This window comes from Adiantum capillus-veneris, chromosome 15 (genome assembly GCF_014529385.1).
Source record: "Adiantum capillus-veneris isolate H3 chromosome 15, ASM1452938v2, whole genome shotgun sequence".
In the NCBI taxonomy this organism is placed as follows: Eukaryota; Viridiplantae; Streptophyta; class Polypodiopsida; order Polypodiales; family Pteridaceae; genus Adiantum; species Adiantum capillus-veneris.
Genome location: NC_140945.1, coordinates 116,268,625 through 116,412,803, shown reverse-complemented (window position 1 = coordinate 116,412,803; position 144,179 = coordinate 116,268,625). Strand labels below are relative to the sequence as shown.

The window sequence follows — 144,179 nt, the reverse complement described above, 5'->3', positions numbered from 1 at the left end:
CAAGCCTCCTTATATAGTTTCCCAAGCTCAACAAGAGGAGATCATGAGGCAAGCACAAGAATTGGTAGACAAAGGGATGGTGAGGCCTAGCTCCTCTCCCTTTTGTTCTCCAGTCCTTCTAGTGCAAAAGAAAGATGGTACATACCGCATGTGTGTGGACTATCGAGCACTAAACCATATTACTATGTGAAACACATTTTTTGTATCCTCGGGTAGAAGATCTGTTTGATAATCTACAAGGCTCTACCTACTTCAGTAGGATTGACCTTAAAAGTGGCTATCATCAAATAAGGATAGTGAACAAAGACATCCTAAAGACCACGTTTTGTACAATGCTTGGTCTTTATGAATATCTAGTCATGCCTTTTGGCTTGACTAATGCACTAGCCACGTTTAATTGTTTGATGGAGAAAAGCTTTACACCCTATTTTGCAAATTTATTGGAGTTCTCTTTGATGATATCATCATCTACTCCAAGTCCTTGGAGGAACACAAGAAACGTCTCCAGGTGATTTTTCAAGCATTGGGGGAAAAAAGGTTTTTTATCAATCAAAAGAAAAGCAAATTTTTCCTGCAAGAGATTCAATACTTAGGTCACATTATCTCTCAAGATCGTATCTGTATGGATCCATCAGATTTGGAGGTAATAAAAGCATGGCCTAACCCAAGGAATCTACATGAGCTAAGAAGCTTTATTGGTATGTGTGCATACTATAGACGCTTCATAGCAAAATTCTCTCAAATAGCAGGACTATTACATGACTTAACAAAAAAGAACGTTAAGTACTCATGGACTGCTAAGCAGAAAAATGCTTTTGACAAGCTCAAAGAGAAGCTTATATCCCAACCAATTCTTATGCTTCCAGATCTCTCAAAGCCATTCGAGGTCCAATGTGATGCTTGTGGTGATTGCCTTGGAGCAATCTTGCTTCAAGAAGGGTATGCCATAGCATATGAGAGCCGAAGGCTCAATGCCGATGAACATGTTTTGGGCATATACGAAAAAGAGCTTTTAGCTATTCTACATGTCCTAGACACATGGAAGCACTATCTATTGGGGACTCCATTTATCTTGCGAGCCGACCACCAAAGTCTCTAGTACTTCATGATGCAAACCAAGCTTTCCGACAAACAAATGAGGTGGGAAAATTTTCTTTTGCAATTTTATTTTCATATTGCTCACATTACTGGTAAGCACAATCAAGTGGCCGATGCACTTTCACGATGACCAAAAGTTAATGTGGTGTGTATAGCAACTCACAATGATCTATGTTCTATGGTAGATGAGTATGCTACTGACCCTGACTTTAAAGACATAATGTCAGCCCTTGCATTGGGAACGAAAGAAGAAACATTCACCTTGCAGGATCGTTATCTCCTCCATGGCAATAGGCTATGTGTTACCCACTCCCTTCGTGTGAGAAAGTCATGTATGAATCCCATGCTCCTCCCTATGTTGGGCATAGAGGCATTCAACCTACTCTTCAAGGAGTAGAGACATACTTCTATTGGCCTACCATGAAAGTGGACATACAAGAGTATGTTTCAAAATGTATGGTATGCCAAAAGACTATAATAGAGGGAAGCAACCTAGATTACTCCATCCATGGCCAATCCCTAATTTACCATGGGAGAGTATATCCATGGATTTTATCTTTGGATTACTCAAGTCTATCCATGGGACTATGGGATATATGAACCATAGTCAACAGATTTAGCAAGCAAGCATACTTTATTCCTGTCAAAAAGACTATTAAGGCACACCAAATGGAAACCCTCTTCAAATATCAGATTTTCAAACACCATGGATTACCAACATCCATCGCGTCATATAGAGATCCTAGAATGACCAGTAATTCTTGGAAAGGTCTCTTTTAAAATCCACGTACAAGATTGAATTTCTCTTTGGCCTATCACCCACAAACAGATGGCCAAAGTGAGACAATCAATCTTACGATACTCGATCTACTAAAGACTTATGTTACAGAAGTAGATCAACGCTCACAATGGGAGAAGTACTCACCCCTTGTAGAGTATGCGTACAATAATATTGTACATACTTCTTCGGGAAAATCACCTCTTGAAATCATAGAGGGAAGACCTAAAAGTCCCTTGCTACTTAAAGTACATGGGAAGATCTTCACTGTCGATGAGTATAGCCGTGACCTACAAGAATCTTTCCAAAAGATTAAGGTGGTTACATCCATCTCTCAACAAAGGAAAAAATTTGTTGTTGACAAGCACAAAAGGTCCTTAACGTTTAAATAAAATGATTGGGTCTTAATTAAGTTTTCCAAGGCTCTATTGAGGCAAACGACGGGAAAAAATCCTACAGGCCATCAAAAGTATTATGCTAAACTAGCAAAAAGATACTATGGTCCTTTTCAAATTTTGAAGCCAATCAATGAGATGGATTATCAACTCAAATTACACAATCATTGGCTCATACACAATGCTTTTCATGTGAGCCTACTTAAGCCCTACAAAGGAGAGCCACCAAATGAACTAATTATTGAAGACCCTCCATAAATCGAAGACCAAGAAGAGGTGCTACAACCCGAAGCTATCCTTCAGCATGAAGACAAGGTACTACGACATGGTAAGATTATTTGACAGTATCTTATTAAGTTCAAAAATTATCCTTTTGAAGATGCTATATGGATGCAAGGAATACAACTTAAGGATAGTATAAACCTTGTCAATGCTTACAATGCTACATTAGAGTAAGCAAATGTACATGTTTCTTTTTAATGATCAAGGTTTTTGTCTTATAAGACTAATTCTCTTTTTATTGCGCACAAATTTAAATAGTATGCATGTTTTCAATCATGTTTGTGATGACGACGTCTCTCAAACACCAAGTAGAGTTTGTCACTCTACTTTGGGAGAATGAAATGGACTAAAGAGTAGACATGCTTGCGGCAGCTACGTCTCCCAAGCACCAAATGGATTAGTCATCCATCTTGGAATGATTTCGTAGGGTGAAAAGAGATCCTCTACCCGCTAAGAAACACTGTCTAATGACTAACGCTTTATCTCTTCTACCTCATTACCTCTCTCTTGAAATCACAGTTGAGGACAACTATGATTTTAAGAGAGAGGTAATGTCATAAAATCTAATATCTAACCTACCCAAATGATTTTCTCATATTAAACTGATCATTAAATGTGGGAGAATAAACGAGAACAAGGGTTAGAATATAGACATGTGCTTACAAATCTATCTCAACACGGGGCCAATGGTAAAGGGGTCCAAATGAGAGATGGTCTGTCAAAGAGCAAGGCTAGCTAATGGAGCCAAAGACCTTAAGGTTAGCTTCATTAAAGACCTCCAAAGGTTAGTGTTTAAAGTAATTTGACCTTAGGCAAGCTAGGGCTGTGCTTGAGGTGGGAACCCGGCCCAAGCTTGAGGTGCTTGTCGTGCTTGCTGACTAAGGTGCTAAGGTGCTCCATGACTAAGGTGCTTGAGGGGTTAAGGTGTTCAAAAAGTCAGCGAGCCCTCTTTGTAGGAGCTAGAGAGAGAACACACCCTCACACAAGGCAAGCTTGATACAAAGAAAGCAACTACGAGATTTGTTAAGCTCCTCTTCATTTTGCCCTCATAGTGTGCCTAAAGCCTATTGGTTGGCCTCTGAAGGGATCCAATGATAATTTAGTTAATTTAATTAATTGTTTATGCATTTATCAAGTCCTCTCTTTGAAAGGGAAAAGGGGGACACTTGTCCCAAGGCTAGCATGCTTGCTTAATATGCACCAAGCGTGTGATTGGACAAGCTTGAGGAGGTCCAATCAAGTGCAAGCTAGTGCTAGAAGAGCGGGTCGACCAAAGCAAGGAGGGGGCTAGCTTGGGGGGTATACTCCCCCCCCCCCCCCCCCCCCCCGCACACACACACACACACTCTCTCTCTCTCATTGTGTGGCTTGCAAAGTGCAAGAGCTCCATCTCCTTCTCCAAGCTTGTAGAGAAGTTGAGAGCCTACACCAACACTCTTGGCAGTGGAATGCAAATCCAACCAAGAGCCATGCTCCAATGCTTAAGCTTGCCATCTTCTCCGTCTTCATTACTATGCTATTATGTATGCTAAGCAAGAAGAGTGATGATAAGTGAGGAACTATTTCTTTCTCCTATGAATGTTTCTTCTTTCTCTTCCCTACCCTCATTCCCCACTAGCTCTCTTCACCTTTGAACTTGTTTGAGGCCTTGGGACTGAGGCTAGGGATGGTTAATGATTTCTACAAGTCTATGTTATGCTCGTGATGCATGAAGCTTTCCATCTTCATTGCATCACATAGGTCACAAGGAACAGAAAGATTGTATTGTACCAAGTCTCTCTTGATGGGAGAATTTATAATACAAAAGCCTATTGGAGGGGGGACTGGCTCCACATAAATCTGGTCCTCAACTATTGTCAAGATCTCTAAACTCTCTCTTGAAAAAGTATTGTTCATGCCAAGTTAATTAAGTACTATGGTTATGTTGCTACCGCTAATTAAGTTCACCCTCTATGTTCTCAAAAGTAGTCTCACAAAAATGGTCACTCTAATTCTCTTAATTCCGTTATTCTCAAAGTTCATAGGCCTTTTCCATTACATTGGTATCAGAGCAATTGGTTTCTCTTTTCTTTCTTAAGAAGACAGGTCCTTAAGTTGTACATGAAAGGTTGGGCATGTTTATTGCAATAGGTGCATGGGACAAGGATCTATTGTCTTGGTTGAGAAGGACTTAGTTCGAGGTACACCGTTGGGAACTATAGTCTTAATAATGGAGCCTCTCGAGGCTTGCCTTTGGCTTAACCATTATTGGGCTACGAGCACGCTCAGCAGGAACCATAATCAACCGAGCAATGTTAGACCCTCTCCATTAGTCTTTGTAATCAACAGTATCTAAACCACGGGTGTGGCTGCTTGAGAACTGATTTTCAAAGGTAAAGAAGAGTAACAACTAAGGTATTTGAGGGTACCAAAGCACAAAGTAAGTCTATACATAAGTATAATTAGCATGGATGACAATAACCAAGAGAGTGGAATGAACATTGATAGCTTTGATTTTACACATGAAGGTGCTAATGGTGATGATGTCCCCATGTTCGTCAATTATCTTGTTACTAGGTTGTAGCAAGCTATGGGCAACCCTGCTTTGCAAGCCGAAGCTACTCAATAACTTCGTGCTTATGGGATTTCCCTTCCTCTCCAAGAGGAGAGAGAGAGCTTAGGAGGCCTCTTGATGAGACCCCCAAAAGAAGACTCTCTCCCATAATAGAGGAGGAATCCAAAGAACGAGAAAGAAGTGAATCCCTAAGTTCCTCGGAAGATGTGGCTCCATGAAGAGGACAGTCTAGACATTTGCCAACTCCTCCCAGGGTAAGAAAGAGGTAACCCTCTTCTCCTTCTTCTTCATCTTTCTCCTCTTTTGACGAAAGCAATAGCTATTCTCCTAGAAAATACAAGAGGGGAGGACATCAAAAATCTTACCCTGCATGGCGAAGGTCCCAAAATCTCAAGAAGTTCAAAGAGGGAGGAAAGAGTATCTCTTGTCAATAAAACTAATATCTAATTCTCCCAAATGATTTTCTCATGTTAAACTGATTATTTAAAATGGGGAAGTACCAAGGGAGTAAAATCTAGAATATTGGTAAGGCTGTCAAACCGGTCTCTGCAAGGATCCAAAGGAGGAAAAATAGGAATCCAAAGGGGGACAGTCTGCAAAATAGCAATGTGCTTCAACGGGGCTTAAAAGACCTATGGTTCAACTCCATTAAGACTTCCATAGGCTAAGGTTCCTAATTTTAATTAAATTGTCCAAAGGCCAAAGTAAGGGAAATTGGATGATTATGGCAAGACTAAAAGGTCTTCCCACATCCCTAGGAAGGAGGGGGCGAGCCCTTTTAGTAGGGATGAGAGAGAAACACACACACACACACACACACACACACACTCCAAAGCTCTCCCTTTACACAAAGGGAATATTGAGCACATGTCAGGCTCCTAGGCAAATTGCCCCCACGCTCCCCTCAAATCCTATTGGATGGCCATAGAGGTGGACCAATGAGAATTAGGCTAGAGTAAAGTTAGCCTAATCAATTGAAAAATTCTTGATAAAAGAACCAATAGAAATTAAGCTCCCTACTACAAGACTATTGGGACAATCTACCAAGAGGCCCAATGAGCATCCAGAAGCCCAATGGCTTGCCTGATTCCTATTGGCCGGAAGACTAAGAGGTCCAATGAGAGTTTAATTGAACTATTTAATTACCTAAATCTCTCACAAAAGGGGAAAGGGGGACACTTGTCAAAAGGCTATCAAATATGCTTCTAATTTGTGATTGGCTAAGCTTTACAGGAGCCAATGGGAGACCTGCATGAGCAAATAGCAAGAGGGGTCGACCAAGATGAAAGAGAGGGCTGCATTTTACTCTAACACAATGCTTCACACACACACACACACACACACAACTCCTGTGTGCAATAAGAACTCCATCTCCTTCTCCAAGCGTTGAGAAGTAGAGGCCTACACCAACAACTCTTGGCTATGAAATGAAAATCCAACCAAGAGCCAAGTTTCAATGGCATGCTCATCTCCTCTAGCATGCTAATTACTAAGCTAAGCTATGCTATTAGACTGATTATGTGAGGAGAATACTTCTTTATTGTAAGATACATCTTGTTCCTGTAAATCTAGCCTCATTCCCTACTAGCACTCACCATTTTGAAGGTGTGTGAGGTCTTGGGACTGAGGCTAGGGACACTAGGTGTGTCTTTCAAGAATAATTTGGTATATGAAGCTTCCATCTTCATTGCACCAACGGGTTTTGTCAAGGAACACAAGAATTGTATTGTACAAAAGTCTTCTTTGATAAGAGAAGCTATAATACAAAGCCTTTATGGAGGGGGGACCGGCTCCAAGTAAATCCGATCCTCAATTGTTGTCAATTGTTCTATTTCTCTCTCTTTTCAAGTATTTTCAATGCCAAATTAGCTAGGTGTAAATTGCTATGTTGCTTTCCCAAATTAAGTATTCTCATTAGGAACTTGTTGTTAATGAAATGCTCACTATGTTATCAATTTCCGCTACACACAAGTTACTAGTGCATTAAATGTTACACATGGCTTAGTAGCCACTTCACCTGCCCTTTATGCCAAAACAAGGTTCAAGCTAGTGATGTTTTGATTGTGAAAGATTTTTCATATGTAATTAAGAACGACATCAATGAGCCCGCGGCACAAGAAAGCCATCATCAATCGGGCATAATTCAACAAATTCTGAAGCCTCAGTAGGAGTTCATAGAGCATTTCAAGCTTATAAGTGAAGAGAAGCTAAAAACTTGAGAATGCAACCGAAAGTCGATGATCCCAAAGACAACTCAAGGAAGAAAATGAGCTTATGGAGGTCTAGAAGTATAAAAATTGAAGCATGGGAAAATACCTTTTGACCAATAGGAGTTCACAAGGCGCTTGGGCATTGCATCATCCTTGAAGATGCTCTTTTTGAACATTGGTGGAGTTAATCTCAGGCTATTGTTAGATGCAGTCTTTTTGAGCTTAGGACAATTTTCTATCTTGGGTGTCAGCCTCAAAGAAGGAGGTGCTATAATCATCAATCTCAAGAAACATGGATGTACCAACAAGACTGTCAAGCTCAAGGATTCAAGACATATTCCTGTCACTCCTATCATCATCACATAACGTAGAAGATAGGCCTTTTAAATTCAAATGAGAAGGATTTTGAGGTTGTTGGATTGCCAAGTGCAGCAACAAGCACGATGCAAGAGAGGAGGAAAAGCAATCAATATTTGAAAGGACATTTCAGTCTCAAGGAAGAAGGTGTTGGCATTGTCAACCTTGAGAAACATGGATCTACCGGCAAGATTGTCAAGCTCAAAAATTTAAGGCATGTTCCTGTCACTCCTATCAACATCATGGAAGGCACAAGTTGGGCTGTTGAATTCAAGCGATAGGGATTTTGAGGTTGGAGAGGATGCCAAGTGTGGCAAGTAGAATGGAAGAGGGGAGGAGAAGCAATCCATTTTGGAAAGGCAAGCAACTACATTGGGGGGGAAGAACCCAAGTAGTGATTTCCAAAACCCTCCCTATCGGAGGTGTAAGGTCTCAAGAGGTATGTCGATTTTATCAAGAGCACAACTTTGTACTCTGATGAAGAGGCCACATTTGCAAGTTAATTGCATGTAGGTAGTCTTGGCATGTCTAAGCTAGGAAAATCCACATAGCACCGCCAAAGGCGGCGCCGTTGTACTAGTTGATATAAAATTTCATTGAATGGGCATAGGCGAGCTGGTGTAGCATCCGCATTTGTGCGACAATGGCGGTTCTGCTCCACTCAATGCACTTTGCGCTATTCTTTCATGTCTGCTATGAAGCAACGATGGGCGAGGAGTTTGCCCCGGGTGATTTCGTGGTGTAGCAGACACAAACCTCCATCGAATCATTTTTTGCCACCTCAATCTCACACATGTCTGGGCGGACGTGTGTGACACAAGCCTTAAGGTGTTTACATACCGCCTAAATGAAAATGGAGACCGTCAGTAATATGGCAACCACTTACATATAGCGGACACCTAAATGACACAACACTTTACACACTTAAGATCGCCAACTTATGTAGCATTATGGCAGGCAGCAAAATGGCGAATATGCTTACACACAACCAAAATCAACTAATCACCAAAATCAACAAAACAACACAGTATGTTCACAATCATGAAAGAAAATTCATCACAAAGTAAATTTGATGAATTTGTTGATGCAAATTCATCACATTAAAATCAAGCATTTATTACGGCCAAATTTAACTGATCATTAGAATCAATAAAATGACTCAGAATGTACACAATCATTCAAACAAATTCATTGCAAAGCAAATTTGATGAATTTGCTTATGCGAATTCAACACATTGCAATCAAAAGCTACTCTTGACGACAACAATCTGGAAAACAAAGGAATGGAACAAACAAGTTGCAATTCCATTACATCGACCCTATCAGCACATCAAAACAATAAAGTTAAGATTTACTAGCAAAAAAATATGTCCTTAACTACACAATTCCACTACACCACACTATTTTGCTTTGCACCTTTAGGATGACCATCAGTTGCAACAAGCAAAGTCACATCACTTAGCATGAGATAATCTTTTCAAAATCTAAAACTTGCGACAAGAAGACTAAATAAGCCAATTTGGTTCACCATATGTAATGGACTACAAATTGAAACAAAAGGACAAATAGTGGACTTGACATGCAAAGAGGCCAAGCTGAGATAAATCAATAGAATCCAAAAAAGAGGTTGCTTACTATTCTGAGTCGTCGTCACTACTTCTGCCATAGCTTTCATCTACTGATTTGGAACCAAAAGCAACATGTAGTGCTTTAGTCTGGTGCTCTTTGAATATCGCCTTTGGTAGATTGTCTCGTCGACTCTTACCATTTGGTAAACTTGCTCCTTCAAGAGGGGTGTCTCGTTCTGCCTGATTCTCCATCTGCGCTTACATCTGAAAGGGTAGTGGTCCCGATCTCTTATAATGACAACTTCTAGCTGAACTCTTTCCAACTCCATTTGCACCTCATGCACCCATGCATTGTCGAAGGTATCTCCATGAGTGATACACATATTGTGCAACACCATACAAGTTGCTACCATTTTGGGCACATTGCTCAATAGCATATCACAATGCTTCGGAGACCCAACCTTAAAAAAATTTAATTGTTTGAATTTCGATGCTTTATACCAATGGTGGTACCGACAGTTGTACCGACTGCTATACCGACGCATGTTTGGGATTGTATATAGACGGCTATCCCAAGGTTCATAGCGACTTCACATGCAAAAATGAAACCCGCAGCTTCTCTCTATATTTTTGCCCCATTTTTTCTAAATCTCTCTTGCTCTTCTCCTCCTCTCTTGCTTCAGATATACTAGTGTGGAGCTTGCCAGGCTTGGTAAATCCACTCACATACTCTCCTGCATCAACAAGGTAAGATTCTTTTTTAGATTTATCATGCTAGATTTCTTTGTTTGTTTGTGTGTGTGTGTGTGTGTGTGTGTTTTTTGCAAATCTGGGGGTATAATTTCAAGTTTTTTGTGCTTATATAGGCTGCATGTGAGTGGCCTATTCTTTTCTTCTCTTGCATACATCCACACACATGCAAATAATTAAATAAGCAAATAAATAAAAATACACATAAATTTGAACAATATTAAACACACTATGCACACACACAGATTAATTTTGTTCAAATAAAAGAAAAGATTAATTTTGTTATTTATAAGTTTTTAATCCACATTATGTGAATTTCTTTTGATTCTATACTCTATAATATCTGTTACAAATTAACATATGGATTAGCCATAAGATCCACTTTCAACAATGCATAGTGTTTCTCTTTGGTCCAAAAAGGCTTAGTTTGAATACTTCGTCTCTGAATCCCATCATACCACCCCTTTTAGACTATAACTCTTCTTTTAATGTAAGTATAGTTATTTTGATATGAATCAAGAAGATTTATATATCCAATCAACTCCAATCACTAGACAAAACATATATATATTAGTAAGCACAAAATGACAATTTCAAAGAACAATCTATAGCTTGTTTGGTAGGCAAAGGTTGAATTCCGTTAACTCATCTATTAACCCTTTAATCCTACCCATGATAAGATACAACCAAAGCCTTGACGTTTTTCTCTTGGTGCTATTTTGATTTTCTCTTTTGTGTTCTTTCTATGTGCGTGTAAGAGATACAGAGTGGGGCTTCTTTGATTGCACCTTACCAAGCTCTAGGCTTCATGGCATCTATGGAATAACTCCTTCATATAGTCTTTAATATTACCTCACAAATTCTCACAACAAGAGGCTCGATACCTTCCTCGCAAGACCAAAAACTTCTCCGCATAATTTTGGTAAACCCGATGTGAAATCGCCAGGGTGAGAGTTTGTGAGTAATCATGGGTGATCATGCGGAGCAACATGGTATGCATTTTGACCTAAAAACAATGAAAATGTTTCAAGAATTTTCAATGTTCATGCAACAACAACATGTCAATGAAAGAAGGGATATTTTAATGATCAAATCTATACAAGAAGTTGTCAACAAAATGGATCAATTTGGCAGCAAATATGTGACCAAGTACTTGCATAAATATGTGAAGGAGATGGAGATGCATCGCATTTCAAAAGGTGATATGATTCAAAGTTTTGAGCTAGTTATTACTCCAAAAATTAGGGAACATATAAAGAAAATGTAAGATGGGCATGGGAGGTGTAATGGAAATGGCCTATGAACTTTGAGGATAGCGGAATTAAGAGAATTAGATTGAACATTTTTGTGAGATTACTTTGAGAACATAGAGGGTGAACTTAATTGATGGTAGCAACATGAATATAGTACTTAATTAATTTGGCATGAACAATAATTTTTCAAGAGAGAAATTATTCAAGAACATGACAATAGTTGACGACCGGATTTACTTGGAGCCGGTCCCCCCTCCAAAAGGCATTTGTATTATAGATTCTCCCATCAAGAGAGACTTGGTACAATAAAATATTTGTGTTCCTTGTGACCTTGGTCATGCTATGAAGATGGAAAGCTCCATGCATCACGAGCATAACATAAACTAGATTTAACTATCCCAAGCCTCATTCCCAAGACCTCGAACACCTTCGAAGGTGGAGAGAGCTAGCAGGGAATGAGGGTAGGGAAGAGGAAGAAGAATCATTTATAGGAAAAAGAAATAGTTCCTCACTTATCATCACTCTTCTTTCTTAGCATAGCATAATAGCATAGTAATGAAGATGAAGATGGAGAAGATGAAAAGATTAAGCATTGAAGCATGGCTCTTGTTGGATTTGCATTCCATAGCCAAGATTGTGGGTATAGGCTCTCAACTTCTCAACAAGCTTGGAGAAGGAGATGGAGCTCTTGCACTTTGCACTCCACACAATGAGAGAGTGTGTGTGTGTGGTTGTGGGAGAGTATACCCCCTCTCTTGCTTGGTCCACCTCTGTGTGTGTGTGTGTGTGTGTGTGTGTGTGTGCTGAGCAATAGGATCGAGAAACTCCCACGTGACCTGCTCATCAACGGGTCTGACACCACTGACAAGCTCGCGTAGCACCCTTGTGCGCCCGATAGTAAATCTCGAATATCATCTCAATAGTAACTGAGTTGCATTCTGCTGAGCAGCAGGACTCAAAAAACTCTTGACATTGCCTGTGTGACCTGCTCAACAGGTCGGACATCAGGTGGTTATGGAGCCTATGCCTCAGCCAGACGACAGAGTTGCATCAGTGGGGATGGCCAACCAGTTAGTGGAACCTTTCATAGAAAACACAGGCAATACTGCGACGCTGTCCACCCCACGTACACCAGCTCCCCCTTCTCATAGGAGCTTTTTTGCAGTGGCAGCAACACCCAAGAAAGATCCTCTCGCCCGTCAAGAAGCAAGAATCTCAGCCCTTGAGGCCCATATTCAGGAGCTCATTGGGAAAAATGTTTCTCTCAAGCAACACCTACAGAAGCTTGAGAATGCAAGAGAAATAGAGAGTCAAGCTCTCCTTGTGAAAGCACGAGAGGTCAAAACATCCCTCAATGAATTTGTGCCGACGGTCCAGAAGGAACTTCACGAAGTAACCCATGGTATCACGAAGAAAATTGACATCGAGCTACATACGGCTCTTCAGGAACGCCAGCTACAAGAATCCCTTGGTCTCAAAGTTAGGATCGGGGGGATCCCATCACATGGTGTACTGTCGAGGATACTTTCAAAGAAGCGATCTTCAAGCTCAATGACATACTTCAACCAATCATCATGGAACCCAGCACAGTCTCTTGGATCAACGACACAAAAAGACGCTAACACCCGAGCAATGCATCCTTACTTTCAAGGACAAAGACGAGCGTTTGAGGTTGTTATGTCAATCTCGCCTCCTCAAGGGAAAGAAGCTCTAGATTTCCGAGGAATTGACGACAAACCAACTCAAACTCAAAACAAGCAAACTCAAAAAGATACACGACGCTCACAAACAAGGAAAATGGGTAGTCTATCAAAATGGACGGGCTATCATCTTGGATTTTTGAACTCCAAAGAAGACCTCACCACAATCGGCTAAAGATATCTCTTAGGTTTATCTTTTAAATTTCTTTCTAGTGCCCCTTATTCTCGTCTTATGTCAACCGGCTAGTGTATCCCTAGATATGAATTCCCAAAACCTAGAATTTCCCATCCAATCTATGTCCTACCCAACTGAGTTGTATCAATCATATTAGGGGGGCACTTTGTAATGGTTTATTTGGTCCCATGGGTCATATTTGACTTTAGAGGACGATAATCAAATCTATCTATCTCTCTCTCTCTCTCTCTCTCTCTCTCTCTCTCTCTCTCTCTCTCTCTCGTATTATTTAATTATATCATTTGGACATGTATCCTCTTTTTCCTCTTTCGGAGAAAGAACTTAATTATTTATTTTTATGCATCTAAATTCTCATTGGACCCCTTTACAGCCTATTCAAGCATATCATGAGGGCCACATGTAGAGGATTTTGACATGTGTCTTTTATGTTTTTTAATTCATTTGATTTGAATTGAACACTTCAAGCACCTTAGTAATTTAAGCATGGAAACCGTTTATGTCTCTTGAGATTTTATCTTTGAATTGAACACTTCAAGGACCTTAGTAATTTAAACATGAGTATCACCTCAAGCTTGGGTAAGGTTCCCACAAACACTTTAAGCACTTTAGTTAGCAAGCCGACAAGCACCTCATGCTTGGGTAGGATTCCCACCTCAAGGTCGTCCTAGCTTATTGCCTAAGGTCAAAGGACTTTTTAACACTATCTTTTGGAGGTCTTTAATGAAGCTAACCCAAAGGTCTTTTAAGCCCCATTAGATGCACTATGCTCTTTGATAGACTACCTCCTTTTGGACCCTATTGAGATGTAACCATCTCTCCTATTGGTCCCTTGCTAAGGTAAACCTAGAAGCACTTATTGCGCATTGCTCTTTGGTAGACCATCTCCTTTTGGACTCCTATTGAGATACAACCGTTTCTCCTTTTGGTCCCCTATTGAGATAGGTCTAGAAGCACATATCTATATCCTAACTCTTGTTCCCCTTTTATCTTCCCATATTAAATGATCACCTTTACCATGCATATACAAACTTGTACATACCTGTCCATGCCAGCTCCTATGGTCGACCAACTTTGATTGCACCAATGCTGCACTTTTCCTAAGCAAGTCCAACCTTCTTAAGCTACGATGTGTGAACCATGCACTACGGTGTGAGAACCCTTCAGTGGACATCAGCATCATCTTCTAGAACTCTGAGTAGAAAAGGTGTTTTCCTCTCTTGGGAAGTATGAAGGAAGCCTTAGGGAAGGTAAGACATGGATAATTTCTCAATGGTGATCAAATGGGAGGGCAAGAGAGGGGGGGATGGGAACTAAAAACTTGGAAGTCCCACGTATGACGGGAACGAGAGATAGATAGATAGATAGATACAGAGAGAGAGAGAGAGAGAGAGAGAGAGAGAGAGAGAGAGAGAGAGAGAGAGAGAGAGAGAGAGAGAGAGAGAGAGAGAGAGAGAGAGACTGTTGCCTTGATTTTCACACATAGAGAGAGAGGGCCTATATTATCCTACCTACTATGTATAAAGAGAGAGAGAGAGAGAGAGAGAGAGAGAGAGAGACATTGACTCATTGAGACTTGAGAGTGAGGCTTCCCTTAGTTCTATCAATGTCCCCTACACTTGGCAATGTTACTCGCCCAACCATGGCCCCAGTTGTCAAGTGTTGTCTCTCGCTCTCTCTACGTACTACACTACACACTATAAGAAAGGGGGCTGAATGCCTCTGGAATAGCCGTGCCATCAACAAGCATTTCATGAGAGAGAAACAATTAGGCACATGGGTATCACCGCCACTGGTAGCACGACTGTCAGCTCATGGCAATGATTGAGGGTATCAACGCAGGAATGCTCTCAAGAATTGCCACAATGATATCTGCATTGATACCCTCCATGCAATTTATTAAAAAAAAGTATCCAAGGATTTCGGATGATTCAAATCCCCACGTGTGAAGACTTTGCATCATCCAAAGATCCTTGGATATGTTTTTAAAATATAAATATCACATTTATTTATTATTTAAGATTAACAATATCATACAATTTTTGAAACACAAGAAACTTAAAAACAATTTATTGACAAAATTCTTCTTATTGATCGCGAGTTCGCAAAATGTATACAAGGCCTTTTTGGCCGGGCATCCAAAATAAAAGTGAAATATTTACAAGGGCTCTTGGTCGGGCATTCAAAATGTGAGGGGATTATGTTGTACGAGGGCTCTTGTCCGGGTGTTCCAAATGTGAGGGGATTGTGTTATTAAGTTAATAACCCTCATCGTCACCCTGGTCGCCCTCGTCATCCTCGCCACCCTAACCGCCCTCATCGTCCTCGCCCTCGTTAGCGCCACCTTTTCAAGTCTACACAAATAACAAAGAAAACCACATAATTAGTAAACATTAAAATAAGTAAACAACAAAATAATCAATTAGTTAGGTTGACTTTGTACTTGCGTAGTGGTCAAGGTGTCGATGAGAGTGCCGAATTGTGCTTGATTGATATGGCCTTGTCAGAGCATCCACAGGTAGGTATTGTATTCATCGTTGCGTTTTTGATACTTCACCACCTCCCTTGACACTCGATGTCCTATGATGTTTGCCTACATATTAAGAATTATTTATATTAGTTTACACCAAGATTACGGTTCAAATAAAAACTAAGAACGTTACTTACCACTTTGTCCTTATAGATGTCCTTTCTGCCAGAACCCCAACTGTGAGCTTGTTGTCATGCCCTTTCTTGCCTCTCTTGAGGATGGTCGATTCCACTGTCCCTCTCTTGGAGAGAAAACTCCCACTCTGCGTCATGCATATTGGCACCCTTTTTTTGGAGATTGAGGTATTGGCGTTGTTGTTTAGCGGCCTTGCAAACGGTGGACCATTTATTACGAAGGAAGGTCTTGATAAAACCTTCCATCCAATGCGTGGTAAAAGACTGGCCCAGAGGATTAGGAAAACATCACCGCATTGTATCAACAATATAGTACAGGTACTGAGGAGTCAATGAAGCAATTAGTGTAGGTAGAGTGAATCAAGCTCTTCAAGTGATTGTGGAAGAGCTTGTCATTGTTTGTGCTAAGGTCGGGGGCACCATCTTGATGACACCTATAGTATAGGCCATCATCATCGGCATCTGGAATGTCCACATCAAAATTGTACCCCGGATCTGGCAAGTCAATGGACAATCCTCCTCCACCTCCTCCAAAGCAAGCGTTGAAACAAGAGCCTCCCCCTGATCCTCGTCTCCACCGGCTGTCAGTGGACTCTCTTCGGCTCCCAGAGCCACGCGAACTACGTCGCTCACTTTGCCCTAAAGAAGATCAACGACCACGAGGGCTAGGATGGCTTGATGGTCGAAGCGGGGAGGGTTGATGTGAGGGAATCATAGAAGAGGGTGCCGAGGGAAATGGCGAAGGAAATGTAGTAGCAGGGAATGAGGGATAGGGTGAAGGAAATGTAGTGGGGGGTGTCGAGGGAAAGGGTGAAGGAAAGGTAGTGGGGGCATGTAAGGGCATGGATGAGGGTGAGTGGGAAATCCCATACTGGGAGAGCTGATGTGGCGTATATGAAGAGAAGATACCTTGCAAAGCTCGCTCATATTCTTGCCACATGAGCAAGAATGAGGATATCTAAGGATCCATAGGGACCAAATGAGGAGGAGGGTAGTCATCATAGGGACCGGAGCCCTCAGAAGGATTCCCAAAAGAGGAACCCACGGTTGTCTTAGAAGAGTGAAAGAAGTCGTCGTCTTGCCCGGCCATGTCACAACTAAAAAAGAGAGTGAAAAGAAATCAAATGCAACCTAGATAGACATGCCAAAAATCCTCTAATGGAGGAGCCAAACTTATGCCGTTTTCTAGGGGTTTTGACATGCGTTTGGCCCCTCTATTAGAGGGGCCAAAACGCTTGTTGAGATGTAGAGAGAGAGAGAGAGAGAGAGGAGATACGAGACACACCATGTACGCTCCCAAAGATTGATTCATATTGAGGCACTCAAACAAAAGGTCTATAGATTTGGATGAAAAAACCCTTGGGGAGTTCAAGGAAAAAACCCAAGCCCCTATACAATGTGAAAATATGAACCAACGATGATGATGTGAAAGTGAATTGTGTATCTATGTACAAATATACAAGTGACTCAGAGATCACAATGTGCAAGTGTGGAGTGTGCATAGTGAATGGTACCTATCGGATTACAATGTCATATGTACAAAGCTATCACAATAGCTCAGAACCTAATCTAGAAAGAGTGAGGCTAAAGCAACTCCAAGCTCTGAATGCAAGAGGATGAAACATAACTCATTGAGGCCTTTAGTAAGAATGTATGCAATCATTTAGTCACTTAGACAGTGCTCAACTATTATGGTGCCTTTGCGTACTTCCTACCTAACATAATGATAAAGGACATCAATGTGCTTTGACTTATTATGTTGAACATAGTCTTTTGCAAGATCAATAGCACTTTGGTTGTCACACCACAAGTGATGCCGCAACATATTCTGACTCAGTCGTAGAAACTGCAACACAACGTTGTTTCTTGCTGGTCCAAGAAACAAGACAACCATTTATAAAGAAGAAATTTCCACTAGTAGATCACATAGATAAATGTGAGATTGCTCAGTCCGCGTTTGTGTAACCCAAAAGACAAAGAGATTGCATAGAATCCGATGTAAGTTGTTGTCGATAGACCAAAACAATATATGTATTACCTTTTTAAGTATTTCAATACATGCTTTCCTACAAACAAATGCTTAAGACAAGGACGTGCAAGATTTTGTCCAAGATAATTAGCAACAAAAAAAATATCAGGACGAGTGTTCATACCAACAAACTAAATACATCCAATCAAGTTAGCATAAGGTTTATTTGTGATAAGTTGACTGCCACTATAGAGTTCTTCGTAGAACTCGCAAGAAAAGGTGTGTTGGCCGAATGTGTAGATTCCATAGCAATTTTTTGAATAGTATCTGCAATAAACTTTGACTGTTGAAGGAATAAAATACCTTTTGTACATTTGTGTTGAATCTAAATTCCAAGACATGAGTGAATCTCTCCAAGATCCACCATATCAAATGCAGAATACAATAACTTTTGCTGAAGAAATCCCAAATCATTGGAAACAAGGCATTACGAAGAGAATGGGGTCTAAGAGGACCTCTTTATTTGGCAGTTTAAGGAAGTCAAACCTTTAGTATTCAGAAAGTAATCAAAGGAAAGTTTTTGAATTCAAAAAGGAAAAATGGCTAGTTTATTTGAATTCAAAGTTTCCACCCAAAATGGAATTTAAAATCTAGCCGGTAAAACCATATAATGTCCATATCATGTAGCATATCTATGGAAAGAGCTCGATGTGTAGATTGCAGATCTATGATCTTCACTCAAATTGGAGATCATATGTGGGAGGTATCGAAGGCCAAAAATCATAGAAATTTCCATCTCCTTTTTGGGGAAAAAAGTGCATCCTTTGACCACTCTTATACATCTCTTACACACCCACCATTATTGCACACATGGCGTACACCTATTCGTCAAAATGTTATTCACCTCCATAAGCTCATGGAAAATAAAGAGGCCCTCCTAGACCCCATCCTCTTCCTAATGATGGTATCATCCACATAAAGAGCAAGAATCACAAAACTGTTACCTTGGCGTTTTATGTATAAGTTGGGGTCTGAAGAGCAAGAGATGAATTATTTAGAGGTGAGAAAAAGATCTAATTTTTTATACCAGGCCCGTGAAGCTTGTTTGAGACCATATAGTGCCTTATGGAGTTGAGCAACAAGGTATTCTTTACCTGAAATAACAAACCCTTGTGATTGTTCCATATAAATTTCCTCTTCTAAACCACCATTCAAAAAAGCAGTTCGCACATCCATTTGATGAGCTTCTAAATCAAATTGAATAGAGAATGCCAATAAAACTCGAACACTTGCAATGCGAACTACTCGTGAAAAGGTCTCTTGATAATCAATAGCAACAATGTGGGAGTAACCTTTTGCAACTAAACGTGTCTTGAACTTGTCAAAAGATCCATCTGCTTTTACCTTTGTCTTATACACCCACTTACACTTAATAACTGTACGACTAAGAGGTAGTTCAATTAGTATCCATGTACCTTTAGAGATAAGAGAATCGTACTCTGCTTCCATAGCATCTTGCCATTGATCCTTTTATGGTGAAGAGATAGCTTCATTATAAGTAACAGGATCTCCATAAGTAGAGAAAGAATGATCAACAATATAGTCATCATAAACATGACATGAACCATGCTCAAAATCAATAGGCAGATCAACAAAAATATCAATATCACCATTGGCTGTGATGGGTTCTTACCAGAGGGTGCAGTAGTAGGAAGATGATTTGAAATAAATACTGTTGTCAAAGTAGCTTCAGCCCAAAAAACATAAGATAACCCAGAATGAATCAGCATACATCTTACAGGATTGAGAATAGTGCAATTCTTTCATTCAGCAATGCCGTTCTATTGAGGTGAATATGGAATAGTGTGTTCATGATGAATTCCATTGTCAGAACAATAACTCACAAACTCTCGAGAAACATATTTGCCTCTATTCTCACTACAAAATTCCTTGAGACAACGACCAGTTTGAAGCTCCGCAGTCTTGTGAAACTGTTTGAAAACAAATATTGCTTCAAATTTGTTTTCTAAGTGTAAATACAATCGTAAACCGTGAGAAATCATCAATGAAGGTAATGAAGTAGCAATATTGTGATCTCGAAGAAGGTAGGATCCACATATATCAGTATGAACAAGATCCAATATGTCATGAGAATGAGTTGTATTTGAGAGAGGAAATGGTTTACGATTATGTTTCCCAAGAGCACAAAACTTACAAATTCCCATCTGGGGAGCTTTAAGATCCATGCCATGAACAAGATCACGATGCTGAAGATCAAGGAGTTTGGAGAAATCAGCATGAACAAAACGGTGATGCCATACTTTGCAATCATGATCAACTAGTGTAGTGACAATATTTGCAACAGCATCATTGATAGAGAGTTCAAACAAATTACCGTTTTGAGGAGCAGTGACTATAGTCTGTCCATCTTTCTCAATTCAGCATTTGGTATGATCAAATCCAACAAAGAGACCAAGATCACCAAGTCTAGCAATTGAAAGACGATTACATTGAAGATCTGGTACATGTAATACTCCTCGCAAAATTCGAGTGGAAGAAGATAAGGTACCAAGATATAAATCTCCAACACCCTTTACTTGACAAGTCGTATCATCAGCAAGGTAAACAACATGTTGAACTGGCAGTGGATACAAGTTATGGAGCCACTTAGGCTGATATTCATATTTCCTGTAGCACTAGAATTCACAATAAAAAGTGATCCATCACATACATGAAGTATTCTTTCTGGAGCTATAACATTTAAGGCACTGGTAACTTGTGTGTAGCGGAAATTGATAACGTAGTGAGCATTTCATTAAGAACAAGTTCCTAATGAGCATAGAGAGAGTACTTAATTGAGAAAGCAACAGAGAAATTTACACCTAGCTGATTTGGCATTGACAATACTTGAAAAGAGAGAGATATAGAAGAATTGACAACAGTTGAGGACCAGATTTACATGGAGCCGGTCCCCCCTCCATAAAGGCTTTGTATTATAGCTTCTCCCATCAAAGGAGACTTTTGTACAACACAATTCTTGTGTTCCTTGAAAAAAATCACTGGTGCAATGAATATGGAAGCTTCATGCCCCAAATCATGCTTGAAAAACACACCTAGTGTTCCTAGCCTCATTCCCAAGACCTCACACACCTTCAAAAATGGTGAGAGCTAGCAAGGAATGAGGATAGATTGAGAGGAAGAAAACGTATCTTACAAGAAAGAAGTATTCTCCTCACATAATCACTCTAATAGCATAACTTAGCTTAGCAATTAGCATGGTAGAGAAGATGAGCATGTCATTGAAGCTTGGCTCTTGTTTGGATTTGCATTCCATAGCCAAGAGTTGTTGGTGTAGGCCTCTACTTCTCAATGCTTGGAGAAGGAGATGGAGTTCTTCTTGCACACATGAGTTGTGTGTGTGTGTGTGTGTGTGTGTGTAGCAATGAGTTAGAGTAAAATGCAGCCTTATCTCTCAACTTGGTCGACCCCTCTTGCTATTTCTTGATGTTGATATCCCATTGGCCCATGTAAAGCTTAGCCAATCATAAATTAGGAGCATAATTGATAGCCTTTGGACAAGTGTCCCCCTTTCCCCTTTTGTGAGAGCTTTAGGTAATTGAATAATCCAATTAAACTCTCATTGGACCTCTTAGTCTTCTAGCTAAGAGGAATCGGGCAAGCCATTGGGCTGCTGAGTGCTCATTGGACCCCTTGGTAGACTATCCAATAGTCTTCTAGGGATCTTAATTTCTATTGGTTCTTTTATCAAGCATTTTTAAATTGATTAGACTAATTTTACTCTAGCTTAATTCTCATTGGTCCACCTCTATGGCCATCCAATAGGATTTGAGGGGAGGTTGGGGGCAACTCGCCTAGGAACCTAACATGTGTCCAGTATTCCCTTTGTGCAAAGGGGGAGCCTTGGAGAGAGAGAGAGAGAGAGAGAGAGAGAGAGTGTGTGTGTGTGTGTGTGTGTGTGTGTGTATGTGTGTGTGTGTGTGTGTGTATGTGTGTGTGTGTGTGTGTTTCTCTCTCATCCCCTACTAACAGGGCTCACCCCCTCCTTCCTAGGAATGTGGGAAGACTTTTTAGTCTTCCCATGACCATCCAAATTTCCCCTTGCTTTGGCCATTAGATTAATGAGTTATTTTTTGGAACCTTAGCCTATGGAAGTCTTAATGGAGTTGAACCTTAGGTCTTTTAAGCCCCATTGAAGCACATTGCTCTTTTACAAATTTTCCCCCTTTGGATCCCTATTTTCCCTCCTTTGGATCCATGATAGAGACCGGTCTGGCAGCCTTACCAATATTCTAGCTTTTACTCCCCTAGTACTTCCCCATATTAAATGATCAATTTAACATGAGAAAATCATTTGGGAGTATTAGATATTAGTTTTTATGATAGGAGCAATTGAACATAGGACGTAGCTTGTTTCTGGTACAATATTGTTTCGATGCTCAGTAGCATATGCTCTATTGCGATCTGTGTCGAATCGATGCTTATAGCACATATGAGTGGGATGATCAGATCGTCCATAATATTCACAAGAAGAAGAAGAATCTCTAGATAAACGTGGTTGTTTAGTGGTAATATCGTGTTCTTCATCATATTGATGTGGCCAACAAATCATCTTTAGTATGACCATTTCTGTTGCAGTATAAGAACATTGCTTATTAGGAAATTTGAGACGAGAGAAAATATTACCGCAATGGCCACCTCTACGGTTTCCTCATTGAAATGGACGCCTTCGAGCATAAAAAGCATGTTCCATTTGTTGTGACTCAGTCTCCTCTTGTGAAATTGTAGTTGTATCATGACCAGCATTACGTCGTTCTTGACGTTGAGAGTATTCAATTAAAGACATGCAGTCTTGGTCGAAATCGAGGCCATCTTTATTAGAAAGAATGGTAACAATGTTATCATAAGAGGAGCCCTTCACCATGTCAAGGAGGTGTAATTAGTTGTTGTGGTGGAACAAGATCACCGGCAGCAGCAAGTTGATTAATAGATTTGAAAGACTCAATCTGTCCTGTCATGGCAATACCAACTTCATATTGTAACTTGTTAAGCAAACCTCTCAAATAAAGTATTTCTATAACAGATTTCTTTTGAAAGTTTGCAATAAGGTACTTCCATATGTCGTGGGAAGTAAACAGTTCATACACATCAAGCAAAAGTGAATCAGTAAGACTAGAAATAATATGCTGACGAGCTGCTTTATCACGTCGTTGCCAATCCGTATATACAACATGCCAATCCTTAAATACAGGTCTTTCAATGATAAACACACTATCATGATCTGTATCAACAGGTTGAGGTGGACATACATGATCTCCAAGGACAATATCAGAGAGTTCATGATCCGTATCAAGAGGTTCAGGCAGACATACACGATCTCCAAGGACAATATCAGAGAGTTCATCGTCTTCAAGAGTTAACAACATCTTTGCTTTCCAACCTGGAAATATTTGGCCTTGGAAAGGAGGAATAGAACGCTGGCCAGAAGGAAAATCGTTGATGAGAGTAGTCATAGCCATATCTAGTTGTGAGAAGACGTATAAGATAAGATCGCAGAATCTGCACATTATATATGGTGAAGGCTGCAACTGAGAACGAGAGAAATATGATGACTGTGTTTTTCCAATGATAAACGCAAGAAGGATGTTCAATAAACGTCCAAAGATGTGAGGGAAGCCACCCAAAAAACCAGGAAAAAGGAGACATTAATAATAAAAGAGTCCTCAAAATAGAGTGATGTGAGATGCAACGTGAGACTCAAGATTGACGGTCACATATGAATAGCAAAAAGCTAAATTTGATCGAAAAAGTTGATGCCAAAATTAGAAAAACAATGCGGACGCTTCACAAAGACGCACGAGGATGAAACCTGCATCAAGCTCGATTGCAGTAAAAACAACATAACTTTTTGCTGCGAACTCCAATTGATGCAAACCGAGAACTCAAATCGAAGAGCTCGAGGAGACGAACAAGTTTTGGATGAAAAGTGCTGTTGTACTAGGCTCCATTTCACTTTTCCCATTTCTCCAAATTTTGAACAGAAGACCCCCAAAAATTGAGACGAAGTTTAGGGTGTCAAAAGGCAAATCAACAAGAAAACATAATCAATGATTCACCATATTTATTAGCACTAAATTCCACACAAAATGCTAATCATATTATTCTTAACACAAAACAACCACAATTAACAAAAATCAATCCTCAAAAATAAATTTTGTAGCAATTTTGAATCTTACATGCGAATTGCAGACACATACTTTGTTTTGTCACTCACCATGAATTGAATCGTCACATGATCGTTACCGCTTTCATACCATGTTGAGATGTAGAGAGAGAGAGAGAGAGAGAGAGAGAGAGAGAGAGACGAGACTAGAGACACACCATGTATGCTCCCAAAGATTGATTCATATTGAAGACAAGATACAAATATATAGGTGAGACAAGTTGAGTAGAGTGAGCCATATATAGCTTCAGCAAAGCTCATCTGGCACTTACGACCAGGATAAAGTGATACTCAACCAGAATGATCTGGAAGGGGTAACCACACGTGCCTGTTTGGGACCTTTAGGGGGATGTTGCTGTGGCATGTACTCAAGGAAGGGATCAAGAGGGCTGGAGCTAATCAAAGCAACCTAGGAGACTCTAGTGCCAAAAAATGCTAACAAAGTGTCAAACCATCTTGGATATATTAATCTCTACAAAGGGTTCATGGCCAAGCTTGCAAAACTGGTGACACTACTATATTCCTTCATGAAAATGGTCAGCTTCTATTTAGATCAGGTGGACCAAGAAGGGTTTGAAGCAACCTAGGGAATAATCATAGATAAGCTCATCCTAAAATAGCCTAGAAGGAACCATACCTTCCAGGTGTATGTGGTTGTGTTGGGTATTGCAATAAGAGCCATACGGGCCCAACCACGGGGAAATTGACTTCTGGAATGACTCTACCAGTTGAAGAATCTCCAGTGCAGAAAAAGCTCACACCATTACAGAGCAGAAGCCTTTGGGAGTGATGCTCGCTACACAAAATTTTTGACACTACTTGCTAGGAAATTAGTAACCCAGGGTAGGCTGTTCTAGTGGAGACTGATGTCACAAGGAATTAAATTCAAGACCCATTGGCCAGGAGTTGAATTTCCTAGGGTAGCACGAGTCGAAAGAATGACTGAAGTGAACAAAATCCTAGACACTAGGATGTCCAATATGGAGGGAGAAACAAAAAGTTCGAAAAACTGGAAAATTTCTTGTGGGCTGGCCCAGGAATAACAAACAAGCACTCATCGTGCAAGAAAGGAATCTCACATGGGCAACAAACACAATGTATAAACTAGGAAAGAATGGGATACTAAGGTGCCTCCCAAAAGAGGAAAGAATCGAGCGGCTAGGAGAGACTCAAGCGGTAGGGCCCACGACAGAAGAAATGACTATCAGGAAGCTGTTGCACACACACTACCGGTGGAAATCCCTAATCAAGGACTCCCAAGACTCAAATCTATTGCAAGCAGGCAATCGGAAGGTGCTGTAGGTAGGCTATGGGAATTTGCGGTAGACAGGCTAGTCAAAGCTGCGACATGTAGGCTACAGGGAGCTGTGGGCAGGAAAACGACTAGTGGAACTCCCTATCCAAAGAGTGGGCAAAGGGAAGTGATGTATGTCAAAGGACTAGAAGAACATTAGCCTGGGAAATGGAATGAGTCGAAGACATGGGCAAGTACATATATATAACTGCTACCATTGACTATGTCATTGAGAGGGTAGAGACCAAGGTGCAAACAATCTACTCGGCTAGGGAATCAACCAATTCTCTTCTTGAGCATGTCAGAGATGGCTACCCAATAAAATTCTTTCAGATTTGGCATCGCAAAGCCATGTATTATCCCACATGCAATGACGAGGTAGGAAGCATGAACAGAGTCTTGAAGAATGGGCTGACGAAGAGGGCACAGACACTGAAAGGATCCTGGGATGCACACTTACATTCAGAACTATGGGCACACAGTATAATGACCAAGAAGACACCATTTTGTCTGGAGTTTGGCCTTGCCTTTCACAAGCTCATATAACATGGACTCATCAAACTTAGGAGCTACAAAAGCAAACTTTACCATTTTTCCTAAATTTGAGAGGCACGACTTGTAGTGTTTGCTACCATCATGTTTTTTCTTCTTTGTCATTTGTGAAGCAATGAGATTACACTTTCAACCTCATTCCAATTGGTCTTTAGTCCTTGCTCGGCATCTTTATCTTCAAGAACCAACTCCGAATTCTCTTGAAACACTTTACCTGAAGCTTGTAAGAAAAGATATCTCTTCTCTGCATCTACTGTGGCCTTTTCTATCCTCGTGAGTTGTGCATAGCATTGCTCAAATTACCTATGTAGATCTGTTATTGAAAGTCCCTCCTTTGGCTTGGATACCCATTCTAAAAATGTCCTTTTGGCCACTCTCTCAAACTCCTCCATGAAATATTCCTCCTTTAAAGCTAGTTTGAGTTCTTCCCAATTCCTCCTGTCATAAAATATAATATCTAGCTTTACCAAATGATTTTCTCATATTAAACTGATCATTTAATATGGGAAGATAAAAGGGAAACAAGAGTTAGGATATAGATATGCGCTTCTAGACCTATCTCAAACAAGGCCTATCTCAAACAAGGGACCAAAAGGAGAAATGGTTGTATCTCAATAGGGGTCCAAAAGGAGATGGTCTACCAAGAAGAAATGTGCAATAAGTGCTTCTAGGTTTATCTCAACAAGGGACCAAGAGGAGAGATGGTTACATCTCAATAGGGGTCCATAGTCTATCAAAGAGCAGCATGCATCTAATGGAGCTTAGAAGACCTTAGGGTTAGCTTCATTAAAGACCTCCAAAAGATAGTGTTAAAAAGTCCTTTGACCTTAAGCAAGCTAGAGTTGACCTTGAGGTGGGAATCCTACCCAAACATAAGGTGCTTGTCGGCTTGCTAACTAAAGTGCTTAAAGTGTTTATGGGAACCTTGCCCAAGCTTGAGGTGATTCTCATGATTAAATGACTAAGGTTCTTGAAGTGTTCAACTCAGAGATAAACTCTCAAGAGGCATAAATGGTTTCCATGCTTAATTGACTAAGTGCTTGAAGTGTTCAATTCAAACCAAATGACTTAAGAAGCATAAAAGACAAATGTCAAAATCCTCCACATGCAACCCGCATAATGTGCTTGAATCCTACTGGATAGGATGTAAAGGGGTCCAATGAGAGTTTATATGCATAAAATAAATAATTAAGTTCTTTCTCTCAAAGAGGAAAAATAAGACACATGTTAAAAATTAAATAATACCACAGAGAGAGAGAGAGAGAGACGTGGACCAAGCAAGAGAGGGGGGTATACTCTCCCACAACCACACACACACACACACACACTCTCATTGTGTGGAGTGCAAAGTGCAAGAGCTCCATCTCCTTCTCCAAGCTTATTGAGAAGTTGAGAGCCTACACCGACAATCTTGGCTATGGAATGCAAATCCAACCAAGAGACATGCTTCAATGCTTAAGCTTGTCATCTTCTCCATCTTCATCTTCATTACTATGCTATTATGCTATGTTAAGCAAGAAGAGTGATGATAAGTGAGGAACTATTTCTTTCTCCTATGAATGATTCTTCTTTCTCTTCCCTACCCTCATTCCCCACTAGCTCTCTCCACCTTCGAAGGTGTTTGAGGCCTTGGGACTGAGGCTTGGGATAGTTAATTCTTTTTGCAAAGTTTATGTTATGATTCATGATACATGAATCTTTCCATCTTCATAGCATCACACTTGCTTTTGATAAGTCAATGAAAAGCTCTATTTTTTGTGTATAAGATTGTTTTGTATGAAAAAGACATCATACGCGTATGACATCTTTGACCTAATTTTGGACATATTTTGATACTTTGCCAACACAGATTCATTGTAATAGCTGTCTAGAGGTTATATTTCAAGTTTCATCCCATTTGGATCACAATTGACCCAAAACAAGTCAAAAGCGCAAAATTGCCAAGAAAAGCCTAAATTAGCCATAACTTGCTCAAACAGAGTTCAAACTGAATTTTGTGAGTGGACAGAGCATAAGGGGGCTACTGAGAGTGAGCATAACCAAAATAGTCCAAATCTATGAAAAAAAGACATCATACGCGTATAATGTCTTTTTCAGCATAACTGCAACAAAATTCTCACTTGATGAAACAGAAGTTGTCCAACTGACAAGATTAAACAATTGACCAAGTATCAATCAGTTTGGATCAATTCTGACCACAAAAACTTGGGAAAACAAATTGCCGAGACGGAAAAGTTAAAGTCCTTTAGGGGAATTGATGAATTTGAGATCGGGCAGGAATCTCCAGAATAACCAACCAAAACAAGGGAACAAGCAAGTGTCATATCAACCGAGGGAAGTGTAAACCAAAGTTGGGTGCAACCATTAGAGCCGATCTTTGAAGGAAGTGTTTCTGATACTTCTTCGGAGAGATCTTACGAGATTTTCACCGAACACTTGGAACAATTGAACCTGAACAACAGAGAAAATATGGCAGCAGGACCATCAAACCCTTCCGCCACAATGAAGCTATTGTTCATAAAATACCAGTACGACAATGAACAAGGTGCCAAGATCTACAAAGATGGAATGGACCGCTATTGTGTAAAGATAGAAGATAGACCTAGTGAGTTCAAGGACTTAGTGCCTGTGAGCTATAGCGGAGATAGATATCTAGATGACGAGGGTACCATGTACTTGGTAGTCCTAAACCCTATCATTGTGGACAAGTGGGGATTGATGGGCACCAAAGCCAAAGTAGATGAAGAACTTGAGGAGAAAGCACCAATAATGAACTTCCCTGATGCGAGGTTAAGAAGAGAGAATGAAACTACAAGGATCAACACTGATAACTTCTATGTGGGGCTATACAAATATAATAATGGGGAGCAAGATCTCTATTATAGATGTGAATAACCCTACACTGGAGAGTTGACAGACCAAAAAAGACTTTATGTCTTTACCTACACAGAGGGATCGGAAGTGAAAATTGCCACTTACGACAAGTATGGGAGGCAATACTCAACAATGGGCAAGAAAGAATTAGAAGGATATACATACTTTGGGGGACCACTACACCAGTATTATGTTACTTCTAGCTCACAAAGACCAGGACCAACAAATGGAGTGCAAAACCCAATGACAACAGGAGGACAAAGAATTCAGGCTGCTTACTCTTACAGTCAACCTCAGTACTCGAAGCCCGAACCAATGGGATCATTACATTCCAGAGAGTCAATGGATACGAATCGAGGTAGTGCAGTTCCAATCCCCACATATACCACTCCAGGTCCAAGGTTTGAAGCGGAACCATCACATTTACCTCCTAGTAGTAGACTCAGGGCAGGGGAACCGACAAGGGTAACCCATGAAGTCCATGATGCTAGAGAAAGCTTTAGCCGGGACACAGGAGCAATGAGATTGGTAGCAGACCATAGATGTATGAGACCATCTCAAGCAGCCAAGTGTATGCCAAAGAAGTATGGTGGTTCAGGAGATCCGTATGCACATGTGTCACTCTTTAAGCAAGTCTTAAGAGCTGAGCAGATAACAGATTTCCATACACAATACGAGGGATTTGGTCTTACTCTAGAAGGTACGGCATTGACATGATTTCAACCACTGAACAGAGGGGGATTCCATGACATTGACCATTTGCTAAGAGAGTTTGCTGAGGAATTCTCAAAACAAGGGATTAAGCACAATACGGTCTCACAAATATATGCTTTTAAACAAAGAGAACACGAAAAAGTGAAGGAAGCTTCACTTCACTTCAAACAATACATTGAGAGATGTCCAGTACGTGAACGACCACAAGATGACAGACTATCTGTTCTCTTTATTGAAGGATTGAGAAACGACACTCTCAAGAAGGACTTGCACTTGAAAGCTTGTACAAGTTTAGAGCAAGTAACGAGAGAAGCATTGTACTTAGTGGACAACTGTACGGTTTATGGAGAGGTGCCAGCGGATACAGATTTTGTATCCAGTATCTCTTCCTCCGTAGCGAGCGAGACTACCACTAAAAAGAATTTTCAAACAACAACCATGCCAAATGTAGAGCAAATGATAGAAGATGCTCTAAAAAGGAAGGCACCATACCAAAAACCATTGCCAAAACCACTGAAATGGTGTGCTATTGAACAAAAATGGACAAACCACCCAACGGAGGAGTGCTATTACAACAAAGGGTATGTAAAGGAGCGTCAGTATGCACCTCCTGCTCAATTAGCACCACCTCAGGTACATCCAGTACCTCGATACCCAACGGGAAATGTACCAGGACCTATGGGGATAGAAAGACCGCAACCGGTATTGGGACAACAACCACCTTTACCAGGAGCAAGACCAGTGGGCATTAGATATGCACCAACCTTAGAGAATCAGGAAGAACAAGCCTTAGTGCCTGTTCAAGCCTATTATGAAGAATCTGGTGCACACATGTCTCCAACTGTGTATTACCCACCAGAAGAACCCAAACAACCAGAACCATGGGGCATGATTGGGAATGTTGGAACACCAACAGTTACAAGTGCTTCTGATGAAGAGAGATACAATTTGGACGCAAGAACATTGATGTTCATAGCTCATGGAGGGTTAACAGGACAAAGACCATCCTATCCACAAAGGACGAATCAAGTGGGACCAAGACCAGCACTAGGACCCTGTTACAAGTGTGGAGGTGACCATCTGATGAATGTTTGTCCCCATACGGAAATCATCAGAATTAACGCTTATTGCGCTGAGTGTGGGGTTACTCACTTCATTGAGGATTGTTCAAAGAATCCAAACAAAGTGCAAAAGACGACATTGAATATGCTAGAAACTATTCCTACCAGCAGTGGGTCCGAAAATGAAACTCTGATACCAACGCAAGTTGTTACTAGAGCTCAAGCTAAGAAAACCACTAGAGAACTTGAGAATGGAAAGTTAGCAACTGAAGTGGTTAGTCGAGGACCGCGGAGTCAGAGAAACACATGGAAAACTAGAAAAGCACACATGAAGTTGAGAAAAGAACGTGAAGACGCTATTCTAGCTGAGGAACTAAAGCGAACTAAAGATAGATTAGAAAAACTTGAGAGTCAAAACGGGAAATGAGAGATGAGCCCGGAAAAAACGAAACAAAAGAGTATCAAAGAAACAACGAGCTTAAGCTCAGGGGGATCAGTGCTAGTCGACAAAGTACACGAACCATTGGACGCACTGATGAGAGCTTACGAAGCTAGGTTAAAGAACAACCAAACACAAGAACAGAGGTGGATGACATACCCAAACGCGGAATTGGAAAAGCAGAGACTTGAAATGTGCCAGAGAATGATCGAGACTGCACAAGCCTTATTAGAACCACCAAGAGAAACAATGAATTGTGGAACGGAAAACCCAATTCAGCAAGAGACTATCATTTCACAGGTAGCTGAAAAGACTCCCAGTGCACAAAAGCCTGAAGATACACACAAGGATGACCGCATTGTATTGAACACAACCGATCAGGAGATAGAGTGTTTTCATCCAGTCATACAGAGGATTTACAGAAGAGATGAGGATTACAATGAATTTTGGAAACAAGTGAGAGAGGCAAACTTTGCAAACGAGCTAAGTTGCCAAGCTAATCAGACAAATTGGAAAAAGGACATCAGGAATCCTCCCATAGTGGAATTTGAGGCAGGATCTCAAGTGGACTTGGATCTGCAATCTTACTGGGGAGATGGGGTCTCTGTTAGAACAATGGAGAGCAAACCTCATTCACTCAATACCTTACCTTCATACTTAGGAGAGTATGAAGCAAAATCCGAGATTAGAGCACTTCCCTCACGAAGAATCTTATCAAAAAAAGTCATGGACTCGCAAGGATTGATAGAGATCTTGTCAACACCAGTGACATGCACTATCACTCTAGCTGAGCTTTTGAGGCTAAGACCACATATGTGGACCACTGTAGGAAAATGCTTGGAGAAATTTGGGATAAAAGACCCAACATCGAGACTGCAAGAGGGTATACAAGAGCTGAGCAAACCACAAAAGAACGCTAAGCATGTACCCTTAAACAAGGTCGGAGAGTATTGCGAAGGTGAAGAGGGGAATACAACCTTACCAGTTGAATTCTAAGGAGTGAACACGATGGCAATACTAGACAGCGGAGCTGGGGTAGCCATTGCTACAAAAGAAATCTGGAAAAAATGGGGGAAACCAGCAATAAGGAAGACTAGGTTGAAACTCCAATTAGCAGATGGACACATGGAGAAACCTATGGGGTTATTAGAGAAAGTCGTAGTAACTTCTTGCGGCATTGAATACGAACATACTTTTGCTATTGTCGATTTTGGCAAGGAGAATAACTATGATATCATATTGGAAAGACCATTCATGAGACAGTTGAAAATGGTCCAGGATTGGGGCGACGATCACATATACCTGAGAAATATGGAAACCACTACACGTGTGAACCTGAGAGACCATAGCTACAAAGATGTGAACCAAACACCGGTAGAGGAGTTTGATTCAGCTACTTTGGCGGGATCCGAATTTCCAGCTTGGTTAGGTAAGCCCAAGGATTTATGGATGTGTGGAGCCTCGAAATGTGGAAGTCTGAGGCGAGAAGAATATGTTTTAGAAAGGGATATCGAAGACGAAACTTATATAGGAGAACCCTTTTCAGAGGACACGCTTGAACCATTAGAATGGACACACATTCTAGCAACCCTAGATGTTTATGCAATTCCGGATGGTCCCACAACGAAATTTTGCGACAAGGACGGGTACGACATGGTTCCGTACTTCATGCTGAGAACTATACTCGAAAAAGAAACTGAAAAGCACGATACACTAGAAAAAGTAGATGAAGAAGAGGTGTTTCACGACATTCCCGATCATCCAGAGTGGGGAAATGAAGCAGACAACGAGTCAACGGACAATTCAAGCGGAAACGAAGAAACTATAACGGATGTCCGATTTTATGATTTTCCGAACCAAACTAAACAACGCCAGAAACGCTATAGAGCAAAGAGAAAAACAAAGGGGGTTAGAACCAATCCGATGCCTAGAATAAGAGGAAAAAATCAATTCCTAATGCTAGTAAAGGCGGAAGATTGTGTTAAGGACAAGATTTCTGGAAGAATGAGAGGCAATGAGCAAAAGAGCTTACGAAAAGACAAAAGAAGCTCAAGAAATCAAGTTCAAAGGAATGAAATGAAAACTGAAACAGAAAAATCAGAAAAGAACAAGCGCAACAGAGAACACACGGAGTCCAAGTTAGAACGTAGAAACAAGTACAGAGAGCTCAAGAAAACTCTGAAAGAAGTTTGGACGACAGAAATTGAGAGTGGAGAGGACGAAAACGCCAAAATCAAGGAAAACATGGATGTTCCCTCTCACTACAGGAAATTCACAATAGAGGATAGGAAGGTGGTACTAACCCAACCTATTCGAGAGAGAAGGGAGAACGAATCTTATGACGGACCGGAGGATGCAAAAAAAGTTGATTTAGCAGCTCCAGGTGAGACACCTAGACCGGTGTACATAGCCAGAGATTTGTCTCCAGGCGAGGAAGAGAGACTTTTGAGTCTTCTCAGAGAGTACAGGGATGTGTTTGCATGGTCTTATAAGGACTTAAAGGGAGTTGACCCATCAATATGCCAACACACAATCCCACTAAAACAAGACGCAAAGCCTAGCAGACAGAGACCATACACATATAATGATACGTTTGCTAAGCGAATCAAAGAAGAGATAGATAAGCTAATGGAAGTTGAATTCATATACGAGATTGAACACACCGATTGGGTATCTCCAATTGTGGTGGTACCCAAGAAGAACGGAAAACTCCAAGTGTGTGTCAACTTAAAGAAAGTGAATGCTGCAACAATCAGGGACAATTATCCCCTGCCGATAACTGATCATGCTCTAGAGCGTGTATCAGGGAAAACAGCATACTCCTTTCTTGATGGTTTTTCAGGATATAACCAGCTAGCCATAGCATTGGAAGATCAACATAAAACAGCTTTTGCAACGGAGTGGGGAATTTATGCTTATCGGATTATGCCTTTTGGTCTAACCAATGCTCCCGCAACCTTCCAGAGACTAATGACGCATGCTTTCAAACAATACTTAAGGTTGTTTCTAGAAATATACATGGATGACTTATGTGTACATTCTCTTCTGAGAGATGAGCATCTAGAACACCTAAGAAAAGTATTTGAGAAATGTAGGACATATCGCATTTGTCTCAATCCTGAGAAATGTGTGTTTATGGTCCGACAGGGCAGAATTCTAGGACATATTGTCTCACAAAACGGAATATCCACGGATTTAGAGAAGATAAAAGTTATAGTGGATATGCCACCAACCAATGCGAAACAAGTACAGAGCTTTATGGGACATTGCGGATATTATAGACGATTCATTTATATGTACGCTATAATGGGCCAACCACTTTACAGGCTAATAGTGAACTTTGAATGGACAGAGGAGTGTGAGGAATCATTCAATAAATTGAAAGAGGCACTCATTACTGCTCCAGTCTTGAAATCACCAGATTGGGAGAAGATATTCCATGTGCATATAGATGCTTCGGCATATGCAATAGGATGCATTCTGGCTCAGCCAGAAGAAGGAAACATGGATTTTCCTATCTGTTACGCTAGTCGACAGCTCAACAATGCAGAGAAGAATAACACCACAACAGAGCGAGAGGGATTAGGAATGATATATGCTGTGAAGAAATTTCGGTATTATCTTCTAGCCAACAAGTTTGTGTTTTTTACGGATCACCAAGCCTTGCTCTACCTAGTGAATAAACCATGCAATACCGGGAGAATAGTGAGATGGTTCATTATCTTACTGGAATTTGACTTCACGGTAGTAGTAAAGAAAGGAAAAACACATCTTAGAGCTGATCATCTTTTGCGATTGACGAATGGAGAAGACCCTATAGGAGTAGATGACGACATGCCAGACACGTACTTGTTCAACATAGAAATGATACCGAAGTGGTCTCAAAATGTCGTTAGCCTATTAACCTATGGAGGAGAGTTTGATAGAAGAGAATACAACCAGAAACATATTGCTATTCAGCAATCCAATAATCTTCAATTGGTTGCAGGAAGGTTGTGTCAATTGGGAAATGATCATGTTTTACGACTATGCATCAATCCTGAGAAATATAATATATATCTGCGCGAAGCACATGTTCAAGAATGTGCATTTCATTGTTCAAGAAGGAACACATATAGGAATTTGTTACAATTGGGAGTCTATTGGCCAGGAATGAAAGAAAGCGTACATGAATATGTCACTGTATGTATTGTATGTTCATCAAAACCGCCAGCAGAGTATTCGACATTATATCAGATAATGATCGCTCCGGAATGGAGTCAGTATATTGTTGAATATCTCACAAATAGAACTTTCCCAGAAGGAACGTCAAAAGCTCGTCAAAAATCTGTAGAGACAGAAGCTAGAGATTACGCTTTAATAGGAGATCAACTTTATAAGAGAGGTAAAGACAACCAGCTTAGGATTTGCGCATCAAAGTCTGAGTATGTGATAATCCTGGAGCAAGCTCATGGAGGAGTAGGTGGAGGCCATTTCTCAGGTGATAAGACAGCAAAACTTGTCTTAGCCGCAGGAATATGGTGGCCAACATTACATATGGACGCTGCGGAATACGTTTAACGGTGTGATGACTGTCAGCAGACCAAAGTACCACTTAAAAGAGATGATATGCCGCTTAGACCAATGATGGGGGCAAGAGCTTTTGCAAAATGGGGGATTGATTATGTCGGACCCATTTCACCTCCTGCATATAAGACTCATGCACAATACATCGTTGTGGCTATAGACTATCTAACAAAGTGGGTTGAAGCAAAGGCAACTCAAAAAGCAGATGCTAGGACCACGGCACAATTTCTATATGAATACTTCTTTGTACAATATGGATTGCCAATAGAAATTGTGAGTGATCGAGGCACACATTTTATAAATGAAGTGATAGAGATCCTTCTAGATGAATTCATGGTAATCCATAGGAAATCAGCCCCGTATCATCCACAAGCAAATGGAAAAGCTGAAGCAACAAACAAAACCATATGCACGGTCCTTACGAAGATTGTATCTGAGTCGAGAATTGACTGGGACCAGAAGCTGCATTCAACATTATGGGCATATAGGGTAGCATATAAAACATCAATAGGAACGACCCCATATAACATGGTTTTTGGGCTAAATGCTATCCTACCAATAGAATTCTTGATTTCAACCTTAAGGGTGGCTAAGGATCTAGAGTGGACAGGGCACGAGCTTTCTGATAGAATAGATGACCTGGAAAAGCTAGACGAGCTTCGCCTAAAAGCAGTAGCTTCTATCTACGCTCAAAAAAAGGCGACAAAAGGAAATTTTTTGATAAGCATGTGCGGACTAAAGAGTTTAAGGTTGGGGACTATGTCCTAGTTTACACTCTGAAACGGCAGGCTAAAAAGCTTAAAAAGCGAGGGAGGGGACCTCTGGTGATTAAAGATCTATCACCAAGTGGAGCCGTCAAGCTTGCTACATTAGACGGAGAAGAAATGCCCAATTGGATTAGTGGATGCAAAGTGAAAAAGTATCTTTTGCCGCTAACTCAAGACATGCTTCTCAAAATATATCAAGAAAAGCTGGGTGTCCAGAAAAAGAAAAAGATTGTGGGGGAAGCGCAAGCCGAGGCGAAGGAAAGAATGGAGAAAAGAAGACTACTGCGTTAGAAACAGCGCAATGAAGGAGCAATACGAATAAACGCAGTCAGTATAACAGAAATGGATAATGACAAAGAAGAACCCATCATTGAATGCAAAGTAGGAACCAACCAAATCAAAGCCAGAGCACTATTGGATTCAGGAGCTCAAACTAACCTACTTTCACTCAGTTTGTATAGACAATTGACAAATGCCACTAAATTACAAACTGCCAAGCAAGAGTTAAAGAGTTACTCTGAGAATACAATCAAAAATATCGGATGCGCAGTTTTACATATACAGATTAACCAATATGTGTATCCTCATATGTTTTACGTGGTTGAATACCAAGCTACACAACATCCATTATTGCTAGGACAACCATGGCAGAAGCAATACAATGCAATGATTGACTGGAGTTCTAAATCAGTGCTTATCAAATACGAAGGTGAAAGTCAATCAGTTAAGTTCACCAAAGGAGCAAAGCCAACTCCAAAGGAAGAATCCAAGAACAAAGGTAAACAACAACCAGAGAAAAAGAAGAAGCAATGGCAACCAAAAGATTCTATACAACCGGATTACTCTTCGACGAGGAATTCTCAACATTGGATAAGGAAGACAAGCAATAATATAACAGCTCAACCTTGGGAAAAAACGGATTCAAAGTTGGTATGGAGACCAAAAAAGGTTATGCCAGAGAACACAAAGGTGGAAAACAGAGTCTTCAATACCAGACAACAGAGTGATTCCAGACAATCAAGGACAGTGAAACAGATCTGGATTCCAAAGAAGTTCATGACGACACAAAGCTATAGCAAGCAAATTTGGATCCCAAGGATTTGTAAACAGGAACTCCCTTCAGTACAATCCACGGAAAATCCTAGGTATTTCAAGGCGAGGAAATCAACACAAAGAACAAAGCAGGTTTGGGTCGCAAAGAGTTTGTGGCAAGCACAAGCGAAGCGGAAGCAGATTTGGATTGTGAAAAAGAACAACAAGGTAAAGAAGAATCCATCTACTGATTCTACTACCGAAGTGCCAAAACCAACCCAAAACCCGACCACCAATCCTTCAATCAAACAAAGAGCAGCTTTATTGGAAAGACTGTTGTATCATCGCTCTACAATTGCATTGGGAACTCATGACCAAAACAACTACAATGCTTCGCCCACAGACACTTCATAGTCGTCCGGGAGGACTCAGACTAGGAGGGGGGGAGGTATACAGGTATACAAGAGCTACAAAGCAGCTACAAGCGACAAAAACAAAGAAAAAAAAAATTATATTACAAGGACAGTGTCTTACATGATTTTGCAATTTTTATGTTTGATTGCAGATATTGATAATATTTATGCCCTTATATACCTTGTTTTGCAACAAGAAGAGATCAAATGATGAATTTGGATCTCTAGACGCGTAAATATCACTAAATAAGAGTGTTTTTGGAGCTAAAAAGTGGAAAAAAGTGGTAATCCAAGTCCAGAAATCACAAATAAGTGTATATTCATATACACAGGGTTACCAGCTATTTATTGTGTATGTTTGGAATTTTTTGGCTTCAACTTGCTATTTTCCTTTATTTTTTATGATTTTCTTAATAAAAGTAAAAGAAAAATAAAAAAAAGCAGGTGAAATGAGATCGGAAAAAAGAAAAGAATAGACGGTGATGGTCCTAATGACAAGGGCAACCCATGGTAAAAATTGGGTACAATTCTGAAAAAGTTGCGGAAAGTCCGAAACGGCCGAATTTTGGCAAGTGGACGGAATTCTAAGAAAACAGGTCAAACGGAGTGCGATTTGGGAAATTTCAGATCCTAAAGCGCATCTCACAACGAGATAGGAGCACATGACAAATTTGGTGGCAAGTGAACCGGGAAGTCCGAAGTTAAGTATTTTTCACATCACTTTCAAGCTCATTCACACTATTACCTTCTTGGAGAAGAGCAGAGAGCCACAGGAGCACAGATCTTCTACGACTCCCACGAGAGCTCAGAGGACACCAGACATGAGAGGTAGACTCGTTGCCATAAGCTTTTGATGCTTATCATTAACTTTTGTCGCGAAAACTGACCAAAACCAAAAAACAAGAGCAGACGGGGAATGAGATAGAATGCTAGGTAGTGGCACAACCGCCTAACCAAACCTTGCAAGAACTTATAGGTGGGTTACCTTAGTATAGAAGATGGGTTTCTAACACTCAAATCTCGAGAAAGAACGACTGGAAAAACCCTAGGTCAACAGAGCCTGCAAGAGGCAAACAGGAAAAAGTTGTCGAAACAACACGAAACTTCACAGAAAGTTCAACCACATCAAGGACAATGCAACATAGAATATCTCCAAGTTTGAATCACAAAAAGTAGGTCGGAACAACCGATTTGGCTGCGGACACACAAAGCGTCATTTTGGCATAACGGCTGAAATTGACGACCGAATGAAATGAAACTTCACAAGCAGCTTCAAGTAACTATCGATGACTTATGTTTGCAAGCAAAACCCAAAAGAAAGCTGATCCACTTACCGATGGTGAAAAAGACGCTTTCGCGCAACCAAAGGGAGAAAGATGGAGAACGGGGAGCCAAAGTCAAGTTCAACCAAATAGATGGCTTCACAACATATCCAATGAGCTGGAAATGCAACTCTCGAGAAGAAAAGTTGAAGAAATTCAACTCCAAGGCAAAAAGACGACTTCGGAGACTAAAATGCCTATAAGGGGGATTTTTAGCTAAACTGATGACTTTTTAAGTTGAAAACTAGTTAGCAGGGCTTAGGGCACTAGCACAAAGCATTCTTTGCACAAAAAGACCAACATTTCAAGAAAAGACATCATACGCGTATGATGTCTCATAGCATGAATTTCACATCCATTTCAACATTTGAGTGCATAGCCTCATTCCACATGTTAATAACATCCTATGAACCAAGTATCATGAGAATTGGAGTTAGAAAACCCAAGGAAAACCCAAAAGACGCAAAGTAGGCCATAAAATTGATTTTTGGTCCTAATTTTGTCAAAATAACTCCAAAATCATTGAAACTTTGTAGGATTGTTGTTAACACATCTACAAGCTATCTGGAACCAAAAAGCACCATTTTGATACAAAAGACATCATACGCGTATGATGTCTATTTGCACTTACAGAGCCAAAACTACTCATTTGTCATCATACATCCATTATATATATCTAATACATGCTACATATGAAATTTGGAACCATTTGGTCAAGAGGATCACCCCATTAGCCCAATTGAGGGAAAATCCTTCACCTAAAGCCTATTTTCGGCCCAAATCCAACATACTCAAGTCCAAACCAAGATTTGAGTAGGAACAGTCCTTCACTAGTACATGGGGAGTCCACAGAACCAATCCCATGCAAAATTGATGAAAAAGACATCATACGTGTATGATGTCTCCAGAGCCATTTTTAGCCCAAAATCTATCCAAACTTCATAAATCCACTGAATAAGCCTATCTAAAGCCAAATCCAAGCTTATAGAGAAATTTGGTCCAAAAATACACTAAAAGACATCATACGCGTATGATGTCTCACTATGTGATTTTGGCACCTCAGGGCTTCAACCACCAAACAGAAGTGATCTACATGCCATTTGAAAGTGAACCACCAAGTTTTATCCAATTTGGATCAAAAAATCCAATTCCCTTTCAAAATTTTGCCAAGAGCCGGAACTGGACTAAATTGGCCAGGCCAAAACTTGACCAAATGGGATCCAAACTCAAATCCAAGCATATGATAATCATGTATACACTATCAGCTACAAGCACAACCAATATGAAGTCATTTTGACACAAAAGACATCATATGCGTATGATGTCTCCAGCATGATTTTGAGCCCACTTTGCATATTTTTTCACCTACCTTGCATCCTTAGGCCCTGAATAGCTCATGTCTCAATTTTCAAGTCATTTGGATAGTTAAAAGCTTCATTTCGGCTTTCAGTACTAAAAAGACGCTAACTTCTGAAATTGGAGTTACAGGATCCATGGATTCCACCAAGTCATCTGCAACGAAGAGAAAAAGACCGACAATCAAAGATGCTATTGCAGAAGCGGAACCATTTGACATTCCAGAAAAAACCCTCAAGCCAACCAAAACTTGGGTGGAGGAAGCAGTATTGGAGAAAAAGGGAATAAAGATCTACCAGGGGACTTTCAGAGATCCTCAAGGGCAAGCGGTGGATGTACCGATGATCCCACAGGAATTGGTAGATTATAGCAAGTCAGAAGACATCAGCAGGTACCTGGAAAGGGCAGACTTGCACAGTTTCTTCACCTCGAGACCATCAGGTGTGGATACAAGAAGAGTGTACGAGTTGGCAACATCCATTCAGAAGGATGGAAAAGCCACATTGACAGCCATGGATGGAGAGAAGATAGAAGTACAGATCACTCCACAGCTAATTGCAGACGCATTGAAGCTACATAACAAAGGGAGCTCGGTCAGGGAAAGAAGGGAGGCCATAGAGGTCTATGGGCCCAAGAAACAGAATGCGACCTATGGAGATATGAAGGACCCAAGAGCGGCAATTCTTTGCCGACTGTACAACCAATTTCTTCATGTTTGCAGTAAAAGACCGCAAAAGTATACGACACCATCCCATGCCATTGCGACCACCATCACATGGGCATTAAAGAGCAATATGCCAAAAGAGGTGAATTACGCTCAACACATCCACGAGCAAGTAATTGCCATGCACAACGAGAAGCCAAAATACATAGGAGGAGCGGAAATTCTGACAAGAATAGCTTATGAAGCTATTGGAGCTAGAGATCAGTGGCCAAAGGCTCCCTCCCAGAATGAGTGGCTTAGAGAAGCCGACGAGGAGGAAGAACAGCCCGAAGTATCCAAGAGGGCATCCACAAGAGCACACCGGAAACTTGAAGTAGTTTCAGAACCTGAAGAGGATGTGGATGAGCCACTTAAGAAGAAAGTAAAGAAGAAGGTTGCTTCCAAGCAAACCAAAAGTCAGAAAGCAGCAAGAATGGAAAGATTAGTGGAGCAGTTTAGAGCGGAAAGAGCTCTAAAGGGTGACTTTGAAGAAAAGTGGGTGCCAGACCCCACTAAAGTCGGAACTAGCTCGGCCAGGCCACATATTGATCAATACGATCAATATATTAAAGCTTATGAGGAGTAGAGGCTATTTTGGAGCAACAACCTGTCAAGCCATACACTGAAGAGGAGGTACAACAATTAAAAGCTGAGCTGAAAAAAGACGACAAGGGGAAAAGGAAAGTAGATGGGTCTACTAAGCCTCAAGAGAAAGATGGGCAAGCCGACAAAGGGAAAGCCAAGGAAGCTGAGGACAAACATCCCTCTATGACTGATGTACCAAGCCCGAAGAAGACGGAAAAAATTGTGGAAGAGACCACAGTAGAGGTGGACACAGATGTTTTGGAAAAGCCAGAAGCCGAGACCAAAGAAAAGAAGATAGATCCAGTTCAGCAAAAGAGAAATGATTATGAGGATCTGGTAGAGATAGGATACACCGAAGAAGAGGCCCTTGAGGCAGTTTATGGGATCACCCTACAAAAACAAGATGAACGGAGAGGGACGGAGAAAAAGACAAAGAGTAAAAAAGAAAGTGAAGAGAAACTGGATGAACCGAAAATACTAGAAGAGCCAAAGCCAGTGGAGGTGGTGGCGGAAAGAGCTTTAGAGTTGACAGATGATGATGAAAAAGACATGCATATGGTGCATGAACTGCTCAGCAAGATAAAAAAAAGGTCCAAGGCGGAAATGGAATGGGAGAGGAGACTCCTAATCTCCATTAGACTTCAGGGACTAGACACAAAAGTGCTCCATGAACAGTGGATGCAACCCAACCTGCCTTTCCCTTTGATGAAATTTGAAGTGCTAAAGACGAAAAAGAGACTAGAAGGGGAGCAGTATGTCGCTCTTTACGAAGGCGACATCACAAAGGAGGAACAATCAAAGAAGATAGTAGATTCACAAGCTAGATGGAGGAAAGGTTGGCTGAACAAATACCCAGCCTACCTCATCTACTTGGTGGAGGCACCAAAAGAGATCCGGGAGGATGCAACCTTCTGCCCGGTGCCAAGAGTCAGAAACTGAAAAGAGCATGGCAGGATTGCAAAAAAGAAGCCAAATTGGCTTAATTATCCCAGCCAGGACCAAAGGCAGGAGAGAGAATAGGTAAAGCCTACATGGTGAAAACCCTAACGGGCACCATCAAGCTCTTTACTGGCTCTCCTGACCTTTCATGTTAGATGCTCAAGAAAATCTGCAGGACTCTCTTAGCTTGCATTGAAGTGTTCGCGCCAGATAAAGCCACGACCTCGAGTCTACTATCGACGGCCGACACGGTGTCTGATATGATGTACGATCTTTCATTGCAGCCTTCTCCAAAAGTGTTACACCTACTATACCAAAGGATTATGTTTTTGCCTAGCTTCCACATACAAACATTCGAAGAAGCTTTCTACACCGGCTTTTTCACCCACGAAAGCAAAATATTCGGCCCAACCTTGACCATCGACAACCTACGATACGAATCACATTTGCAGATGCTCAAGACGACAGGACTTTATTGACCAAGCATAAAAGTCATGTCAGGGACGACATGAACGCGGGGGGGGGGGGGGGGGGGGGGGGGAGTGTTGAGCCAGCAGAGGATCACACCCACATTTTTGCTCACACTCATCATTTTGTAACCATTGATTGTAATAAATGTCTTTCCGATATTAATTTTGATTTGAGCCATTCATTAAGTAACGGGACTCAATTGAGTTTTCAGCTTGTAATCCCGAAGTAATTTCACTTGCTGATGTAATTAGTTAGAGATGTTCTCACCTCCAAGGCTGAGGTATATAAGCCAAAGTTTTTGTAACCTAAAGGGGGAGATCATTAATCAAAGTGAGTTTTTGAGCGCCGTGACTGTGTCTGAGAGAGAGAGAGAGAGAGAGAGAGAGAGAGAGAGAGAGAGAGAGAGAGAGAGAGAGAGAGAGAGAGAGAGAGAGTCTTATCTACTTGCTACGCGAGCTACGGAGCCGCCATTGGAGAAGCGACACCGCCATTGTGTTAGCAACGGTGAGAGCTACACACAGATACCAAGAGTGCGTGCTATCGGCTTCTATGTGTGGTAAGTTCCTACGAGCTTCGGTGTGAGTTTTCTTCCAACTCGTGTGTCGGAATTGAGCGTGTAGCATATCTATAGAACCACAACAAGTAGAGCTACACATTAGTACCATCGGGGTCAAGTTTCGGTCACCTGTATATTTCGGCCTGTCTTCATACGCGTTTACCGCACGGAGTGGTTATAGGTTGAGTTTGCAGTTCAAGTCTTTAGGGTGTTGTTCTTACCTAGTGTATAGACTTCCCCTTGAGTTTGAGATCGATTCAATGATTCTAGATCTTGTTTCGTATAGCATTCGTTCGTAGTACGGATTTCAGTCACTTGCGTATTTTAGAACTTAGATTTGATTTCCTTAGTAGTGATTGTCATTAGAAGGTCGAGTAGGTGATTTGACACCCACCTAGTTGTTTCCATGCGCCTGCGGATCAAGCTCCGTCCTTGTCTGACAAATTCTGTTGTTGGTTGAGTTCTCGCTATTTAGCTTCCGCTAACGGCGTAACCGCCTTAACAGTATCCTTCGACATACCATGATCATGATGATGATTGTAATCACTCCTTTCATCCTTTTAGTTTTAGTCTTTCACTGTAACTCATTTTATTTATTTTTGTCCCCAGACATTGTACTAGAACCATAAGGATTGTATCAGTTTGGTCCCCTAGGCCATTGGACAAAGTCTAATCTAACATCTCATTTCATCTCTCTCTCTCTCTCTCTCTCTCTCTCTCTCTCTCTCTCTCTCTCTCTCCCCCTTGGTCGATGGTCGATGTCATGGAAGCATCGGACATCGACAAATTTCTTCGATGACCAATGCAATACTTTCTCAAACAAAGCTCGCTTTTAGGCATCCACGTGCACTAGCAGTGATCATGATGTATTTAAACTGACTATTTCAGTCTTTCACTACACTTCATTTTAATACCTAGGCACTAGATTAGATCCATAAGGATTGTATTAGTTTGATCTTATAGGTAATTTGTATAAGCTACAAACTCTCATACTATAAGCTTAAGTTTTTGGTCTTGCCAGGCATTTTCTTGATGCATATTCTATACATAGTTTGACGTTTAACTGGCAATATCTCTAAGGTCAAATTAATTTTGCGTTGTTTTCTTTATTTGTTGGACCAATCTACTTTTTATAGTATGGCCTTTACATGATGTATGCTCATGATATCATGACTAGACGCTAGTATGCTCGTGATATCATAATTAAACACTAGTCAATGCCCTTTAACAATTATAAATTACAATGTTAACCACTTTAGAGACAACAATTTGCGATATCAAGGGGACTACTCCATTTATTCAAACAAAAACAATCTACAATATATTGATTCCATCTCACTTTCCGATTAATCCAAGGCTCATCATTGTAAATGACTTTTGCTAATTACAGTTCTCTCCTACTTGTATCTCTCTCCCCACGCACAGACTGGTACATATTTCAGATGCAGTACATCATCCAAAGTCTAATGATTTACAGAGAGCAAACAGGTAAGTTCTCTCCGCATTTTCATTTTGGGCTTTGAAAAATCTTCTCCAAAACACAAGTAATTATCCACTAATAGCACCCTCTCAAATTCTATGGTACCCATAGTCCTACACATATCTACTAATACCATTCCACAGAGAAAAACAACGTTACATAAATTCAACACATCTCGCTTATCAGCTTGATTACCACTTATTTCTTGAAAGAAGGCATGGCTCTTTTAATTACCTGCGTTCTCTAACATTGTGCCAATACTTGTATTAAACGAAATTGCTATTGCGATAATTTCACATTGACATATGCAGCTACTCAAGTGAGTCGAGGTGCTTTCTGTTAAATACCAATTTGTCAGTACTTTGTTACTCAACCTTACTCCAATGTGGTGTGAAACAGGTAGTACATTTTTTATGGTTTTATGCCATGTCTAGTCCATTGGTCACATGCACACAGATCCGCCAATTTAGGCAGTGTGTAAATGCTCATCTTGGTGTAGATTCGCCGATTTAAGCAACACCAATTATCTGTGTAGATCCGCCGATTTAGGCAGCACACTAACAAATTGCCTCGGGGGATTCACCCTGGAAAACTTACCGCACCACGTAAGTGTAGGGGTTTTTTTTATATAAGTTACATAAGCATATAAGTTAGGGGTAGGCCCCCAATAATTTATCTCCTAAGCTTAAAAATAAGGGAGGGCGTATCATATTTAGGGGGCAAGGGGGAAGTGAGAAAAGGAGAAAATGAAAGGAATTTTTTGTGTTTGAAAATCATGGCTTCCCCAAAAGAGTCTTCCCTCAAACTTGTGAGTCAATAGCTACCAAGATACATGCAAGAACCAACACTGCTTTGTAAGTATCATTTGCTTGTTTTGTTATTATAGTTCATTTGTTGAGGGATGAAAGCTATAAAGACTTTGTATAGATGCAAATTTACATGGAGAACCTAACACAACTTTACAACCATGTTTTTTGAGTAATTCCGATGTGTCAAAATTGGACAAGTAGCTAGACTGCAGGCTGAACGGGCACATAGTTTGAAAGTCAAACTAAAACACATTGAGGGTACATGTAGTTATGAACAAAAGTGGTTCCTTAGTACATTGTCAGTCACTATGCTACACGCTCTTTGACTAGTTTTACTTAGTTAGATCATGTGAGACCTAAATTTTATATGTAATATGGGGGTATGATAGTTTTTTGCATTGAGTTTTGTATAAGCGTAGAAAGGGGGGTCATATTCCCTGATATGAGTCGTATATAGGGGTTTTATCAAAGTTGTTCGCTCGCAGGTGGCGTCCCGTTTAGTATATATAGTGAATCCCCCGGGAAAATTGCAGATCTATTCACAATGTAAATGCAAATCCGTCGATATAGGCAGCATTAGTGCAGATTTTCCGATCTAGGCAGCACGTCTTATTGGTGTAGATTCGCCGATTTAGGCAACACCAATCACAAAATCATGCTGCAGTGACTGGCCACCATTGTAACTGGTATGATTTTGTTACCCGGGTATAGAAAATAAAAGATATTTTGAATTTGGATTTGGAATTGAATTTGGAATTGGTATATGATGATTTTCTGTCATGACAGTATTTATGGAAGTGAACTTGAGATTGATGAGAATTCATTTATACAATGATGAGTGTGACCAATGATATCCTCATTCATCAGGGTATGACATATACTGCTTATTCTAGTGGTATGAGACACTAGAATAGGTAGTATGTGGATGACGGCAGGCATAAGCAATGTTGTCTAATTTTATGGATTTTTCTTTTACTATTTGATATAGATTTCTAATCATTGTTTTTGACAAGTATTGTTTGCGTATTTTTATCTTCGCAACTGAGGACAATTGCTTTCCAACGGAGAGGCATGTTATGAAATTTATATTTTATTATTTATTGCAGCTGTGACAGGTGGATCGAGCTAGGCCTATGCATACGGAAATATATTTCATGTATTATTCAAGTGCTCTTTATGAGCTTCGGCCATTTATGACCGGCCGGCCAGTTTGTACTCACAATTGACCATTTAAGAAATCTATAAAACAAATACGTGCAAGAGGGAAATGGTCACTCTTGCACAGGGGGAGATTGCACCCAATGTCTGTGTTATTCTCCTCTCCTTCCTCTCTTCTCTCTCACCGCGCAGGGTAGCACTCCGCTCTAGGAGGTGCGCCTGCACGTGCTCTTTTCTTCTGTTCTCGCTCTCAGTCCCTCTCTGTTTGTATACGTCGTGGTTTTGTGATATGGAAATCGCCAGGTATGCAGATTTGTCCGTTTATGATAGATATTGTGTCATCTTGAGTATTTTGCAGGGCAGCCACGCATCCGTTTGTAGCAGTTCTTCTCAACCAAGACAATAGATCCCTGTCCCACACACCTATTGCAATAAACATGCCCAGCCTTTCATGTACAACTTAAGGACCTCTCTTCTTAAGCAAGAAAAGAGAAACCAATTGCTCTGATACCAATGTAATGGAAAAGGCCTATAAACTTTGAGAATAGCGTAATTAAGAGAATTAGAGTGAGCATTTTTGTGAGACTGCTTTGAGAACATAGAGGGTGAACTTAATTAGCGGTAGCAACATAACCATAGTACTTGATTAACTTGGCATGAACAATAATTTTTCAAGAGAGAGAGTTTAGAGATCTTGACAATAGTTGAGAACTAGATTTATGTGGAGTCGGTTCCCCCTCTAATAGGCTTTTGTATTATAAATTCTCCCATCAAGAGAGACTTGGTACAATACAATCTTTCTGTTCCTTGTGACCTAGGTATGCAATGAAGATGGAAAGCTTCATGCATCACGAGCATAACATAGACTTGTAGAAAGCATTAACCATCTCCAGCCTCAGTCCCAAGGCCTCAAACACCTTCAACGGTGAAGAGAGCTTGCAGGGAATGATGGTAGGGAAGAGAAAGAAGAAACATTCATAGGAGAAAGAAATAGTTCCTCACTTATCATCACTCTTGTTGCTTAGCATACGTAATAGCATAGTAATGAAGATGGAGAAGATGGCAATCTTAAGCATTGGAGCATGGCTCTTGGTTGGATTTGCATTCCACTGCCAAGAGTGTTGGTGTAGGCTCTCAACTTCTCTACAAGCTTGGAGAAGGAGATGGAGCTCTTGCACTTTGCAAGCCACACAATGAGAGAGAGTGTGTGTGTGTGGGGGGGGGGGGAGTATACCCCCCAAGCTAGCCCCCTCCTTGCTTTGGTCAACCCCCTCTTCTAGCACTAGCTTGCACTTGATTGGACCTCCTCAAGCTTGGCCAATCACATGCTAAGTGCATATCAAGCAAGCATGCTAGCCTTGGGACAAGTCTCCCCGTTTCCCCTTTCAGAGAGAGGACTTGATAAATGCATAACCAATTAATTAAATTTACTAAAATTTCATTTGACCCCTTGGGAGGACAACCAATAGGCTTTAGGCACACTATGAGGGAAACATAACGATGAGATTGAAAAGTGTCCTAGTTGCTTTCTTTGTACCAAGCTTTCCTTGTCTGAGGGTGTGTGTGTTCTCTCTCTAGCTCCTACAAAGAGGGCTCACCCCCTCATGAGTAGGGATGTGCTTTGACTTTTGAACACCTTAACCCCTGAAGAACCTTAGTCGTGGAGCACCTTAGCACCTTGATCATTAAGCACCTCAAGCACCTTAGTCAGCAAGCACGACAAGCACCTCAAGCTTGGGCCGGGTTCCCACCTCAAGCACAACCCTAGCCTGCCTAAGGTCAAAGGACTTTTAACACAACCTTTGAAGGTATTTAACGAAGCTAACCCTAAGGTCTTTAAGCTCCATTAGCTAGCGTTGCTCTTTGACATACCATCTCTCATTTGGACCCCTTTACCATTGGCCCCGTGTTGAGATAGATCTGTAAGCACATGTTTATATTCTAACCCTTGTTCCCGTTTATTCTCCCACATTAAATGATCAGTTTAATATGAGAAAATCATTTGGGTAGGTTAGATATTAGATTTTATGACACCCTGAATGGCCCTTTTCTTTAAATTATAACAATTGCCTAAATGCATGTCATCTTCTATCTATTTTAGTAGGCTCCTCCAAAAAAACAAATTATTTGGCTATGAAATTGCATACTGTGAACTTGATTTCAAACCTTCAGTGTTTTTCTGGCTGATTCCTTCCTAGGTCATCGTAGTTTTTGGATGGTTTGAGCTTTTTTTAATTTGAGGCAATCTAGAAACCTCCCTTTTATAAAAGGTTGGCATTTTTCCTTTGTTGGAATTAGGGTTGCAGAGAAACACACACAGCTTGAAGAAGACGAAGGAAGCTCAAGGCACACAATAGAGAGTGTTTCACTTAGTGTGCAATGGAAAGATAGATAGCCCTAGAGTGATGGGTGTATATACACTGCACGGGGGAAAAAACCTCCTAAAGAGGGAAAAAATGCCCCGGCGGTCCTAGTGTGTTCACACACATCACTACCACATGTATATGGTAACAAATCCCCCCTGGAGTGATGCGGTGAACGAGAGCTGGCACATGAGTAAAGGGAAGTGCCATGCCCTGAGGACAGGATCAATCCACAAAGGGGAGTAAGCCCAAAGCTTTGCGGAAAGCTTCAAGCTTCTCACGAGACAATGCCTTTGTGAAAAGATCTGCAAGGTTGTCCTGTGTTGGCACATAAGCCAAGCTGATCTCTCCTGCTGAGAGCCTCTCCCTGACATAGTGGTAATGCACCTCAATGTGCTTTGTGCGAGCATGAAAAACTGGGTTCCTCGCAACTGCCAATGCGCTCTGACTGTCAGTGTAGATAGTGTTGGCAGTGTCCTGTCCAACACCCAAGTCAGCCATAAGGCGTCTGAGCCATACACACTCAACCGTAGCTGTGAAGACTGCCCTGTACTCAGCCTCACAACTCGAAGTGGCCACAGTAGGTTGCTTCTTGCTCAACCATGATATACATGAACTGCCAAGCATGAAACAAAAACCACTTGTGGACACTCGCGTGTCAAAACAACCAGCCCAATCTGAGTCGGAAAAAGCATGTAAGTCTGGCGGCAATGATCCCCCCTTGGGATAAAACAAGCCAAGATGTAAAGTGCCACTAAGGTAGCGGAAAATCCTCTTGACAGCCTGCCAATGCTTAGACCCTGGGCTATGCATGAATCTGCTGACCTGCGAGACTGCAAACTGAATATCTAGCCTCGTGTTGCATACATAAATGAGGCAGCCAACAGCAGTTTGGTAAAGAGTGACATCAGCAGGATCGCCAGCATCATGTAGACTCAACTTCAAACCTGTTTCCATGGGAGTGGCAATAGGTTTGCAATCCTCAAGTCCAAACTTACATAGCAATGTCTCTATGTAACTTTTCTGACACAAGGCAATACCACCATCACACTGCTTAAACTGTATACCCAAGTAATGATGCAACAGCCCCAAATCTTTCATCTTGAAAGTAGCATTCAAATCAGCCTTAAACTCAGCAATATGTCTCTCATTTGGTCCAGTGATCAGCAAATCATCAACATAAAGAACCACAATGAGAAATACATCATCCTCACGCTTTACATACAATGTGCTTTCTGTTGGACTGTTACGAAAGCCTCGTTTAGCCAAATGAGTGTCAGCTTTCTCATACCAAGCACGAGGAGATTGCTTCAACCCATACAAAGCCTTCTTACATTTGCACACTTTGTCCTCTTGTCCTTTTATGACAAAACCGCGAGGCTGCGTTACATAAACTTCCTCAAATATGTCACCATTCAAGAAAGCAGTAACAATGTCTGATTGATGTACATCCCAACCAAAATGAGCTACCAATGCACATTGAAAACGCACAGTAGTCATACGACAAGTGGGAGCAAAAGTCTCTTCATAATCTATGCCTTTTTGTTGTGCATAACCCTTTGCAACAAGTCGAGCCTTATGGCGATCGATCTCACCATCCGGCTTGCGTTTCAACTTGTAAACCCACTTCGTACCAATGGCCTTTTTGCCAGGAGGCAAATCACATAAAGTCCATGTGTCATTCTCTATAAGTGCATCATATTCTGATTTCATGGCAGCAATCCAATTTTCTGAATTCTGTGCTTCATCAAAAGACAGAGGCTCCTCAACATCATGTAAACTAGACACAGCCAAAGCATAACAATCTGATGCATAAGATGCATGGCGAGAGCCTGAACGAGTATGACTAGATAAAGGTGCATCCAATTTACTATCACGCAAAGTGTGCACCAACCATTTTGGCATACCTCTAGCGTGCTCATTTTCAGCCCTTTCCTCATCAAGTACATCATGTACATCTACATCAGTAATAGGCTGTTCTAAAACATTTTCAGAAACCCCCATAGGCTCTACATTTGCCTCATTGGAACTTACATTCGTATTTCCACTGCTGAAAAGAGGCAACAAAGTGTCATAAATGTCCTGTGAGCTTACATTACTGTCTCTAGTACATGACAACAAGGGCTGAACAGAGTCTTCCACAAACACTACATCCCGTGAAAACAGAATACGTTTTGTTTGCGGATGATACAACCTGTAACCTTTGCTTTCAGCACTATAACCAACAAAAATACATTTGACAGCCTTATCATCCAATTTTCTGCGCTGCACTTGTGGCACCAAAGCATATGCCAAACAGCCAAAAACACGCATGTGCTCAATAGAAGGTTTTCTATCATGCCATACTTCATATGGAGTAATAGACTGCAAAGCTTTCGTAGGACACCTGTTAAGTACATAAGTGGCACATATGATGGCCTCAAGCCAAAAAGAATGCGGCAAAGCTTGACTTTTGACCATACATCGTGCCATTTCCGTTAGTGACCTGTTTTTCCTCTCAACAACACCATTTTGCTGAGGTGTGTAAGGCACTGTACATTGGTGTTTTATCCCACGACTAGCCAGAAATGCATTAAATTTTTGAGACATATACTCCCCCCCTCGATCGGAACGGAGGGTACCCATAGTACATTTTGAGACATTTTCAGCCATAGCCAAAAATTGTTTGAAGCACATAAAAACTTCGGACTTCGCTTTAAGCGGAAATACCCATGCATGCCTGGAGTAATCATCAATGAAAGTCACGAAGTACAGGTAATTGCCTAAGGACGGAGTTTGCATGGGCCCACAAACATCACTATGCACAAGCTGCAACCTGCATGTGGCCCTAACTGAACCATCCTTTGGAAACTTAGAACGCTGCATTTTACCCAGAATACAGCCTTCACAAACATGTTTGACAGGTGCTTCAAGAGGCGGCAAAGAAGCAACCATATCAGATTTCTACAAACGCAGCAAACTGGCAAAATTCAGATGACCAAAACGTGCATGCCAAAGTTTTGCATCTGAAATAGCCCTTGAATCTGCAACAGCATTTGCAAAATTTTGTCCACACTTGTCATAAAAAGTGAGCTTATACAGCCCACGGCACAAAAGCCCAGATGCAACAATTTCATCACCAAAACTGAGATCATGAACTGTACATCTGTCATCCACAAATTTGACTACAAGTCCAAGTCTAGCAAGTGCGGATACAGACAAGAGATTCTTCTTGATCCCAGGTACATAAAGTGCATCAACAAGTGTGAAGGAACTGCCATTAGCAGCAGTGAGCACAATCTTTCCAACTCCCTGAACTGGATAAGAGGCGTTGTTGGCACAAGTGACTGAATTCCCATGAGGGACAGACTCGAGAGAGGTAAACAATTCACGATGTGAGGTAATGTGCTTTGTAGCACCACTGTCGAAATACCACACATGTGAATCTGCAGCAACTGACAAGCATGCATCATGGACAACAGGATTGTAAGTGCACTCTGTGCTAAAAGCCCATTCTGCATCAACATCAGCATCACAATCTCCTTTCACAGAAGACTCAACAATGGCTGCATTTGTAGTGGAACCAGCATTTGCAGTGGAACCACCCTCTTTCTTCTTAGCCTCTTTGGCCTTCAACTTATGGCACGACTTGATCAAGTGATCATTGGCTTTACAATAATGGCAACACATCTTCTTTTTGCCCTTATCACCAGAATTGCCAGACGAAGTGCTGCCAGCAGAAGCATTAGGAACAGAATTTTTGCCACTCGCAGCAGAACCATAAGAAGTGGCTGCATTACTGTTACCACCCTTTCTTTGAGAAGCAATAAAAGCCTGTTCAACTGCACGCTGCCTAGTCCTGTTTTTTCTAGAAAGTGACTCTTGCAACAGCAATGTGCATAATGCATCAAACTTGACAACTTCAGGATTTCCTTGGGTCATCAGTCTCCAAGTACTAGCAAAAGTCTGGTAGGAATCTGGTAAGGCATCAAGAACAGTCTGCACAAGGGAACTGTCCGAAATGACTTCACCTGCAGAAATGAGTTGCTCATTGATATCCTTGACACTAGCAAGGAAAGTGTCCATATCATCTTCCTCATGCATAATCTTCGACTCTAGCTCTTTACGCAGCAAAGCAATTTTAGTCTCATTGCGGCTTGCATAAAGACCTGCTAGAATATCCCAAGCCTGTTTTGCAGATTTTGCTGAACGGATGTGAGGAATAATGGTGCGCTTCACAGACAACGCAATCAATGCATGAGCCTGCGCATCCTTAACATCCCAACGAGCTTGTTCTGCCGTAGGCAAAACAACTCTAACAGCTGCAATCCTTGCAGCAAGACCTGCAACATCCTCAATATCGCCTACATCTTCAGAACCAGGACGTACATCAATGCCTTGCACAATGTTCCAGACACCTTTTGACACAAGAACATGTTGCATCATATAAGCCCACATAGGGTAGTTGTCCCCATCCAACCTGTCCTCAGCAACAAACATCTTGAACACATCTGTGTTGTTGTTGTCAGCCATGGTAAATGCTGCACCTGATGTGAAAACTACCCGAAAATAGGAGAAATGGAGCGGGAACAACTTGTGCTATATAGCACAAACCGTAGAAGACTATAAGGCACCTGTTATGCAGAAAACGACACTGATAGAAAATCTGCACAAAATGACGAAATAGCCTGTGCAGTACTGCCCGTAGTGGAAACGGAGGCCGAAATGAGCCCAAATCAAAATATTTGTCGACCTGCGAACGCTCGCCAAAGCTCACTGAAATCGGAGAAAGTGAGCAGGCGTGTGCTGGAGCAGCTGGCGACTAAGCCCGGGAGGACGTGACTTGCTCTGATACCAATTGTTGGAATTAGGGTTGCAGAGAAACACACACAGCTTGAAGAAGACGAAGGAAGCTCAAGGCACACAATAGAGAGTGTTTCACTTAGTGTGCAATGGAAAGATAGATAGCCCTAGAGTGATGGGCGTATATACAATGCACGGGGGAAAAAACCTCCTAAAGAGGGAAAAAATGCCCCGGCGGTCCTAGTGTGTTCACACACATCACTACCACATGTATATAGTAACATCCTTTGACTTTGGCTTTGAGATAGCTTGTACTGGGAGGCTTGTATACAGGTCTTTTTCACTACAATATACAGTGTCATGTTTTTTTCTTTGCAGACCTCTGTTGGCTTTGAGTAGTGTGCATTGCTTCTACTACTTGATGCTAATTAACTTTCTAATATGGAATAGACCATGCATTTCTTGTCTAATTATTTTTCTTTATGGACAAAGCAATATCCATGGGCTTGATCACAATACTCTGCATATTTCTTTCAATTTGGGTGTGAGAAGCTTTTGATACAAGGGAGACATTTTACTATGAGCACTGACTACCTACGAGAAGTCGCGTATTGAAAGTTGCACATGTTGCATTATTAAAGGAAAATCTAGCCATACAAATGCCTTTATCCAGCTTGGGCGACCTCAATTACATCATTTGTTGTCACAAAGGGCTCAAGAAAAGCTTGTTCTTTTATTGATGGCCCTTAATTGACCTCGTTAATTCTCTTTTTCATTTCAATAGTTTATTTAAAAAATAATTAAAAGGTTTTGTGTGTACAAAAAGTGTTTGATTAATCAAAGCCTCTATGTATTCAAAATAAAGCAGTTGGCACTAGGCAAAGCATTTCTTCTAATGCCTCATCTAATTTAGTTACTTGACAATACTGCAAGAAGCAAATCAGTAATCTGGCGAAGTTACCATGCCAACTAGTTGACACGATGTACGTTTCAAATGTACAACTAAAAAAAGAATCCAGCCTTAATAGTAAGCAATTGGTCATTGAGAAACCCTTACATGAAAGATTTTATTGCATTAGCTCTCTTTTCAAGAGTTTCCCTAAAGTTTAAGAGGGGGTTTTAAATAGTGTTTCTTATTATACAAAATTAGACCAACTTTAGTATTACTTTTGTCGTCACAAGTGGCAAGACCTTGTCATTGAGCCTTCAAATTGTGAAAAAAATGTTTGATAGTTTTAACTTTCATACATGGCAGGTAAAAATAATGTTTCATTTAATGAAAATGGTTTGTGAAATATTGTCAAAGACACCGATATACAAGGGAGCACTAAATAAGGGCACACCGTGGCAACTTAACAATGATATGGCCTTGGGGATCATAGACAAAAACATTGATGGCACTTTATTGATTGTATTAGTCTTTACTTATAGAAAAAGCAACATGGGATGCTTTATGTGGTTCTTCTTGAGTTGCTTGTAAACAATCATATCAAGAAACTTGTGAGTAGTATACTTCTTTGCACTTATAAAACACTTATAAAACAATCACAAACTTCAATGGAAAATCATTTAAGCCTAGCATGCTTGTTGCATTCAACTGGGATTTCAACAATACTTAAAATAATGACATCACTTTTGTAAAGCAATGGTCAAGATGACTATTATAATCTCATCACTACTTAGAAGGATTTACCAAAACCAAAACTTTCTAACAAAAAATATTCATAAAACAAGAAGGAGAACACGAACTCAACAAAGACTCATTAATTCATTGAAGGAGTCCTTTATGCCCAAGCAATATTGCCTCTTCCTTGAAGACCAAGACTTATTTCAAATTGAATGAACTCACCCTAGTCCCTATAAAGTAAGCTGCCCAATGTTTCTTTGAGAATGAACTTGCAATTTTCCTGGCATGGGTCAACATAAACAACACAAAACATTTGAATTTAGATATTTCTAACTTTAGAACATCAAAGTTTATAAATAGTGATCGTGAAAAATCATGGCCAATGTTTTTATATAACATAATAGAAAATATAAGCTTTATAAATTTAGGTGAGTCAACGCAATTGATAAAAGTCTGGGTAATCATCGATAAAAAGATATTTATCTATGTGGTACATAGTTAATGTAGTTTTTCCCACATATTTGAAAACAAATGTAGATTATCTCAATACTCCTTCTTTTTTTGAAGATATAGCTTTGTTCTTCACTCCATGCCATCTTTTGCATTCATAGCAAGCTGAGAGAGAGAGAGAGAGAGAGAGAGAGAGAGAGAGAGAGAGAGATGTTTACACCTTTCTAACTTTTGGCATTCTTGTTGAACTACAAGAGGAAATGATTCACTCTTACTACACAGTTAGTATAAGTCAAGATTCGGGCTGCTATAGACAACATATGACCTTTTAGGACATAATCATCTTCACAGACCTTCTTTGAGTTTTGACAACACTACACGGTCGTGCAAAATGTGGTAGTCTTTATTGGTACAAATGTGATAGTAGTTGTTGTTGCACACTTCTATATATGTACACATGTTAAGACAAGCCATCCACTACCAGCCTAAATAATGCAATCATTTTTGTGCTCAATGCTTGTGTATGTGTGTGTGTGTGTGTGTGAGAGAGAGAGAGAGAGAGAGAGAGAGAGAGAGAGAGAGAGAAATGAAATGTTATATCAAACGTCTTCAAAAGGCCAAAATGACCTATGAGACCAAATTGATACAATCTTGGTGGATCGAATACAATGTTTGGGTACAAAATATAAATGAAGTAAAGTAAAAAACTAAAATGGTGATGATGAAGATGATCGTCAATGTCCAAGGATGCCCGACATCGAGGGTTGTCCGAGAATGTATTGCATCAGCATCGTCAATGTCCACCTTTATAAATAGTCGCAGTGGACGTCTCCCATGTCATGCTAGAATAGTTCCGATCCTCTGATGGAGCATCCATTGATGTCGTGGTCGGTATTGTAGACGTGGGCGTCTATCTCTCCTGAGCTCACTGGCTCTGTCAACTAAGATACCTCTAGTATAGGTGGGCTTTGAAGTCTATTGTGAAGCTTGCTTATTTGACTGCCGAGTCTTTGCTCTAAAGAAGTCAATGATCTCCCTCTATGAATGTCTCCCATTGCTTGATCGCCTCAAGAGACTCTCCCTGTGTCTGCACAACTCTACCCGAGGCATCTTTGATCGTGATATCTGACAAAGCCCTCTCTAAATAGACAATGAAAGTGGTCTTGTATCTCATAGTATACTGGACAATGACATATGTAATGTAACTCTGTCTGTGGCTCTATATGGTCTTTGCTAGTATTCTCCCAAATCTGCAATCAATTACTAACTCATGCGATTGATGTGAGCATCTGACCAATAGCACATCTAAGCAGGTATGATCACAATTCCATCCTCTACGAGTTGGAGAAGATGCTCTCAATAGAAAGCCATCTTCGTGCCCAGCCCCTGCGTCGACTGTATCCATGTGCTCCTGGTATCTAGCTGAATCAGATCCTGACGTATGAGTCTAGTGATCACTGACCGTGTGGAGGGTGCATCCAAGGAGTACTGGAACGGAGGCATGCTGAAACCATGAGAATGGAGAGAGAGTCGAACTTTTAACGTTGTAGGAATTGATCGAGAGAGCACGCTTTGAAAATGCTGCAAATTGGGCGTTTACCGCCAAAAATCACAGGGCGACGAAACGAGAGAGAGAGAGAGAGAGGGGGGGGAGATTGCTTGCGTGCAAAAATGGCATTCAAGGTCAATTGCAAGATGGATCGCCTTCCCATTAATTTGCTGGTTCGTAGTGGTAATTGCATACAATGGCTAAAATAAGGTCCAAGCTGCACGACATAAAATTTTCAGGTATGCTCTGCACGTTCAGATTTTTCATTTGTCCAGATTCTCATTTTACTGCTCTTGTTGTAATCTAATGTATCGTCAATTTGACATTGGAACTAGCTTTAAAGAGATTGGAGAGAGAGAGAGAGAGAGAGAGAGAGAGAGAGAGAGACTTCAGCAGCAAATTTAATGCGGCAAACTCCATATTTTACAACCTTCAATAAATACCTAGTAGACAAATCTGTAGGAGAACCTAATTACAAATTACTCAGAAATGAAGTTCTTACACTTGTCATAGAGCCTTGCATAATTTGTTGGGATACTAGAGTGGTTAGATCATGCTGCTTGCTCATAACAGAACTTACATGAGAGGAGGTGCCCTCTCACTGCTTTTGTTGATTTACAATCCTTTGAAACAGGCGAGTTCCTCTTCACCATTTCAATAAAGGTGAGACCTTTTAACAACATGTCGGTGTCTTAGGCCAGCAATAAATATGACGAACTACAATCTCCTTGGAACACCAAGGAGAGCCTAAAGCTTTTTGGCCATTCCCATGTCCAACATGTCCTACAGTCATTTGGTCCAAGAGACAAAATTTGGGGTAAAATGCTTGTCGAGACCGTCTTTTGTCTTTGCACGGACATAATAACAACAAACTTGCTTGACACATCCTCCTAATATTTTGTTCAAAGGGAGGATGGCCTTGATAGGCGTAAGAGACATTGCGTTGGAAAAAATCCCTCTCACCAGGTATCAATTTAAAGCCATCAGCTTTATGTATTTGTGTTTGTTGGAACTATCTTCTAGGAGAGTACATCATGAAAAGGACATTGCAAGCAAGATTGTGCAAAGTGGAAGGCAAAACAAGCCAATACTTCCACAGTTGCATCAACCCCATCAACGACAACCCCGGCAGGTGTCACAAGACGGGCACGTGCCAGTAGAAAAGAACAGACTGAACAGACTTTTAACACTTCAATAACAACTGAACTAAAAGAGAGACGACACGCGACACGGACGGGCGGAAATTCCACCCCATAGAGTATTGGCCCCAAACCTTGGCGCCCCTTTCGGTATTTCTTTATATTGCATCAACGCAGTACAAGCCGGTACTCCAGACTCTGCACCTTCTCCAAGGAGCATGCCAGAGAATGAGCCCTAACCTCATATTTAAAGGCCCTATGCCCCAAAAGCAATTTACAGTGAAAAGCCTTCAAACTCAAAAGCATCTGGTCCAAAAGCGATGCCAAAAAGCTGCAAGCGTAATTTACGGAAATCCGTATAGCTTTCCACGTCATCAGCCAACGCAAAATGCGGAAATCCGTATAGCCTACCACGTCATCATGTCAGTATAATTTTTGGAAACTGCCACATCATCATGTCAGGTGCAGCGGAATGAATGTTTGCGCTTTGCTCAAGATGAGTGCTCCGAACTGTGCTCAAGGTTTCTTTTGTGCTTATGGAAGGTAGAGCCTTCCATTCTTAATGAGAGAATGCTATGATCACAAACAAAGTGAATGGACACTATGTGTGCAAGTGTATGAGATTGAGAGATAGAGAGAGAAAGAGAGATACGACACCAGAGACGTTGTAAAACCCTCCTCCAAAGGCCCCACTCTCGTCGGCAAGAGTGGTGTACTTATAATTGCACAATTTGGTACAATGGTGATGCATGAGACTGATGCAAGTCTAGGCTATGTCGGCGATGACGACTGTGATGACGAAGTCTACCTAAGGGCTGAAATCTGCAATCTTTCTATTGCTGTCCAAAATTGCTATGGGCTGAAATCTGCTAATCTTCTATCTGCTGAATTCTGACTCTATGTCGGTGACGATGTCGATGACGACGATGCGACGACGATGCGCTGAAAACGCAGATGCTGAAATCTGCGTTTTCCGGGCTGAAAGTGTAAACTTCGATGGATCCCACCGTGGGGCGAGGAACTGCTGCGGGAAGGTGAGATCTACGAGGTTCGGGACTTGATCTGCGGGTACTAGTTGTTGAAAACTGAAAACGCTAATGTTCCTTGACTTTCCGTCGCGGTAAAGGTGCAAAACGCCGGGGCTGATTTACAACAAAAAACGCTAGGGCTGAAGTTTGGTCCTGCTGTTGCCGTGGTTCTGCAAAATGCAAAACGCTAGGCTGATCTGCTGATCTCTTGCAAAAACGCTGGGGCTCTTGCTGTCTGCGGTAGCCGAGGCTGATCTGATGGGGAAAAATGCTAGGTGATTCTGGATCTGCAAAACGCTAGGTCTCCTGGGGGTGTCTGCTGAGAAGGTGCCTGTTGAGCGTGGAGCTCCTGCTGCCTCTTCTGCCATTTAGTGCTAACTTGGGTTTGCTTATATATTTTCTTAGCAAAATTGCCCTACCTACTTTTGTTGGAAAGTCACTTAAATTAATAAGTGAAAAATGTCAAAAATAGGTAAAATAGGCTAAATGCACTGGAAAATTCCCCTGACTGATTCTGATGGATTCTGATGGGAATACTGATGATCATGCTGTGTGCAACCAGAGAATATGCATCTATGCTAAGTGACTGGGCATGCACGGTCTACGAATAGACTCACAAAAGTACCAGATCACTTCTAATCTAGACTTGACTTGACTGAACTGAACCCTGATCATGCTGTAGCGTGTCCACGGACACATAGGGTTGGATGTGTCGCGTGACATCCCCTCCTTTTCAAAGTGAGGTACTAGTACCGAACTGTAAGGCGTCGAAGGAGATCGCCAATAGCATCCGGAATCCTAGAAGGGACTCTTCGCCGGCCCACTCTGATGTGTGGGTCGTGCAGTACTTGAACTTCATAAAGGTCTGCAACGCTTGCTTCTCTGGGCCGCGCCGAAAGCGACATGCATCGACCATTGAGTGGTGATGCAGGTAGACCTTCAAACATGTCTGACGATCAGTGGCAGGAGCTAGAGGAGATGGCACTATCTACACTCTCTTTGCACCTTGCGGAATCTGTATATGCTCTTGTCATGTATGAGACTACTTCGAGAGCACTTTGGCGCAGATTACATGATATGTATGATAGATCTGAGTCATCACGGACTCGTGTGAGACATGTACATTCACGAGCACGCCGACAGGTGACATGTTGGTATTGTGGTCATTCTGGACACGTTAGACGGCGCTGTTTTCGTCGTATGTGACATCGTAGGAGACATGGCAGTCTCAGAGATGTATGTAGTGATGCCATGGACTCAGTTGCTTTGACAGTTGAGGCACATGTAGTGTCGGAGTATACTAGCGACGGGGATGTCACTTTTACCTCGAGCTATGCATGAGATGCTATACATGTAGATAGTGCACTCCCTTTCGCAGTGGTTGCTAGACGCAAATGCTATGTTTCATGTCACGCCGCATCGTGCATGGTTTGTAGCTATTCTAGCGGGATGCTTGGCAATGTACGTTTGACCGATGGATCGGTGTATGCGATAGCAGGTGCAGGAGATGTGAGACTGTCATTACCGAGTGGTACATCTTACTTGTTACGACATGTGCGTTATGTACCAGATTTGACAGTGAGTTTGATCTCGATTGGTCAGCTTAGAGATTGTGGATGTCAGATTTCGCTACGAGAGCGAGATTTTGTGATACATTTGGGTTCGTTAGTGATTGCGAGAGGTGCCAAGAGTGATACAGGTTACCCATTGCATGTGGATCACGGGAGAGACAGTGTTGTCTTTGTGATCACGCAACCAGGTAGAGAGCGAGAGAGCAGGCGAGTCTCTTTTGCTTGTGGGTTGCAGGGTGCTTTGCATGGAGTGCAGAGTAGTGAGCTCGTTGTGCACACAGTTGGGGCACGACTTGAGCAGTCACCCAGAGAGGTGACAGAGTCAGACATGCATGCTTTGCTAGTGACTGAGCAAAGCAGAGAGTCAGTTGTGCGAGATACTTCTATGCAGGATAGACAGGTAGAGAGGTCTTGCTCTAGTGAGTCACGACAGGAGGACGTTGTGCAAGAGTCTATGCATACGGAGTTAGAGCATGAGAGCTCTAGTGAGTCACAGCAGATTGAGTGGTCATGTTTGCAGTGGATGATTGCAGAGGAGGCTGAGATGTCAGCGATTATGCAGTCATTCCTTTCTATGCTCGACAGTGAGCATGGGGATATAGTTGTGCAGGATATGTCTTCCAGCAGACATCTAGAGCAGCTGGTTTGCTCTGAGGTTGCACGACAGGTTGATGCGTCTTTGGTGGACTGTCAGGAGATGCATGTGGCTGACACGCCTTGTCAGTCAGAGATGCCTATTGCCAGGGATATATATGTTGATGCATGCTCCGTAGAGCTAGCAGGGCCCGCTAGCATTGCATCGGCATTCGGTGGTCTCATGTATGAGATGCTGATCTGGAGACCGGATATCGCAGCTGCAGTGGGAGCATTTGCAGTTGGGATTGTCAGTCGTTTGTTGACTGATGATGGCATAGTGCACGAGGGAGATATGCATGTATTGCGTACATACTTGCAGTACGTGTGCGGTACGTCTAGTGGTGTATGGACTTACACGGGAGCAGGACAGCCGGATGCACACGATCACAGCCAGCCAGTGGGCATCGGTTGAGAGCGGTTTTCTCTCACCTTTTGTAGTCTTTAGACTAGGTTTCCTTGCTTAAAGGCACAATCGCCTTTAAGTGGGAGGTTGTTGGGGTATAGGCGTCTATGCCTTGCCCGGCCGCCCAGAGTCTGGGCGCCCACTGACTTGTATACCTTATACATAGCATAAGTGTATAGGGGGCTGCTCACTCTTTGAGTCTCCCCACCCACATCACGTGTGTCTCTCCTTCTCTCTCTCTCACTCTCCGTCTGTGGTGCTCCTCGATCCCCTTCACTTACCACTTCTGTCCAGGATCGTCCAGGATCGGCTCAGCCATTGGGACTGTCCTGGAGACACCTCGCACGGCAGCCTCAGTAGCTGTCAAGGCGGTTGGCATTCCCTCAGTTCGCGTTTTGGTCAGAGACACTCACACGCTCCCGAAGGTTATTCTTCTACCTCGGATGAGTGGGGGTTGGTTTAGACAGAGTGTGGAGTATTCGAGCCTCCCGAACCAGTGCTTCATTTGTCGACAGATGGGCCATCTAGCGAAGGCCTATCCACGGAGGAGGCCTCGACCTACACCACAGCCTCAGTCCCAGCCTGCAAGGGCTGGCCAACAGACACAGCCAGAGACAGCGCACACAGGCAGAGCCACCCTCTGAGCCTGGGGTCCAGCGGAGGAGGGATGGCAGTAGGCCCGTGGTAGACGACGACAGGGGCCACAGTGTCAGCTTGGCACTCAGAGTGGTCCTCATGCGCCTACTCAGCAACAATGGGTTCTCACGGGGAACCGTTTTGGTCCTCTTGAGCAGGATGAGGTCCCTGCTCCAACCCCCACCCCAGCTTCACCCTCGACAGCCCCTCCCCCCCAGAGTTTCCCCCCCCCCCCCCCCCCCCCCCCCCCCCCCCCCCCCTCCTGCTCCCACCGCCTCTTCCCTCCGCCCCTCTATCTCTGTCGCTCCCTCCCGCCCCTCTTCTCCCCCGCTCCCCCTAGCTCCTTCTCCCCCCCCTCCTGCCTCAGTTTCACAATCGACCCAGGGGGCAGGGCCTTATCCTGCGGCTAGGAGATCTCTTGGCAGCGCCTTTGCCACGAGTCGCCTGGCGAGAGAGGGACAACCTTTCTTGCGGCCCCCTCTGCAGGTACAGACATCTTCCCTTGCAGCTATCCCTCATGGTCTGACGAGCATTGACATCCGGCGCCGATGGGACTTCTTCAACTACGGCTTCACTCGCTTTCTCGGCGACCCCTCAGCAGACCATGAGGCAGCCTGCTTCAGGGTCCATGTTCTGTTCCTTGCCGCTAGGGGGACAGAGGCCTTGGACTCTGCAGTTGGCTTCTCCTTCCCCCTTTGCGGCAGAGACCAGACAGAGTGGACTCTCGACTTAGTGTTGGGATGGTTACACACACAGGTCTTGGAGTTCTCTCACCACATGGGAGAACTAGGGGTTACAGACATGCTCCAGACTTTTTGGCCATTGGCCAAGTTTGCAGTGACACCTCTTGACTTAGCAGGATGTAGACACATTGTGGTTTACTTCTTTGCCGATACACAGTGCTTGCCATGCTATATATACATTTGTGAGGACTCCTGGACAGAGGAGGTTGCTTTACACACGGCTCGCTCTGCTTGGGCTTGGACCAGGCACTCGTTGCAGTCACGCCTATCTAGAGGACGCTCGGATGCAGATTACTCCCCATCCAAGCCAGCCTCGAAGATAGCCCGTCTAGCTGCTGCAGCAGCATCTGTTCTCTCTTGCTCCCCATGAGGATCGTCTCATGGAACGTGCAGGGACTAGATGGGCCCCAGTTTCAGCGTTAGCGAGGCCGGCTGCGTCAGGAGCTTCAGCGTTGCCTTGTGGGAGGAGAGATTGATCTCCTTATGCTTCAGGAGCACCATCTGTGTGAGAGCCGCATTAGACGTTGTGGTCAGCTCTTGCGTGGACGATATGATACTTTTTGGTCAGCTGCTTTTGGACGTGGAGGCATCCAGGGTGGGGTATGTATGACTATTGCAGACTCTTTGCAGCAGGCCATTGTGGACAGAGGGATTGTTGTGCCAGGCAGGGCTCAGTGGATTACTATGCAGGTTCAGGGTGGCCTAGTGGGTTTCCTGAACATCTATGTGCCCAATGTGGCGAGTGCTCATGCAGAGTTTTGGTCATAGATAGTTGAGTCTCTGCCGCAAGCTAGAACATTGGTGCATAGGAGGGGACTTCAACATGCTGGAGGACCCTTCTGACAGGGTTGGTGGTAGCCATGCTACTGTGCATGGAGTTGAGTTGGCAGCTTGGGAGAGGTTTTGTATGACCTTGAGGGTCTCGGATGTTTGGCAACACTCTGGTTTTGGGAGGCCCCAGATAGCCTTGCCTTCTCTTGATCAGACCGCAGAGTGGGAGGAGTGAATCTATCGCGGATAGATCACTTCTACACTAGTGACCACTTTAGTGACTTGGGAGGGACAGTGGGCATCCTGGCAGGGACCTCCTTCTCGGACCATGCATCAATGATCCTCACAGTAGCAGACAGGCAGAGGAGTGGGAGCAGGATGCTTCACATCCCAGAGAGGGTCTTGTTGGACTCAGCACTCAGAGAGAGGGTTGAGGCTCTCTGGACAGAGGGCTTGGACAGGCAGGACTCTCCTTCTGACAGAGTGGCTTCAGGCCTAGCTCAGATTAGCCGTTTTTTTCTCCAGGAGTCTCTGGCTCGTCGGGCTGCAGCGAGAGAGGCGGAGTAGCGTCTCAGACGGGGCATTACTTCGTTACAGAGGATGCAGGAGCAGCATCCAGACAGTCCTTGGTTGGAGGAGCAGTTACAGCAGGCTCGACAAGAGCTTGCTAGCACATAGAAGAGGCGACATGAGTTTGCTTTCCACCGACAGGCATCTCAGTGGACCCAGGTGGGCGACAGAGTGATTGGTGCTTTCTTTGAGGCAGTGGGACCTCGACACTCGCATGCCAAGGTCAGTCAGTTGAGGAGGCCCGACAGGTCAGTTGCTTCTGAGCCGAGCTTCTGAGCCGAGGATATACGTGCAGTTTGCTACTGACTTTTACCGTGAGTTACTGTCTGCAGAGTCCCAGTCAGAGCATCAGGATGCATGCAGGGAACAAGTTTGGGCACAGATGCCTTGTCTTGTGACTGAGGAGATGCGTCAGAGGCTTGAGCTGCCACTTTAGCTTGAGGAGCTGCACACGGCTCTTAGGGCCCTCCCCCGTGGTAGCTGTCCAGGTGAGGATGGGTTGACTCCCAGTTTTTTCTTGGAGTACTGGGACCTGCTTGGCCCAGATCTCTGCAGTGCTTTTTAGTACATTTTGCACACAGGAGTGATGCCTGACAGCATGAGTGAGGGCCTGATCTACTTCATTCCCAAGGAGGGTGGCTCCTTAGATGAGATTCGACAGTGGCGCCCCATCACCATCCTCAACATAGCCTACAAAATTCTTGCCAAGGCTCTGAGTTTGAGGATTCAGCCACTTCTAGAGAGCCTTATACATGGGACTCAGATAGGTTTTGTCAAGGAACGTAGTATCCTTGACAACATCTTTACTTTTTGGGAGGCTTTTGCCCTGGCACGGCTCCGTGGTGAGGATTCTTCTCCTCGATTTTGAGAAGGCATACGACAGAGTTGACTGGGACTTTCTAGAGGGCACTCTACGCAGGATGGGCTTCTCAGATGCTTGGATCAGAGGGGTGTCAGCTTTGTACAGACAGGCTCACAGTCAGGTACTCTTGGCAGGAGGTAGAGGTGATCGCTTCGTGCTTACACGCTCGGTCAGACAGGGCTGTCCTCTTGCCCCCTTCCTCTTTCTGTTCTATGCGGAGGAGATGAGCACGTTTTTGGTGTCGCAGCAGGTTGGTCTAGGGGGCTTAGCACTCCCTATTCGGGGAGATGAGCTACTGGACGCTGAGATTGCCGACGACTCAGCCTTGTACTTAGATGGCCAGCAGGCCAACCTTCACAGGTGTGAGCAAGCTCTGGAGACCTTCTGTTGTGCATCGGGCGCATTGATCAACTGGAGAAAGACAGTGGCTTTCTCGGTTGGTAGTGCTACTATGCCAGATTGGATGCCTGGAGAGGGCTTTAGGTGGATTCCCCCAGGGACTGCAGTTCGGTACTTGGGCTGTCAGGTTGGTTTGGACTTGTCTCCTGAGCAGCAGATTGCTCCCCTTCTCCTGTCTATCAGGAGAAAGTTGTTACACTGGAGCTCAGCACGACTTTCTTTGGTTGGCAGAGTAGTAGTTGCCAACCAGGTGTTGTTGGCGACTATGTGGTACATCACTTCCTGCTGGATTTTCTCAAGTTCTTGTATCAGCCAGGTAGAGAGGCTGATCAGGAACTTCCTTTGGTCAGGACGTGACACTCAGATAGCCCGAGCCAAGGTGGCTTGGCAGGTCATCACTCTTCCTTGTTCACAGGGAGGGCTTGGGATCATTGATCCAGTGCAGCAAAGCAGAGCCCTTCTTGGGAAGTTCATCGTTAGAGGACTTCTTCCAGGTGAGGAGCCCTCGAAGGAGTTCTTGATACATCGGCTTCGTGCTAGGGTGCCTCAAGCAGGAGGCCCTTGGCAACCTTCGACCAGATGGATCTTTACAGAGATGCGCAGAGTTGGTTTGAGCAGGAGACTGGAGGACCGTTTCGCTGTGAGTTTGCTTCGATCTTGGGAGCACTTGCGGCATGGCCTGGAGCAGAGACAGCCTACGTGCACGGAGGAGCACGTACGGCAGCCCCTCGTCTGGAACCCCATGGTTAGCACTCAGAGAGGCCACTTGGTTGGTAGTCGGCCTCATGTTTCTTGGGGTCCCATGGCAGCAGGTCCAACGCGCTCTTTAGGTGACTAGCTAGAGCTCACAGGTTTGTCAGAGGAGGTGCATGGTCTCCAGCTACAGGGCATAAGAGGGGTGCAGAGCATGTGCCAGGACATCTCAGAGTCAATTCCAGCTGAGTGGCTCACGCCTCTCGAGCCAGTAGCACCCCGGTGGATGGGAGCCTTCACATGACTGGAGGTTCTCATCTCAGTTTGGGCCTGCTCAGAGACTGTCCCAGCCCTTTTCTTCGAGCTTAAGGGTGGGGGACGCCTTCAGCGAGTTGCAGTAGAGGCCCCACAGGTAGCAGAGTGCTGTTTTCAGAGGATCCGAGTAGTGGGCATCTGTGGGAGGACTTGTGTCATAGACCTTGACCCAACAGCTCTTGAGACTGGACACTGGAGGCTGTGGGCTTGGGAGTGTTGGCCACTGGCACGAGTACAGTGGGATCCTGGTGAGTGGCTATGGAGGGATCCCTTCTCTTCTGCAGACCACCTAGGAGTCCCGTTCTTTCAGTACACTGTTCGACTGGGACATCATATACTAGCAGCACAGAGAGAGGCCCGCCCCGCTGTAGCACCTCATTGGCAGGAGGAGGGTCTCACAGCTGAGTTCTTGGCAGCATTTTGGGAGAGGTTGTGGGACTCCAGACAACCGAGGCGAGTCACCTTGTTTCAGTGGCTGGTCGCACACAGAGCTACAACACTTGGGAGCTGGCTAGTGCATAGTGGTCTCTGGGCCGCATGTGCAGCTTGTGACCACCTAGTGGAGAGTCAGCGTCACTGTCTTTGGGACTGTCCCTCAGCCCAACAGGTGTGGCTACGAGTTCTTCGGCTGATGCCTGCTCTCTCCATGGCTCGACAGTACACTTGGGGAGCAGCGGCTTGGTCCACCCTCTCAGGCCCGGCACTTCAGTTTGAGCTATCTTCCACGAGCAGGATGATAGTGATGCAGGAGGGGCGACCTACACTCCAGCCTGCTACAAAGCTTACTCCACAGGAGTGGTGCAATGAGAGAGAGGAGTGTTGGGAGCTCATCAGTGGCCTGACACTGGTTCATCTGGGAGGCCCGTTGCTTCCGCATCTTTGAGGCTCGCCCCGTGCCACCAGCAGAGACTGTTCGCGATTTTTGGCTAGAGCTGATCCACACTCTCAGAGGACAGCTCAAGGGACTACAGGGCAGCTCCGACCGCATGCGGGAGCGCAGAGAGGCTTTCCTTCGACTCTGGCGTTCTGGGCCTTTCTACACCATGGTCCAGGGTGTACTCCGATGGCATTACCGACCACCTGTGTGGCTTTTGCCTCCCCCCATTTCTTGATTTAGCCCCATTGTACATATGCTGGTTTCTTCATTGGGAGAGTCTCCCACCATGGTTGTTGTAGCCCTCTCTTGAAGAGGTGGTTGTAGCCCTATGGGCAGTTTCAGTAACTAATAGAAGGATCTTTTTCTCGGAAAAAAAAAGTTTGACAATCTGCTAGGTCCTCCTCCTCCATCCACTTCGGACTTTACCTTTATTCTTCGTATCCTTATGTGCCAAAATCTGTTAAGGAACAAGGATCTCCTTGTTTTCTTCCACTTCGGGTTGCTCATCAGGCTCCCCATCATCAGGCACATCAACCTTAAAAGGTTTCAAGAGACTCACATGAAATGCATTGTGAATCCTCCAAGTATCTAGCAGTTTCAATCGGAAGTAGACATCATTTATCTTTTCAGTGATCTGGAAAGGTCCGTAGTATCGCATACTAAGCTTTGGAAAAAGCCTCTCCTTTCCCTTTTTCTTTCTAAGACGTGCCTTCTCAAAACGTAAGAGCACCCAATTTTCCTCCTTCAATTTCAAGTCGCAACGATGGCGATCGGCTGCCTTTTTCTGTCATTCTTGAGACTATTGCAAAGTCTCGCGAACCTTGGCAAAAGCCGTATCCAAATCTCGCGTATATTCATCCGCTTCAAAAATCTTATCTTTCGTGCTTAGGAAGGGTTGAACCTTCGCAACACCTTCAACAATCTCAAATGGCGCCTTCCTCGTCGAAGAGTGTATCATGTTATTGTAGGCAAATTCCACCAAAGGTAGGTACTTTTCCCATTGAGTCTTCTGATATGAGATATAAGACTTCAATAAATCTAGAACCACTGAATTTGCAATCTCAGATTGCCCATCAGTCTGCGGATGGAACGATGATGAGAACTGCAACCGTGTGCCAATGTTCTCCCAAATTGCCTTCCACAACAAACTCGTAAATCTAGGGTCTCTATCGGAGACAATCGTCTCAGGCATGCCATGTAATCTGAAGATCTGGGCCACAAACAGTCTCGCTAAGTGATCCGGCTTAACTGTTTTCTTCACTAAAATGAAATGAGCCTGTTTGCTAAAGCTGCCAATAACAATCTAGATACCATTGTGACCACTCTGTGTTCTCGGGAGATCAAAAATGAAATCCATTGCAATACTTTCCCAGGGGCGGGTGGCTATGGGTAAAGGCTGTAACAATCCCTGTGCCTTATGCCTGTCAAACTTGACCTTCTAGCATACTAAGCAACTGCGCGCAAACTCTTCCACATTCTTTTTGAGTCTTGGCCAAAAGAAGTATCTCTCTACCCCCTTCATGGTGGTAGCAATGCCGCGGTGACCCGTAGAAGGTGGATAGTGGCATTCGGTCATAACCTTTTCCCTCAACGGCTGTGTAACGCACAATATGGTTTTTCTCATCAAGTAGCCTTCCTGAATGGAGTATCTTGCTACTGTTTCCCCATCCCGTATCCGTGTGAAAATATCTGCAAAATCTGTATCTGTGGCATACTGATCGACCATATCCTCGAAGCTCCTATGATGTATCGCGGAAACAGCCAGAACCAACGGCTTCCGAGACAAAGCATTTGCCACCACATTCTTCTGTCCCTGAACATGGACAATCTGGAAGTGAAATTGTGACAAGATGTTCGCCCACCGCATCTGCTTTTCCGAAAGTTGCTTCTGTGACAAGAAGTAGCGCAAACTCTGATGGTCTGTAAAGACAGTAAAATCCGCTCCGAGTAGGTAATGCCGCCACTGAGTAAGAGCATGGATAACCGCCAAAAGCTCTTTCTCATAAATCTGTGCTGTCATCTCCGGCCTAGAGAACAATCGGCTCTCGTAAGCAATGACATGGCCTTCTTGCATTAAGACCGCACCCAGACTACGACCACAAGCATCACAATATACTTCAAATGACTTCTGCAAATCCGACAAAGTCAAAACTGGTCCCGTAGTCAATTTCTCTTTCAATGTCTGAAAGGCAGTCACCTCTGTGGATCCCCACGAGAAAGGGACTCCTTTCTGTGTCAAGATATGCAAAGGGGAAGCAACCTTTGCAAACTTTCGAATGAACCGCCAGTAGTACGAACACAGTCCCGAGAAGCTTCTAACTCCATGGACATTCTTCAAATTGGGCCAATCACGTATAGTCTCTATCTTGGCCGGATCCATTTGAACATGGACAATCTGGAAGTGAAATTGTGACAAGATGTTCGCCCACCGCATCTGCTTTTCCGAAAGTTGCTTCTGTGACAAGAAGTAGCGCAAACTCTGATGGTCTGTAAAGACAGTAAAATCCGCTCCGAGTAGGTAATGCCGCCACTGAGTAAGAGCATGGATAACCGCCAAAAGCTCTTTCTCATAAATCTGTGCTGTCATCTCCGGCCTAGAGAACAATCGGCTCTCGTAAGCAATGACATGGCCTTCTTGCATTAAGACCGCACCCAGACTACGACCACAAGCATCACAATATACTTCAAATGACTTCTGCAAATCCGACAAAGTCAAAACTGGTCCCGTAGTCAATTTCTCTTTCAATGTCTGAAAGGCAGTCACCTCTGTGGATCCCCACGAGAAAGGGACTCCTTTCTGTGTCAAGATATGCAAAGGGGAAGCAACCTTTGCAAACTTTCGAATGAACCGCCAGTAGTACGAACACAGTCCCAAGAAGCTTCTAACTTCATGGACATTCTTCAAATCGGGCCAATCACGTATAGTCTCTATCTTGGCCGGATCCATTTGCACTCCTGCTGTTGAGACAATGTGTCCCAAAAAGTGTATCTCTGGTAGGAAAAATTCACTTTTCTTTGCATTTATCACTAACTTGTGATCTCGTAATGCTTGAAAGACCTGAAGCAGATGATCTCTGTGTTCTGCCTCATTCTTGGAGAAAACAATGATGTCGTCAAAGAAAGTGCCAACAAATAGCCTGCACTCTCAAAAAATCTTGTCCATCATCCGGTTAAATGTTGAAGGAGCATTGGTTAAGCCAAAAGGCATCACCAAAAACTCAAATAACCCAAAAGTAGTCCGAAAGGCTGTCTTGTAGACGTCTCCCGGCGCGATTTGGATCTGATGATATCCACTCTTCAAGTCAATCCTGCTAAAGCACGAGGATCCCTGTAACCTGTTGAGTATATCATTGATCCTAGGAATCGGAAATCTGTTCTTGATGGTGATTTTGTTGAAAGCTCTATAATCGATGCACATTCTCCAAGATCCATCTTTCTTCAAAACCAACAACACTAGAGAGCAATACGGTGAAGTACTAGGCTGGACAAGACCCTTTTCCAAGAGGTTTTTCACTTGGTTCATAATCTCTTCATTCTGTGCTCGGCTCACATAGTAAGGTGGCTGGTTCGGTGGTGTGCTTCCAGGTATCAGATCAATGGTATGATCTTCAGGACGAGTAGGTGGTAACTCGCCTGGTAGGCCCTCTGAGAAGCAATCGGCGTGAGAGTGGAGAAAATCTTGGCGTTCTTTATCAAGTTTAGACATATTTGTCCTATCCTTATCGCTCAATTCTTTCATAAAGATCAAGTAAACAAACAGACCGGATTTCATTAATTTTGAAATGGCCGAAGCCGATACAATAGGGACAGACTCGCCCTTCAGTTTAATATCAAGTACAATTGTTCTGCCCTTCTCTGTAGTCAAAGTCGCTTTCCTCGCCCGATAATCGACCATGGCATTGTTCTTGTGGTACCAGGGAATCCCTAAGAGAACATCACAACCCTCCAAAGGCATTATGAAGAAGTCCTCATGCCCCAAATACCCCTAACAATGCAACCGAAGTTTTCCAACGACAGGTGTAATGGCTACGTCCCTGCCGGGTGCCGCAGAACTGCCTCTGCAAGTGGTCCCATCCGATCGGGAGTGATCTCGAGCCGTGCCGCCAATCCCAGTGAAATGAGGTTGGCCTTGGCTCCTGCATCAAAGAAGATCAGGGCCTCTTGATCTTTCACTTTGCCCCAAGCTCAGCAAAGTTCTGTACTCTCGTCCACAGTGTCTGGATCGATACCCACACAATCTGGAACCAGTCTTGTTTTCATCTTGCCTTTTCGTCCATGTTCCTAAGCTGCTCTCGAACTCTCAGGCCTGTCGTCGTCCTTATCATTCTGTTCTTTCTGTGCCTTTTTAGGGCACTCCGCGGAGATATGTCCATGTTCCCCGCATCCAAAGCACTTCCCCTCCTTGATGAAGCGAGCTCGCTCCTGAGGAGTAAGCTTGGGATGCAAGAAAGGGATGCAGGAAGAATTACTCTACAATTTCTCTTAAAAATTTCTTGGAGTTTTCCAAATCTTATTCTCAAATTAAAATTACTAAAATTTTGAATATTGATTATGAAGCTTTTTAAGTGTTGATCCTTGTTGAGTGGAAACCGTTGACTCGCCATTGTACCAAAGCTTTGATACCACTGTTGATGAAAGGAGAAAGCTAAAATCCCATTCTAAACTCTAATTACAACATGTCCTTACACCTTCCACCATCTCTCTTACAAGCAATCAAGATTATGACATCTACTTGCCACACACACACACACAGACACAGATGCTAGAATAGAAGTTCTAAAAGATGTAAGAGGTGTAAGAAAAGGAGATAGTGACTAGATAACCACTTCAAAACAATTCACAAATCACAATAGATTTGCACTGGCCCGGCGGAGTTCCGTGCCTAGAGATATTGGCCCCAAACACTGGCGCCCCTTTGGGTATTTCTTTATGTATTAAATCAATACAAGAGAGCGGTTAAGGTTTCACTTTCAGACTCTGCGTCCAGATGCTCTGCAGAGTGAGCCCTAAACCGCCAATTTAAAGATTACAAGGGATGCCCAAAAGCAGAGCCCCAAAAAGCTTCCAGTTCAAAAGCAGTGTTCTCTCTCACAAGCTCTCTCTCTGTGGCTTTAATAAAATAAAGCAGAGCTTTCCTCTCTCTCTCAATCTCCCAAATTGCGTCGCCCAAAGTGTTGCTTTTTAGCGCCATAAAATCCGCCGTCTTTTTCGGAAATCCGTACCGCTTGCCACGTGGCATTTCTGCCGCCAAAATCAGGGTTTCCACCACATTTAGGGTTTCAGCCAGCAGTTAGGGTTAGGGTTTCCAGAAATTAGGGTTTTTGCAAATTAGGGTTTCTGGCAGTATCTGCTGTAACCGGCCCGTAGGGCGGTAGGCGTTGGCTTTCACCCGATATTCTTTACTTTAGACACACACATAGAGCACTTTGCAAAGGAGACCTGTAATGGGAATTAACACTTAATCACACACACGGCTCGGAAGCTAGAATGCTCCGAGCAGACACCGACAACTTGTAGGCCCCAAAATTGGCGCCCCTTTCAGTATTTCTTTATTCTTTATCAAAGGGAATAAAACCTGTGATCTCCCAGAAGCTGCCCCGCACAATCTAGGCTAAGAAACACATGTTCTGGCCCGATTTCGGCAGCATAACTGTACTAGGACGCTTCACAGTCAGTATCCCCACGCAATAGGTGACTTTCCCAACGCATACGGACACTTTGCAAAACCTGGCGAGAATCTGCAGCACGCTGAATTCTCTGTTTTCTTCCCCAAAAATGCGCCAGTTCAGCTGTACAGCGGTCCCTTGCGTCCCTGAACCTCCTAGGGGTATTAGGGTCCGTTTAGGGCCGAAACCCTAAACCTGCAAAAATACACAGCAGGCTGTAATTCCCTGTTTTGGGCTCCGTTTCGCGTGCCGGTCTCATCAGTAGCAAGACCTCGAGCTCCCGCACCTGTAGGGCTACTTGCCCTTTGAATCGGACGAGATTTCTGGCGTGAAACCTCTCCGAATTCACCTGTACCTGCGGGGGATTAGCCGTTAGCTAATCCAGTACCTGTGCAAGAGGCTCTTGCCTCGGCAATCATGCATGAACCCACATAACTGTACATTGGTCAAATGAAAAGCCCACTAGTGGGGCATAACATACTGCTCGTAGGGGAGAGAGAGGGCAGTGCGTAGCGTGCAGGGCATCACTCCTGGCACCGCACTGAACATAAGAGCGAAAGGAAGCACTCCATAGCTCTTAACCTGTGACAGACAGTGAATGAGACTCCTCTCAGCTTAAAATTCAACGCCCATTTTTCTGCAAGAGGCAAGTGCATGAGAATTTGCCACTTGGCGCATTTTCAAGCATTTTTCCGTTTCGGGTTTGCCGCTTAAAAATATCATGACCGGTTGCCCAGTTGACTTCGCGGCAGAGTTGTAAAATGTTCCCCTAGTCATACCGGAGGTAATGACGCGAACACATTTCACGGCCCAAAATAGCAGTTCCCTAAATTTTAGGAGATGCTTCCGTTGGGCTCCCACTGGTCTTCTGACCATCTATCCTCATTGGGACCGCATCCAAAAGTGCAATGTGGCCCAACTGTCGGATACTTTTTGTTGGTAGTCCCACCTTGACTTTATGCCTTAATCGAGTTCACTTCCTAGTATTCACCAACTTGCTAAGTGCGACGGGGGGACCTATATGATCTTGCTCTAAGCCTAGACATCCTCTTACCATACGAATTCCAGTGCCGACCACTTCCCGTCTGCGGGTGAATCTACCGTTCACATTGGCCATACAATGTCCGACCGTTTGCTACTTCAAAAAGAGGGTCTCAAAACAAATAAAATAAACCCCATTGGAAAGAAACCAACAACCAAGGTTAGCAGTTGCCACATCCTTGTGACATGGTTAATAAGTGTTACATCCTCGTGACATACCCCCCTCTTGAAATCGCAAACATCCTCGATTGCATACCATAAATACACGCCACCGATGATCTTGTGCTATTAACACTCTTTTATCATCGCATGTATCCGCAAGAAAGGTCGTAACATACATAGATACAAATGACTTAATGAGACCTTCATACTTTTGCCATTTTCATCTATGGCACTGAATTCATATGTACATTTGATGTACTAGCTCTATCATTACCCCTCCTTTGCACATGTTGGGTTGGGGCATAAGTAGGCTGTAACCCAAAGGCTTCAAGGTAAAGCTGCAATACATTTGGTGACTCGGACAGTTCATGCTCTTCCATCCACTTTGCATCCATAGGCGGATAGTTCTTGAACTTCACCAAATAGCGTCTTGCAACTTGTCCTTTAACTTTTCTGTCCTTATGTGCCAAAACTTGCTCAGGTACCAGGATCTCATCAAGTTGCTCAACTTCTGGCTGATCCTCATTTGGCATATCTTTTGGCACATCACCCACGAAGGGTCTTAGAAGACTCACGTGAAACGCATTATGAATCTTCCACGCATCATGCAATTTTAGCCTGTAAGCCACATCGTTGATCTTGTCAAGCACTTGAAAAGGCCCATAGCAACGCATGCTGAGCTTAGGAAACAGCCGTTCCTTGCCCTTCATCTTCTTTAACCTTGCCTTTTCGAACCTTAACAGAACCCAATCACCAGGTGATAGTAGCAATTCAAGACGGTGACGATCAACAACCTTTTTCTGCTTTGCCTGAGTCTTCTCCAAGGCAACTTTAATCTTCTTATACATCTCATCCATGTTCTCAACATATCGATCTGCCTCAAAGATCTTGTCCTTTGTATGCAAAATGGGAGGAACCTTTTTGCCGCCTTCAACAATCTCAAAAGGTGCTTTGCCAATAGACGAATGCACCGTATTATTGTACGCATACTCAAGCATAGGCAAATACTGTTCGCACTTGCCCTTATTATCTGACACATAGCATTTCAGCAGATCTAAGACAGTAGAATTAGCCTCTTCTGACTGTCCATCAGTTTGTGGATGAAACGAAGACGAGAACTTGAGCGTAGTACCCATGTTCTCAAACAATCCTCTCCAGAACAAACTGCTCATGCGAGGATCACGATCACTGATGATCGATTGTGGCATTCCATGGTACTTAAACACATTGTACATGAACAAGCATGCCATTTGATCAGATTTTATCTTCTTCCTGACAGAGATAAAATGGGTCTGCTTGCTGAACCTGCAGATAATGGTCCATATACCATCATTCCCTGTTGGCGTCCTTGGAAGATCAAAGATAAAGTCCATAGCAATGCTTTCCCATGGTTTATCCGGAATCGGCAGTGGTTGTAACAACCCTGGTGCCTTTTGCCTGTCAAACTTGACCTTTTGGCAAACTATGCATGCTCGCACAAAGGCATCCACATCTCTCCTCAAGGTAGGCCAATAGAAGAATGTCTCTACCTCCTTAACTGTTGCATCAATGCCACGATGCCTTGCATACGGTGGGACATGACTCTCTTCCATGACCTTATGTCGTAGTGGCCTAGTGACACAAAGTCTGCCATGCATCATCATAAAACCATCTCTGAGGAGGTAGTGCTCGTGATGTTGCCCCTCTTGTAACTGTTCAAAGATCCTTGCAAAATCTTCATCAGCAGTATACTGTTCCTTCATGTCATCTGACTCATGATGATAAGGAATTGACACAGCCGAAATTTGTGGCTTTCTTGATAATGCATCAGCCACAACATTCTTCTTGCCTTCCACATGCATAATCTGGAAGTGGAACATGGAAAGAATGTTTGCCCATCGCATATGCTTTTCGGATAACTTTGACTGTGTCAAGAAGTATCGCAAGGTCTGATGATCTGTTTGGACAACAAAATCAGCACCTATGAGGTAGTGCTTCCATCTAGAAAGCGCATGAATCACGGCCAAGAGCTCTTTCTCATAGACTTGCATAGTCTTCTCTGGCCCTTGCAAAATTCGGCTTTCATAAGCTACTACCCGTCCGTCTTGCATTAGCACTACTCCGATGCTACTGCCACACGCGTCACACTGGACACAAATGACTTCCTGAGATCTGGCAAAACAATAACTGGATTTGAAGTCAACTTTTCCTTTAAGAGACTAAAAGCTGAAATCTCTTTTTGGGTCATCTGAAAGTGACCACTTTCTTTTGCAATGCGTGAAGAGGCGATGCTATCTCTGCAAAATTTCTGATAAACCTTCTATAGTAGGAACACAATCCCAAGAAGCTTCTGACATCGTGCACAATCTTCAAGTCTGGCCATGTCTTGATAGCTTCGACCTTTGCGGGATCCATTCTAACACCATCCTTTGAGACTCTGTGGCCCAGAAAGTGGATCTCTTTGAGGAAGAATTCACTTTCTTAGGATTGACAAGTAACCTATGACTGCGTAGCTCTTCGAACACAATGGTCAAGTGACGCCGATGCTCCTCTTCATTCTTCGAATACACTATCATGTCATCGAAGAACGTTCCAACAAACTGTTGATGCGAGCGGAAAATCCGGTCCATCATTTTGTTGAACGTGGCAGGAGCATTTGTTAGCCCGAACGGCATCACTAGAAACTCATAAAGACCAAATGGTGTTCTAAACGCAGTCTTGTGCACATCCTCTGGCCTTATACGAATCTGATGGTACCCACTCTTAAGGTCTATCCTGCTGAAAATTGCAGCGCCCTCGAAACGATCGAGAATATCATCAATTCTAGGAATAGGGAACCTATTCTTGATGGTATTCTTATTCAACGCACGGTAATCATTACACATGCGCCATGAGCCATCCTTCTTTTGCACTAGGAGCACTGGGGAGCAAAAGGGTGAAGAACTAGGCTAAATCAGCCCCTTCTCTAATAACTCCTCAACCTGGCCCATAATCTCTTTCTGCTGCGCCGCACTAACCATGTAGGGAGGTCTATTTGGTGGGCTACACCCTGGCACCAAATCTATCCAATGGTCCTCAGGTCTCTCTGGCGGCAATTGCGACAGTAATGAATCAGAAAAACAGTCACTAAACTTTTGCAAAAATGCTGACCTTTCTTTATCTAACATAGATAAATTTGACTGATCACTATCTGAGACATCACGTGCAAAAATCAAGTACACAGAAAGATGATTCTTTATTACAGAAGTGATAGCAGAAGCAGATACAATAGGGACTGACTCTCCTTTAAGCTTTACATCCAAGATGTGAGTTTTGCCCCTATGCTGTACAATGATCTTTTTGTTGTAGGCATCCAAGACTCCATGCACTCAGAACATCCACGGGATTCCCAACAAGGCGTCACAACCTTCCAGCGGCATGATGTAAAACTCTTCAGTGTCCACATACGACTGAATATGCAGACGCAGCTTTCCAATGATGGGAGTAACACACTCTGAGTGGCCAGGACATGCCAACCCTGCCTCTGCTGTGTACCCCATCTCTTCAGCTCTGATGCCCAGCTTCATAGCTAACTCTGGTGAGATAAAGTTGGCTTTGGCACTTGGATCAAAGAAGATGAGTGCCGTCTGATCCCTAACTTTACCCCATGCCCTGCATAACTCACTGGCATCTGTGCTGGGCCTGTCACCCACCATGTCTGGCACTAAACCTGCCGTGGGTTTTGGCTTCTTGCCTTTCTGGTCTTCTTTATCCTCTGAGTCAGCTGGCCTTTTCCTACGTGGACAATTGATAGAAAAGTGACCAGGCTGCTCGCATATAAAGCATTTGTTCTCAGCCATTAGGACCTTCTTTTCCTCGAGCGACTTGCGCACAAAAGGCTTCCTTTTCTGTTTTTTTGCCTGCGCTCCAGAAGTCCCGGCTGAATCCTTGTCTTTGGTGGCCTTTTTTGACCCCTGTGACGCATCAGGAGCCGTTTTCACCAAGGTCTTCTTCGCTGAATTTTTCTTTTGCTGCCCTCCTTTGTCATTGCTTGGAAATCCACTGTCCTCTCCTTTCAACAAGGCAAGACGAAGGGAATTTTACAGAGGCCTCGAAGGTCAGGAAAGCTGCCACTTTCTTAAAGGACAATGCGCTTACATGGTGGACGACATTGTTAATGAAAGGACAGGCACCCGCCACTTGGGTTTACTTCAAGCAAATGTTTGCATCTGCTTGGCTGTCAAATGAATTTGAAGCCGACGTCATGACAGATTGACACCAGCTTACTTCAGCTTCGTGCAAGAGCTTGCTGGAGTACAATAGGAGGTTTTGTAAAGCATTACTCTCAGTGACCTCGTATAGATTTGTGCCACTGACAGAGCAGATAGAGAAGTATTGTTGTGGGTTGCCTAAAGGGCTTCGCGATTACTGTACAAAGAACAGAGTGGCTACCCTTACTCAGCTCATGGAAGTTGCGAACACTGAAGGTACTGAACTTTACTGCTGCACCACCTTCTTTGTAAGCCTTCGGCTTCTCTAGTGCCCTCAAATTGTCATACGGAATGGTCTGCAACATGGGCACTGTAGTAGGCATGATCGGCACGTGTTGGCCATTCACATTTTGTGTCTGAGGTGCGATATCTGGCTACTGTCCAGAAAAACCAGCCATGCCAAAATGACCCTGTGGCACCCCAAACTAGCCGTGGTTGCTCTGAAAACCCTGCTGCATGCCGATACTACCATACATGGGGTTTGGCATGATGCCTTGCATACCCCCGAACACTGTTCCTAGCATGTACGGCTAACTTCCAGGCGCATAACCAGCCATACTTTGGAACACTGATCTACCCCCGAAATACCCAGGATGTACCGTGGGTGGTGGAAAAACTGAGTGCAAAGCCTGGTATCCAGCTCCCGGTCCATTCAAGACAGCATGCTGGCTCTGAAAGGTGGTGGGCTGAACTGGCATAACCTGTGGAATAGGCGTTCTAGCCACTTGTTCAGGCACGGGAGGAACCTGCTTTGGAGCCCCCGACTCCGCAACATGTGAGTGTTCCCTTTTCTCCTGCGCCACATGAAGTACATGGACTTGAGCATCAACAACTCTGTACGCGGCGTAGGTTGCCTATTTTGTTGTTGCACTGGTGGCGCTTGCAAGAATTCCATAAACCTCGGATTCTGCACCAGCTGCGAAAAGACATTCACCGCGGCAACTAACTGAGTCTTGAACGCATCATCCTCAAGTTGCCCAGTCATAAAGCCCTGTACTACTGGAGGGACATTTACATTGACAGGAGGTAAAGACTGACCTGGCCGTGAGCTCTCACCAATCTCAAAAACCATAGGAATCTCCTGCCTGTCCTTTGAAGAGGAACCCTCTTCCATAATTCCTTCCCCTTGTCGGCCATAGTGTAATCCCCGCGTTCCCGCACTCTGTGTCTTTACCCTAAACAATCTAGGCTCACTCTTTAAGGAAAAAGTGATTGATGTCCCGGCAACGAAACCATGTAACCAGCCCCTAGGGCGGTAGGCGTTGGCTTTCACCCGATATTCTTTACTTTAGACACACACACACAACACTTTGCAAAGGAGACCTGTAATGGGAATTAACACTTAATCACACACACGGCTCGAAAGCTAGAATGCTCCGAGCAGACACCGACAGCCTGTAGGCCCCAAAATTGGCGCCCCTTTTGGTATTTCTTTATTCTTTATCAAAGGGAATAAAACCTGTGATCTCCCAGAAGCTGCCCCGCACAATCTAGGCTAAGAAACACCTGTTCTGGCCCGATTTCGGCAGCATAACTGTACTAGGACGCTTCACAGTCAGTATCCTCACGCAATAGGTGACTTTCCCGACGCATACGGACACTTTGCAAAACCTGGCGAGAATCTGCAGCACGCTAAATTCTCTGTTTTCTGCCCCGAAAATGCGCTAGTTCACCTGTACAGTGGTCCCCTTGCGTCCCCGAACCTCCTAGGGGTATTAGGGTCCGTTTAGGGCCGAAACCCTAAACCTGCAAAAATACACAGCAGGCTGTAATTCCCTGTTTTGGGCTCCGTTTCGCGTGCCGGTCTCATTAGTAGCAAGACCTCGATCTCCCGCACCTGTAGGGCTACTTGCCCTTTGAATCGGACGAGATTTCTGGCGTGAAACCTCTCCGAATTCACCTGTACGTGCGGGGGATTAGCCGTTAGCTAATCCAGTACCTGTGCAAGAGGCTCTTGCCTCGGCAATCACGCATGAACCCACATAACTGTACATTGTTCAAATGAAAAGCCCACTAGTGGGGCATAACATACTGCTCGTAGGGGAGAGAGAGGGAAGTGTGTAGCGTGCAGGGCATCACTCTTGGCACCCCACTGTACATAAGAGGGAAAGGAAGCACTCCATAGCTCTTAACCTGTGACAGACAGTGAATGAGGCTCCTCTCAGCTTAAAATTCAGCGCCCATTTTTCTACAAGAGGCAAGTGCATGAGAATTTGCCACTTGGCGCATTTTCAAGCATTTTTTCGTTTCGGGTTCGTCGCTTAAAAATATCCTGACCGGTTGCCCAGTTGACTTCGCGGCAGAGTTGTAAAATGTTCCCCTAGTCATACCGGAGGTAATGACCCGAACACATTCCACGGCCCAAAATAGCAGTTCCCTAAATTTTAGGAGATGCTTCCGTTGGGCTCCCACTGGTCTTCTGACCATCTATCCTCATTGGGACCGCATCCAAAAGTGCAATGTGGCCCAACTGTCGGATACTTTTTGTTGGTAGTCCCACCTTGACTTTACGCCTTAATCGAGTTCACTTCCTAGTATCCACCAACTTGCTAAGTGCGACGGGGGGACCCATATGATCTTGCTCTGAGCCTAGACATCCTCTTACCATACGAATTCCAGTGCCGACCACTTCCCGTCTGCGGGTGAATCTACCGTTCACATTGGCCATACAATGTCCGACCGTTTGCTACTTCAAAAAGAGGGTCTCAAAACAAATAAAATAAACCCCATTGGAAAGAAACCAACAACCAAGGTTAGCAATTGCCACATCCTTGTGACATGGTTAATAACTGCCACGTCCTCATGACATCTGCTCTCGGTAGCCACGTCATCACTTTGTGCCACTTGATGCACTAAAGTCACATACCCAGGCAATCTCATCCAATTAGGAATATTCAGTAGTTGGCACATCACAATGCAACACAAATGCTTACATATGTATGTTACAAGTCATAGAAACATAAAGCCGCCGATGAACACTCCCCTCGTAAATAACCATCCAGGTCCGGGCCATGAGCTGTTCAACGACTCCCTCATCACTCCTCCCGCAAGTAACCTAAAAAGGTCCTGGCCATGAGATATAGAGGCCTTTTACAACCAAACGCCTCCCAGACCGCAGCCTACGTCGTTTGGAAGTGTTGAGAGTAACCACTACTTAGACTTCTTACTACTCCCCCCGTAGATAACCATGCAGGTCCGGGCCATGAGACAAGCATTCTCAAACATCATTTCTCACCCTCCACTCGGGAGTAAAATCACCAATCATTGAAACCAGTATTAAAACTAGAGTCAAACATTTCAAATCGGCACCAAGACAGGTTCAAAATAGATACCATTCATTTCAAACAAAGTTTCAAACAATACTTTCTCAAACAAAGTTCAAAAGTATCTAACTATAAAACAACTAGAGAGTTCATTCAGGGTTTTGTTCGGACAACCAAACTTTGAGGACGACTGTCTTGCCCTTCTGCATCACAGTGTTGGTTCGGTTCCGAACTTGGAGAGTCGTATCATTCTTGTCATGCCAAGGCATGCCTAATAGAACGTCACAATTGCCCAACTTCATGATGTGGAAATCAGCTTTTCCATGATAATCTTGAAAAGCCACTGGAAGAGAACCAATGAGCGATACCACTTTCTGAATTTGCCCCGTGGCTAGCTCAACTTCAATTTCTCCACCCTCTGCATCATAATCAAAGTGCATTTGCTTTAAGAATCCTGGATGGATGAAGTTCTCTGTAGCTCCGAGGTCAAAGAAAATAAGGGCTTTGAAGCCATTGACTTTGCCATATGCTCTACACAATTCATTTGTACTTTCAAGGCGTATGCCATAGATGTCAGGTACTAATCCAATAGCGGGTTTAGCTCGTTTGGCTGGAGATGGTCTTGGGTTTCTGTCGACCGTCGACGCGGGAGTCGGCTCCACGGGTCTGTCAGTGCGTTGGGGACAACCAAAATAGTCATGTCCTGTTTGAAAGCATCCAAAACATCGGCCTTCTTGTAGTAAGGTGTCTCGTTGTTGAGGTGTCAAACGAGGCCTTTGTGGTTGACTTTCACGAGACTCGAGAATCCGTTCTTTCTTGGCGAGAGTTGTGGTTAGTGGCCAGAGATTCTTGTGTGGTAAACTATAGCTTTCCCTTCATCATTTTGTAGCCGAGTGTGGCATGGTCCATAAGTTCTTGCATGGTGGAGACTTGCTTGGATAGACAACATTCCTTCAATGGTGATGGTAGTCCAATGGTGCATCGCTCGCATTGGGCCTCCAAGGGAACAGATCTAAAGGACACCGGAAGGTACACGTTGAGAAACCTTTGGTTATATTCGTCCATCGTTTCGGTGGCAAGCATTTTCAAGTTGCCCCACTCTACCTGTAAGGTGCAGCGGAATGAATGTTGAACTTTGCTCAAGATGAGTGCTCCGAACTGTGCTCAAGGTTCCTTTTACTTAGGGAAGGGAGAGCCTTCCGTTCCTTTAGTGAGAGAGATTGCAATGGACACAAACAAAGTGAATGGACAATGTGAATGAAGGTGTATGAGACTGAGAGATAGAGAGAGAAGAGAAATACGACACCAGAGACGTAAAACCCTCCTTCTAAGGCCCCACTCTCTATGGCGAGAGCGGTCTACTTATGATTGCACAAATCTCTACAATGCTTGGACTTGCCAACGATTTCGACGACGATGAGGAGGATGACGAGACGGGCTGAATCTGAAAACGCTAATGGCTGAAATTTGCAAATCTTCTATCTGCTGAATTCTGACTCTATGCCGATGATGATGTCGATGGCGACAATGCGACGACGACAATGCAACGACGACGCGCTGAAAACGCAGATGCTGAAATCTGAGTTTTCCATGCTGAAACTGTAAACCTTGCAGAAACTGACCGTGCGGCGAGGAACTGCTGCGGGAAGGTGAGATCTGCGAGGTTCGGGACTTGATCTGCGGTGTCTAAGGGCTGAAAACTGAAAATGTTGGTGGTTCTTGATGTTCCGTCACGGTAAATCTGCAAAACACTGGGGCTGATCTGCAAATAAAAAACGCTAGGGCTGAAAATGGTTCTGCTGTCGTCGGATGGCTTGCAGCTGCAAAACGCTAGGTCTCTTGTTGAATCTTCTGTCGCCAGGGATCTGCAAGAGCAAAAACGCTGGCTGATCTGGTCCAAAAATGCTAGGTGGTTGCTGTGGAGCAAAAAACGCTAGGGCTTGGGGTTCTGCTGAGAAGTTGTCTGTTGAGCAAGTGCTCCTGCTGCCTCTTCTGCCAATTAGTGCTAGTCTAGGTTTTCTTATATACAAACTTACTCAATTTGCCCTACCTACTTTCCAACAAAAGTCACTTAAAAATACTAAGTGGAAAATGTCAAAAATAGGGAAAATAGGCTAAATGCACTGGAAAATTCCCTTGAAGGATTCTGATGGGAATGCTTATGATCATGCTGTGTGCAACCAGAGGATATGCATCTACACTAAGTGTCTGGACATGCACAGTCTGCGAACAGACTCACAAAAGTGCCAAATCACTTCCTATTCTAGACTGACTTGACTGAACTGAACCTTGTTGTGCTGTAGCTTGTCCACGGACACATAGGGTTGGATGTGTCACGTGACATCCCCTCCTTTTCAAAGTGAGGTACTGGTACCGAACTGTATGGCGTCGAGGGAGATCGGCAATAACATCCGGAATCCTGGAAAGGACTCTTCGCCGGCCCACTCTGATGTGTGGGTCGTGCGATACTTTAACTTCATAAAGGTCTGCAAAGTCTTCTTCTTTGGGCCGCGCCGAAAGCGAAAGAAAGTCTTCTGTGGCTCCTTCAATGCTTCAACTTCATCTAGAGTCATGCTTCTTTCTCCTTCAAGAATCTCCATGGCTGAAAATTCCTGAAACCACTTCCAACACAAAACCATGAACATACCCATTCCATGTAAAGTGAGTGGAAAAAATCTTGTCTTCCTCAAAGACTGTGCATGCAATGTAGATGAACACATAGACGGAGTGCCAAATCGTTCACCACACACACACAAACAAGGAGATCGAATCTTGCTCTTTTGATATAAAGCACTCAACTGTGACAATTCACAACGGAAATGCCCATGCTTGGTGCTCATGCTTTCATGTGCTCTTTCTACAACTGTGTCGTGCCAAGGAAGAGACATGGAATGTGACTTTCTTGAATGCATACTTTTCAGCTTTTTATAAACAATCCGCATACATTCGTGCTCATTCATGGGTGAAAAGTGCTCAACGTACAATATGTCATGCCTAGGAAAAAGGATCACATAGAGACGCTGACAAAAATACAGGAACCGATCACGAATGAAACACTCAAACAATGCGTGCATATGAATCATGCGAACACATAATACTTCCTATGAGGGTTCTTTGGACCTAGGCTCGAGAGCCAAGATAGGTTCTTCCTGAAGGGATGCTTTGGACCTAGGCTCGAGAGCCAAGATCGGGTCTTCGTGATTGATCGTCTCTGCAATGAGGTTAGCTTCACTAGAGAAAGTATCAACTAACACATCATCCTTCTTGTGAACAATCACATCTTCTTCATGCAAGTCATCATGCTTGTGAGAAATCACATCTTGATCATGCAAATCATTATGCTTAGCATCATGCTTATCATTATCATGCAAATCATGTGGGCCATGCTTTGGAGAAGAAGAGACTAAGAGAGTTTCCTTTTCCCGAATCTCTTGCATCTGTGCCTGAACTTGAGAAAAGAGTCGCAAGAATTCTTTCATGTGTTGGTCGCTCTTTTCTTTTATGGCTTTGTTCTCGCGATCCAATTCTGCTTGTCTTGCTTTGTTCTCGCGATCAAATTTGGCTTGACTTTCTTTGTTCTCGCGATCTAATTTGGCTTGTCTTTCTTTGTCTTCCAAGTCGTACTTACGCTCTATGGCTGCCATGCTTTCTTCGTATTCACGATCTATGTCTGCCATTTCTTCTTCGTAGGCCTTTCTTTCTGCTTCTCTTGCTTCGCTTTCGAACTTGTTGTCCATAAACAACTGCGTCAACTCCTTCATAGGAGTTAGTGCAGTCCTTGGTATAGATGGGGAAGGGGAGGGTCGGAAAAACCTCCTGGTGGGGAAAATTCTTCTTCGCCTCTCTCATGCTCATCACCTCCAAGCGAAGTATCCACTTCGCTTCGAGTCATGACCATCCACTGAAGTCGTGGGTTCTTGTGGTCTTGGGTTCTTAAGTTCACGAGGAACTTGGGTTCTTGGGGTTCTTGGTTCTTGGGGTTCTTGAGTTCTTGAGTTCTTCTTTCACTTGCAATCTGTGTTAAAGAAGGATCTTCTCTTCACTCGAGTTCTGTTCTTTTCCGCGGGCGCACCCCTTGGCGGCCTGCGCCCACACCAAGGTTTCTTTTTTCCACTTCACGTCGATTGGCCGGCCGCTAAGTACACGGTCGCTCTCAATGAGTGAAAGGAGGCACAAGGGGAGGTTGGACAAGCCCTTCTTTCCTGGGATTCCTGTCACTCTTCAAAAACACGATTAGGAATCGACACGCCCAAGTGAACTTGGGTTCGTGCGACCGCAACAAGCAAAAAAAAAATTTGTGATTCTTGTGGTTCTTTCCTTGAGTGATACAGAACATTTCCAAAGCTCTATACCAACGTAAGGTGCAGCGGAATGAATGTTGAACTTTGCTCAAGATGAGTGCTCCGAACTGTGCTCAAGGTTCCTTTTACTTAGGGAAGGGAGAGCCTTCCGTTCCTTTAGTGAGAGAGTGCAATGGACACAAACAAAGTGAATGGACACTGTGAATGAAGGTGTATGAGACTAAGAGATAGGGAGAGAAGAGAAACACGACACCAGAGACGTTGTAAAACCCTCCTCCGAAGGCCCCACTCTCTATGGCGAGAGCGGTCTACTTAAAATTGCACAAATCTCTACAATGCTTAGACTTGCCGACGATGAGGACGATGACGAGACGGGCTGAATGTGAAAACGCTAATGGCTGAAATCTGCAAATCTTCTATCTGCTGAATTTTGATTCTATGTCGATGACGATGTCGATGGCAACAATGTGACGACGACGCGCTGAAAACGCAGATGCTGAGATCTGTGTTTTCCGTGCTTACTGTAAACCTTGCGGAAATTGGCCGTGCGGCAAGAAACTGTTGCGGGAAGGTGAGATCTGCGAGGTTCGGGACTTGATCTGTGGTGTCTAAGGGCTAAAAACCGAAAACGTTGGTGGTTCTTGATGTTCCGTCGTGGTAAATCTGCAAAACGCTGGGGCTGATCTGCAAATAAAAAACGCTAGGGCTGAAAATGGTTCTGCTGTCGCCGGATGGCATGAAACTGCAAAACGCTAGGTCTCTTGTTGAGTCTTCTGTCGCCAGGGATCTGCAAGAGCAAAAACACTGGCTGATCTGGTCCAAAAACGCTAGGTGGTTGCTGTGGAGCAAAAACGCTAGGGCTTGGGGTTCTGCTGAGAAGTTACCTGTTGAGCGAGTGCTCCCGCTGCCTCTTTTGCCAATTAGTGCTAGTCTAGGTTTGCTTATATACAAACTTAATTAGTGCTAGTCTAGGTTTGCTTATATACAAACTTACTCAATTTGCCCTACCTACTTTCCAACAAAAGTCACTTAAAAATACTAAGTGAAAACTGTCAAAAATAGGGAAAATAGGCTAAATGCACTGGAAAATTCCCCTGAAGGATTTTGATGGATTCTGATGGGAATGCTTATGATCATGCTGTGTGCAATCAGAGGATATGCATCTACACTAAGTGTCTGGACATGCACGGTCTGCGAATAGACTCACAAAAGTGCCAGATCACTTCCTATTCTAGAATGACTTGATTGAACTGAACCCTTGTCGTGTTGTAGCTTGTCCACGGACACATAGGGTTGGATGTGTCACGTGACATTGCCAAAATCCGGACTTCAAACATAGAAGTCATGTAACTACATGCAAAAATTATCTTGAAAGCTTGCCTGGTTCTTGGAGCATGTTGTTGTGTCGCGAGTGAACTCCACCATTGCATAGCATTATCTTTAAGAAATCCAACTACTCGAGAAATCTTGGATTCTTCTGTATAGTTCCCTAAAGCATAGATGTTGTCGAATTGCTATAGGAACTGCAATGCTTTCTTGCGATCTTTCACCCCGAAAAAAGTGAAAAATTTGACTGTCATGCCGCCATCTAGGCGCATATCCCGGGTATGGATAATAAGGGTATCCATATGGGCTTCAACCATTGTAGCTTGGTGGCGATGGTGGTGGTGGAGGTGGGGGCAATGGTGGTGGCCAAGGCGGTTGTACTGGATCAGGGTCAGATGGCTGCACCATATTCCTGAAAACTCCCCCGATCGGAACAGACGGCTGAGAAGGTTACCGATTGAAAGATCTTGTACTTTCTGATGCGGGAGGAGGAGGTACCACCTAGGGCATCATAGGGGGTAACATGTAGTTCAAAAATTGTTGAAAACTTTGCAGCATCAGAAGATTCTGCTAAGGATGTCGTGAAGTTCCTTGAGCAGAAACTGTAAATATTCTGCTGAATCCATGAATTCCAAGTCTTGGTTTCTTTATGGCTTATGCCCTGTAAGACATAGCGATGAAGACGGGAGCGCGCCCGATGCGCGATGAAGTAAGGGTGGGAGTGCCTAATAAGTCAGGGGCGAGGACACTGAGATTCTTCAAATAAAATTCCAATAGCTCTGTCTGCTCTTTTGAAGGACCGGTATGATTTCAGAAAAGCACACGCTTGATGCTCTAATACCACTGTCACAGGACGGGCACCACGTGCCAATAGAAAAGAACAGATTGAACAGACTTTTAACACTTCAATAACAACTGAACTGAAAGAGAGAGACGACACGCGACACGGAGTGGCGGAATTCCACCCCAGGAGTATTGGTCCCAAACCTTAGCGCCCCTTTCTGTATTTCTTTATATTGCATCAACACAGTATTAGCCGGTACTCCAGACTCTGCACCTTCTCCAGGAAGCATGCTAGAGAATGAGCCCTAACCTCATATTAAAGGCCCTAGGCCCCAAAAGCAGTTTACAGTGAAAAGCCTTCAAACTCAAAAGCATCTGGTCCAAAAGCGATGCCAAAAAGCTGCTAGCGGAATTTACGAAAATCGGTACAGCTTGCCACGTTATCAGCCAGTGCAAAATGCGAAAATCCGTACAGCCTGCCACGTCATCATGTTAGCGCAATTTTCAAAAACTGCCACGTCATCAGCTGCAGTTCGTGCTTTATTCTAATCTTTATGTCACTTGGGGCCCCATCGGACGGGGTCTCCATAAGTTGGTAGGACTTCTTCTTGTGTTACTTGCTCTTCTTAGGGTTTAGGCCCCTCGGCCAGCATCTGTAAGTTGGCTTCATTCTTTAGGCTTTGACACGTCAGCAATTTGTGACAGCAGGCCCGAGCACTACATTAGTGGTACATCTTGTACCAAGTCTCCAGCAACCTCAGGTTTTGCTCGAAGATAAGCAGGACCCCCCCCCCCCCCCCCCCCCCCCCCCCCCCCACTATTAGGGTTATTGCACGCCTGTAACTTTGCCAACACCATTCTCTTCGACACAGGTAGTATGGAGGATCTTTTGTCTTCACAGCTAGCCGCCAAGTTGGAGTGTAGCAAGTAGCCCTATGTTGATGGATTCACATCCGACATTCGCACATAGATCACAGAAAAGGCAACTCAATTACAGTTTTCGGTTCAGCGAGATGTCCTTGTTGCACCACTCAGGTTGCGACATGCTTCTTGGGAATCCTTGATTTGCTACTCATGTTCCAGTAATAGGTAGTAAATCTGCCACGTTTTGTCAATGGACTGATATAAAGCTAATGATTTGATCAGACGATAGATCCCTCAAAAACTTCACGATGCTGATAAACGGGGGAATCATAAACTGCATGCGGGGCACTACAGTCTTTGAAAGAGGGTCGTAGACAGGAAGAGAAAACCTTTGTGTCCCCACTTTGTGCAAACGCTGGACCTTGTGAAAGCCTCAGATTTGCTGCCAGATTGGATGACAGAGGAGGATTTGCAAGTGTATGCTGAGCATTATAAGAACTTAGATTGGATGGCAGAGGGAGGATTTGCAAGTGTATGCTGTCCATCATCGCTGTCAGCCAGATCTGCGTTTTCAGCTTTGCTTTGCGCGAGAGATCAGCTGCGTTTTTATATAGCCAGCTTTCTACGCTTCATTCCTCAGATTCCTGGGTGGACAGATGTGCGGCAGTTTCACCTCAAACTTAGCTGTAAGGTGCAGCGGAAGTGAATGTTGAACTTTGCTCTAGATGAGTGCTCCGAGCTGTGCTCAAGGGTTCCTTTTACTTACGGAAGGGAGAGCCTTCCGTTCCTTTAGTGAGAGAGTGCAAGTGATCACAAACAAAGTGGATAAACACTGTGAATGAAGGTGCTAAGACTGAGAGATAGAGAGAGAAGAATACGACACTAGAATGTTATCAAACCCTCCTCCGAAGGCCCCACTCTCTATGGCGAGAGCAGTCTACTATTGATTGCACAGATCTCTACCATGCTTGGACTGCCGACGATGAGGTCGACGAGGAGACGGGTTGAAATCTGAAAATGCTAAGGACTGAAATCTGCAAATCTTTATCTACTGAATTTTGACTCTATGTCGGTGACGATGCCGATGGAGACGATGCGGCGACGATGCACTGAAAACGCAGATGCTGAAATCTGCGTTTTCCGGGCTGAATCTGCAAACTTCGCGGGATCTAACCGTGCGGCGAGGATCTGTTGCGAAAAGGTGAGGTCTGCGAGGTTCGAGACTTGTTCTGCTGTGTCTAAAGGCTGGAAACTGAAAACGCTGGTCCTAGGGCTGATTCCGTTGCGCGAAGATCTCCAAAAATGCTGAGGTGTCTTGCAGATGCAAAAACGCTAGGGCTGAAAATCTTCTGTTGCGGTGGAAATCTGCCTAGTGCTGTAGAATCTGCCAACATTAGTGGATCTGCTGTTTGTTGTGGTCGCCGGGGTTGATTTGCTGTGCAAAAACGCCAGGGCTGGTCTATGGTGCCAAAACGTCAGTGTCGATGCTGTGGTGCAAAAACGCTAGGCTTTGCTGGGGGGGGGGGGGGGGGGGGGGGGGGGGGGGGGTTTCCTGTTGAGAAGTTGCTTGTTGAGCAAGGTGCTCCTGTTGCCTCTTTTGCCAGAAAGTGCTAGCACTAGGGCTGATCTGCTGTGTCTTGTGGTCGTCGGGGCTGCTCTGCCATGCAGAAACGCCAAGGCTGATCTGGGAATGAAAATGCTAGGCTCTACTATTGGGCAAAAACTCTAGGTTGGTCTTTGGGGATCGTGCTGAGAAGGTCACTGTTGAACCGGAGCTCTTGCTGCCTTTTCTGCCAGAAAGTGCTAGCGCTAGGTTTTCTTTTATATATGCTTGTCAAATTTGCCCTACCTAGTTCCCAACAAAAGTCAATTAAAAATAATAAGTGAAAAATGTCAAAAATAGGTCTATGCACTATAAAAATGCTCCTAATGGGTTCTGATGGAAATCTGATGATCATGCCGTGTGCAACCAGAGGATATGCATTTAATCTAAGTGTCTGGACATGCACGGTTTGCGAACAGACTCACAAAAGTGCCATATCACTTCCTATTCTAGACTGATTGAATTGAACTGAACCCTTGTCATGAAGTAGCTTGTCCACGTACACATAGGGTTGAATGTGTCACGTGACATCCCCTCCTTTTCAAAGTGAGGTACTGGTACCGAACTGTATGGCGTCGAGGGAGATCGCCAACAAGGTCTAAAATCCTGAAAAGGACTCTTCGCCGGCCCACTCTTATGCGTGGGTCATGCGATACTTGAATTTCAGAAAGGTCTGCAACGCTTGCTTCTTTGGGCCGCGCCGAAAGCGACACAAAGTCTTCTGTAGCTCCTTCAATGCTTCAACTTTGTCTATGGACATAGGTCCACCTTCTTCAAGAATCTCCAAGGCTAAAAATTCTTGAAACCACTTCCAACACAAAAACATGAACATACCTATTCCATGTAAAGTGACTGGAAAAAATCTCGTCTTCCTCAAAGACTGTGCATGCAATGTAGATGTACAAATAGATGGAGCGCCAACCCATTCATCCAACACATGCAAACAATGAGATCGAATCTTTTCTTTTTGATTTAAATCAATCAACTGTGGCAAACCATAATGGAAATGCCGATGCTTGATGCTCAATCTTTCTTGTGCTCTTTCTACGACTGTGTCATGCCAAGGGACAGACATGCAATGTGACTTCCTTGAATGCATACTTTTCAGCTTTTCATGAGAAATCCGCATACATCCGTGCTCATTCATGAGTGAATCGTGCTCAACGTACAATATGGCATGCCTATGAAGAGGGATCACATAAAGACACTGACTAAAATATAGGAAACGAATGAAACACTCGAACAATGCGTGCTGACTAATCATTCGAACACAAAATACTTCTTGTGAGGGTTCTTTGGACCTAGGCTCGAGAGCCAAGATTGGTTCTTCCTGAGGGGGTTCTTGGGACCTAGTCTCGAGAGCCAAAATCGGTTCTTCCTGAGGGGGTTCTTTGGACCTTGACTCAAGAGCCAAGATCGGTTCTTCGTGATTGATCGAATCTGCAATGAGGTTAGCTTCACTAGAAAAAGTATACACTAAACCATCATTCTTGTGAACAATCACATCGTGGTCATACAAATCATCATGCTCGTGAGAAATCACATCTTGATCATGCAAATCATCATGCTTGTCATTGTCATGCAATTCTTCATGCTTGTCATTGTCATTCAAATCATCATGCTTATCATTGTCATTCAAATCATCATGCAAATCTTGTGTGTCTTGCTTTGAAGAAGAAGAGACGGAGAGAGTCTCCTTTTCCCGAATCTCTTGCATCTGTGCCTGCACTTGAGAAAAGAGTCGCAACATCTCTTTTATGTGTCGGTCGTTCATTGCTTGTCTTGCTTTGTTCTCGCGATCAAATACTGCTTGTCTTTCTTTGTTCTGGCGATCAAATTCTGATTCTCTTCCTTTGTTCTCGCGATCCAACTTTGCTTCCCGTGCTTTGGCTTCCAAGCGTGCTTGCTGGTGCTTATGCTCTATGGCTGCCATTCTTTCTTTGTGTTCACGCTCTATTTCTGCTTTTCTTTCTGCGGCCTCCAAGCGTGCTTTCTCGCGCTCACGCTCAAAGTCGGCCATTCTTTCTGTTGTTCATGCTTAGTGTTCTAACTTCCTGTCCATCATCATCTTGTCGAAAGCCTCCATAGGAGTTAGTGCAATGTGTGGCGTAGATGGGGAAGGGGGAGGGTCAGAAAAACATCCTGGGGGGAAAACTCTTCTTCGCCACTCCCATGCTCACCACCTCCATGCAAAGTATCCATTCCGTTTCAGGTGATGACCATCCATTGAAGTCTTGGGTTCTTAAGTTCACGAGGAACTTGGGTTCTTATGGGTCTTGGTTTCTTGGGTTCTTGAGGTTCTTGAGGGTCTTGAGGTTCTTGAGGTTCTTCTTTCGCTTGCAATCTGTGTTAGAGAAGGATCTTCTCTTCACCCGAGTTCTTCTCTTTCCCGCGGACGCACCTCTTGGCGGCCTTGCGCTCACACCAAGGTTGCTTTTTCCCACCTCACGTCGATTGGCCGGCCGCTAAGTGCACGGTCCGCTCTCAATGAGTGAAAAGAGAAACAAGGGGAGGCTAGACAAGCCCTTCTTTCTTGGGATTCCCGTCACTCTTCAAAAACATGATTAGGAATCGACACGCCCAAGTGGACTTGGGTTACGTGCGACCGCCACAAGCAAAAAAAAATTATGTGGTTCTTGTGGTTCTTTCCTTGAGTGATACAGAACACTGCCAAAGCTCTGATACCAATGTAAGGTGCAGCGGAAGTGAATGTTGAACTTTGATCAAGATGAGTGCTCCGAGCTGTGCTCAAAGGTTCCTTTTATTTACGGAAGGGAGAGCCTTCCGTTCCTTTAATGAGAGAGTGCAAGTGATCACAAACAAAGTGGATAAACACGTGAATGAAGGTGCTAAGAGTGAGAGATAGAGAGAGAAGAATACGACACCAGAATGTTGTCAAACCCTCCTCCGAAGGCCCCACTCTCTATGGCGAGAGCGGTCTACTATTGATTGCACAAATCTCTACCATGCTTGGACTTGCCGACGATGAGGACGACGAGGAGACGGGTTGAAATCTGAAAATGCTAAGGGCTGAAATCTGCAAATCTTTATCTGCTGAATTTTGACTCTATGTCGGTGACAATGCCGATGACGACGATGCGGCGACGACGCACTGAAAACGCAAATGCTGAAATCTGCGTTTTCCGGGCTGAATTTGCAAACTTCGCGGGATCTAACCGTGCGGTGAGGATCTGCTGCGAAAAGGTGAGATTTGCGAGGTTCGGGACTTGTTCTGCTGTGGCTGAAAACTGAAAACGCTGGTCCTAGGGCTGATTCTGTCGCAAATATCTTCAAAAACGCTGAGGTGTCTTGTAGATGCAAAAACGCTAGGGCTAAAAATATTCTGCTGCGGTGGAAATCTACTAACTGCTGTAGAATCTGCCAACGCTAGTGGATCTGCTGTCTGCTTTGGTCGCCGGGGCTGTTCTGTTGTGCAAAAATGCCAGTGTTGATGGTGTGTTGCAAAAACTCTAGGCCTTGCTGGGGGGTCTTGATGAGAAGTTGCCTGTTGAGCAAGGTGCTCGTGCTGCCTCTTCTGCCAGAAAGTGCTAGCGCTAGGGCTGATTTGCTGTGTCTTGTGGTCGCCGGGACTGCTCTGCCATGCAGAAACGCCAAGGCTGATCTGGGAATGAAAACGCTAGGTTGGTCTTGGGGGGTCCTGCTGAGAATGTGCCTGTTGAACCGGAGCTCCTACTGCCTCTTCTGCCAGAAAGTGCTAGCGCTAGGTTTTCTCTTATATATGCTTGTCAAATTTGCCCTACCTAGTTCCCAACAAAAGTCAATTAAAAATCATAAGTGAAAAATGTCAAAAATAGATCTATGCACTCTAAAAATGCTCCTGATGGGTTCTGATGGAAATCTGATGATCATGCTGTGTGCAACCAGAGGATATGCATCTAATCTAAGCGTCTGGACATACACGGTCTGCGAACAGACTCACAAAAGTGCTAGATCACTTCCTATTCTAGACTGACTGAATTGAACTGAACCCTTGTCATGAAGTAGCTTGTCCACGTACACATAGGGTTAGATGTGTCATGTGACATTAGCCCTGGTCAAAACTTATTAATAAATCACTTTTATGATTTATTTGTTGGGTTTGGTGGACAGTTTGCCCTACCTAGCCCTTAAGTGGATTATAACATGCAAATCTCACCTATAGAGGGAGTCAAGGAGCCAGCGATTATCATCAGATGTGGATAGCGCTAGTAGAGGTTGCAGAGCAGCCCATCGTTTTCTAGCTCCCAAATCAGCCTTGCGTTTTTGGACAGAGATCCCTAGCGTTTTCAGATTTCAGCCTACCCCCCTCTCTAGCAGCACATCAAGCCCTAGCATTTTCAGTTTTCAGCCCTTTGCCAGATCGGCCTCAATCTGCACTTGCTAGGTCTTCCCGTTGCGGTCTATACTTCGGCAGCCCATCGAGCCTCCCCTCGGCCATTCCGTCACCAGTTGTCCATCATCACCGTCAGCGAGATCTGTGTTTTTAGCTCTGCTTTACGGGAGAGATCTGCTGCGTTTTTCGTTTTAGATCTGTTTTTAATAGCCAACTTTCTACGCTTCATTCCTCTCACATTGTGAGCACAATTCAGCCCTACCCCCTCAATGGCCATCCACAATCCCACATCGAGAAGGATCCAAAGGTGCATCAAATGAGCCCTGGATGTAAGGTGCAGCGGAAGTGAATGTTGACTTTGCTCAAGATGAGTGCTCCAAACTGTGCTCAAGGGTTCCTTTTACTTAAAGAGGGAGAGCCTTCCTTTCCTTAAGCGAGATACAATGATCACAAACAAAGTGAGTGCTATTGTGAATGAAGGTACTGAGAGAGAGAGAGAGAGAGAGAGAGAGAGAGAGAGAGAGAGAGAGAGAGAGAGAGAGAGAGAGAGAGAGAAAAGAATACGACACCAGACGGTTCTCAAACCCTCCTCCGCGGGCCCCCCTCTCTATGGCGAGAGAGGTCTATGCTATTGATTGCACAAATCTGGTACAATGGTCTAGATGCAAAGGACTTGCCGACAATATCGACGACAATGACGATGACGACAGGCTGAAATCTGAAGATGCTAGGGCTGAAATCTGCAAATGCTGACTTTCTACTGAATTCTCATACTGTGTCGGCGAGGACGGCGATGGTGACGACGCGACGACGATACGCTGAAAACAGATACCGAAATCTACGGACAGCGGACTGAAACTGAAAACACTGGCTGATCTGATGGTACGGTGAGGATCTGCTGCAAGTAGGTGAGATCTGCGAGGCTAGGGACTAGATCTGCTGTGTCTAAGTGCTGGAAACTGAAAACGCTGATGTGCTTGGGCTGATCTGACACCGGACTCTGCAAACGCTAGGTTGATTCTGCAAATTGAACAACGTCAGGTGAATTGTAGCAAAAACGCCAAGTTTGATCTGCTATCTACTGAAACGCTAGGCTGATCTTGTCACGTGTACATCTAACCCTATGTGTATGTGGACAAGCTACTTCATGACATGGGTTCAGTTCAGTCTAGCTTAGGAAGTGTTCTGGCACTTTTGTGAGTCTGTTTGCAGACCGTGCATGTCCAGGCACTTAGAATAGATGCATATCCTCTGGTTGCACACAGCATGATCATCAGATTTCCATAAGAACCCATCAAAAACATTTTTATAGTGCATAGACCTATTTTCCCTATTTTAGCCAATTTTCACTTATTATTTTTAAGTGACTTTTGTTGGGAACTAGGTAGGGCAAACTTTGCAAGTGAATATATAAGAAACCCTAGCGCTAGCACTTTCTGGCAGAAGAGGCAGCAGGAACACAGAGTTCAACAGCACCTTCTCAGCAAGACCTTCCCCATCAGCAAACCTAGCGTTTTTGCCAACAGCATGCCTAGCGTTTTTCATCAACAGCAGCCCTCGCGTTTTTGCATTGCAGATCAGCCCCGACGACAGCAAGACACAGCAGATCCATAGCGTTTTTGCATCAGCAGAGATGTCCAAGAGGTCATGGGTTATGTGCGACCAGAGGATAGTGGTGATGAGCACTTCGCATGGAGGTGATGAGCATGGGAGTGGCGAAGAAGAGTTCTCCCCAACAGGAGGTTTTTATGACTCTCCCTCTTCCCCATCTACGCCAAGAATTGCACTAACTCCTAAGGAGATTTTTGACAAGATGATGATGGACAAGGAAGTTAGAACGTGAAGCAAGAAAAGCAGAAAGAAAGGCAGAACATGAAGAAAGAATGGAAGCCATAAAGGGTGAGAGCGAGCAAGCACGCTTGGCGGCCGAAGCAATACGAGCAGAAATAGATCGCGAGCACGAAGAAAGAAAAACAGAATTGGCTCGCGAGCGAAGAAAGACGGATAGCCTTTGAGAATAAGCGCGAGCACGCGCGCTTGGCAACCGAAGACAGAAGGGTAGCCTTGGAGCGTGAGCATGAGCAAGCGTGCTTGGCGGCCGAACAGAGCCCAACACATGCAAGAGTTGTTCCGACTCTTTTCTCATGTGCAGGCACAGATGCAAAAGAATCATGAAAAGGAGACTCTCTCAGTTTCTTCTTTTCCAAAGCATGACACACATGATTTGCATCATCAAGATGTGATTTCTCACAAGCATGATGATTTGCAGGAAGATGGTGTGATTGTTCACAAGGATGATGGTTTAGTTGATACTTTTTCTAGTGAAGCTAGGTTCGATCAATCACGAAGAACCGATCTTGGCTCTTGAGTCGAGGTCCACAGAACCCCCACAGGAAGATTCGATCAATCACGAAGAACCGATCTTGGCTCTCGAGTCACGGTCCAAAGAACCCCCAGAGGAAGTATTATGTGTACAAATGATTAGTCAGTACGCATTGTTTGAGTGTTTCATTCGTGATGCTTTCCTGTATTTTAGTCACTGTCCCTTTTCACAGGCATGACATATTGTATGATGAGCACAATTCACTCATGAATGAGCACGGGTGTATGCTGATTACTCATGAAAAGATGAAATGTTTGCATTCAAGGAATCCCATTCCCTTGGCACGGCACAATCTACGAATTCGTAGAGCACAAGAAGGATTGAGCATCAAGCATAGGCATTTCCATTGTGATTTGCCATAGTTGATTGATTTAGATGAGAAAGACAAGTTTCGATTCCATTGTTTGCCTATGTTTGATGAACGGTTTGGCACTCCGTCTCTATGTTCATCTACATTGCATGCACAGTTTTTAAAAAAGACTAAAATTTTTTCAGTCACTTTACATGGAATGGGCATGTTCATGTTTTTGTATTGGAAGTGGTTTCAGGAATTTTCATCCTCGAAAATTCTTGAAGAAGGTAGACGCATGACTATAAACGAAGTTGAAGCATTGAAGGAGCCACAAATGAATTTATGTCGCTTTCGGCGCGGCTCAAAGAAGCAAGCGTTGCAAACCTTTATGAAGTTCAAGTATCGCATGACCCACGCATCAGAGTGGGCCGGCGAAGAGTCCTTTCCAGGATTCCAGACGCTGTTGGCGATCTCCATCGACGCCATGCAGGCGTTGAAAACAATCGGCTCTCATAGGCATGACATTGGCCTTGTTGCATGAAGACCGCATCCAGACTACGACCACAAGTATCACAATATACTTCAAACGACTTTTGCAAGTCCGGCAAAGTGAAAACTGGTCCCGTAGTCAATTTTTCTTTCAATTTCTGAAAGGCAGTCACCTCTGTGGGTCCCCACGAGAAAGGGACTCCTTTCTATGTCAAGATATGCAAAGGGGAAGCAACCTCTGCAAACTTTCGAATGAACCGCCTGTAGTACGAAGACAGTCCTAAGTGCTTCCAACTTCTTGGACATTCTTCAAATCGGGCCAATCACGGATAGTCTCTATCTTGGCCAGATCCATTTGCACTCCTACTATTGAGACAAAGTGTCCCAAAAAGTGTATCTCTGGTAGGAAAAAAAAATCACTTTTCTTTGCATTAATCACTAACTTGTGATCTCGTAATGCCTGAAAGACCTGAAGCATATGATCTCTATGTTCTGCTTGATTCTTGGAGAAAACAAAGATATCGTCAAAGAAAGTGCCAACAAATAGCCTATACTCTTGAAAAATCCTGTCCATCCTGATGATATCCACTCTTCAAATCAATCTTGCTAAAACACAAGGATCCTTGTAATTTGTCGAGTATATCATCAATCCTAGGAATTGGTAATCTGTTCTTGACGGTGATTTCGTTATCCAAGATCCGTCTTTTTTTTTTTTCAAAACCAACAACACTGGAGAGCAATACGGTAAAGTACTAGGTTGGACAAGACCCTTTTCCAAGGTAAACCGCTCAATTTGTTCCTTGAACGAGATCTTCTTAAATGAAGAGGTGGGTAGAAAAGAGCTCCAAAATCTCTCGCAATAAGCGTCCACTTCTTGGTCATCCGAAGATGGTTCCAAGCAGTTCGTATATCATGTTCATACTCTCGAGTCAACCAAGAAGAAATAAAAAGCCTCTTGAATTTCAGCCATTTAATTGGTGCAGTCTTGCTTAATAGAAGCGTGGACCATCAAGTTCGAGCATTCCCCAAAGTAAGAGGCAGCTCTCCGAATCTTAGAGTGCTCTGAGTAACGTCCTCCCGCGAAAGCGATGTCAAACTGCTATACAAAAGACAAAGCCTTCGAAGCATCTCTATAACCAGAAAACGTGTCAAATTTAATTGACTGTCCACCTTCCTTAAACTCTCGGACTTTCTTGCTTGTCTTCCAGAAAGTCATACTGGTTGGCTTTATAAAAATTCTTCTTCTTTGCATAAAAGTTGCTGTCATCAGAGTCTGAACTGTTTGAGACGAGTCCTCTGTAGAACTGTCACTTAGGGGGCGAGATTTAGACTTCTTTGTCTTTTTCTTGTCCTTTCCAAAGCGTTGCTTCTTGCTTCGCGTTTTGCCTTTTCGGTCTTCTTCGCTCGAGTCAGATGAGCTAGAAGAACTGTAAGAAGAAGAAGAAGAAGAAGAAGAAGAAGAAGAAGAAGAAGAAGAAGAAGAAGAACTAGGTACTCCTTCAAATCGAACACGCTTCTTCTGTTTCTTTGCTTTTTCAAAAGTCGTCTGACGACCCAAATAACCGGGGAAGTCAGTGCCTTTCTTCTGCTTTTTGCTGTGCTTTTCAACTTTGTTCTACACGTCAAAAAGCTGAGCAATTCTTGCATCAACTACCTTTTCTAATTCTTGCTCTGTGTACATCCTGGGAGTAGGAGGTTTCTTGGGTGGTTCTGTGGTCTGCCGCCACTGCGTGTGCACCTCGAAAGAGGTCTCACTCATATATTTTGCAAATTTTGGGTCCTTCGCAAAATTGAGCATCATCTTTGTTGCGTCGCCGATCAGTCGTTGATGCTCCATCTCTTTGAGCTCCGCCTGAGTAGGCCGAGGCGGGCCGTACTCCTTGCCTGAATCTTCGTCGTGATCCCTTCCCGCATCTCCGGATGCAAAGAGAGTCGATTGATCTTTGCTTGAAGCCGTAGGTGCTGCGGAAAAAAAATTTGGGATCGAATTTCCCGTAGAAGAAAAAGCGGCCGTGCTTTGATACCACTGTAACAAATTTGGACACTCCAAGTCAAGAATCTACCGCGACAGCACAAATAACTGTTGAAATTAGGGTTGCAGAGAAACACACACAGCTTGGAGAAGACGAAGAAAGCTCAAGGAACACAATAGAGAGTGTGTTACTTAGTGTGCAATGGAAAGATAGATAGCCCTAGAGTGATGGACGTATATATAATGCACGAGGGAAAAAACCTTCTAAAGAGGGAAAAAATGCCCCGGCGGTCCTAGTGTGTTCACACACATCACTACCACATGTATATGGTAACAAATCCCCCCCTAGAGTAATGCGGTGAACGAGAGCTGGCACATGAGTAAAGGGAAGTGCCATGCCCTGAGGACAAGATCAGTCCACAAAGGGGAGTAATCCCAAAGCTTTGCGGAAAGCTTCAAGCTTCTCACGAGACAATGCCTCTGTGAAAAGATCTGCAAGGTTGTCCTGTGTTGGCACATAAGCCAAGCTGATCTCTCCTGCTGAGAGCCTCTCCCTGACATAGTGGTAATGCACCTCAATGTGCTTTGTGCGAGCATGAAAAACTGGGTTCCTCGCAACTGCCAATGCGCTCTGACTGTCAGTGTAGATAGTGTTGGCAATGTCTTGTCCAACACCCAAATCAGCCATAAGGCGTCTGAGCCATACACACTCAACCGTAGCTGTGAAGACTACCCTGTACTCAGCCTCACAACTCGAAGTGGCCACAGTAGGTTGCTTCTTGCTCAACCATGATATACATGAACTGCCAAGCATGAAACAAAAACCACTTGTGGACACTCGCGTGTCAAAACAACCAGCCCAATCTGAGTCCGAAAAAGCATGTAAGTCTAGCGGCAATGATCCCCCCTTGGGATAAAACAAGACAAGATGTAAAGTGCCACTAAGGTAGCGGAAAATCCTCTTGACAGCCTGCCAATGCTTAGACCTTGGGCTATGCATTAATATGCTGACCTGTGAGACTGCAAACTGAATATCCGGCCTCGTGTTGCATACATAAATGAGGCAGCCAACAGCAGCTTGGTAAAGAGTGACATCAGCAGGATCGCCAGCATCATGTAGACTTAACTTCAAACCTGTTTCCATGGGAGTGGCAATAGGTTTGCAATCCTCAAGTCCAAACTTACATAGCAATGTCTTTATGTAACTTTTCTGACACAAGGCAATACCACCATCACACTGCTTAAACTGTATACCCAAGTAATGATGCAACAGCCCCAAATCTTTCATCTTGAAAGTAGCATTCAAATCAGCCTTAAATTTAGCAATATGTCTCTCATTTGGACCAGTGATCAGCAAATCATCAACATAAAGAACCACAATGAGAAGTACATCACCCTCACGCTTTACATACAATGTGCTTTCTGTTGGACTGTTACGAAAGCCTTTTTGACCAAATGAGTGTCAGCTTTCTCATACCAAGCACGAGGAGATTGCTTCAACCCATACAAAACCTTGTTACATTTGCACACTTTGTCCTCTTGTCCTTTTATGACAAAACCGCGAGGCTGCGTTACATAAACTTCCTTAAATATGTCACCATTCAAGAAAGCAGTAACAATGTCTGATTGATGTACATCCCAACCAAAATGAGCTGCCAATGCACATAGAAAACGCACAGTAGTCATACGACAAGTGGGAGCAAAAGTCTCTTCATAATCTATGCCTTTTTGCTGTGCATAACCCTTTGCAACAAGTCGAGCCTTATGGCGATCGATCTCACCATCCGGCTTGCGTTTCAACTTGTAAACCCACTCGGTACCAATGGCCTTTTTGCCAGGAGGCAAATCACATAAAGTCCATGTGTCATTCTCTATAAGTGCATCATATTCTGATTGCATGGCAGCCATCCAATTTTCTGAATTCTGTGCTTCATCAAAAGACAGAGGCTCCTCAACATCATGTAAACTAGACACAGCCAAAGCATAACAATCTGATGCATAAGATGCATGGCGAGAGCCTGAACGAGTACGACTAGACAAAGGTGCATCTAATTTACTGTCACGCAAAGTGTGCACCAGCCATTTTGGCATACCTCTAGCTTGCTCATTTTCAGCCCTTTCCTCATCAAGTACATCATGTACATTTGCATCAGTAACAGGCTGATCTAAAACATTTTCAGAAACCCCCATAGGCTGTACATTTGCCTCATTGGAACTTACATTCGTATTTCCACCACTGAAAAGAGGCAACAAGGTGTCATAAATGTCCTGTGAGCTTACGTTACTGTCTCTAGTACATAACAGCAAGGGCTAAACAAAATCTTCAACAAACACTACATCCCGAGAAACCAGAATACGTTTTGTTTGCAGATGATACAACCTGTAACCTTTGCTTTCAGCACTATAACCAACAAAAATACATTTGACAGCCTTATCATCCAATTTTCTGCGTTGCACTTGTGGCACCAAAGCATATGCCAAACAACCAAAAACACGCATGTGCTCAATAGAAGGTTTTCTACCATGCCATGCTTCATATGGAGTAATAGACTGCAAAGCTTTCGTAGGACACATGTTAAGTACATAAGTGGCACACATAATGGCCTCAAGCCATTTCCGTCAGTGACCTCTTTTTCCTCTCCGCAACACCATTTTGCTGAGGTGTATAAGGCACTGTACATTGGTGTTTTATCCCACGACTAGCCAGAAATGCATTAAATTCATGAGACATATATTCCCCCCCTCCATCGGAACAGAGGGTGCCCATAGTACATTTCGAGACATTTTCAGCCATAGCCAGAAATTGTTTGAAGCACATAGAAACTTCGGATTTCGCTTTAAGCGGAAATACCCATGCATGCCTGGAGTAATCATCAATGAAAGTCACGAAGTACAGGTAATTGCCCAAGGACGGAGTTTGCATGGGCCCACAAATATCACTATGCACAAGCTGCAACCTGCATGTGGCCCGAACTGAACCATCCTTTGGAAACTTAGAACGCTGCATCTTACCCAAAATACAGCCTTCACAAACATGTTTGACAAGTGCTTCAAGAGGCGGCAAAGAAGCAACCATATCAGATTTTTGCAAACTCAGTAAACTGGCAAAATTTAGATGACCAAAACATGCATGCCAAAGTTTTGCATCTGAAATAGCCCTTGAATCTGCAACAACATTTGCAAAATTTTGTCCACACTTGTCATACAAAGTGAGCTTATACAGCCCACGGCACAAAAGCCCAGATGCAACAATTTCATCACCGAAACTGAGATCATGAACTGTACATCTGTCATCCACAAATTTGACTACAAGTCCAAGTCTAGCAAGTGCGGATACAGACAAGAGATTCTTCTTGATCCCAGGTACATAAAGTGCATCAACAAGTGTGAAGGAACTGCCATTAGCAGCAGTGAGCACAATCTTTCTAACTCCCTGAACTGGATAAGAGGCGTTGTTGGCACAAGTGACTGAATTCCCATGAGGGAATGACTCGAGAGAGGTAAACAATTCACGATGTGAGGTAATGTGCTTTGTAGCACCACTGTCGAAATACCACACATGTGAATCTGCAGCAACTGACAAGCATGCATCATGGACAACAGGATTGTAAGTGCACTCTGTGCTAAAAGCCCATTCTGCATCAACATCAGCATCACAGTCTCCTTTCACAGAAGACTCAACAATGGCTGCATTTGTAGTGGAACCAGCATTTGCAGTAGAACCACCCTCTTTCTTCTTAGCCTCTTTGGCCTTCAACTTAGGACACGACTTGATCAAGTGATCATTGGCTTTACAATAATGGCAACACATCTTCTTTTTGCCCTTATCACCAGAATTTCGAGACGAATTGCTGCCAGCAGAAGCATTAGGAACAGAATTTTTGCCACTCGCAGCAGAACCATAAGAAGTGGTTGCATTGCTGTTACCACCCTTTCTTTGAGAAGCAATAAAAGCCTGTTCAACTGCACGCTGCCTAGTCGTGTTTTTTCTGGAAAGTGACTCTTGCAACAGCAATGTACATAATGCATCAAACTTGACAACTTCAGGATTTCCTTGGGTCATAAGTCTCCAAGTACTAGCAAAAGTCTGGTAGGAGTCTGGTAAGGCATCAAGAACAGTCTGCACAAGGGAACTGTCTGAAATGACTTCACCTGCAGAAATAAGCTGCTCATTGATATCCTTGACACCAGCAAGGAAAGTGTCCATATCTTCTTCCTCATGCATAATCTTCGACTCCAGCTCTTTACGCAGCAAAGCAATTTTAGCCTCATTGCGGCTTGCATAAAGACCTGCTAGAATATCCCACGCCTGTTTTGCAGATTTTGTTGAACGGATGTGAGGAACAATGGTGCGCTTCACAGACAACGCAATCGATGCATGAGCCTGCGCATCTTTAACATCCCAACGAGCTTGTTCTGCCGTAGGCAAAACAACTCTAACAGCTGCAATCCTTGCAGCAAGACCTGCAACATCCTCAATTGCGCCTACATCCTCAGAACCAGGACGTACATCAATGCCTTGCACAATGTTCCAGACACCCTTTGACACAAGAACATGTTGCATCATATAAGCCCACATAGGGTAGTTGTCCCCATCCAACCTGTCCTCAGCAGCAAACATCTTGAACACATCTGTGTTGTTGTTGTCAGCCATGGTAAATGCTGCACATGATGTAAAAACTGACCGAAAATAGGAGAAACGGAGCGGGAACAACCTGTGCTATATAGCACAAACCGTAGAAGACTATAAGGCACCTGTTATGCAGAAAACGGCACTGACGGAAATTATGCACAAAATGACGAAATAGCCTGTGCAGTACTGCCTATAGTGGAAACGGAGCTCGAAATGAGCCCAAATCAAAATTCTGAGTAGACCATGCTCTTGGAGCTCTCCCAAAATATTTGTCGACCTACGAATGCTCGCCAAAGCTCACTGAAATCGGAGAAAGTGAGCAGGCGAGTGCTGGAGCAGCTGGCGACTAAGCCCGGGAGGACGTGACCTGCTCTGATACCAATTGTTGGAATTAGGGTTGCAGAGAAACACACACAGCTTGGAGAAGACGAAGGAAGCTCAAGGCACACAATAGAGAGTGTGTTACTTAGTGTGCAATGGAAAGATAGATAGCCCTAGAGTGATGGGCGTATATATAATGCACGGGGGGGAAAACCTCCTAAAGAGGGAAAAAATGCCCCGACGGTCCTAGTGTGTTCACACACATCACTACCACATGTATATGGTAACAATAACCACTTCAAAACAGTTCACAGTTCACAATTGATTCGACACTGGCCTGGCGGAATTCCGTGCCTAGAGATATTGGCCCCAAAGACTGGCACCCCTTTCTGTATTTCTTTTTGTATTAATCTGTGTTCAAAGTACAAGAGTGCGGGCAGGCGCTCACACTCAGACTCTGCGTCCAGATGCTCTGAGTTGTGAGAGGCGTGCTCACATATTTGAAGTTACAAGGGATGCCAAAAGCAGAGCCCCAAAAGCTGAAATCAAAAGCTTCAAGTAAAAGCTTTGAAAATAAAGCAAAAGTTCTTTCTCTCTCTTTCTTTTAGCAGAGAGGCTTTCTCTTTCTCTCTCTCTTGCTGATTAGAAATAAAGCAAAGAGGCTTCTCTCTCTCTTTCTTAACTTCCGTAGGAAAAGCAAGTCCAAAAGCTGAAATCAAAAACTGCTGCCCTGCTGCCCAAAAATCACGTCGCAATTTGCAGGGGGTCCATACAGCTGCCACGTGTCAGGCCACGTCAGCAAATTAGGGTTTCTGATTTTTAGAGTTAGGGTTTCAACAAATCAGGGTTTCTGATTTTTTGCAGTTAGGGTTAGGATTTTAGCAAATTAGGGTTTTTAATTTTCTTGCACAGCGGACAGCCACGTCATCACTCTGTGACAGTAGATGCATATCCTCTGGTTGCACATAGCATGATCATCAGATTTCCATAAGAACCCATCAGGAGCATTTTTACAATACATAGACCTATTTTTCCTATTTTAGCCAATTTTCACTTATTATTTTTAAGTGACTTTTGTTGGGAACTAGGTAGGGCAAACTTTGCAAGTGAACATCTAAGAAATCCTAGCGCTAGCACTTTCTGGCAGTAGAGGCAGCAGGAACACAGAGTTCAACAAGCACCTTCTCAACAAGACCTTCCCCATCAGCAAACCTAGCGTTTTTGCCAACAGCATGCCTAGCGTTTTTCATCAACAGTAGCCCTCGCGTTTTTGCATTGCAGATCAGCCCCGACGATAGCAAGACACAACAGATCCATAGCTTTTTTGCATCAGCACACAAAATCACCCCCTAGCGTTTTTGGATTAGCAGAGCCTCATAGCGTTTTGCAGATTCTTCACGACAAGACCCAGATTAGCATCAGCGTTTTCAGTTTTCATCATCAAGAAACTGTAGTAGAAGTCCCGAACCTCGGAGATCTCATCTTCCCGCAGCATCATCGCCGCACGGTCAGATCCGCCGAAGTTTGCAGTTTCATCCCGATGGAAAACGCAGATTTCAGCATCTGCGTTTTCAGCGCGTCGACGTTGCATCGTCGCCATCGACATCGTCACCGACATAGAGTTAGAATTCAGCAGATAAAGATTTGCAGATTTCAGCCATTAGCGTTTTCAGATTTAAGCCCGTCTCGTCGTCGTCCTCATCGCCGTCGACATCGTCGGCAAGTCCAAGCATTGTAGAGATTTGTGCAATCAATAGTAGACCGCTCTTGCCATAGAGAGTGAGGCTTTCGGAGGAGGGTTTTGACAATCATCTGGTGTCGTATTCTTCTCTCTCTATCTCTCAGTCTCAGCACCTTCATTCACAGTGTTCATCACTTTGTTTGTGTCCATTGCACTCTCTCACTAAAGGAACAGAAGACTCTCCCTTCCGTAAGTAAAGGAACCCTTGACCACAGTTTGGAGCACTCATCTCGAGCAAAGTTCAACATTCACTTCCGCTGCACCTTACAGATCTGTAGCCAAAAACGCTATCTGCTCAGCTGTTGGCTGGAAACGCTAGGCCTCCTGCCGGTCTTGCTGAGAAGGTGCATTGCAAGTTCTGCTGCCTTTTCTGCCAGAAAGTGCTAGCGCTAGGTTTATTATATACTAACTTAGCAAATTTTCCCTACCGAGTTTTTCAACAAAAGTTAAATAATAAATGAAAAATGGATAATTAGGGAAAATGGGTTCTGTGTGCACTGTAAAATGCTCATGATGGGTACTGACTGTCATGCTGATGATCATGCTGTGTGCAACCAGAGGATATGCAACTACTCTAAGTGCCTGGACATGCACGGCTTGCTCATAGGCTCACAGAAGTGCTAGAACACTTCCTAAGTTGACATGAACCCTAGACCTGAGATATCTTGTCCACATGCACATAGGGTTAGATGTGCACGTGACATCCCCTCCTTTTCAAAGTGAGGTATTGGTACCGAGCTGTATGGCGTCGAGGGAGTGCACCAACAACTTTTGGAATCTTGCGAAGAACTCTTCGCCGGTCCACTCTGATGCGTGGGTCGTGCTATACTTGAACTTGTGAAGGTCTACAATGCTTGCTTCTTTGGGCTGCACCGAAAGCACACAAAGTGATCCATTGTGGCTTCAATGCTCCAACTTCAGCTATGGACGTAGGTCCACCTTCAAGAATCTCCGCAGAAGAAAATTCCTGAAACCATTTCCAACATAAAATCATAATCATACCCATTTAATGTAGCGTAACTAGAAAAATCAGCCAAGTACTTCACCCTACTGCCTTCGGTGTTGTTGATTTTAAAGAAAGACGGATCTTGGAGAATGCGCATTGATTATAGAGTTCTCAATAAAATCACCATCAAGAACAGATTTCCAATTTCGAGGATCGATGATATTCTTGACAGATTACACGGATCCTCTTGTTTCAGCAGGATCGATTTGAAAAGCGAATATCATGAGATCCGAATCGGGCCGGGAGCTGTCTACAAGACAGCTTTTCGGACGAACTTCGGTTTATATGAATTTTTGGTGGTGCCTTTTCATGTGTCAGGACATCACAGAGGCAGTACCAGCTGAGTGGCTCACGCCTCTCAAGTCAGCAGCGCCCAGATGGATGGGGGCCTTCACGCGACTGGAGGTTCTCATCGCAGTTCGGGCTTGCTCAAAGACGATACCCTCCCTGTTCTTCGAGCTACAGGGTGAGGGTCGCTTGCACCGAGTTTCAGTAGAGGCCCCACAGATGGCAGAGTGTTGTTTTGAGAGGATCTGAGTTGTGGGCATCTGTGGGAGGACTTGTGTCATCGATCGTGACCCTGCAACTCTTGAGACTGGCCACTGGAGGCTGTGGGCTAGGGAGTGTTGTCCACTGGCAGGAGTGCAGTGGGATCTTGGAGAGTGGTTCTGGAGGGACCCTTTCTCCTTAGTCGACCATCCAGGTGTCACTTTCTTTCAGTACACTGTTCGACTAGGACGTCACATATTGGTAGCACGGAGAGAGACTCGTCCTGCTACAGCACCTCATTGGCAGGAGGAGGGTCTCACAGCTGAGTTCTTGGCAATTTTTTGGGAGAGGTTGTGGGACTCCAGACAGCCGCGGCGAGTCACTTTGTTCTGGTGGCTGGTTGCACATCGAGCTACAGCAATTGGGAGCTGGCTTGTACATATTGGTCTTTCGACAGCATGCGCAGCTTATGACCATCCTATGGAGAGTCAGCGCCATTGCCTTTGGGATTGTCCTTTGGCAGAGCAGGTCTGGCTTTGTTTCCTTCGACTGATGCTTTATCTTTCGACGGCACGGCAGTACACTTGGGGGGCAGCTGCTTGGTCCACTCTCACGGGCCTGACACTTCAGTTTGAGCTATCCTCCACCAGCACGATGATAGTGATGCAAGGGGGTCGACCTTCACTCCAGCCGGCTACAGAGCTTACTCCACAGGAGTGGTGCAGTGAGAGAGAGGAGTGTTGGGAGCTCATCTGCGGCCTGACACTTTGGTTCATCTGGCGGGCCCGTTGCTTCCGCATCTTTTAGGCTCGCCTTGTACCACCAGCAGAGACTGTTCGAGATCTATGGCTAGAGCTGATCCATACTCACAGAGGACAGTTCAAGAGACTCCAGGGCAGCTCCGACCGCATGCGGGAGCGTAGAGAGGCTTTTCTTTGACTCTGGCGCCCTGGGCCTTTCTTCACCATGGTTCAGGGTGTGCTAAGATGGCACTACCGCCCACCTGTGTGGCTTTTCCCTCCACCCATCTCTTGATTTAGCCTCATTGTATATATGTTGTTTTTCATTGGGAGAGTCTCCCCCTTAGGATTATTGTGTCCCTCTCTAGCAGAGGTGGTTGTAGCCCCATGGGCAGTTTTAGTAACTAATAGAAGGATCTTTTTCTCGGGAAAAAAAAAGAACCCATGTGTAATCTGGGATTCTTTGTGGCTTTATGCCGTGTAAGACAGAGCGATGAAGATGGGAGCACGCCCGATGCGCGATGTATGAAGGGTGGGAGTGCCTAATAAGTCCGGAGTCGAGGCACGAAGATTCTTTCCCAAAAGCTGTGTGCGTTTCATAAGTCCGGGGTCAAGGCACGAAGATTCTTTCCCAGAAGCTGTGCATTGTAAAAAGGATTTGATCCTCCGTAGAAGAATCTTTCTATGCTCTGATACCACTATAACAAACTTGGACACCCCAAGTTAAGATTCTACCGCAACACAGTAGAGATTCACTTTAAAACAGTTCACAATTCACAATTAGGTCGACATGGCCCGGTGTAGTTCCGTGCCAAGAGATATTGGCCCCAAAGACTGGCGCCCCTTCCGGTATTTCTTTTTGTATTAATCTGTGTTCAAAGTACAAGAGAGCGGGTAGGTGCTCACTCTCAGACTTTGCGTCCAGATGCTCTGAGAAGTGAGGCCCTGCCCACTTATTTAAAGATACAAGGGTTGCCCAAAAGCAGAGCCCCAAAAGTAGTAACTCAAAATCTTTTAAAATTCAAAAGAAACTGGGCCCAAAAAGCTGCTATAATCAGCCAGCGTAATTTCAGCAAATCCGTACGCAGTGTCACTTCAGCAGCGCCGCAAATCTTGGAACTCTGTACGGTAGGCCGTGTCAGCTTGTCAGCGCATTCCGCGGGGGTTTTCGTACTGTGCCACGTGTCAACCTTTTTTGTGTGTCCGGGGTTAGCCACGTCACCAGTTTGTGACAGCAATCTAGTCGACGCCCCAAGAGGAGCCTCTATCTTTGAGGAGATACTTGGCGGTCTCATGAGACATCATAAAGAGGACTTGCCATGGCTCGTGGGCACTCTAAAGGACATATCCTTCTTCATCTCCCACTCGGCATTGCTCTCACCAATCTTTCCGCGTAGGGGCAACATAGGCTGGTCGGTAACCTTAGTCGACATCAGCGTTTGCATATCTAGCCATTCGCTCTACAAGCATCTATCCGGTTTGCGGTTTGGTTCACACCGTCCGAGTTGGGGCAGCAAAGATTATTACTTGCCAGTAACCAACAAAGGCATCGTTGATCCAAGATGCAGTCCATTGTTTGCGAGTAGATGCATCATCACCATCCTTGTGTTTTGGACATTTCCACATCACCCAAGGGAGCCTCTCCTCAAAATTCACCGTGGAGGAAATCATCTAGAAGGAAATTAATCTGAGACCATCTTATAGCGTGCGTGGAGTTTGATACCAGTACCTCACCTTAAGCAAGAGGGCATGCCACGTGCACGTGGCTCTATGTGCCATATGGACAAGCTTCATCGACTTGTAGTACCAATTTTCCAGTTTGAAACCCTCTTGCACAAATGGTTTGTACAAGCGTTTTAACAAAAAAATTTACACTATATTGGGCATCTAGCATGACATACATATAGTTCTAGGCTAGAGGAATCCAATGAGCCATTCCTTACGTCGATCGGATCCTCGGGTGGACATATGTGTGATAGTTTTACCCAAAACTTAGTCTTGGTCAAAACTTATATCATTTTTATGATTTATTTGTTGGATCTGGTGGACAATTTGCCCTACCTAGCCCTTAAGTGTATTATAACCTACAAAACTCACCTATAAAGGGAGTCAAGGAGCCAGTGATTATCATCAGATGTGGATAGCGCTAGCAGAGGTTGCAGATCAGCCCAACATTTTCCAACTCCCAAATCAACCTGGCGTTTTTGGGCAGATATGCCCTCCCTAGTAGCATATCAGCCCCTAGTGTTTTCAGTTTTTAGTCCTTCCCTCGCGTGATCGGCCTAGATCTGCACTTGCTAGGTCTTCCCGTTGTGGTCAAGTACTTCGGCAGCCCATCGAGCCTTCACTTGGCCATTCCCTCGCGACATCGAGTGCTCCACTACTATCTGTCATTTCCGCCCTCGAGATTTGCGTTTTCAGCCATGCTTTAGGCAAGAGAGCTGCTGCGTTTTCCGTCTCGCAGATTTGCGTTTTTGCAGCCAGCTCTCAACTCTTTAATCCTCTCACATCAAGAGCGCAATTCAGCCCCAAATTGACCCTTGGTGGTGTCACATGACACATCCAACCCTTTGTGTCCGTGGACAAGCTACAGCACGACAAGGGTTCAGTCAGTCCAGTCAGTCTAGATTTAGAAGTGATCTGGCACTTTTGTGAGTCTATTCGTAGACTGTGCATGCCCAATCACTTAGTGTAGATGCATATCCTCTGGTTGCACACAGCATGATCATAAGCATTCCTATCAGAATCCTTCAGGGGAATTTTCCAGTGCATTTAGCCTATTTTACCTATTTTTGACATTTTTCACCTATTATTTTTAAGTGACTTTTGTTGGAAAGTAGGTAGGGCAAATTGAGTAAGTTTGTATATTAGCAAACCTAGACTAGCACTAATTGGCAGAAGAGGCAACAGGAGCACCAGTACTCAACAGACAACTTCTCAGCAAGACCTTGGTGGGAGTTTTCTCCTCCAAGCCAAAGACCCCTTCCTTAGCGTTTTTGCATCAGATACTCATCGCCATCCACAGCCTCAGCCTAGCGTTTTCAGCAAGAAGATCATCGCCAACAAAAGCTTCAGCAAACCTAGCATTTTTCCTAACCTAGCGTTTCCAGATTTGCACCATTAACCATGGCGATTTTCAGCCCTAAAGAACATCAGTTTTTAGCCCTAAGACCTACATATTTTCAGCCTTAAAGACAGCAGATACTAGCATTTTTCCTAGCGTTTTCAAGCAGGGCAGAATTCAGCCCATAGCATTTTTGGACAGCAGATACACACTTGCAGATTTCAGCCCTTAGACCGGTTTCGCCATCCCCGTCGTCATCGCCGACATAGCCTAGACTTGCATCAGTCCCATGCATTCAGTTTGTACCAGTTTGTGCAATCATAAGTAGACCACTCTCGCCGATGAGAGTGGGGCCTTCGGAGAGGGTTTTACGTCTCTAGTGTCGTATTTCTCTTCTCTCTCTATCTCTCAATCTCATACACTTACACGCACAGTGTCCATTCACTTTGTTTATGATCATTAAGAACGGAAGGCTCTCCCTTCCATAAGAACAAAAGGAACCTTGAGCACAGTTCGGAGCAAAGTTCAAGCATTCATTCCGCTGCACCCAACATTGGTATCAGAGCTTTGACAGTGTTCTGTATCACTCAAGGAAAGAACCACAAGAATCACAAAAAAAAAATTGCTTGTTGCGGTCGCACGAACCCAAGTTCGCTTGGGCATGTCGATTCCTAATCGTGTTTTTAAATAGTGACAGGAATCCCAAGAAAGAAGGGCTTGTCCAGCCTCCCCTTGTGCCTCTTTTCACTCATTAAGAGCGGACTGTGCACTTAGCGGCCGGCCAATCGACGTGAGGTGGGAAAAAGCAACCTTGGTATGAGCGCAAGGCCGCTAAGGGGTGCGTCCGCGGAAAAGAGTAGAACTCGGGTGAAGAGAAGATCCTTCTCAAACAAAGATTGCAAGCAAAAGAAGAACCTCAAGACCCTCAAAGAACTCAAGACCCTCAAGAACCCCAAGAATCAAGACCTTCAAGAACCCAAGTTCCTCGTGAACTTAAGAACCCAAGACCACAAGAACCCACAAAAACCCACGACTTCAGAATGGTCATCACTCGAAGCGGAATGGATACTTCGCTTGGAGGTGATGAGCATGAGAGAGGCGAAGAACAATTTTCCCCACCAGGAGGTTTTTCCGACCCTCCCCCTTTCCCATCTACGCCAAGGATTGCACTAACTCCTATGGAGAAGTTGGATCAGATGTTTATGGAAAGGAAGTTAGAACGCGAAGCAAAAAATGCAGAAAGAATGGCAGAAACGGAATGCAGACACGCAGAAAGAAGAGCAGAAATGGAGCGCAAACACCAAGGAAGAATGGAAGCCACCGTTAAAGGAAAGAGCGACCAACACATGAAAGAGTTCTTGCGAGTCTTTTCTCAAGTGCAGGCACAAATGCAAGAGATTCGGGAAAAGGAGACTCTCTCCGTCTCTTCTTCTCCAAAGCATGAAACACAGGATTTGCATGATTATGAGAAGCATTGTCACGTGACACATCCCAACCCCATGTGTCCGTGGACAAGCTACACCACAGCAGGGTTCAGTCAGTCAAGTCAGTTTAGATTAGCAGTGACCTGGCACTTTTGTGAGTCTATTCGTAGACCGTGCATGCCCAGTCACTTAGCATAGATGCATATCCTCCGGTTGCACACAGCATGATCATCAGTATTCCCTTCAGAATCCATCAGATTCAATTAGGGGATTTTTGGTTATTTTCACTTATTATTTTTAAGCGACTTTCCAACAAAAGTAGGTAGGGAAATTTTGCTAAGTTAATATATAAGCAAACCCAAGTTAGCACTGAATGGCAGAAGAGGCAGCAAGAGCTTCCCGCTCAACAGGCAACTTCTCAGCAGTACCCCTCCCTCAACACTTAGCCTCGCCATCCTCTCACCTTCCCTTGGCGTTTTTCACAGCATCAGCCATCGCCATCAAGTTCCCCCTTCTGGCGTTTGTTTCCCCTACAGATCAGCCCCATCTTTGGCGTTTTGCTCACCAACCACCTGCCCCCTATCAGCGTTTTTACTAACGCTAGGCTACTGCTGCAGATCAGCGATTTTTCAGCCTTACAAAAACGCAGCAACAGCAGTAAAAAAACGCAGATTTCAGCCTTGAAAAACGCAGGGTTTTTCAGTAGACGAATTACAGCAGAACCGCCCCAAGTTGGTTGCAAAAGTTGCCTCATCTTTAGCCATGGAAACGCAGTCAAAACAGTCATTTTCAGCCACCGAAACAGCCATGAATTTTAGCGATTAGAAGATCCCAGATTTCAGCCACCAAGTCGTCGTCGTCATCACCGTCGTCGTCATCGGCATAGTCCAAGTTGCATCAATCCATTGCATACGCATTGTACACCTTTGTGCAATCAAAGTAGACCACTCTCGCCGACGAGAGTGGGGCCTTCGGAGGAGGGTTTTACAACCTCTCGGGTGTCGTATCTCTTTTCTCTCCTTCTCTCAGTCTCATTCACTTGCACGCACAATATCCACTCACTTTGTTCGTGATCATAGCACTCTCCATAAGACGGAAGGCTCTCTCCTTCCCTAAGAACTAAAAGGAACCTTGAGCAAATATAGATCACTAATCTTGAGAAAATACAACATTCATTCCGCTGCACCTTACATTGGTATCAGAGCTTTGGAAGTGTTCTGCATTACTCAAGGAAAGAACCACAAGAATTTTCTTTGCTTGTTGTGGTCGCACGAACCCAAGTTCGCTTGGGCGTGTCGAAGTGACAGGAATCCCAAGAAAGAAGGGCTTGTCTAGCCTCCCCTTGTGTCTCTTTTCACTCATTGATAGCGGACCGTGCACTTAGCGGCTGGCCAATCGACGTGAGGTGGAACAAAGCAACCTTGGTGTGAGCGCAAGGCCGCCAAGGGGTGTGCCCGCAGAAAGGAGTAGAACTCGGGTGAAGAGAAGATCCTTCTTCAACGCGATTTGCAAGCAAAAGAAAACCTCAAGAACCCCAAGAACCCAAGACCCTCAAGAGTCAAGAACCTCAAGATCCTCAAGAACCCAAGATTCTCACGAATCAAGGACCTCAAGAACCTCAAGACCCTCAAGAACCCAAGTTCCTCGCGAGCTTAAGACCCCAAGATTATAGTGCATGGTCGTCACCCGAAGCAGAATGGATACTTCGCATACAGGTGATGAGCATGAGAGAGACGACAAAAACTCGTCCCCACCCGGAGATGATTTCTTCAACCCTCCCCCTTCGCCATCTACGCCACCAAGTGTACCAAACCCTATGGAGGCAATGGTCAAGCAGATAATGGCCATGATGGATAGACAAGAAGCAAATCGCCTTGCTCAGGAACGTGAGCACCTTGCTCATGAGCGTGAGCGCAATGAAAGAAATACAAAACTAGCCGCAAAACAAGAAGAAAACCGACTTGCTTTCAAACGTGAGCGCGATGAACGAGAAGCTCAAAGGGAGATTCGCAATCAAGAATTTATTTCCCACATGCTAGCCTCGAAGACCGAACCACCCAAAGATCGTGGGAGTTCGTCAAGTGGCGCAAGTCACGATGCGGATTCCAACCATCCAGTCACAGAAAAGTTGACTTTCAGTAAGTATGATAGTAAGATAGATGCTATGGTGATTTATTCTTGGTTGCATCAATTTAATGCTTATATTGCGACAACTAAGAAAACAGGAAATAGCAAAGTTTTGACGGCAGCTATGTACCTTGCCGGTGATGCCATCAATTGGTACCATGCATGGCAAGAGACACAACTAGCCGCGCACCTAGAGGCAGGCGACGATTTCACGCCCCTCTCTTTTAGTTGGGCTGATTTCCAAGACAAGCTCAAGACACGGTTAATGCCACCTCAGTACCGCGTATGATTAAAGACGATTGGCGCTCTCTCAAGCAAAATGGTATGCAGTCATGTCTTTTTCTAATCGTGTTTTGCAGCCAGGTACCCAATTACGCATGTCGGATGATGAACGCAAAGAGGCATTCCTTTTTGGATTGGACGAGTATATTAAGTACGATGTCGAGGTACTCGATCCAATCGATCTCAACAAGGCGGTAGCGATTGCTCTCGCACAGGAGATGAAGCACAACAAAGGAAAGCCTAAGGAGAACAAGACTTTCACAAGTACCTCGCAGACTTCTTAGAACCCTCAGAACGGTAAGAATGATAACTCTTCGAACCAATCTTCCAACAGTCTCTCATCAAAGAATTCTTCCAATGAATCTAAGGGTAAGGCTAACACAACTGCTAAACCTAAGCTTACTCCAGATGAAAAGGTAGCACAAGGAATTGTAGGAGGATACATCACGTTGGAAGAACAAAGCACTTATTCTAAGGAAGGTCGTTGTTTTCATTGTCACATTAAGGGTCACATAAAAAGAACATGTCCTAAGCTTGAATCGAATGAATCTAAAGAACCCACAGTACCCACTACATCTGTCAATGCAATGAATGATAACACGAGTGTGTCCCAAGTTTCTCAGGACCCTCCCATTGATGATTCTCTCATTAAATGTTATGGTCGTACGTCAGGGCACCGTTTTGTCATATTGTTTGACCCAGGTAGTATGCATGATGTGATCAGTTCCTCTCTTGTTGAGAAAGCCCGCCTCGAAGTTAGTCCGAGATCTTCTATCGAGGTCTCTGGCTTTCGTCCTGGTATGGACGCTCTCATCAGAGAGGAGTGCCTTGATGTGTTGTTTGCAATTCAACAGATGGCCTTCACTAGAAGATTTGTTGTTTCTCCTCTCTCAGGATGTGATATGATTTTGGGCATTCGATGGTTTCGTGAGACTAACGCTCTCATTGATTTTGAGGCTAACACTTTAACTCTCAATGCCAAAAGTGAGAGTCAAGGTCCACAGAGAGTCAAGGTCCATTTTGAGGCTTTCGAGTCAAGGTCCATTTTGAGGCTTTCGAGTCAAGGTCCATTTTGAGGCTTTCGAGTCAAGGTCCACAGATCCCCCACAAGAAGATTCGATAGATCTCAAAGAAGCGATCTTGGCTCTCGAGCCTTGGTCCAAAGAGCCATCACAGGAAGTATTATGTGTTCCCATGTTCGATATGCACGCATTGTTCGAATGTTTCATTCGTGATTGTTTCCTGTATTTTAGTCAGCATCGTTATGTGATCCCTTTTTCTAGGCATGACATATTGCATATTGAGCACGTTTCTCTCATGGATGAGCACGAATGTATGCGGATTGTTCATAAAAAGCTGAAAAGTTTGTATGTCAGGAAGTCACATTTCATGTCTCTTCCTTGGCATGACACAGTTGTAGAAAGAGCACATGATACTATGAGCACCAAGCATGGGCATTTCCATTGTGATTTTCCACCGTTTGATTGATTTCGATGAAACAGAAAAGATTCGATTTCCTTGTTTGCATGTGTTTGATGAACAGGTTGTCACTCCATCTATTTGTTCATCTACATTGCATACACAGTCTTTAGAGAAGACAAGATTTTTTTCCTTCACTTTACATGGAATGGGTATGTTCATGGTTTTGTGTTGGACATGGTTTCAAGAATTTTCAGCCATGGAGATTCTTGAAGACGAAAGAAGCAGGATACTCGACGAAGTTGAAGTATCAAAGGAGCCATAGAAGACTTTGTGTCGCTTTCGGCGCAGCCCAAAGAAGCAAGCGTTGCAGACCTTTATGAAGTTCAAGTACCGCACGACCCACACAGCAGAGTGGGCCGGCGAAGAGTCCCTTCCAGGATTCCGGGTGCTGTTGGCGATCTCCCTCGACGCCATACAGTTCGGTACCAGTACCTCACTTTGAAAAGGAGGGGATGTCACGTGACACATCCCAACCCTATGTGTCCGTGGACAAGCTACACCACAGCAGGGTTCAGTCAGTCAAGTCAGTTTAGATTAGCAATGATCTGACACTTTTGTGAGTCTATTCATAGACCGTGCATGCCCAGTCACTTAGCATAGATGCATATCCTCCGGTTGCACACAGCATGATCATCAGTATTCCCTTCAGAATCCATCAGATTCAGTCAGGAAAATTTTCCAGTGCATTTAGCCTATTTTCCTATTTTTGGTTATTTTCACTTATTATTTTTAAGTGACTTTCCAACAAAAGTAGGTAGGGCAATTTTGCTAAGTTAATATATAAGCAAACCCAAGTTAGCACTGAATGCCAGAAGAGGCAGCAGGAGCTTCCCGCTCAACAGGCAACTTCTCAGCAGTACCCCTCCCTCAACACTTAGCCTCGCCATCCTCTCACCTTCCCTTGGCGTTCTTCACAGCATCAGCCATCGCCATCAAGTTCCCCCTTCTGGCGTTTGTTTCCCCTACAGATCAGCCCCATCTTTGACGTTTTGCTCACCAACCACCTGCCCCCTATCAGCGTTTTTACTAACTCTAGGCTACTGCTGCAGATCAGCGATTTTTCAGCCTTACAAAAATGCAGCAACAGCAGTAAAAAAGCGCAGATTTCAGCCTTGAAAACGCAGGGTTTTTCAATAGACGAATCGCAGCAGAACCGCCCCAAGTTGCTTGCAGAAGTTCCCCCATCTTTAGCCATGGAAACGCAGTCAAAACAGTCATTTTCAGCCACCGAAACAGCCATGAATTTTAGCGATTAGAAGATCCCAGATTTCAGCCACCAAGTCGTCATCGTCATCACCGTCGTCGTCATCGGCATAGTCCAAGTTGCATCAATCCATTGCATACGCATTGTACACCTTTGTGCAATCAAAGTAGACCACTCTCGCAAACGAGAGTGGGGCCTTTGGAGGAGGATTTTACAACCTCTCGGGTGTCGTATCTCTTTTCTCTCCTTCTCTCAGTCTCATTCACTTGCACGCACAATATCCACTCACTTTGTTCGTGATCATAGCGCTCTCTATAAGACGGAAGGCTGTCTCCTTCCCTAAGAACTAAAAGGAACCTTGAGCAAATATAGATCACTAATCTTGAGAAAATACAACATTCATTCCGCTGCACCATACAAGCATGATGATGATTTGAATGACAATGATAAGCATGATGATTTGAATGATAATGATGATTTGCATGATCAAGACATGATTTCTCACAAGCATATGATTTGCATGATCAAGATGTGATTTCTCACAAGCATGATGATTTGCATGAAGATGACGTGATTGTTCACAAGGATGATGAGTTAGTTGATGCTTTTTTCTAGCGAAGCTAACCTCGTTGCAGATTCGATCAATCACGAAGGATCGATCTTGACTTTCGAGTCGAGGTCCAAAGAACCCCTTCAGGAAGACCCGATCTTGGCTCTCGAGCCTAGGTCCAAAGAACCCTCACAGGAAGTATTATGTGTTCGCATGATTGATACGCACGCATTGTACGAGTGTTTCATTCATGATCGTTTCCTGTATTTTATTTAGCGTCTTTATGTGATTCCTTTTCCTAGGCATGATATTTTGTACGTTGAGCACGTTGCACTCATGAATGAGCACGAATGTATGCGGATTTTTCATGAAAAGTTGAAAAATATGCGTTTAAGGAAGTCACATTCCATGTCTCTTCCTTTGCACGACACAGTGGTAGAAAGAGCACATGAAAGTATGAGCACCAAGATTCGATCTCATTGTTTGCGTGTATGTGGTGAACGGTTTGGCACTCCGTCTATTTGTTTATCTACATTGCATGCACAGTCTTTGAGGAAGACAAGATTTTTTCCACTCACTTTACATAGAATGGGTATGTTCATGGTTTGTGTTGGAAGTGGTTTTAGGAATTTTCAGCCATGGAGATTCTTGAAGAAGGAAGATGTCACGTGACACATCCAACCCTATGTGTGCGTGGATAAGCTACAGCATGACCAGGGTTCAGTTCAGTAAAGTCAGTCTAGAATAGAAAGTGATCTGGCACTTTTGTGAATCTGTTCGCAGACCGTGCATGCCCAATCACTTAGTGTAGATGCATATCCTCTGGTTGCACACGGCATGATCATAAGCATTTCCATCAGAATCCTTCAAGGGAATTTTCCAGTGCATTTAGCCTATTTTTGACATTTTTCACTTATTAATTTAAGTGACTTTTGCTGGAAAGTAGGTAGGTCAAATTGGGTAAGAAAATATATAAGCAAACCAAGGTTAGCACTAAATGGCAGATGAGCAAGAGAACAACAGGCTTCAGCGACAGGTTCTCTCTCTCTCAGCAAGACTCCCCAAGCACTTGGGTGATTTCCATCAAGAAGAAGGCTCAATGTTTTTCATCAGCAAGCAAGGCCAGCGTTTTTCCTCATCCATCGGTTAGGCTCTCTCCCTCTGCCTTGCGTTTTCAACATTAGCTTCATCGCCGGCAAAGCTGCAACACATCAGCGTTTTCAGCCCTTGCCATCGGCACAGAACCCCCATGCCTAGCGTTTTTTATCCTAGCCAGAGTAGCTCCAGTTTTCAGCCTTTGGACAGTGTCAGCAGATGATTTTCAGCCTTCTTTTCATAGCCAATTCGACCCCGACACAACAACAGATTTTCAGCCTTAAAAGACAGCACGAGCAGCGTTTTTCCTAGCGTTTTCAAGCAGGGCAGAATTCAGCCATCAGCGCTTTTGGACAGCAGATAAAAGATTGCAGATTTCAGCCCTTAGGTCGGTGTCGTCATCCCCGTCGTCATCGCCGACATTAGCCTAGACTTGCATCAGTCACATGCATTCAGTTTGTACCAGTTTATGCAATCATAAGTAGACCACTCTCGCCGACGAGAGTGGGACCTTCGGAGGAGTGTTTTACAACATCTCTGGTGTCGTACCTCTATTCTCTGTCTATCTCTCAGCATTTGCACGCACAGTGTCCATTCACTTTGTTATGATCATTGCACTCTCTCATTAAGAACGGAAGGCTCTCCCTTTCATAAGAACAAAAGGAACCTTGAGCACAGTTCGGAGCACTCATCTTGAGCAAAGCGCAAACATTCATTCCGCTGCACCTAACATTCGTATCAGAGCTTTGACAGTGTTCTGTATCACTCAAGGAAAGAACCACATAATTTTTTTTGCTTGTTGAGGTCGCACAAACCCAAGTTCACTTGGGCGTGTCGATTCCTAATCGTGTTTTTAAAGAGTGAAAGGAATCCCAAGAAAGAAGGGCTTGTCCAGCCTCCCCTTGTGCCTCTTTTCACTCATTGAGAGCGGACCGTGCACTTAGCAGCCGGCCAATCGATGTGAGGTGGGCAAAAGCAACCTTGGTGTGAGCGCAAGGCCGCCAAGGGGTGCGGCCGCGGAAAAGAGTAGAACTCCGGTGAAGAGAAGATCCTTCTCAAACACAAATTGCAAGCGAAAGGAAACCATAAGAACCTCGAGAACCTCAAGAACCCAAGAACCCAAGATCCGCAAGAACCCAAGACCGCAAGAACCCACAAGAACCCACGACTTCAATGGATGGTCATCACTCGAAGCGGAATGGATACTTCACTTGGCAATGATGAGCATGAGAGAGGCAAAGAAGAATTTTCCCCACCAAGAGGTTTTTCCGAACCTCTTCCTTCCCCATCTACCCAAGGATTGCACCAGATCCTATGGAGGCTTGGTGCAAGACGATGATGGACATGATGACAACGTGGCACAAAGCAAGAATGGCAGCCATGGAGTGTGAGCGCGAGCAATTACGCTTGGAGGCCAAAGAATTTGATTGCAAGTACGCAGAAAGAAAAATAGAATTGGATCGCAAGGAAGTGTTTCATTCTTCCTCTCTCATTGCTAATGTTCTGGACAAGATTGAACGGATTCAGGAGAAGGAGACTTTCTCAGTCTCTTCTTCTCCAAAGCATGACACACACGATTTGCATGATTAGAAGCATGATGAATTGAATGGCAATGATAAGCATGATGATTTGGACGATAATGATGAGCATGATGATTTGCATGATCAAGATGTATTTCTCACAAGCATGATGATTTGCATGATGATCAAGATGTGATTTCTCACAAGCATGATAAGTTGCATGAAGATGATGTGTTTGTTCACAAGGATGATGTGTTAGTTGATGCTTTTTCTAGCGAAGCTAACCTCGTTGCAGATTCAGTCAATCACAAAGGATCGATCTTGGCTCTCGAGCCTAGGTCCAAAGAACCCCCTCAGGAAGAACCAATCTTGGCTCTCGAGCCTCGGTCCAAAGAATCCCCACAGGAAGTATTATGTATTCGCATGATTCATATGCACGCATTGTACGAGTGTTTCATTCGTGATCGTTTCTTGTATTTTAGTCAGCATCTTTATGTGATCCCTTTTACTAGGCATGACATATTGTACGTTGAGCATGTTTCACTCATGAATGAGCACAAATGTATGCAGATTTTTCATGAAAAGCTGAAAAGTATACATTCAAGGAAGTCACATTCCATTTCTCTTCCTTTGCATGATACAGTACCCGAAAGAGCACATGAAAATATGAGCACCAAACATGGGCATTTCCGTTGTGAATTGCCACAGTTGATTTCTCTAGATCATAAGAGAAATATTTGATCTCATTGTTTGTGTGTGTGTGTGGTGAACGGTTTGGCACTCCGTCTATTTGTTCATCCACATTGCATGCACAGTCTTTGAGGAAGACAAGATTTATTCCACTCACTTTACATAGAATAGGTATGTTCATGGTTTTGTGTTGGAAATGGTTTCAGGAATTTTCAGCCGTGGAGATTCTTGAAGAAGAAAGAAGCAGGACTCTAGACGAAGTTGAAGCATCGAAGGAGCCACAGAAGACTGTGTCGCTTTCGGCGCGGCCCAAAGAAGCAAGCGTTGCAGACCTTTATGAAGTTCAAGTACCGCACAACCCACACATCAGAGTGGGTCGGCGAAGAGTCCCTTCCAAGATTCCGAATGCTATTGCTGATCTCCCTCGACGGCATACAGTTCGGTACTAGTACCTCACTTTGAAATCCAACCCTATGTGTCCGTGGACAAGCTACAGCATGACCAGGGTTCAGTTCAGTAAAGTCAGTCTAGAATAGGAAGTGATTTGGCACTTTTGTGAGTTTGTTCGCAGACCGTGCATGCCCAGTCACTTAGTGTAGATGCATATCCTCTGGTTGCACACAGCATGATCATAAGCATTTCCATCAGAATCCTTCAAGGGAATTTTCCAGTGTATTTAGCCTATCTTACCTATTTTTGACATTTTTCACTTATTAATTTAAGTGACTTTTGTTGGAAAGTAGGTAGGGCAAATTGGGCAAGAAAATATATAAGCAAACCAAGGTTAGCACTAAATGGAAGATGAGCAAGAGAACAACAGGCTTCGGCGACAGGTTCCCTCTCTCTCAGCAAGACTCTCCAAGCACTTGGGCGATTTCCATCAAGAAGAAGGCTCAACGTTTTTCATCAGCAAGCAAGGCCAGCGTTTTTCCTCATCCATCACTTAGGCTCTCTCCCCCTATCAGCCTTGCGTTTTCAACATTAGCTTCATCGCCGGCAAAGCTGCAACACATCAGCGTTTTCAGCCCTTGCCATCGGCACAGAACCCCCATGCCTAGCATTTTTTATCCTAGCCAGAGTAGCTCCAGTTTTCACCCTTCGGACAGCGTCAGCAGGTGATTTTCAGCCTTCTTTTCATAGCCAATTCGACTCCGACACAGAAGCAGATTTTCAGCCTTAAAAGACAGCAAGATCAGCGTTCTTCCTAGCGTTTTCAAGCAGGGCAGAATTCAGCCATCAGCGTTTTTGGAGAGCAGATAAAAGATTGCAGATTTCAGCCCTTAGGTTGGTGTCGTCATCCCCGTCCTCATCGTTGACATAGCCTAGACTTGCATCAGTCACATGCATTCAATTTGTACCAGTTTGTGCAATCATAAGTAGACCACTCTCGCCGACGAGAGTGGGGCCTTCGGAGGAGGGTTTTACAACGCCTATGGTGTCGTATCTCTCTTCTCTCTCAGTCTCATACATTTGTACGCACAGTGTCCATTCACTTTGTTATGATCATTGCACTCTCTCATTAAGAACGGAAGGCTCTCCCTTCCATAAGAACAAAAGGAACCTTGAGCACAGTTCGGAGCACTCATCTTGAGCAAAGTGCAAACATTCATTCTGCTGCACCTAACAGAAGAAGCATGACTCTGGACGAAGTTGAAGCATTGAAGGAGCCACAGAAGACTTTGTGTCGCTTTCGGCGCGGCCCAAAGAAGCAAGCGTTGCAGACCTTTATGAAGTTCAAGTACCGCACGACCTACACATCAGAGTAGGCCGGTGAAGAGTCACTTCTAGGATTTCGGATGCTATTGGCGATCTCCCTCGATGCCATACAGTTCGGTACCAGTACCTCACTTTGAAAAGGAGGGGTGTCACGTGACATATCCAACCCTATGTGTCCGTGGACAAGCTACAGCACGACAAGGGTTCAGTCAGTCCAATCAGTCTAGATTTAGAAGTGATCTGGCACTTTTGTGAGTCTAACCCTATGTGTCCATGGACAAACTACAGCACGACAAGGGTTCAGTCAGTCCAATCAGTCTAGATTTAGAAGTGCTCTGGCACTTTTGTGAGTCTATTCATAGACCATGCATGCCGAGTCACTTAGTGTAGATGCATATCCTCTAGTTGCACACAGCATGATCATAAGCATTCCTATCAGACCTAGACTAGCACTAATTGGCAGAAGAGACAGCAAGAGCACCAGTGCTCAACAGGCAACTTCTCAGCAAGACCTTGGTGGCAGTTTTCTCCTCCAAGCCAAAGACCCCCTTCCCTAGCGTTTTTGCATCAAATACTCATTGCCATCCACAGCCTCAGCCTAGCGTTTTCAGCAAGAAGATCATCGCCAGCAAAAGCTTCAGCAAACCTAGCGTTTTTTCTAACCTATCATTTCCAGATTTGCACCATTAACCATGGCGATTTTCAGCCCTAAAGAACATCAGTTTTCAGCCCTAAGACTTGCAGATTTTCAGCCTTAACGACAGAAGATACTAGCGTTTTTCCTAGCGTTTCAAGCAGGGCAGAATTCAGCCCATAGCGTTTTTGGAGAGCAGATACACACTTGTAGATTTCAGCCCTTAGACCAGTTTCGCCATCCCCGTCGTCATCGCCGACATAGCCTAGACTTGCATCAGTCCCATGCATTCAGTTTGTACTAGTTTGTGCAATCATAAGTAGACCACTCTCGCCGACGGAGTGGGGCCTTCGGAGAGGGTTTTACAACGTCTCTGGTGTCGTATTTCTCTTCTCTCTCTATCTCTCGGTCTCATACACTTACATGCACAGTGTCCATTCACTTTGTTTATAATCATTGCACTCTCTCATTAAGAACGGAAGGCTCTCCCTTGCATAAGAACAAAAGGAACCTTGAGCACAGTTCGGAGCACTCATCTTGAGCAAAGTTCAAACATTCATTCCGTTGCACCCAACAGGTGGCTATCCGCAATCCCACATCGAGAAGGATCCAAAGGTGCATCAAATCAACCCCAAAGGTGCCTCTTTCGGAGGAGTTACTACGGCGATAGTCATCATTCGAGTTAGTAATGTCTGCACTTGAGGTATTGCATGTGTGTATATTCCATTTACGCAATCAAAATCAAATACCAGATCGGCAACAGTGTGGGGGGCCCTTGAGAGGGTTGGTTGGGACCCCATCGGGTGTCATTCTTCTCTTCTCTCTCTTTCTCTCTCCCTTTACACATCTCTACTGCACTCTCTCATTCCCTCTCTTTATGGACAATAAAAAGAACCATCATTCAAGCTAAAAAGGATCACTAACGCAAGGAAAAGAAAGAAATGATTTGTAGAAGTGTAAACCCTAGGTCTTCACCATAATTCAGTTCCGCTGCAACTGACATTTGTTCATGGAACTAACACCATCCCACATCAGCTAAAGATGGAACCTAGGATACAGACACTCATTAACCGGTATCAGCATATTATACTGCAAGATGGCCTTCGTCCAAAGCTTCCACCCTCTCGACCAAAAGACCATCATATCGAGCTTATTCCAAGCACAGAACCACCCAGCCAATTTCCCTATCGCTTATCCAAAGCGTTAGAAGGGGAGTTGGAAACACAAAATGCAGACCTCTTGGGGCCGGATTTATCCACCTATCATTCTCACCATTCACAACACCCATCCTCTTCGTCATGAAGGACAAATCGCCCAATTATGTGTTGACTATAGAGCAGTAAACAAGTTGACGATCAAGAACAAGTTTCCCATGCCTCACAACGTGTACATTTTGGAGCGATTGGATGGTGCAAAGTTCTTCACCAAAATTGACTTGAAGAGTGGCTACCACTAGATTCACATTTTTGAAGCCGACATTCCAAAAACGGCTTTTCAAATAGAACATGGCCAATATGAGTTGGTGGTGATTTCCTTTTGTCTCACAAGCACTCCAGGGTCATTCAATAAAACCATGTCCCACGCATTTATTGTGCTTATTGGGAAATGTGTCTTCATCTTCTTGGATGATATCTTGATCTTTTTAGCAACATATGAGCAACATTTGTTGGATGTGGAGAAAGTTTTCCAGATTCTTGAAGCAAATCAACTCAATGTCAATGCGAAGAAGAGTACCTTTGGGGTACATGAAGTTTCCTACCTCGATTTCATCATCAACAACGAGAAGATCAGATTGGACCCCGAAAAGATCCAAGCCATTTTATCTTGGGAGATTTCCCAAACTGCCTAGCAGAGCAAACACATGTAGAATTTTTCAGAAATTGCAGCACCACTTACAGACTTACTCAAGGGATGCAAGACCAAGTGCCAGAAAGTGGAAGTAGAGGGAAACTCTTTGGAGGCTTTCTATGCACTCATTAGTCGGTTCGGTAAGTTTGTCATGCTGATCCCTTGCAAGCATACATCTTAAGCAGAAGACGTCGCTCGACTATTCATCCGGTTTTGGTATCCCATTGGTGGGTTGCCCAAGACCATTACCTTCGATGGGGACGCCAAGTCTACTTCCTAGTTTTGGAAGTCATTGTTTGATAACTTTGGTACACAGTTGTAGTTTTCAAGCGCATTTCACCCACAGATCGATGGACAGGTAGAGAAAACAATCAACTGGCCTTCGATGTACTCAAAGCCTACTACCACGATCAACATAACCAATGGGAAGATCATTTGTGTAAGGTGCAACGGAATGAATGTTTGCGCTTTGCTCAAAACGAGTGCTCCGAATTGTGCTCAAGGTTCCTTTTAGTTCTTATGGAAGGGAGAGCCTTCCGTTCTTAATGGAAAGTGCTATGATTACAAACAAAGTGAATGGACTCTGTGCGTGCAAGTGTATGAGACTGAGAGAGAGAGAGAGAAGAGAGATACGGCACCAGAGACATTGTAAAACCCTCCTCCGAAGGCCCCACTCTCATCGGCGAGAGTGGTCCACTTATTGATTGCACAAAGTGCTACAGTGACGATGCAATGGACTAATGCAACCTGGGACTATGTCGGTGACGACGACGACTTTAGGGCTGAAATCTGCGGTCTTCTATCTGTTGTCCATAAAAACGCTATGGCTGAAAATCTGGGACTGTTTTCGGTGGTTGAAAATGACTGTTTTGGCTTCGTTTTTGAAGGCTGAAAATGGGGTTCTTCTGCAATGTCTAGGGCTGAATCTGCTGCGGTTCATGCATGCTGAAAACGCTGACTATCAGCTACCGGAACAGGCTGAAAATAGAAAACGCTGGCTTGTCTGATAGCGTTAGTGAAAAACACTGGCCTGTGGATATGCTGGCGATGGTCAAGCTGAAAACGCCAGGGGTCAGGGGGAGGTGTGGGCGATGAGGCAAAACACTGGGCTGAAGTGGGGAAGTGGCTCGCCAAGGGGAGCTTGGAGAGGTCTTGTTGAGAGAGAAGGGGTACCTGCTGCCTGAGGGCCTGTTGTGCTCCTCGCTCATCTGCCCAAGAGTGCTAGTCTAGGGTTGCTTATATGTTAACTTAGCAAAATTTCCCTACCTACTTTTGTTGGAAAGTCACTTAAAAATAATAAGTGAAAAATGACAAAAATAGGGAAAATAGGCTAAATGCACTGGAAAATTCCCCTGATGGAATCTGATGGATTCTGATGGGAATACTAATGATCATGCTGTGTGCAAGCAGAGGATATGCATCTACTGGGCATGCATAGTCTACGAATAGACTCACAAAAGTGCCAGATCACTTCTAATCTAGACTGATTGGACTGACTGAACCCTGGTCATGCTGTAGCTTGTCCACGGACACATAGGGTTGGATGTGTCACGTGACATCCCCTCCTTTTCAAAGTGAGGTACTGATACCGAACTGTATGGCTTCGAGGGAGATCGCCAATAGCATCCGGAATCTTGGAAGGGACTCTTCGCCGGCCCACTCTGATGTGTGGGTCGTGCGGTACTTAAACGTCATAAAGGTCTGCAATGCTTTCTTCTTTGGGCCGCGCCGAAAGCAACACAAAGTCTTCTGTGGCTCCTTCAATGCTTCAACTTCGTCTAAGTCATGCTTCTTTCTTCTTCAAGAATCTCCATGGCTGAAACTTCCTGAAACCATTTCCAACACAAAACCATGAACATACCTAGTCCATGTAAAGTGAGTGGAAAAAATCTTGTCGTCCTAATAGACTGTGCATGCAATGTAGATGAACAAAGAGATGGAGTGGTAACCCATTCACCACACACACGCAAACAATGAGATCGAATCTTGTTGTACTGATCTAAATCAATCAATTGTGGCAAAACACAATGGAAATGCCCACGCTTGGTGCTCATACTTTCATGTGCTCTATCTACAACTGTGTCATGCCAAGGAAGAGACATGGAATGTGACTTCCTTACATAGATACTTTTCGTGCTCATCCATGAGAGAAACCTGCTCAACATACAATATGTCATGCCTAGGAAAAGGGATCACATAAAGACGCTGACTAAAATACAGGAAACGATCACGAATGAAACACTCGAACAATGTGTGCTGATCAATCATGCGAACACATAATACTTCCTGTGAGGGTTCTTTGGACCTAGGCTCGAGAGCCAAGATCGATGCTTCGTGATTGATCGAATCTGCAACGAGGTTAGCTTCTCTAGAAAAAGCATCAACTAACTCATCATCCTTGTGAACAATCACGTCTTCTTCATGCAACTCATCATGCTTGTGAGAAATCACATCTTGATCATGCAAATCATCATGCTTAGCAATATCATTCCAATCATCATGCTTATCTTTGTCATCCAAATCATCATGCTTGTCATTCAAATCATCATGCTTATCATCATCATTCAAATCATCATGTAAGTTATCATCATCATGCTTCACACAATCCTGCAAATCTTGTGGATCATGCTTTGGAGAAGAAGAGACTGAGAGAGTCTCCTTTTCCCGAATCTCTTGCATCGGTGCCTTCACTTGAGAAAAAAGTCGCAAGAACTCTTTCATGTGTTGGTCGCTCTTTTCTTGGAGGGCTTTGTTCTCGAGATCAAATTCTGCTTGTCTTACTTTGTTCTCTCGATCAAATTTGGCTTTACTTTCTTTTTCTTCCAAGTCGTACTGATGCTTCATGGCTTCCATTTTTGCATCGTATTCACGATCTATGGCTGCCATTCTTTCTTCGTAGTTGAACTTCTTGTCCATAAACAACTACTTCAACTCCTCCATAGGAGTTAGTGCAATCTTTGTCATAGATGGGGAAGGGTCGGAAAAACCTCCTGGTACCGGAACGGACTGAAGATAGAAAACGTTAGCTTGTCTGATAGCATTAGTGAAAAACGCTGGCTTGTGGGTATGTTAGCGATGGTCAAGCTGAAAACGCCCGGGGTCAGAGGGAGGTGTGGGCGATGAGGAAAAACGTTGGGCTGAAGTGGGGAAGTGGCTCGCCAAGGGGAGCTTCGAGAGGTCTTGTTGAGAGAGAAGGGGTACCTGCTGCCTGAGGGTATGTTGTGCTCCTTGCTCATCTGCCCAAGAGTGCTAGTCTAGGGTTGCTTATATATTAACTTAGCAAAATTGCCCTAGCTACTTTTGTTGGAAAGTCACTTAAAAATAATAAGTGAAAAATGACAAAAATAGGGAAAATAGGCTAAATGCATTGGAAAATTCCCCTGATGGAATCTGATGGATTCTGATGGGAATACTGATGATCATGCTGTGTGCAACCAGAGGATATGCATCTACACTAAGTGACTGGGCATGCACGGTCTACGAATAGACTCACAAAAGTGCCATATCACTTCTCATCTAGACTGACTGGACTGACTGAACCCTGGTCATGTTGTAGCTTGTCCACGGACACATAGGGTTGGATGTGTCACGTGACAATTTGCCATTGGTACAAACACTTTTGAATGATACTTATTCCTCGAGTATCGGATGAACTCCATATGAAGTAGCTTTTGGAAAGAGGTTCTCTTTTGTTTTGACCATAATAATCTCTCTATCCATTGAGGCCAATCGCATGGTTGACTCTTATTCAAAGATTGTGGAGTCAGTCAAGGACAAGATTGCCAAAGCATAGGAGGCCTACATTCATCAGGCCAACAAATCTCGCAGTGAAGTACATTACAAAACAAGGGATGGGATGTATCTCAGTTTTCAGCCCATCGCTGGCAAGGCGGTGTGAGATCTGCTAATGCTACCCTTCAAGGATGCGGTCCGGTACCTCGGCAGCCCATTGAGCCCTCCCCATCGGTCATTCCCCCACCAAAATTGAATGCTCCATTGATGTCCATCATCGACCTCGTTGAGATCTGCGTTTTCAGCCCTTCATCCCTCACATCGGTAGTGCAAATCAGTCCCTTGGTAGCCATCTGCAATCCCACATTGAGAAGGATCAAAAGTGCATCAAATCAGCCCCGGAGGTGCCTTTTCCCGAGGAGTTACCGCAGTGATAGTCATCATTTGAGTCAGTAGAGTCTGCACTAGAGGTATTGCATTGTGTATACATTCCATTTATGCAATCTAAAGCAAATACCACATTGGAATCTAAAGCAAATACCACATCGGCAATGGTGTGGGGGGCCCTTGAGAGGGTTGGTTGAGACCCCATCGGGCGTCGCTCTCTTCTTCTCTCTATCTCTCTCCCCCTCTACACCTCTCTATTGCATTCTCTCAACCCCTCTCTTTAGGGAAAAGTAAAAGAAACCATCATCTAAGCTAAAAGGAATCACTAACGCAAGGAAAGAAGTTGAAGGATTCGTGGAAGTGTAAAACTAGATCTTCACCATTTTAATTCCATTGTACTTGACACCCAGAGTCCGTAGTCGCAATCCACACACGGATCGGCATTCCAGGGTCCGCAATCCGGGATCCACATTGCGTTTCTCAGATACGCAATTCATATGGTATAATTGTACCATTTCCTAATACAGTAATTGCGGGTTATGTAACCTTGTGTTATCATCATTTCTCTCAATTTGTGTATTGAGTTTTCTCTCTCTCACCTCTAATTGGTTCTGCAAGTGGGCAGCTGTCAGTAGTAGTTATCGGCGGTGTGTTTAGCCGTGGACCTTGCTGTCTATGGAGGATTGCTTTGTGACATTGAGGGCTGGAGTTACCTGAGAGGAAGGTTCTAGTGTTGCCGGTTTTTCTTCAAGATCAAAAGCTCGATGCTACCAACCATTTGGATTGGAAGGTGCCTATGGAGGCAATGTTGGAGAGCTACAACCTTATCTTGATGATGCACATCAAGATTGATCGGCCAAAGGCTCCTACAAGCATGTCTCTCCCACCCATGTAATCGAGGAAACTTACAGACTCAACTATCTTGGGATCAATGAAAAGAAAGGTTTCGCTCATTTATCTTTCTCAATCGAAGAGACAAAGCACTTGGGTGATTGCTTTTGAGGAGAGCTTACTTGGAGGTACAATTGCACACCATGGACCCTTGACAATCGGCACCCATGAAGGATCACATTCAAAAGGTGCAACAGGTGCTTCTTGCAAGGAAGCTGATCTCTTCAAAGGATATGACTATCGTCTTGATAACCATTTGACTCCTAAGTTCCATGGTGTTCGATTAGGAGGACCAATTACGGAACTCTAGATTCAGAAGAAGAAGAAGAATAAGAAGAAGAAGAAGAGTATTTTAATGTTGTAGGAAACTATCCCAAGAGACCATGGCATGATAGTCATCCATGAAAGAAAAGTAGAAGCAAAAGACACAAAAAAAAAGATATTTTTGGTTTTGGTGAGTGAATCAAGGAAACGATATGTCATAAGTGTGCATATTCAAAGGAATTGTTTTGAAGAACTCAAATTCATATTAAAATTTGGATCAGTGAGAGGAACCTCTGCTATATAAATACTAGCCAAGGTGTAGGTGTAGGTAGTCTTTATCTACTCTCTCTATGAAGAGGATTGTCAAGAAGAAACTAAATACACATTCACTAGAAATACGCATGCAAAAATCTTGTTGGAACGAGCTGGAAAGAGCCTAGAAGGTAGAGATGTTAATACTCCCCTAAGGATATAACTAGCAAGTTTACACCTTTGAATTTGAAGCATGAAAATGTCAAAAATAGTCAAAAATCCAGTAAAGTAATTGTAGTGTGGATGATTTTTTTTAAAGACTTTTGGTTGTGAAGTAATTGTGTCAATCCTATTTGTGGCTTTATGGTTTTTCTTGGTGTTTGCATCTTAGGCTATGTTTTAGCTTGATGAAGTGTGTCAAGTAAGAGCAAGAAATAGCACACCAAGAAGACTTCCTAGAAGTACCACTGACAGCTGTTAAGGTTTTTAATACAAACTATAGAGCCTTGCAAGATATGCATTTATATTGCAAAAGTCAATATGTTGTGAATAACAGTTAATGTTTGCATCATATCGATTAGCAAACCTTTCAAATAGGTATCATGCATTCTCTTATTGTCATACATGATAGTACTATTCGGTATTGAGTAGTCATCAATATTAGAGCTCTATGTGTCACTAGCATGTTATAATACTCGACTTAGAGGAGGAGACCCCTATCTTCAATTTCTTTGTGTAAAATGTTTTGTTTCTCCTCTTGATGTAGTTGAAGCCATCATGCAAATGGATGTGGGTATCCTCGTATAAAGTTCAAGTGTGATTTTTCCTTTTTTCCTTTTGCAAATGTAGCAGTTATTTTTAGATCACTTTCTCTCTTTTGTCGCTTGCCTTTTTTTTTGGCAATTGAGATAGTTGTTTCAAAGCATGATCTTTTTTTTTTGGGGAATAAATGGCATATATTTAGGGTAAGCATGCTGACTTCTTTAAAGAATTCTCTAGAAACATGTTTGATTGTATTGTTAATGTATCATAAATAATCAATACCTGCTACTTTAAACAATCTTTCATATCCAAGTTCTTACCACTTTCAACAAATCATGGATGTGCTGTTTTGTTTTGAGGAGGATAGTTCACAAGATAATATATCTGATTATGTGCATGAAAGGCATACTGATCACAAACCAGGTCTCTCTCAGCTAGATAGTGAAGAAGCTGGAGAGGTATTAGACATAAGTGGGCATATTTTAGATTAGAGTACTAATATACAAGCATTATGGGATGAATTTAGAGCTCCTCTTGCAATGCAAGATAAGATGACAAAGATGTTGTTTGCAGGAGTGCAACCCTGCAAAGGAAAAAAATCTTTGTCTAATAAGCAAGGACTCTCTTTGGATTCAAATTTGCTCACTAATCAAAAGAAAGTGATAAAAGCGCCTATTGCTCAGAATTTAGATCAATTGTTTTGTCATTATCACTCTTTGGGAATGGTGGAGCCAAAATTATGGTGGTTATGTGTGGGCGCACAACCATCAACCAAAAGTTTAGTCCACGGAGATGCATCTACCTCTCAAGTGTCAATGATGCATCGAAAGCAAAGTACGATTGTAATGTACGCTCTATTCCTTGTGACAAATGTGGAAATTCTAGTTGCAAGCAAATTGTTCCATTTGACTACATGTCATTTGTAGAGCAACTAAAGCATTGTCACGAGTTTCTTGCCATGTGGCGAGATAGAACAACATGGCTCATGGAAAATAACACAGAACAAAGAAATATCAAAGAGCTTTGGGATGGTCAAAAGATTAAACTATGCAAAGAATTTTGGGATCCGAATGCTCTTTGGGAACTCCTTGTTATTTGTGATAATGAACAATGCAAAAAAATCTACAAGGCATTCTCTCTTTCTATGAAAAGTCAAGAGCTTGTTCATGGTTGGAACGCTTAAGAAAAGGAGTATGCCTTTCGATGCACAAAATATAGGGGATGGATTAAAAAACAACAACAAATATCAAAGGTAAGAATCTTTTTCCATATTGTACTGATATCTTGAATCTTAAGAGCTGGTCAACTTTTATTGTTTCATAAATTACATACATCTATTTCTTTTTATTTTTGTAAGTTTGCATACCAACAGCTGATGTAAATGTTAATAGTTTTTATTCATTTCTATTGCATGTAATTTTAGTCTTTGCAGATGTCTCTTTTACAAAATAATTTTATCTTTATGATTGTGGCTTGAAGGGGGATCCAAGGAATTTGCAATAGTTTGTCATTGGGATGGATTTCAAGCTGCAAAAACTAAATAAAAGGAGGTTGAAATTTTGGATATGTGCATTGTCAATGCAAAAAAAGGCAGTAAAATTGGTCCTCTACCTCTTCTTTTTATTCCATTCAGCTTGATTCAGTTAGAACAAAGACATGGAGACATTTTACATTATTTTTTGACTCCTCTAATAAACAAGCTTGTATCTCTCTTTGTGGATGGATTTATGGTGTAATATTGCTATCCGACATAACTCATTACAGATGGGCTTTTTAATGATGACCCAAGGCCATTGTAGGTTGCGAGCATTATTGATGTTTTGGACTAGAGATCATCCCGTGCAATGTAAATTCGGTTTATTAAAAAACGGCGGAAATAATGGATTTCATAGAGATTGTCCACTAACAAGGAAGGTGAATCAACAAGGAAGAATCCCTTTTTATGTTTATGATCAAAATAGATTACAAGGTCGAAATCTAGTCCCCAAAAGGAAGGTCTATCAAATGTATGAAGCGATAGGTCTGTCAAAGCGAAAGTCCACCAAAAAAAGGAAAAGAGAAAAAACTTTCAAGGGTTGGCCTTACATGAAAATCTTGTTTATGGGCATTGTATGAGCTTTATGGTTTTGGTATCAGCAAGGACTTGGCTTATGATGTTATGAATATTCTTGGATTGAATCTTTTCAAAAAGTATATAAGGAGTCTTTTTTATGGATCAAGCAATCAACAAAAGAAACTCATAGATACATGTATCCAAGAGGCTATTTTCGTAGTACTGAAAAGTTGTAAGAATCAAGGGTGATGGCCTTCGTTCAATCCAAGTCAGCATCATAACATGTTTATAGCCGAGGAGCACTAAAAGTTTGTCATGTGGTGTCTACCCCGTATATTGAACATGGTGACAAGTATCAACAGGGAGATAAAGGACCTCGGAATGTTGCTGATAGATATTGCTCATATCTTCTACAACTATACAAGGTCTCATGGTTGGTCACAACAAGATTTTGAAGTGGTGCAAAAGTTACTACTATCGTGGCGAATAAGATCAAAAGAGACTTTTGACCGAATGCTTCCCTTTTGGAGCATGTTATTGGTAAGAAGACCTTCAATCTGAAATTCAGCTTTCATAAATTATGAAGCTGTATATTCAGTTTGGTGTACCTTGAGAGTACAAATAGCTATTAGTTTCTACGACGTCGTCCTATTTGATCGGTGATTTTGAGATGATTTAGTCTTATTGCTTAGGACTGTGTCTGTTTTAATGATGCTCTAGCATGGTTTGTGCGAAAGACTTACCATGTAAATTTTTTTATTAATTCAATTCTACTCACTTTGGTAAGTTTTGCAAAAAAATAAAAAAAAAAGATTCTATAAGTATTCTGTTTGATCACTTTATTAAAGCTTAAATACACAATCAATTTTCAAATGCACATTCTCTATCTTTTGAAGTAAGAATATCAATTTTATGTCTGCAATAATCACATTAAAAATTAATGACGTGATTTATATTTACAACACTTCTAAGGAATTGTTGAATTAGAGGTAGTGGAAAAAAACTTTAAGATTGCTTTTCAGCTTTTACACGAGTACAAAAAAAATTAATTTGTGCTAGTGCAAACACGAAGCTTTATTGTATTTTATTTGTTTAAAATGTGTGCATCAATTAGGTGGCCATAGTGATGCCTACGCATGGCTCTTGCCCAATGGGACGTGCCCCTCCCTGACCATGTTTCATGGCTAATATTTGGAAGGATAAGCACCCTCCCTTGTGGGCCCCCTGGTGCATCGAAGAAAAAATAACATAAAATGTTTGTATACATACTAACTTTTAAAAAATAAAATTGTAATTATTTTTTATGGTTGTAATTTGATATTTCTTTTGTTTACAAACGTAGAACTTCTACATACACATTGTTGTGAGAGTCATTGAAGAAGTGGCATTTCTTATGATGACTCTCATGATGAGAAATTGTTCATCCATAGAAAGTGAAAATCCTTATGTTGAAAGTGTATGTCAAAAAGCACACATTCTCATAGTGCAAAAATATTTTCACCTCATGACAAAATAAGGTTATTATCATCTTCATGTTTCTCAAGTAAAGTGCAACTTGTGAATGTGTCACTTATTGTTATGCAAAATTAAACTGTTTAACAACTTGTTAAATCCGTAATTCTAATATGCAAAATTTTCATGGATGTTTCTAATCATGATAACACCTCTAAAATTTTCATGGATGTTTCCTCTGCCTTGCAAGCATTCTCCAAAACTTAGACGTTTCAAATGCATTGTTTGGGACATAAATATACAAATGAATGAGACATTTCCAATGTCTAGTTGAAGACCTAAAACATGGCCTTTCAACCAACAAGAACGGTACATCCCCTTGTATCATGTACTGCAGAAGCTGCAATATATTCAAAATCCATGACAGAGAAAATACCGTCTCCTAACTCGCTCTTCTGAGGATGTCAATCCTCTCTTCTCTTAATAAGGGCTTCACATAGCTCTATCCATGACACCCTTACAATCCAAGGTGCTACATTGAGACCTCGAGTCTCTTTTGTCCCTGCTTCAAGTCTCAAAGGCCTTAGCTCTTCCTTGAGAGACCAGTCAATTGTCAGATGGTAAAGAGATCCAATACAGCCTTGCAATGTGCTACATCATATAAAAGCTACTACAAAGCCAGGGGTTTAAACAGGGAAGATATGACCACTGCCAATCTCAATTGACATCCTAACGCAAGTTTGTTGCGGGTTCTCTTCTCTTCAGAATAAAGTGGGTCCTCTTCCCTTGAAAATCAAACATTACACAAGCTATGGCATGGAGTTCATGGAATGGACTCCAGTTCTTTGAACAAAATATGATAGGGGAGAGAATGTGTGGAGTATAGCTCCTTCAGCAAGAAACTCTACCAATAACTGCGCCATCCAAGAAACGCCAAGCATGTCCATGAGTCAAATTTAAATGTTGGATCTAACACTTCCTGTCAAAGTGGCCAAACTCTTAAGTGTTTGATAATAAGTAGATGAAAATCAACCGGGGAAGGAGAACATACAAGGCCTATACAATGATTGTCCCTTTGACTCACACAATACTCTTTCTAAAAGCATTAAATCTGAGGTCTTTATTATCAAGCTCTCCTCCCTTCAGAAGGTTTTGGGTTCAAGTAACTCCGAGTAAAAAAGGATATACTACATCAACAACCTTAAGATCACCATGTGAACTAAAAGGTCTATCAGCCATCATTAAACATAAAATCACACTATCTGAGTTCGACTCATGGCGGGTAAGGTTCACCTTCTGGGCAGTGCTTGTCACACACCCATGCAACTGCTGAATCAGCATATCGGATACGACAGAGCCCGAACTGTTCATAGATCAGCTTACTCGTTGTGCAACCGCAAGCAGAGAGGACTTTAAAAAGCCAGTGCTGGCTGCTGCTTAAATCGATCCTGCAGCATGGTAACATTTTCACCCTTCAAATGAGTTCTCAACACAGTACTTTGAATCCAAAAGGTTGAAATAAGTACCTAGAGGAAGAATTCCCAACATCTGTGAAACCAGAGAATGGTTGTGAAGGGCCGAATTCTGGAGCATCTACAATATTTGCGAGTACTTCAGTGAAGTCAGGAATGAGATCATTACAGCCAACAGCCACATGGGCAGCAATCTTGGTTGCTGCATAGGCAACCTTTAAGAATCCATGGATGTAAGGTAGACCACTCTTGACAAGCCCTTCATCGAGTGTTGTTATGCTTATGCCGCTCTGCCCATTCACCAAGTGGGCTCGTTCATTACGGCATTCACACAGAAGCTCCAGGCGCAACTTGTGAAGACCAGGAACCATTCTGCATACCACTCTGCGCACACGCCCCTCCTCTTCTGTCAAAACAAACATCCTTGGGAGCTTGCCTGCTTCTCCCTCCTTTGCAAAAGTGATCAGCTCACACAGTCTCAGCAGTACGGCACCACGCAGGTCTTCAACTTGCTGAGACAGGAACTTCACGCCCGCCTTTACCTCCTTTACATCCTTTCTTATTTCACAAGTCACTGCATAATTGTCCTGCAACAAGTCGAACAAGGCCTCTATCTGCTTCTGGGATTGAGTGGTACCAAACTCGGGCCTCTTTTGCTCTCTGCTTTTCATTTCAACAGATATATCCAGGACATCTTTTGCAGTTTCTTTCAAACTACTCATGTATGCTTCGATAATCTTGACGACTTCGGCTTCCCCCAACAGCGTCATCACATCATCGTCTGCCAAGGGCTCGGTCTGCCAAGTGTAGATTATTCCATTTGGAGCACCATTAACTAGAAGCTTTGCGCCTTTCTTCTGTATATGTTCCTTCAGATTATCTCTCAAAATCTGTATGGGAACGGCTTGTCTTTGGCTTGCCTCCGCAAGTCCTCTGATACAGGCTGGCTGTATCACAGAATGTGTGAGGTCAACTCCCGGAATTCCTCTGGGATCTGCAAACACCTTCATCATTTCAGCTGTCACCTTCTCATGGACCCACTCCAGAGCTTCATTTGACGTATGCTGAGAGCAAACCAAAATGTCTATAAAGTGTTCTCTTCCTTCCAATGCACAGAACTCCACGAGAACTCTTGAACCAGCATCGGCAAACGCTAGGATGTCCTGCTCAAGTTCCACATTTACACCTCGGGTGGTGAGCATGTTGTGAAATGTTACCTGCAAAACTTGAAATTCTTATTGAGAGAGACTTGTTGATCGAACAGCTCTCTCTCTCTCTCTCTCTCTCTCTCTCTCTCTCTCTCACACACACACACACACACACACACACAGAGAAAGATGAGATACTCATGAATTGCACCTGGAGCCGGGGAAAAATTCCTGGGGTAAGGAATGTGCGCTTGGAATCTCTCACATTCAGTCTCCTCCCCACATGTGATGCGTTGCGATCATTAAGCCTGAGATATTTACCTGGCAAAAGGCTCTCCCTAGCCTTCCCACAAAGACTTGCTGGAAGGAAAATGTCAGAGTGTTTTTGAGTATTATCACTGGGGCAAGCTAGTTGCAAACCAATTAGCAGCTTCACTAGATCGCTTCCAGCAACCTCTTTAGATTCCTTGGAGTTGGGTGCATCCCTAAAATGTCAAGCTATAAGTACAAATTATCATCTTCATGAAATTGATACATTAAGAAATTGATACATGTACCTGGTCCTTGAAAATCTCCACTTGCTACCCTGTCTCGAGATGATCAACTCCTCCTCTAAAAGCCTCTCCAAGTAATGGGGCGTGAAAAATCCGTTGGAGGAGTGTTGAGTAAATGAGCCAATAGACTTCACATCGAAGTGTAAGATATCTCCCATGATCTTTTGGCAAAACCATTTTGTATCCATGACCACAAGCTCTAGGGTTGGCAAAAAAATCACATCCCCAGAACTGTTAAGAGAGCGTGCAACTGCCTCACACATCTCTTCATGAATGCCCAACTTCTCTTGGGTTAGGCAAAAGAACCTCTCTTTGGTTATCAAAGGAGCGATCTTCCCCTTTCGAGTCCAACATGCAAAGAGGTTCCTTGCCTCATCACAAATACTAAAATCATCGATTGCCACCTCAAGGATAGCTTTTGTGCACTTTAACAGATAAGATCCTAGGATTGAAACCTTATTGGGATTCATTGCATTCACCTGAAAGAACCCTTCCATGTCCAAATGGATATAGTCTTCAAACTCTACTCGTAGTGACTCAAAAACAGTATGTAACTCTACTTTCATGTCTGGGAGACCAAGGTCTTCCCTTGTCACAACAACCACCACATTGGGTTTGAGGACATTGGATTTGGGGGTCTTGGAAGCTAGAAACTTAAGCCAATACTTGAAATCGTCCTTGAAATCATTCGGGTGCTTCACAACGAATTTACCACCCAGTGCATCTCGCAAAAGTTCGCCTTGATCATTCATCTTGAAGGGATTCCAGACAAACAAGAACAAAGAGGGAATGGCAAGGTCACCCAGATCAGGAAGCATGCTGTCATGAAAAGAGTGATACTCCAACTGACCAGCCATGTCCCACACTGATATCCTCTGGCGGTCTAGCGGGCTTTCAATGATGGTTACCTCAATACCACGCGTTCGATCAGATAATTTGATACCTTTGAGGCGTGACCATATGGGAAGTGAGCCTTTGCTCCATTTGAAAAGTGACCGAGATATTGAAGTCTTTCCTACAAAAGACGGCATATGAAATGACAAAACGTGATCACATGAACAAAGTGAAGTACAGGATGTTGGGAAGGAAGCATTGAGCAAGGCATGTCAAGCAAATAGATCCTTGTAGATATTTTGGATGTGATGAATACCTGAGAGGGGAAGGCCACACATATAGAGTCGAACGGTGGAACGGGGCACTAGTTTGAAACCCTCGGCCTTGAACAACTTGATTTGATTGGCATGTTCTGAGTTCTTCTTGAGTTGTGCAGCGATTACAGGGTCACCGTCTAGAGGCGGTGTGCCATCAAAGATTACTTGGTGAAGAGTGCCATGTCGTCTGAGGCCATCAAGCAATACCTTCAGGGAGTTATCAATTAGCGACTGATTGCTATAGTACTTCCCGTACTGGTATTCATCAGATTCATTCAACCTTTTGGTGGAGAGAAAAGACAAGGAAGTTAAGTGAGGGTTATTCTGGATCAAAGCAGAGCAGAAAAGTTTGGTGATAATTGTTAAGGAGGAATGCTGCGTCAGTCCGAAGAGAGTAAAGGAACTGAGGGAAGGGTGAGATGCAAGAGCTGATGCTGGAGCTTCCCAGGCCAGATTTCCTGGGGTAAGAGTCATGTACCCAATGAAGAGCGAGTGGAGCTTGGAAGTGCTGGTTTCAAAGGCCTCTTGTGTATCCATCTTCAGCGTAAAACAGGGAAGATAAATATGGGCTGTTGTTACAAAGAGATGAGTGAAGTTGCACGAGGCGAGTAAAACTTTGCAGAGATCTATTTCACCTGACAAAGCGAAAGTGGAGAGGCAGAGAGCGGTAACAGGCGGAATGGTGGCGAGAAGGCGGAGGTTCAGGATCTGCTCAAATTGAGCTTGGGAAAGGAAGAAAAACAGAGCATCGACGCCCCATTGGAGGGTGGGATCCTCAACCGCATGGATAAGGTTAGGTGTGACTGCGTCGCCCCCTGATGAATGCCCCCTTGCCCGGATGTAATCCACAGAATCAGGATTCCAGCTTAGAGCTGAGAAAATAGTGCGTCCATCATAAGACTGGTAAGAGTAATTCCCGACCTCAAACTGGGCAAGAATGATGAGCTTAAATCCCCCTCCTCGATTACTGCTTGCAGCAGAACTACTTATACTACGTCTACGAGAGAGAAGGGAAAAGAAGTCCAGCACAGTGGAGCAGTCATCCTCCCGCTTTAAGGCAGCCATTGACGCTGCTGCTGCTGCAGGTAATCGCTCCGGTATTTTCCGTTGCACCATATCATCTATATTATTCACTTTCTGATGACGTCCTAGTATAGCTATAGCGACCTCTCTAGGATCCATGGAACCTGTACTTCTGAATCGGCCAGAGCCAGAGAGAGAGAACCAGAGAGTGAGAGTGAGAGAGAGAGAGAGAGAGAGAGAGAGAGAGGGTGCAGGCTTTGCGGCAGTCTCTCAAGACTCTCTGGCCTTTAGCGCTCACTCGGCAAGTCAACCATTGCTCGATTTTGTTTTTCTTTTGTTTGTTTTACAAACAAAAACTCCTTATTGGGCCCCTGTCAGACGCGGGCGTTGTACAAGGCCCAAAAAGGCACTCTCAGTGTCACACCAAACGGACAACCATGTTAATTTTATGGGAAAATTACCAAAATACCCCTCAAATTTCAAAAACCTGGGACCTCAAGGCTTGGAGTGGATCAACAAGGGCGAGCATGCTGCAATCTCTCTATCTGAGAGCTGCGAAGCAGAAGAACAAGCAGAGCGTAGGAATGCAAGGCACGGAGGGGCAAGCTTCACAGGTAGTAGCAATACACGAAGGCAGGAGCTCGTTGCAAACTTGCAAGGCACGGGATCGCAGGGCCTGACGGAGCGAGAAGGGATGAGGAAGAAGGAATACATGCACATTGCAGGGCACCGTAGAGAACCGGCCACCACGATGGGATGTCATCTCCTTTTGTCTTTGAGAAACTCCTCTCTTGCGAAAAGTGAGGAAAGAATTAGATTCTACTTATTGAAAGCGCAGCGAGTAGTAGTAGTAGGAGAATAGAGTGCCTCTTTTATTGAATTTGAAGGCATAATTGCCCTTTTTTTTGTGAGGCAATGTATGAAAAATTACATGCTAAGCACTAAAAAAACCAATCTCAATTGCCAAGAAGAAATAAAAATTAGAAAATCTTGAACAATCCAACCAAAATAGATACAAGGGTATTTTGGGAAATTTTTAAATTTGAGGGGTATTTTGGGGATTTCCACAAATTAGAGGGGTATTTTGATAATTTTCCCTTAAATAAAATGGAGGACAGCTTAGCGTCTTGAGAGACTCGACGTCAATAATAGGAAGCTACTCGTGCGCACAGCCACTTCATCGACACACACAGAGAGAGAGAGAGAGAGAGAGAGAGAGAGAGAGAGAGAGAGAGAGAAAACAGGGGG

The 144,179-nt window shown here is 43.6% G+C and overlaps 1 protein-coding gene and 1 long non-coding RNA gene across 3 annotated transcripts; one reads left to right on the top strand and one right to left on the bottom strand.

The window, feature by feature from the left end:
• Positions 1–57,025: 57,025 nt before the first annotated feature.
• LOC147441335 (uncharacterized) lies at positions 57,026–135,802 on the top strand. Its single transcript, XR_015184363.1, has 2 exons — positions 57,026–58,113; positions 135,558–135,802. It is a non-coding gene; the product is annotated as an uncharacterized LOC147441335 (long non-coding RNA).
• A 2,009-nt stretch (positions 135,803–137,811) lies between these two features.
• LOC147441334 (protein TORNADO 1-like) lies at positions 137,812–143,232 on the bottom strand. 2 transcript variants are annotated; one of them, XM_086483004.1, is made up of 6 exons: positions 141,908–143,232; positions 140,761–141,772; positions 140,415–140,688; positions 139,110–140,272; positions 138,877–139,031; positions 137,812–138,562 (listed from the first exon to the last, which is right to left on the bottom strand). In XM_086483004.1, the coding sequence occupies exons 1-6, from the start codon at positions 143,088–143,090 to the stop codon at positions 138,540–138,542; spliced, it is 3,810 nt and encodes a 1,269-aa protein (XP_086339130.1). In that variant the 5' UTR covers positions 143,091–143,232; the 3' UTR covers positions 137,812–138,539. The 2 variants fall into 2 exon arrangements, with proteins under 2 accessions (XP_086339130.1, XP_086339129.1); XM_086483003.1 differs by having other exon boundaries at positions 137,812–138,497; positions 141,908–143,231.
• Positions 143,233–144,179: the final 947 nt, after the last annotated feature.

Bases quoted from the DNA above. Each gene is read 5' to 3' on its own strand.
- LOC147441334 (XM_086483004.1), bottom strand. From the start codon at position 143,090: ATGGATCCTAGAGAGGTCGCTATAGCTATACTAGGACGTCATCAGAAA. The intron at 140,273-140,414 runs GTGCAATTCATG...CAAGTTTTGCAG, and splicing joins GAATTTTTCCCCGGCTCCAG to GTAACATTTCACAACATGCT. The intron at 139,032-139,109 runs GTACTTATTTCA...ACCATGCTGCAG, and splicing joins GTTGGGAATTCTTCCTCTAG to GATCGATTTAAGCAGCAGCC.